Raw genomic sequence first — 144,179 nt, 5'->3', positions numbered from 1 at the left:
GGGGGAGGTGTAGGGACAGGTATAGCACTTACGCTTGCAGGGATAAGTACCAGGTAGGAGATCTGTGGGGAGGGACATGTGGACCAGGTAGTTGCGGAGGGAACAATCCCTGCGAAAAGCGGAGAGGGGCAGAGAGGGAAAGATGTGCTTAGTGGTGGGGTCCTGTTGAAGGTGGCGGAAGTCGCGAAGGATAAAAAGTGAGTAGGAAGTTGGATGATCGGGAAGCTTTTAAATTCCAAAAAAGGCAAGTAAAATAGCTATAAGAAGGGAAACGATGAAAATATGAGGGCGAACTAGCCAATAATATAGAGTATGATACCAACAGTTCTTTTCAGTTATGTAAAGAGTAAAAGGAAGGTGAGAGTTGATATTGGACTACTGGAAGATGATGTGGGTGAAGTGGTAATGGGTACAAAGAAATGACAGATGAACCTAATGGGTATTTTGTATCAGTCTTCACCGTGGAAGACACTAGCTATGTACCAGAGGTCCATGAGTGTCAGGGAGCAGAAGCGAGTGCCATTGGTATTAAAAAGGAAAAAGTGCTAGGCAGACTGAAAGGACTTAAGATGAATAAGTCACCTGGACAAGATGGACTACATCCAGAATCCTGAAAGAGGTTGCTGAAGAGATAGCAGATACATTGGTTATGGTCTTTCAAGAATCACTTGATTATGGCATGGTTCCGGAGGACTGGAAGATTTCAAATGTCACTCCACTCTTTAAGAAGGGAGGAAGGCAAAAGAAAGGAGATTATAGGCCAGTTAGATTAACCTCAGTTAAGTGTTGGGAAAGTGTTGGAGTCTATTATGTAGGATGAGGTTTTGGGCTCTTGGAGACTGATGATAAAGTTAGTCAAAGTCAGCATGGTTTCTGTGAAGGAAAATCCTGCCTGACAAATCTGTTAGAATTCTTCAAGGAAGTAACAAGCAGGGTGGACAAAGGAGAGGCAGTGGATGTCATTTACTTAGATTTTCAGTAGGCATTTGATAAGCTGCCACACATGAGGTTGCTTTACATGATGAAATCCTACAGCATTACAGGAAAGATACTAGTATGGATAGAGGAATGGCTGATAGGCAGGAGACAGTGAGTGGGAATAAAAGGGACTTTTCTGGTTGGCTGCCAGTGACTACTGCTGTTCCTCGGGGATCTGTATTAGGACTGCTACTTTTCACATTGTTTGTCAATGATTTGGATAATAGAATTGATGGCTTTGTGGCAAAGTTTGCGGAGTGCGGATGATACGAAGATAGATGGAGGGGTAGGTAGTGCTGAGGAAGCAATGTGATTGCAGCAGGACTTAGACAAATTGGAAGAATGGGCAAAAAAGTGGCAGATGGAATACGGTGTTGGGAAATGTATGATAATTTATTTTGGTAAAAGGAACAATAGGGCAGACTATTATCTTCATGGAGAGAAAGTACAAACATCAGAGGTGCAGAGGTGACTTAGGAGTCCTTGTGCAAGGTTAATTTACAGGTTGAGTATGTGGTAAAGAAGGCAAATGCAATGTTGGCAATAATTTCAAGGGGAATGGAATATAAAAGCATGGAGACAATGCTGAGGATTTATAAGACAATAGTCAGGCTGCTTTTGGAGTATTGTCAACAGTTTTGGGCCCCATATCTCAGAAAGGATGTGTTGTCATTGGAGAGAGTCCAGAGGAGCTTCACAAGGATCATTCCAGGAATGAAGGGGTTAATATATCAGGCATATTTGGCAGCTTTGAGCCTGTAGAAGAATGGGTGAGGATCTCGTTGAAACCTACTGAATGTTGAAAGGACTGGATAGGGTGGATGTGGAGAGGATGTTTCCTATGGTGGGGATATCCAGAACTAGAGGGCAGAGCCTCAAAATTAAACGACAACTTTTTAGATCAGAGATAAGGAGGAATCTTTTTAGCCAGAGAATAGTGAATCTCTGGAATACTCTACCACAGACTGCGGTGGAAACTAAGTTTATGTGTATATTTAAGGCAAAAGTTGGTCATTTCCTGATCAATCAGAGCATCAAAAGATATGGTGAGAAGTCAGTTGTATGGGGTTGAGCGGGATCCAGGATAAGCCATGATAGTATAGCAGAGCAATTGATGGGCTGAATGGCCTAATTCTACACCTATGTCTTATGGTCGAATATCTTCATACCTCGACTCAGTTTTATCCCCCTGGTTCAGTTCCTTCCTACCTATATCTGTGACACTTCACACACTCTTCATCTTTCCAATGATTTCAAGTTCGCTGGACCCAATCATCTTATTTTCACTATTAATGGCCAGTCCCTATACACCTCCATCCCACACCAGGAAGGCCTCAAAGTTGTCCATTGTTTTCTGAACACCAGACCCAATCAGTTTCTCTCTGCCACCAGACTCCTCTGTCTGGCAGAACAGATCAATAATTTCTCCTTTAGCTACTCACACTTATTTTAAACAAAAGGCTTAGCCTTGAGCCCCAGCTATGCCTGCCCTGTGGAAATGTGTATGTTCCAAGGCTACACTGTGTCACTGTCTAACTTTTCCTACACTACTTCGATGATTGCATTGGTACTGCTTCCTACACACATGTGGAGCTCATCGACTTCATCAACTTTTCTTCCAACTTCTACCCTGTCCTCAAATTTACCTGGTCTGTTTCTGACACCTCCCTCCCCTTTCTCGCTCTCTCTGTCTCTACTTCTGGAGACAGCTTATCTACTGATATGTTTTATAAACCCACTGACTCTCACAGCTACTTGGACTATACCTCTTCACACCCTGTTACTTGTAAAGGTGCAATCCCCTTCCTTAATTCCTCCGCTACTGCTGCATCTACTCTCAGGATCACGCTTTTCAGCCCAGAACTAAGGAGATGCTGTCCTTCTTCAAATAAAGGGGCTTCCCTTAATGGACCTCACTTCCACCTCTTCATTTTGCACACGTCTGCCTTCACCCCATCCTCCAGCCACCCTACCAGGGATAGGGTTCCTCTTGTCCTCACCTACCAACCCATCAGCCTCTGCGTCCAGCACATAATTCTCCATAACCTGTCACCTCCAACAGGATCCCACCACCAAGCACATCCTTCCCTCCCCCCGCATCCCCCTACTCTCTGCTTTCTACAGAGATCGCTCCCTATGCCACTTGATTGTCCATTTGTCCCTCCCCACCGATGTCCCTCCTGGCACTTATCCTTGCAAATGTTACAACTGCCCTTACACCTCCTCCCTCACTACCATTCAAGACCCCAAACAGTCCTTCCAGGTGAAGCGACACTTCACCTGTGAGTCTGCTAGGGCCATCTATTGTATCCAGTGCTCCCAGTGTGGCCCCCTGTATATCAGATTGGGGGACCACTTTGCCTAAAAAGTGGGATCTCCCTGTGGCCACCCATCTTAATTCTACTTCCCATTCCCATTCCCATTCTGACATGCTAGTCCATGGCCTCCTCTACTGTTGCGATGAGGCCACACTCAGGTTGGAGAAGCAACACCTTATATTCCAATTGGGTAGCCTCCAACCTGATGGCATGAACATTGATTTTTCGAACTTCCAGTAATGCACCACCTCCCCTCCTTTACCACTCCCCATTAGCAATTCGCTTCCTCACCTTATCTTCTTACCTGCTCATCACATCCCATTGGTGCCCCTCCTCCTTCTCTTTCTTCCATAGCCTTCCGTCCTCTCCTATCAGATTCCCCCTTCTCCAGCCCTTTATCTCTTTCATCGATCAACTTCCCAGCTCTTTACTTAATCCCTTCCCTATCACCTACTACCTGGTATTTCTCCCTCCCATCCTCCTCCCACCCCCACATTTTTACTCTGACTTTACATCTTTTTTTCTCTAGTCGTGATGAAGGGTCTTGGCCCAAAATGTCCACTGATGCTGCCTGGCCTGCTAACTTTCTCCACTATCTTGTGTGTGTTGCTTGGAGTCTCCGAGAACTCCTTTTCAGCACATCAGTAAACTGCTTTCTCACAGTTTGTGTGGCAAGGGAGCAATCTTTATTGTACCATAAGACCACTAGGCATAGCAGCACAATTAGGCCACTTGGGCCATTGAGTCTGCTCCACTATTTGATTATGGCTGAACCATTTCCTTCTCAATTCAATTCTCCTGCCTTCTCCCCATAACCTTTCACATCCTGAATAATCAGGTACCTATCAACCTCCACCGTAAATACAGAATCAGAATCAAGTTTAATATCACTGGTATATGTTGTGAAATTTGTTGTTATGCAGCAGCAGTACATTGCAATACATAATAATAAAAACTGTGCATTGCAGTTTATATATAAGTATATAGATTTAAATGTTAAATTAAATAATTAGTGCAAAAAGAGAAAAAATGTAGTGAGGTAGTGTTCAAGGGATCTATGTCCATTCAGAAATCTGATGTCGGGGGAAGAGGCTATTTCTGAATTCTCGAGTGTGTGCCTTCAGGCTCCTGTACCTCCTCCCAGATGATAGCAATGAGAACAGGGCATGTCCTGGGTGATTGGGATCCTTAATGAATAATGCTGACAAAAAGTCATCACTCCTTGAAGATGTCCTGGATCCTCCGGAGGCTAGTGCCCATGATGGAGCTGACTAAGTTTACAACTCTCTGCAGCCTATTTTGATTCTGGGCAGTGTCCACCCACCGGCACCCTATACCAGACATTGATGTAGCCAGTTAGAATGGTCTCCACATTACATCTGTAGAAATTTGCAAGCGTCTTTGGTGGCATACCTTCAAACTCCTAGTGAGGTATAGCCACAGTCATGCCTTCTTTGTAATTGCATCAATATTGTGGGCCCAGGATAGATTGTCAGAGATATTGATACCTGGGAACTTGAAATTGTTCATCCTTTCCACTACTGATTCCTAGATGAGGACTAGTCTGCATGTCCTCACCTTACCCTTTAGTTCACAATCAATTCTTTGGTCTTACCGACGTTGAGTGTAAGATTGTTGCAATGACCACGCTCAACCAACTGATGTATCTTGCTTCTGTATGCCTTCCCATTGCCATCTGAATTTCTGCTAATCATAGTTGTGTTGTCAGCAAATTTATAGATGGCATTTGAACTGTACCTAGCCACACAGTCATGGGTGTAGAGAGAGTAGAGTGGTCGGCTAAACACACATCCTTCAGATGTGCTGGTGTTGGTTATCACTGAGGTGAAGAGATCATCTCCTATCACCTCAGACTGAGGTCTTCCAATAAGGAAGTTGATGATTCAGTTGCAGAGGGAGGTACAGAGACCCAGATTTTGGGGCTTGTTTGGTCAGAACAGCAGGAATAATTGTGTTCAACACCGAGCTGTCATCATTGAACGGCAGCCTGACACAAGTCTTAGTACTGCCCAGATGATCAAGGCCACGTGAACGGCCATCTGGTGTAGACCTATTGTGGTGAAAGGCAAATTGCAGATTCACATTCTTGTCTGAAGATCAACAGTCCAGGCCTTAAAAATAAAGAACTGTATGGGTGCCACCTCAGTTCCAAAATTATATAATATACAGTATGCATCTACCCAGAATAAAAGTCAAATTTCTTGCCATATAATGAGGGTATTGGTACATAAATCTAGGCAGACACTGCCATTTGAGAGTAAGTTGAATAGTCAGTATGCAATTTTGATTTGGCATCAGCGCTGCCGGTTTGCAGTGACAAGAAGGCCCCATTACCTCTCTAATTTGTGCTATTTAAAGAGTTTATTCGCAACATCATTTTTGCTTGATCACTGTTATTGTAACTTTATGTGTTTGCTTAATTTCAAATATACTTTGGTTGTTAAAGCTCGAGGTACCATGTGATAGGTATTAAGAGGCTTCCGACTGCCTTGAAGTTTCTACACAAATCAGTTACTTTCACATATGGGTACATCTGTAGGCATGGCATATGGTGAGCTTTGCCAGAAGGTATGCAGAACAAGACCAGAGACCTGTTGCAGAGTAGAGGAGATGTTGCGTATTTAATATTTGAGTAATATTGCAAATATATTGTTTAAGTAAGCATAATTTATTTGCTTAGATAATTAATTATGCTATATGTCCAAAGTACATGAATGGCACTCATCATCACACCACTGCATCATATGTGCGCACCTCACTTAAAATAAAAATGAAGTTGGTCTCCCATTTTGGACTCTCCTTGTTTTTCTTCCAATTGGTTTTATCTTTTGGAGTTACGAAACATAACAGTGGCAATGAGAAAGTTTTAAAATGAACCCAGAACAACTACCTACCAGCTGAAATGCAGCAAGATGTTCGTGTTTTAAAAAAAGCACAGTGAGAAATGGTTGAGTTAAAAATAAAGTGCAGTACATTTTTTTCCTTCAGAGCAGTTCATTCTCTTCACAAAAGTAAAGACGATTAAGTTTAAAAATAGGCAGAAAATGGAAAAATTTACGAGTTCATCAACATTAATAATAATTAAACAAAAGAATAGAAACGGCTGGGAACAATGGAAAGAATGACACTCTTGATTACATAACAGATAATAGAATACAGTATATGTAACAGATTGAGCAGTATTTTAAAGCAATTGAAATGGCCATTGGGAAATAAGTACCAGTTGTGCTCAGTGCAATGGGTGGAAAAGCAGAAATTTTGCTCAGAAGGTTCATTACTCCAACCAGACCAGCTGAAATGAGTTTTGCTAATATTGTGAAAGTAATGTAGGAACATTTAGAACAAAAACCATTGTTGATTGCAGAACACTTTAGGTTTCATAACTGGAATCAAAAAGAAGGGGAGTTTATACTCAGCTCCAACTGGGATTCCTGAATGTGTTATTTCCCTCGATGCGGAGAAAGCATTTGATCGTATAGAGTGGAACTACCTTTTTGCAGTCTTAGAAAAATTTGACCTCGGCCAAAATTTCATCTCTTGGATCCAACTGCTGTACCTGTGTCCTACTGCTTCTGTTTTAACTAATTTTCAGAAATCCCAAGTATTTAATCTCAAACGTGGCACCCGTCAGGGATGCCCCTTAAGTCCCTTTCTCTTTGATTTGGCTATAGAACCTCTGGCGATAGCATTTCGAAACTGTCCTGAATTAACCAGGATTTGGAGAGGGGGTGTTGAGCATAAAGTTTCTCTCTATGCTGATGACTTATTACTCTTTCTCTCAAATCCGTCTACATCCTTACCTCTAATGTTTTCACTTCTTGACCAGTTTAGCCAGATCTCTGGCTATAAACTTAATTTACATAAGAGTGAACTTTTCCCAATTAATAAAGAAGCACAAGAACTAACATTACGTGATCTCCCTTTTAAAGTAGTCCACAATCAATTTACTTATCTTGGAATTACAGTCACAAGGAAGTTTAAAGATCTCTTTCGTGAAAACTTTGCCAATCTTTCATATACTATAAAACAGAGTCTGGTACAATGGTCACCTCTATCTATGTCTTTGGTAGGTCGTATTAATGTTGTTAAAATGTATGTTCTCCCCAAATTTTTATACTTATTTCAATCTATCCCAATTTTTATTCCTAAATCTTTTTTTGATTCCTTAGACTCTATTATTTTGTCATATCTGGGGAAGAATAAGCGCTCTAGAATTAATAAAATCCATCTCCAAAAATCTAAAAAAGAGGGTGGCATGGCTTTACCTAACTTTCGTTTATATTATTGGGCAGCTAATATACATTGTGCTACCTTTTGGTCTTTCTTCCACGGCCAACCCGAGTGCCCTAATTGGGTGGCAATGGAGTTGGGCTCCACTAAAGAATTATCTATCTCTGCACTTCTTGCCTCTGCACTCTCTAATAGCCTGCCCAGATTAATAGCTAATCCTCTTGTTAGACACACTTTGCGTATATGGGCTCAGTTTAGGAAATGCTATGGTTTCCATGGTTTTTCCGTTTCCAGCCCTGTCGCACATAATCACCTTTTTTTACCTTCTACATATGATTCAGCATTCCATGTTTGGTATAGGAAGGGCATTAGACATTTTCAAGATCTTTTCATTGATAATCGCTTCGCTTCTTTTCAGCAGCTCTCTGTTAAGTTCAATCTGCCCAATGCTCATTTTTTTAGATATCTCCAAATTAGACACTTTATTGCTCCTTTAATTCCTAACTTTCCTGAAATGCCTGCGAAAAATGCTATGGACTTATTTCTTTCCATTAATCCACTAGGTAAAGGTTTAATATCAATTATTCGAGATAAATTAGTAGCCTTACGACGGGCCCCTGTGGATAAAATTAAAATGGCCTGGGAGCAGGATTTAAATACCTCCTTATCCGATGAGAGCTGGGACTCGATTCTCAAATCGGTTAACTCAACCTCTCTTTGTGCTCGCCATTGCCTTTTACAGTTTAAGATTGTTCATAGAGCCCATTTGTCTAAATCTAAACTATCTTGATTCTACCCTAACATTAGTCCGCTCTGTGATAAATGCAAGAGGGGCGTGGCCTCTCTCATCCATATGTACTGGTTCTGTCCTAGCTTGGAGAAATTTTGGAAAGATGTCTTCACTACGTTATCGTGTATTCTGAATCAGCACCTAGAACCAAACACCTTAATTGCTTTGTTCGGTTTCTGGGGCGAGACAGATCTACGTCTGAGTCTGACCAAATGCCGAATATTATCCTTTGCCTCTCTCCTGGCTAGACGCTTGATCCTCCTTAGATGGAGAGATGTCGCCCCGCCCACTCATGCTCAATGGCTTAACGATATTATGGCCTGCTTGGACCTCGAAAAAATTCATTATTCAGTTCTCATTTCGGATCTAAAGTTCCATAAGGTCTGGGGACCTTTTATCGAGTACTTTCATAACCTTCCTCTTGACTAGGGTTTTTTGGGGTTTTTTTCTTTTCGGTCCCTTGCTTTCAGCTCCTTTTTTTTCTGGTAGTAGGCATTATTATCCTCTGTTACTATGTGTATTCACAGTCTGGGAGTTTGATTGTCCTGAATTATACTCTCTATATTGTGTTGTGGTTGGTCTGGAGTTGTTTTTTTTTGTGTTGTGGGGCTTGGGGAGGATACTAAGTTTACGTCTTCAATTTAGGTGCTTTTTTGTCAAATTCTCTTCCTTTGTAGCATATTGTCATTGTATGCTTAATTTTGCACTGTATTAATGTTCCTCATTGGGATTTGGGGTTTTTAATTTGTAAAATGTATAGAAAAACTAATAAAAATAATTTATAAAAAAAAGAAGAAGGGGCGTCTTATTTCAGCATACGTCACTGAATTAAAGAAGTTGAGGATTGTCAGTTCAATGATGGGCTTAATTAATCATTTAGTTTGTGGAATATTACAAGAAAACATTCAAAAGTAACTCCTTCCTGAAGCACAACTTACATTTAAAAAAGCAGTTTAAATAGTTGTATCAATGGGAACAGCAGAGAGCGACACACAATTGAATTTCAGTCAGGAATGAAAGTGAGCATGATCAAAATTGCAACATCTAAACAGAAATCAGCCTGGGAGAACAAATTGTGTTTCCTTTGTCGCAGGGGCTCACATACACCAGACCAATGCAGATTTAAAGGCAAAACTTGCAGAAAATGCAAAAAAGTATGACACAAAGAGCATGTTGAACAGACAAAAATAAATGGACTGCACAGGGAAGAGAAAAAAATTTAAAAATCGAGTTGCAGTTTCAAATAGAGCATTAATCTGCATGGTGTTCTGGGAAATTTTGATAATGATGAGAGTGACACAGGACTGAGTAGCTTTGAGACTTAACATTGCGAAAACTAACAATAGTCAATCAATATGGCTCACACCAGAAGCGAACGAATGGAATTGGACTCTGGTTCAGCTGTTTCAGCCATTCCACAAAATGAGTTTGAATGGCAATTCAAAGATACTAAATTGAAGCCTTCAACCATCTAACTAAGACCTTATACTGGTTGAAAATAGATATTGGACCCTGGAAGGACCATGCTGCTCAGAGGTATCATTAAAATGATGAAAGCCATGGTCCGACTACAGCAGTTTTTGCAGGCAACATTTTTGAGAAAGTTTCTGATATGTTAATCAGGCAGTTACTTGTGAAATGTGGCTATGTTTTAAGCTGGAAGAAAATTCAAGGAGCTTCAGAAAGTTGCAAGCATTTGGCATTTGTGAATATAAAGAACCAGAATCTACTCTGCATGCATTAAGGTTAATGCATGAAATTCAAAAGGGAGACAAAAAGCTGCTTGTAAAAGTAGATACAAAGATCAAAGCCCAGCGGGATGAATGGAAGACCAAAAAGAAAGGTGTCATTGGAAAACAGATTCATCAGATGATGATGTGGATAAGGAAACCAAGGGAAGAGATCAGATTATCAATAGAACGATTAATAAGAGAATACTGCAGTGAACTAAATGCACCTTCCCAAGATCAAGATGCACAAACTAGAAAGAAGAAAAAGGAAAAGAAAGAGGAGGATGACATAAGTCTTATGGAAATGGAAGAGGATAAACAGAATCAAATTTCTTGAGAAATTAGCAAATTCAGAGATACTCACAAGAAACTAGAAAAAAAAATGAAGACAAGAAAAAGGAAGACCAGATGTTGAAAGGAAGAGAAAATATATAGAGAAAGAAAGTGAGTGAGAAATAAAGTCATGAAAGAGAGAAGGAACATGAGAAGGATAAAAGGCAGGATAAAGGGAAAGAAAGAAACCAAGATTGGGAGGGTTGATGTAGATCCAGAGAGAAAAGCTGACAAAAGGAGAAGAAAGGTGTCCAGAGCAGTCAGAATCAGTTCCTGCAGTACCAGAGTCAACTCCTACAACCACCACGGAGGAGGTCCCAGGACTTGAGATTGTTTCACAGCCACAAGTTTCTGCTGCCAAGCAGTGACCTCCCCCACCACTATTAGGGAAGATGTTAACCCACAAGAGTAAGAAGTCTCCACAGCGATTAAATCTTTGGGCCTGAATGGGACAATTTAAAATCTATTATGCTGTGGATATCTTTATAGTAGTTCGATGGTATAGTATACTGTGTATATAAGTCGAGATGCATTCTATATTGAGTTAGAGTTTATAACTAATCAGGATTGTTTCAGTAATATTTGAGCAATATTGTAAATATATTGTTTGAGTAAGCATTCTTTATTTGTTTAAATAATTCATTATGGATATATGTATGAAGTACGTGAATGGTAAATATCATCATACCATCACGTCATATGTGCGTGCCTCACTTAAAGCAAAAAATGAAATTAGAGTCACAGTTTGAACTCTCCATGTTTTTCTTCCAATTAATTTTATGTTTTGAAGGTACAAAACATAACAGTAGAAATACTTAAATAAGGGCCATATATACTTGGAATATTCGGAAACTTCAATGAGTGTGTGAGATGTCTGTAATTCCTCAAAGCCATTCTCACTGAAATCTCTATCATCTTGGGATGGGTAGGAAAAGTCTGCAGTGATGGGGTAAGAAAGCTAAGACATTGACAAAGTGGCAGGAATATGACACCAAAGCTGTCTGCTTGCAGAAGGACAGAAGGTTTGTAGTCTATAATTTCAATAAATTGTTGTTGCCTCATTATTCTTTGCGCACTGTTCGTACTGGGAATAAAATAGTTTGACATCACTCTGAATATGCATGACAATAATATAACATTGGTGTAAAAATGGTTGTTGTGATGCGTCTAGTGTGATAGTGTAGTGGGTAGTGCTTATCGCTCTCACTTTCACCTTCCACCACTGGCTAGCAGTCTTGTGAAAAGGAAAGCTGAATGTGTAAGTGTCTCCCTGCCAGTACATAGCTTCTCCAACAGCAAGCCTCCTCGCTGGTGACACACAGAAACTGAATCCCTTTTGGACTCAGTAACTTACAGAGGACAGGGAGGAGGTCTGGCCCCTGCACACATAGCACACAGGCCCACCTGTGTGTGGACACACCCTGGTGCTCGTGAACCAGATCCCCAGCTATGGGTAAGTAGCCCCACTGCCTTGTGTGGAGCCTCGGGGGAGATTAAGGCTACAGGAGTAAGCCCAGACAGCAAATCTGGAGTGCAGGCCCTAAGGTAGCTGGACGCCATTGAACATCCTTACAGCAGCTCCTGCAACCAAGCTAGTGCCAAAGGTATTGCTTCATAAGCTTTCCTTTGAACCTCACTGGTGAGGTTGAGAGGGGGATCTTGATGACAGGGCATCTCAGGATCTCCATACCTTCCGCCCAGGCTTGTGATGAAGATGGTGATCACCATTCATTGTCCTTCGAGACGGATGGATGCCAAACACCACAATATAACACTGAACAACATAAATCTGAGCTTCTCTGCACCAATTAAATACTGGATGGAGGTTACTTGTGTTACAATGCAAAACACCGTATTGTTATTCTACTGGATCCACAGAATAGCTGAGACTTTGGATTCCAAATTATGGGATGTCAAGATTGAAAATACACTCCTCCACGTTACTGACATTAAACACAGAATTTCTGGCAGGCTTTCCAATACACCAAGTACTTCAAAGCAAAATACTGCAGTTACTGGGAATCTGAAATTAGACCGTAAACGTGGTGGCAGTATCACCAGGTAAGGACATTTCACCTGTCCACTAAAGTTACCATCTCAGCTTTCTGCAGAACTTACACAGGACATCGTCATTAAAAGAGCTGACACTTACATTAACCTTGCTTCCTACCATGACTGCTAGCTAGTAAGTACAAATTCCCCTCTCCCATACATATATTTTCAGCTTTAATATCGGAGTCAATAACTGCTGGGGTGAAATCCACTGACATCACTGACACCTTGCAGTTCATTTGCTGCTTGGCCAACATTTCACAATTTCTTACAATGAAAAGGGGGCAGAATGTTATTGGAAGGGGTATAAAGGCTAAAAAAAAAATACAGTCCAAGAGCTTATAAATCAGAAGAGACAAAAAATGTAAATCTGCAGATACCTGTAAAATTAATTTAAAGACAGAAAATAGTTGAAGCACTTGGAAAGTTAGGCAATATCTGTTGAGAAAGAAAAGGAGTTAATAGTCCAAATCAGTGTTCCTTCATCAGAAATACATGTGAGAAAACTTAACTTGTTTTCTCAACTTTCCAGTTCTATAAGGGTCTATCGACCTAAAACTTAGGTTTTGTCTCTCTCTCTCCACAGATGCTGCTTGATCCACTGACCATTTGCTGCACATTTTATTTTTAATTCAAAGATTTAAAGTTTCAAGATTCAAAGTAGATTTATTATCAAAGTATGCACACAGAATAAAACTCTGCGATTCATCCTCCTGCAGACAGCCACAAAACAAAATAACACCATGGAACCCGTTCAGGAAAACATCAATCAGACAACACGTTAAAAAAGAACAAGTTGCACAAATAGAAAAAAGCAAGCGGACAACACATAGAATACAGTAGTATTTGGTTTATTTCAGGTCAACGTTGTGCCGCTAGCCCGTTGCAGGCTGCAGGGTAAAGCATTTGCTGAAGTGCCCAGACCATATAGTACACTCTATCCAACCACTCAAAAACAGCAAAAAAGAGTAACCAGAATCCAGCAACACACGCAACATGAACTCCCAAACAAAGTCCCCTAAAATGAGTCCATAACCTCTCCGATCAATCTGTGCAATGTGGTTACCAAGATTCCTGCATTTTCCTCCAACGGCAGCTAGTGAAAGGGAGAGGACACAAGCAGACAGCACCAAACACCTGCCCCGTCCTCTTTCAACTTCAACCTTGCTCAATGCCTCAATCAGAGAAAAGCAATGGAGTCGATCATGGGTTCACACCCTGTCTCCAGGCTTTCAGACCTCCAAGCCACATACTCCACTCCAAACCTCACTGAACTCCCTCAGAGACAGTAAAGCACCAGATCACTGAATTGGTCCAAAAACACACCGACAAAATGTTAATTACTGGGTCCAATCACATGCAGCTTAGTAGCAGAATTACATTTGAAAGAAGAAGTAGTAAAAGAAGTAGCTTCATGAAGTGTCTGCAGGACACTGTTGCTGGTCACAGCGTTCGCTGGCACCATCAGAAATTATAATAGGTTCTGGGCAGTCGGGTGTGAGAATATGAGTTTGTAACCTTCATTAGTTTTGAAATAATACCTTCATCATCTCAAACAGGATACAGCTATTCACCCTGTTTACTTTCAGCTGTCCTGAGCTATCTTATAAGAAAAATTGGAAGTGTATCTGTGATGGCTGCACAATCTGTTTAGTGAGAGAGCCAACATGGTTCAATAACTATCATTATGTTCAAGCTTTGATGAGTGTGTGAGGTTTACAACAGTGAATGGAAAAGAGGAAGACTATATGATTGTAAGGTAGGAAATAAATTCATAGAGATCATTGCTACATAAACGATGAGAGAATGAGGAATTGTGCAGCGTCTGATATATTGGTTGAAAGAAATGACATTTCAAGATGCATTCACATAGCTTGATTAAGCACGTAAACTTGTTCTTAAACTGTAAGTGGGTTCTTGGCATCAGCCTCTAAACATTAATTTTCTAAGCATTCTCGTCGTGTTTTTGCAGAAGTAGGGTTTCTTTCCTAAACACAAAGTACACTGCAGATGCTGTGGTCAAATCAACATGTACAAACACACTGGAGGAACTCAGCAGGTCGGGCAGCATCTGTGGAAATGAGCAGTCAACGTTTCGGGCTGAGATCCTTCGTCAGGACTGAAGAAGGAGGGGGCAGGACCCCTATAAAGAAGGTGGGGGGATGATGGGAAGGAGAAGGCTGGTAGGTGCCAGGTGAAAAACCAATCAAAGGAAAGATCAAGTGGTGGGGGAGGGGAAGCAGGGAGGGGATAGGCAGGAAAGGTGAAGAAGGAATGTAAGGGGAAAGCACTATGGGTAATAGAAGAAGACCGAATCATGAGAGAGGTGATAGGCAGCTGGAAGAGGAGGCAGAGTGAAACTGGGTTGGGGGAAAAGAGAGGGAGGGAATTACTGGAAGTTGGAGAATTCGATGTTCATACCAAGGGGCTGGAGACTACCCAGACAGTATATGAGGTGTTGCTCCTCCAACCTGAGTTTGGCCTCATCATGGCAGTAGAGGAGGCCACGTATGGACATATCCGAATGGGAATGTGAAGCAGAGTTGAAGTGGGTGGCAACTGGGAGATCCTGTCTGTTATGGCAGACGGAGTGGAGGTGCTCGATGAAGCGGTCCCTAACCTGCGTCGGGTCTCACCGATGTAGAGGAGGCCGCACCGGGAGCACCGCATGCAATAGATGACCCCAACAGATTCACAAGTGAAGTGTTGCCTCACCTGGAAGAACTGTTTGGGGCCCTGAATGGTGGTAAGAGAGGAGGTGTAGGGACAGGTGTAGCACTTACGCTTGCAGGGATAAGTACCAGGTGGAAGATCTGTGCGAAGGGACATGTGGACCAAGCATTCGCGGAGGGAACGATCCCTGCGAAAAGCAGAGAGGGGTAGAGAGGGAAAGATGTGCTTAGAGGTGGGGTCCTGTTGAAGGTGACGGAAGTTGTGGAGGATACTATGCTAGATCCGGAGGCTGGTGGGGTGGTAGGTGAGGACAAGGGGAACACAGTCCCTGTTGTGACGGGAGGACGGGGTGAGGGCTGAAGTGTGGGAAATGGAGGAGATGCGGGTGAGGGCATCATTGATGACGACCATCGAACATCAAACCATTGTCTCACGTACCATCAGTGTCCTTATCAACTCCGGAGACCTTCCATCCTCAGCCAAAAAACTCATAATTCCCACACCCAGCACTGCTCAGTTTTACTTCCTCCCCAAGATTCACAAGCCTGACTGTCCTGGTGGGCCCATAGTTTCAGCCTGCTCCTGCCCCACCGAACTTGTATCTGCCTACCTGGATTCCATTTTGTCACCCATATTTCAGTCCCTCCCCACCCACATCCAGGATACATCCCATGCCCTCCACCTCTTCAATAATTTCCAGTTCCCCGGTCCTGACCGCTTCATTTTCACCATGGATGTCCAATTCTTATACACTTCAATTCCCCATCAAGAAGGCCTTAAAACCCTCCGCTACTTTCTTGACAATAGACCACACCAATTCCCCAACACCACCACACTCCTCCGGTTGGCGGAACTGGTACTCACACTTAATAACTTCTCTTTTGGTTCTTCCCACTTTCTTCAGACCAAGGTTGTAGCTATGGGCACTCGCATGGGCCCCAGCTATGCCTGCCTCTTCGTGGGTTATGTGGAACAGTCTATGCTCCAAATCTATACTGGTACTGCTCCCCAACTTTTCCTTTGCTACATTGATGACTACATTGGTGCTGCTTCCTGCATCCATGCTGAGCTCGCCAAACTCATCGACTTTGCCTCTAACTTTCACCCAGCCCTCAGATTCACTTGGTCCATCTTGGACACTTCTCTCCCCTTTCTCGATCTCTTGGTCTCCATCTCTGGAGACAGACTGTCCACTGACATCTTCTATAAACCCACTGACTCTCATAATTACCTCGACTATACCTCTTCCCACCCTGCCAAATGGAAAAATGCTACTCCCTATTCCCAGTTCCTCCGTCTCCGCCACATCTGCTCCCAGGATGAGGCTTTCTGTTCCAGGACATCTCAATGTCCTCTTTCTTTAAGAGTCGTAGTTTCCCCTCTGCCATCATCAATGATGCCCTCACCCGCATCTCCTCCATTTCCTGCACTTGGGCCCTCACCCCATCCTCCTGTCACAACAGGGACCGTGTTCCCCTTGTCCTCTTCTACCACCCCACCAGCCTCTGGATCCAGCATATTATCCTCCTCAACTTCCGCCACCTTCAACAGGACCCCACCACTAAGCACATCTTTCCCTCTCTACCCCTTTCTGCTTTTCGCAGGATCATTCCCTCCATGACTGCTTGGTCCACATGTCTTCCCCCCCCCCACAGATCTCCCACCTGGTGCTTATGCCTGCAAGCGCAAGTGCTACACCTGTCCCTACACCTCCTCTCTTACCACCATTCAGGGCCCCAAGCAGTCCTTCCAGGTGAGGCAACACTTCACTTGCGAGTCTGTTGGGGTCATCTTTACATCCGATGCTCCCGGTGCGGCCTCCTCTACATCGGTGAGGCCCGACGTAGATTGGGGGACCGCTTCGTCGAGCACCTCCGCTCCGTCCGCCACAACAGACAGGATCTCCCTGTTGCCACCCACTTCAACTCTGCTTCACATTCCCACTCAGCTATGTCCATACATGGCCTCCTCTACTGCCATGATGAGGCCAAACTCAGGTTGGAGGAGCAACACCTCATATACCGTCTGAGTAGTCTCCAGCCCCTTGGTATGAACATTGAATTCTCCAACTTCCAGTAATTCCCTCACTCTCCCTTCCCCCATCCCAGTTTCACTCTGCCTCCTCTTCCAGCTGCCTATCACCTCTCTCCTGATTCTGTCTTCTTCTACTACTCTTAATGCTTTCCCCTTACGTTCCTTCTTCACCTTTGCTGCCTATCCCCTCCCTGTTTCCCCACCCCCACCCCTTGATTTTTCCTCTGATTGGTTTTTCACCTGGCACCTTCCACCCTCCCCCCACCTTCTTTATAGTGCCCCGCCCCCTCCCTCTTCAGTCCTGACGAAAGGTCTCGGCCCAAAACGTTGACTGCTAGTTTCCACAGATGCTGCCCGGCCTGCTGAGTTCCTCCAGCGCGTTTGTAAGGGTTTCTTTCCTATTTTGAATTTCATTTATGACTTTCAATATAATTCAAAAACTTGTAGTCAAAAGCCTCCAAATTCATGCCATTCTTCAAAGATTCACAGGTCAGATTCATTTTCAGAAAAACAATAGTATCTGATCCAGCCAAACCATGCTTCCTCTTTAATAGCTGAAGTGAGTTTTAGGCTGTACAGAATGAATGTATCGGAAGCTTTTATTTGTTACTTTCTTCCTTACTGATGCACCTTCACCAATGAATTTGACTGTACTCTGCAACCACTGAAACAAGTTGGAAGTACAAAGTTAGTGTGCTATCTGCATTCCACTCTTGTGCAGATCAATCACCGATTACTATTCCCATTATCATTTCTGTTGATAACAAATTCATCATTTGATGTCTTCAAGGGGTATCTTGCTGTAATGCGCTTTGAGTGAGAGAATTGTATTTTAGACAAAACAGATAAATGCTGACAACAGAACTGACATGAAAAAGACAATTTATATGCTGCTCTAACTCTTTACAGAAAACAGGAAATTACTGACTTCCCCTCCAGAACTGTATTATCCCAGTGTTACTCTGAGAAGCTTGGCAATACAGACAGTGTAATTCTAAGAAGTTGGAGTGTATGCTGAAGGTTAGGCCTTGTTCATTCTAGTATATGTAGATTTTCAATAGACATCCAAATTAATGACAAATGAAAATTATCATTTATTAGTCTAATTTTGAAAAAAAAATTCCCTTCTGATCTGAACTCATTTTGGAGATCTTCTAAAATTGACTTGGACTTTGTGCTACTCCTAAATGGATTTCAAGTTGATTGATAAAGCAGATAAATTGTTCCATGGTGTATTCAGATGGCCCTTACTTCTTTTCAAGGTCTCTATGTCCCTGGTGCTCTGGGTATACTGTGCTCTCCACCAGTGAGATTAATTCTCCACTGTTTGTCCTCAGTCAGCTCAAAGTAAATTGGAAAAACAGCACTACAATTGTATGATAAGGCACTTTACAGCCATATGCACTCAAGATGGACTTCAACAGTTTCTGTTAACAACTTTTGTTTTCCCTTTTACTCCGCCCTTAGACCCATCATTTGCTTCTTTACGGCTGACAGTACCAATTTGTTTTCCTTTCTATCTTCATGCTTTTCCCATCCCATTTCTCCTGCCTTCCACATCAGAGGATTTTCATTCTGTACTTTCCTCACAATCTCCTTATTCTTGCTCTTTTGTTTAAAACCTGTTGTAATTGAATACTATCAGTTTTGATGAAGACCTGAAATAGTAACAGTTTTCCTCTCTCCAAGAAAGCTGTTGAGTATTTCCAGCATTCCTGTAAACTTTGTGTTTTCAGATTTTCAGCACATACAGTGCTCTACTTTCGTATTATCTTATAGCATTTCTGTTAAATGCCTTGGAACATTTCACTTTATGGCAGGTACGAAAGAATTTGAAGTGCACATCTGAACTTTCTTCTCACAACTTCTCATTAAGACACCACAAAGTACTTTTTACATCATATTCTCCCACCACCTGCCTGTCCTCACCCCCACCCTGGTTCCTAATCTCTCAAGTGACCTACAACAAGGTTTTGAAAGCTTGGTATTCCCTATTCATAAATGTATTACTCGGGAACAGGAGGAGAAGACCCGCAGAGGTTATAAAATTGCTTTTAGAAGGTGATATACTTTAATCTATGGTGTTGTAGGAAAAAGTAGTTGGATAATTTGATGTTGTCTTTTCTGTTTTGATCAGATCAATGAACTCCTCAGTACTTATTTAAAAGTTGTACTTGAAACAGTTCTCCCTCCCTCCAACTGGCATTAATGTTTTCACATGTTCTATCATTAACCTCCAACAGCTTGCTCTTTTTCTCTAAAGTTCAAAGAAATTCCAAAGGTCATTCAAAAGCTGTGAAATGTCAACATATTCTCTTCCCTCATGTTATGTCCTACTTTTGTTCGACTGTGAGTGCCAGTTGCTTCAGTGTTGAAAAGTGGCACAAAAATAGTAATGTAACAAACACTGAATTGGGCTGAGTGAGCCAGGCACCACATTTGCATGCCTTTTGGTCACACAACCTGCTGCTGCAAGTTTGAGACAGGTTGGACTGGCTTTTTTAAATATAGAAGTATCATGAAGAGTGCCAGCTTTCATTCCGAAATTGAATGTACACAGAACTTAACAGAGCAAATATACGTGAATGGATTTACTCTGACATTTATCAGAATCAGGTTTATTATCACCAGCATGTGTTGTGAAATTTGTCAACTTGGCAGCAGCAGTTAAATGCAAGGCAGAAAATAGAAGAAAAAAGTAATAAATAAATAACTCAATGACAGCTTATGTATATTGAATAGATTAAAAAATCATGCAAAAACAGAAATAAAATATATTAAAAAAGTGAGGTAGGTTTCATGGGTTCAATGTTCATTTACAAATCGATGGCAGAGGAGAAGAAACTGTTCCTGAATTGCTGAGTGTGTGCCTTCAGGCTTCTGTACCTCCGACCTGATGGTAACTGATGCACCAACAATAACTCTCGGAGACGGGAGGCGAACGATAAGCTTTTATTAGCTGCAAGAGACCACGATTAGCGGTAAGAGACCACCACACAACATCCTGGAGACTGAGGGAGGAGCAGTGCCTCCAATCGCCTTTATACAGGGGTCTGTGGGAGGAGCCACAGGAGCAGTCAGCAGAGGGGCATGTCCAGACAGGTATATGTAGTTCACCACATTCACCCCCCCCCCCCACCCCCGTTTTAAAAAAGAGTCCCCATGGGGCGAAGTTTCTTACAAGTATATTTACAGGTTAAGTCTATCGGGCGGTTGAATCTGTCGCTGCGATCTACGTAACCCCGGTGGTGATTGCACCAGTGACGGTGGTTGTGCTGGTTCCGGCCTGACTTGAGGTGTCAGCCCATTAGGCGTCAGTAATCCCTCATGCGTGTGCGAGACGCCCGGTATGGGAGTGTCGTGAGGAGTCTGGGTAGGGCTTGGTGTGCACGGTGTCGCATGGGTATACACCTTGGTGGGTATGGGGTTCATAGTCACCGTGGAGTGTTCGGGGTAGGGGTCTGGTGCTCCTGCGGGCGCCAGGTCGCGGATGGAGACCGTGTCCTCCCGCCCATCAGGTAAGACCACGTAGGCATACTGGGGGTTCGCATGAAGTAGGTGAACCCTCTCAACCATCGGGGAGTATCTATTGTTCCTCGCATGTTTCTGGAGCAGCACTGGCCCTGGGGACGTCAGTCAAACCGGTAGGGTGGTCCCAGTGGCAGACTTCCTGGGAAAAGAAAAGAGTCGCTCATGACGGGTGGCATTGGTGGACGTGCATAACAGGGAGCGGATGGAGTGGAGCGCCTCGGGGAGGTCCTCCTGCCAGCGAGAGACCGGCAATCCCTTTGACCTAAGGGCTAAGAGTGTGGCCTTTCACACCGTGGCATTCTCCCTCTCCACCTGTCCATTTCCCCGGGGATTATAGCTCGTGGTCCTACTAGTAGCAATACCCCTAGCCAGCAGGTACTGGTGCAGCTCGTCACTCATAAAGGAGGACCCTCTATCACTGTGGATATAGCAGGGATATCCGAACAGAGTGAAGAGCTGGCGCAGGGCTTTTATGACGGACGTGGCAGTGGTATCGGGGCAGGGGATGGCAAAGGGGAACCGCGAGTACTCGTCGATTATGTTGAGAAAGTAGACATTGCGGTCGGTGGAGGGAAGAGGGCCCTTAAAGTCGACACTCAGTCGCTCAAAGGGGCAGGTGGCCTTGATAAGTTGTGCCTTTTCAGGATGGTAGAAGTGCGGTTTGCACTCAGCGCAGACTTGGCAGTCCCTGGTCATCGTCCTGATGTCCACAAGGGAGTAAGGCAGGTTCCGGGCTTTCACGAAATGGTAAAATCGGGTGACCCCCGGGTGGCAAAGATCTGCATGGAGGGCGTATAGCCGGTCGAGCTGCGTGCTGGCCCATGCTCCCCGGGATAGGGTATCAGGGGGCTCATTGAGCCTTCCAGGCCGGTACAGGATATCATAGTTGTAGGTGGAGAGTTCCATTCTTCACTCCAAAATTTTATCATTTTTGATTTTGCCCCGCTGTTGGTTGCTAAACATGAACGCAACTGAGCACTGGCCGGTCAGCAAGGTGAACCTTTTGCCGGCGAGATAGTGCCTCCAGTGCCTAATAGCTTCCACTATGGCCTGGGCTTCTTTCTCCACCGCGGAGTGCTGAATTTCAGAGCCTTGAAGGGTACGAGAGAAGAATGCTACCGGCCTTCCTGCCTGATTGAGGGTAGCAGCCAGCGCGAAGTCGGAGGCGTCACTCTCTACTTGGAAGGGAATGATCTCGTCCACCGCATGCATCGTTGCTTTGGCAATGTCCCCTTTAATGCGGCTGAAGGCCGCGCGGGCCTCGGCTGAGAGGGGAAATGCGGTGGACTTGACCAGGGGGCGGGCCTTGTCTGCGTAGTGAGGGACCCATTGGGCGTAATAGGAAAAGAAGCCCAGGCACCGTTTGAGGGCTCTGAGGGTGGTGGGAAGAAGGAGTTCTAACAAGGGGCGCATACGGTCGGGGTCAGGGCCAATGACCCTGTTCTCCACAACATACCCAAGAATAGCAAGTCGGGTGGTTCCAAACACACACTTGTCCCTGTTATAGGTAAGGTTAAGAGCTTTGGCCGCTTGGAAAAATCGTTGGAGGTTAGTGTTGTGATCCGGCCAGTCGTGACCGCAGATGGTGATGTTATCCAGATAGGGAAATGTGGCCTTCAGTTGGCACTGATCCACCATCCGGTCCATTTCCCTCTGGAAGACAGAGACACCATTTGTGACACCGAAGGGGACGCACAGGAAGTGATAGAGCCTGCCGCCCGCCTCGAAGGCAGTGTAGGGGCGGTCCTCCAGGCGGATGGGGAGCTGATGGTAAGCAGATTTCAGGTCTATGGTCGAGTACACCTTGTACCGAGCTATCTGATTGACCATATCCGCGATGAGGGGTAGGGGGTACGCATCAAGCTGCGTGAACCTATTGATGGTCTGGCTATAGTCCACGACCATCCTATTTTTCTGCCTGGTCCGAACAATGACCACCTGGGCCCTCCAAGGACTTGTGCTTGGCTCAATGATCTCCTCCCTGAGCAGCCGCTGCACCTCCGACTGAATGAAGGCCCTGTCCCCCGCGCTGTACCTCCTGCTTTTAGTTGCCACAGGTTTACAGTCGGGGGTCAGGTTGCCGAACAGTGGTGGGGGAGGGATCTTGAGGGTGGAGAGGCTGCAAGTGGTGTCAGTAGCGCAGCTGTCGGCATGGTGCTGGGTGGGATGTGTGGGTCGGTGTGTGTGTGTGGTCAGTAGCGGGGTATATGACGAAGCCCCACAAAACTGAGGATTTCTGACAGTGATTGGTGGGAGGGGCCAGTCATACTCCATTGTCACACTTTTCAGGAAGTCGAGCCCCAATAGCACAGGGGCACACAGTTGAGGCATGACCAGTAACGCAAAGTCCCAATATTCTGTGCCCTGCACCACCAATGTCACTAGACAACACCCCCGGATGTCTGTGGAATGCGACCCAGAAACCATGGTGACCCTCTGGCTTACCGGCCGTGTCACGAGTCCGCAGCGTTGCACAGTGTCTGGGTGAATAAAACCCTCAGTGCTGCCCGTGTCAAACAGGCAGCTAGTCCTGTGCCCCTCCACCAGGATGTCCATCATTGACCTTGCAAGCTGGTGTGGAGCGCTTTGGTCGAGGGTTACGGAGGCCACAGTTGAATCGCTGTATTGGTGCCCGGTAAGCACCCGTGGGTCGGAGGCGGGGCAAGGTGGCGCCAACAAAGATGGCCGCCCCCATGCCTCACACGAGGCGGGCAGGCAAGATGGCGGCGACCAAGATGGCGACCCCCATGCCTCGCACACGGCGCTGCTCGACCTCGCTCGTGGTTTAGACTTACAGGCCTTGGCAAAGTGGCCCTTCTTTCCGCAGCTGTAGCAGGTAGCTTCTCGGGCCGGGCAGCGTTTTCGGGGGTGCTTTTCGAGTCCGCAGAAGTAACACTGCATGGACTCGCGACTGGCAGCAGCCGTGGTCGATTCGCCGGAGGGTTGCGGGGAGTTCACGGACTCGCGAGTGGCAGCAGCCATGGTCGATTTGCCGGCTGGTGGCGGGGTCTGCAGCGTCCATGGGACCAATGGGAGATCGCGCGGCTGGACAGCATCAGTGTTGTGCAGAGCACCCTCCAGCGTGTTGGCCAGCTCGATCACCGACTGTAAGGTAAGATCGGCGTTTTCCAGCAGCCACTGGCGCACATACACTGACCTGATCCCCGTAACGAAGGCGTCTCGCACCAGGAGCTCCGCATGCTGTTCCGCCGTCAGTCCCCTGCAGTCGCAGGCCCGCACGAGTGTCTGTAGGGCCCGGACAAACTCAGTGCTCGACTCTGCAGCCCGCTGCCGCTGCGTCGCTAAGCGATGTCTTGCGTAGACGGTGTTCACTGGCCGCAGGTACTGTCGTTTGAGGGCGTCCAGTGCCCCTTGGTAGGTCAGCAGGCCCCTGATTAGGGAGAATACCCACGGACTGACTCTAGAGAGGAGAACTCGGTGCATGATAGCAGACTCAGTCAGGCGAATCTCTTCCAGGTATGATTGGATGCATGCAAGCCAGAGTTCAAAGGCAATAGCTGCTTCGAGAGATTGAGGATCAATGTCTAATTTGTCTGGTCATAAAATGCTCTCCATGTTTTAAAATTGCAGCTAATAAAATTGATGCACCATCAACAACTCTCGGAGACGGGAGGCGAACGATAGGCTTTTATTAGCTGCAAGAGACCATGTTTAGCAGCAAAAGACCACCACACAACATCCTGGAGACTGAGGGAGGAGCAGTGCCTCCAATCGCCTTTATACAGGGATCTGTGGGAGGAGCCACAGGAGCAGTCAGCAGAGGGGCGTGTCCAGACAGGTATATGTAGTTCACCACAGTAACAGTGAGAAAAGGGCATGCCCTGGGTGCTGGAGGTCCTTAATAATGGATGCTGCCTTTCTGAGACACTGCTCCTTGAAGATGTCCTGGGTACTTTGTAGGCTAGTACCCAAGATGGAGCTGACTAAATTTACAATCCTCTGCAGCTTCTTTCAGTCCTGTGCAGTAGCCTCCACCTCCCCATACCAGACAATGATGCAGCCTGTCAGAATGCTCTCCATTGTACATCTATAAAAGTTTTTGAGTGTTTTTGCTCACATACCAAATCTCTTCAAACTCCTAATGAAGTATAGTTGCTGTCTTGCCTTCTTTATAGCTGCATCAATTATGTTAGAACCACATTAGGTCCTCAGAAATCTTGACACCCAGGAACTTCAAACCGCTCATTCTCTCCACTTCTGATCCCTCTAGGAGGATTGGTACGTGTTCCTTCATCTTACCCTTCCTGAAGTCCACAATCAGCTCTTTCGTCTTACTGATGTCGAGTGCAATATTATTGCTGCAACACTACTCTGCTAGTCGGCATCTCTCACTCCTGTACATTCTCCATAATCCTTCTTCCAACTTATTTTATGTCATTATATCAAAATCACTTTCTTTTTCCGTCTCCCCCATTAACCTTATTTATCTTTGTAAAGGCATCTAAACTTATTACCTCAGCCTCTTCGTGTGGTGACAGGTTCGACATTCTCTGGATTAACATGTAAAGAGTATTTTCTGAATTATCCATTGTATTTAGCATAATTCTTTTGATTTTCAATCCAAATAATCTGAAACTGGTTCATTTACATAATTTATAGTTTACTTTAGCGAGTTTTGGGACAACCCATTTTCCAGGATCTGGATTTCTTCATGGGTTAAGTAATAACTGATGACAGCAAACTGAAATGCTAGATATCCTGCTCCGTTGTGTTTCTCTTTGATACAATCATTACCATTCAGGACTAAGTCTGTGCAACATATTGATAATGATCAGGTTGCAAAATTCAACATTATTGTTCAAGCCAATCTTTTCTTTTTCCTTTTGGGAAGATACCACAATATCAATACTCCAAGAGCTTAGAAGGAAAGAGAAATGTGTTTTTCTCCCACAGTTTACAAGTCGTCATTCAACTGATTTCACTCCTAAGAACGTAGGCAATAATTATAAGAAGCATGGTTTCTATTATGTAAGTACGAGCATAATATGCAGTAGTAACCGAGTATTCCAACCATTCTGTAAAAATCCATGACAAAGTTAAACAAGGCCAGAAATTTCTGAAAGCAGTTGCTCCAGCCTTCTCTGTCTTAAAGTATTGTTCTCTATTTCAGCAATACCTTCACTTTCTCCTTCCCAAGAGAATTGTTGTTGGCAACATTCCTGTTGATGTCATGTATAATCTTTTTCCCAAGTGTAATCAGGGAATGTTACAATATGTTCATAACCAGTCCCTTATTACAGATAAATCTCAGCTCGCTTACATAGACACTGAAGGTCAAATTATGCTACCTGAGGCCAATGACCCTAAAGAGAAATGTTGCCTCTCGTCCACTACCTGGCAGATCAATGTTGAAATTCAGCAGATCCATTGTAAGTCTGGGATATTGTGAGTGCTAGGTGTTATTGCAGCCCCACTTTTCACATGACGAGCCTTTGTCCTCCAGTTTTGCTTCATGACAAAACTTGTTAGGGCATTTTTGGGACAGAGCTTAAGCAGTTTCTCACCTGAGGACTACTTGCTACTAAGACCTGTGTGCTCACTGATGCCCTCCTAATGCAGAGGACTATTTTGATTGCTCCAGAAAAATGCTGACATAAGGGACACTGGGGAACAAGCAGGCATTGTTTGTTACATGCTGTTTGTGTTGCCTAAGAACTACTGATGTGTTTTCAATATGTATTAAACTTACCTTCACAAGTCACTCGCCACTCATCTGGATGAGTGCAGCTCCATCAACACTCAAGAAGCTTGACACCATCCAGTACAAGGCAGCCCACTTGATTGGTACCCCTTCCACAAGCATCCAATTCCTGCACCATCGATGAATAGTTACAGTAGTGTGTACTATCTACAAGATGCACTGGAACAACACACCAAAGTTTCTAAGGCAGCACCTTCCAGACCCACGATCAATACCATCTAGAAGGATGAGAGCAACAGCACTTGGAAATCCCCCCCCCCCCCCAAAATCACTCATCATCCTGACTTGGAAACATATCGCTGTTGTGCTTCATTGTCGCTGGGTCAAAGTCATGAAATTCCCTCCCTAACAGCACATTGGGTGTACCTACACTTCAGGGACTGCAGTGGTTCAAGAAGGCAGCTCATCACCAACTTCTCAAGGACAACTAGGGATGGGCAATAAATGCTGGCTTAGCTGGTGATGCCCACATCCTGTAAATGCATAAATAAAAAATGAATAAAAATAAATAAAGTTGCAAAGATTCTTCCAAAGCTTAAATGACAAAGCAAACCAAAATATGATTCACCTGAAATCTAACTTAATTCTACCACAAGAGAATAAGTTCCCTTGACATATCAAAGATTATTGCAAGAAATTATGTCCGATGCCAGCTTCTATCAGTTAAAGGTGTGAGTTAACCCTAAACTCAAAGGTTCTGATATTGCTGGGGATGTGATATGAAGATCAGGAGCTGAGGCCCAGGATATTCTTTTCACACTGTGGAACTTTGACCCTGCTGTAGAAGTATTTTTTGATCACCAGTATTCCTGCCTGAACACCAATCTGATTGACAAGTTTGACTCCAAGTCAGACAGGGAGAATGGCCCCAACCATTGTTAAAGAGTCTATAACTGCTGGTGGGAATATAGGAGTGGTGCTAGATGCTGGAGAAATCCACAGTCCCAGGAGGGAGTTGTTATATGTGTTGCCTTTAGTGTTTGTCTACAAAGTCAAACAGCAGAGGTAGAATTACCATTTAAGGTCCTTTCCTGAGAGCAGCGAACTCTTAGCTGAACAAAATCGTGCAAGGAAGTAATAATATATGGGGATCCTCTCACATGATCCAGTAGGTTCCAAAGGTACCCTGCACTTAATAATCCACTTCAGGGTGGGGGAATTCAGCCAACGTGTGTACTCCTGTGCCTCTTACTTCAAAAACAAAGCTCTAATAGCACATATTTCATTTCTCCTGAATTTTCCTCTCAGTTTTCCTTCCCCCAGTTTTCCTTCACTACATCGACAACTGCATTGGCGCAGCTTCTTGCACACATGCTGAGCTTGTTGACTTCATCAACTTTGCTTCCTACTTCCACCCTGCCCTCAAATTTACCTGGTCCATTTCTGACATCTCCCTCCTCTTCCTTGATCTCTCTGTCTCTATCTCTGGAGACAGCTTATCTACTGATATCAACTGTAAGCCCATGGACTATCACCTGGACTATTCATCTTCCCACCCTGTTACTTGTAAAAATGCCATCCCCTTCTCTCAATTCCTCTGTCTCCACCACATCTGCTCTCAGAATGAGGCTTTTCATTCCAGGGTGAAGGAGATGTCTTCCTGTTTTAAAGAAAGGGGCTTCCCTTCCTCCACCATCAACTCTGCCCTCAAACGCTTCTCTCCCATTTCACACACATCTGCTCTCACCCCATCCTCCCGCCACCCAACTAGGGATAGGGTTCTTCTCGTCCTCATCTACCACCCCACCAGCCTCCATGTCCAACATATAATTCTCCGTAACTTCCACCATCTCTAATGGGATCCCACTACCAAGCACAGCTTTCCCTCCCCCCCCCCAATTTCTGCTTTCCGCAGGGATCGCTCTCTACGTGACTCCCTTGTCCATTCATCCCCCCCATCCCTTCCCATCGATCTCGCTCCTGGCACTTACCCTTGTAAGCGGAACAAGTGCTACACCTGCCCTTCCACTTCTCTCACCACCATTCAGGGCCCCAGAAAGTCCTTCCAGGTGAGGCAACACTTCACCTGTGATATACTGTGTCTGGTGCTCCCGGCGTGGCCTTCTATATATTGGTGAGACCTGACGCAGACCGGGAAACCATTTCGCTGAACTCCTATGCTCTGTCCGCCACAGGAAGCAGGATCTCCCAGTGGCCAAACATTTTAATTCCACGTCCCATTCCCATTCTGATATGTCTATCCATGGCCTCCTCTACTGTCAAGATGAAGCCACACTCAGGTTGGAGGAACAACACCTTATATACCGTCTGGGTAGCCACCAACCTGATGACATGAACATTGATTTCTCTAACTTCTGTTAATGCCCCTCCTCCCCTTCTTACCCCATTAATTTTTAATTTTTAATTTTTTTTCTCTCTCTTTCCCTCTCACAATAACTCCTTGCCTGTTCTCCATCTTCCTCTGGTGCTCTCCTCCCCTTTCTTTCTTGCAAGGCTTTCCATCCTATGATACCCCCCTTCTCCAGCCTTGTATCCCTTTTGCCAATCAACTTCCCAGCTCTTAGCTTCATCCCTCCCCCTCCTGTCTTCTCCGATCATTTTGGATCTCCCCCTCCCCCTCCCACTTTCAAATCTCTTACTGTCTATTTTTTCCATTGGTCCTGACGATGGGTCTCGACCCAAAACGTCGACTGTACTTCTTCCTATAGATGCTGCCTGGCCTGCTGTGTTCCACCAGCATTTTGAGTGTGTTGCTTGAATTTCCAGCATCTGCAGATTTTCTCGTGTTCTCCTCTCAGTGGCTAGGTTTCCCAAGAGAAGTTAAGGTGACACTTGTACCAAAGGGAATATCTCAGGCTGACAGCCTCATTACAATAGCCATCATGTTTCCTAAGAGCATAGACTGCCTATTTTAAATGCAAAATGAAGGTTAACGTCAGGTTTGAGATTTGTACATTTTTAACAGTTCACCTAAACACGAATCAACTGATTTAGTATGTAGGACCTCTCACTCAATGTCAGCAAAACCACAGAGCTGATTATTGACTGCAGGAGGAGGAAACCAGAGGTTCATGAACCAGTCTTCATCTGGGATCAGATCTGGGATCTGGGATCAGAGGTGGAGAGGATCAGCAACTTTAAATTCCTGACGAAGGGTCTCGGCCAGAAATGTCGACAGTGCTTCTCCCTATTGATGCTGCCTGGCCTGCTGCTTTCCACCAACATTTTGTGTGTGTTGTTTGAATTTCCAGCATCTGCAGATTTCCTTGTGTTTGCTCTTTAAATTCCTTAGTGTTATTATTTCAGAGGATCTGCACTGGGTCCAACACATATGTGCCATTATGAAGAAGGCTCAGCAGTATCTCTACTTTTTAGAGGTTGGCAAAGATTCAGTACATCATCTAAAACTGACAAACTTAAATAGATGCATGATGAGAGTATACTGATTGATTGTATCACAGCCTGGTATGAAATCACCATTGCCCTTGAAAGGAAAAGCTTAGAAAAAGTAGCGGATACAGCGCAGTCCATCATGGATCATTGTAAAGGACCTGCCTACCACTGAATATATCTACATGGAGCACTTTTGCAGGAAAGCAGCATCTATCATCAAGAACCACCCCCACCCAAACCCCATCCAGGCCACACTCTCTTCTCGCTGCTTCCATCAGGAAAGAGGTACAAGAGCCTCAGTGCCCACCCCATCAGGCTCTTGAACCAAATGGGATAACTTCACTCAACTTCACTCACACCAGCACTGAACTGTTCCCATAACCCTTTTGCAAGGACTCTTCATCTCACATTCTCAGTTATTTATTTATTATTATTATTTAGTTTCCTTTTCTTTTTGTATTTGCACAGTTGTTGTCTCTTGCACACTGGATGTTTGTCTTAAGTGCAGTTTTTCATTGATTCTATTGTGTTTCTTTGTACCTAATGTGAATACAAGTAAATGTATCTCAGGGTAGTATATCATGGCATATATATAAATACTTTAATAATAAATTTACTTTGAACTTTAAGGATTTTCTAAAAAAGTTCAAATAGTTTCGAATTTGAAAATAGGTATTAATTTATGCTTAAAATGCAGCTTTCATTGCAAACTTTCTGGGGTATTTTAGCTAAAATTGAACTTAAGTGTTTTGTATAAATGTGTATTAGAATTGACTGGTAAATTGACATAGAAAAATGTTAGCTAACTTACCCTATAACATTTGCAACAAGAAGTAATTAATATTGTCTCTAAAGAGTTGAAATACTTTTAATGTCATGACTCATGGCCCCACTGTCAGATGAGCTGTTAAATTATTCACTTACAATGACTGGCAGTGCAGCCGAACAGTAATGCCTGGACAGGATTACCATCGATTTTTAAAAAATGTACAATAGAATTGCTTCTTAGAGATTCCAAACTTTACAAACGGTTATGTTTCAGCAGCTGTGCAACCTTTATTAGTACAACAACAGTTAGTTGAACATTTGGAGAGCAATGAGATAAGGAACCAAATGAGAAAGAGAAAACAAAAATGGGATTAAATCTATTTGAATGTCTATTCTGCTTCTTATGAACCTAATTCAATGGTATGTGAGCAATTAAGTTCTGTAAAGGAGTTAAACCAGAGACAAAAGGAAAGATTGCACTCCTATTTCTTTTTACTATTAAATATTATTGGTGATTTTCTTCAATTTGTGATATGATTGTGATTTTGGGTGATTGGTCATTTGTTTCAGAGTTTATTATGTGTATTCATTTCTAATTAAATGGCTATTAGGCCAATGGTTCATTTGCAAATCATTTGCCTAAAAACAACATGGAGAGAAGATCAAGACAGACTGTTCCTGAAACTCTGTGCTTCAGTGGTGGGCAGCTCTGGTACTTTCAATGGCAGCGTGGAGATGGAAAACTAGAAAATAATGTCATGTGAATTATACCAAACAATCATTGTTCCAGTACTAATATAGCACATGTATACAATTCAGACCAACTTTAAGTTTAAACTTTAAAGTCACCTTTCGCCTAAAAATCAGGCATAGTCAATCAAGAAATGAAACTTCCTTCTGTTTCATGAATAAAGGTCATACTATATTTGTTATTTGTCACTTATTTATTCCTGCATGTTAATTTTTTTCACATAAATATTATAAGTAGATTTATAAACTTGTTTAACAGATGGCTTTTGGAAGTACACATATATTTTCAACAATTATAAACATCAAATTTAATTCGCTTTCAGGTTAGAAAATATTTCAAGATGTTATTTAAACAAATGCAAATCCTTATATCTCTGCAGAGTGGTATTTCTTTACAAATGAAAATTCAGATGTCAGGTAGAGAGCTGTCAACCAGAAACTTACATATATATTCAGAGGCAGAGTGTGGGAAGAGCTACAGAGAAAAAAGAATGAATCAGAATAAGAATCAGGTTTATTATCACCGGCATGTGACATGAAATGTGTTAACTTAGAAGCAGCAGTTCCCCAGACCTTATGAAACTTTATATCCAAATTAAGAATAGAATAATAAATTTTTTCAAGGTCTAAACAGGACATGATATCGCTAAGCCATTGAGCATGCATGGGTGGGGCAACATCTCTCCATCTAAGAAGAATTAGACGTCTAGCCAAGAGAGAAGCAAAAGATAATATTCAACATTTAGTCGAACTCAAGCGTATATCTGTCTCACCCAAGAAACCAAACAGAGCAATTAAAGGGTTAGGTTCTAAGCAGCGATTCGGAATACAGTATAAGGTTATAAAAACATCTCTCCAAAATTTCTCTAGACTAGGACAGGTCCAATACATATGAACAAGAGAAGCCTTTTGCATTTATCACAAAGAGGACTAATATTAGGATAAATTCAAGATAGTTTAGATTTGGACATATGGGCCCTCTGAACAATCTTAAAATGTAAAAGACAGTGGCGAGCACAAAGAGAAGTTGAATTAACCGATTTGAGAATCGAGTCCCAAACCTCATCAGATAAAGGGATATTTAAGTCATGCTCCCAAGCCATTCTAATTTTATCCACAGGGGCACACCATAAGGATACTAATTTATTACGAATAAAAGATATTAAGCCTTTACCCAATGGATTAATAGAAAGAAATAAGTCCACAGCATTTTTCTCGGGCATTTCAGGGAAGTTGGGAAATAAAGGATTGATAAAATGTCTAATTTGGAGATATCTAAAGAAATGGGCATTAGGTAGATTGAACTTAGCAGAGAGCTGTTGAAAGGATGTGAAGTGATTATCGATAAAAAGATCTTCAAAATATCTAATGCCCTTTCTAAGGTATTTTTATAACTTTCCTTTTAATTAAGTTTTTTTTCAGTCCCTTGCTTTCAGCTTTTTTTTGGTAGTAGGCATTATTATCTTCTGTTTTCAATTGTATTTACAGTTTTGGGGGTTTCAATGTTCTGATTTATTTTTCTATATTTTGTTTTGGTTGGTCTGGAGTTTTTTTGTGGGGTTGGGGGTGGACACTAACTTTATACGACTTCAACTTGGGTGCTTTTTCAATTATTTTATTTTGTATTATATTACTATTGTATGTTTATCTTGCACTGCACTAATTTCCTATTTTGTTTTTGGGGTTTTGTTTTGTTTGTAGTGTTGTAGAAAATGCATAAAAAAATCAATTTAAAAAAAGCAGCAGTTCAATGTAATATATAATATAGAAGAAAAAAAATAAAAATAAATAAATAAGAAAATCTTATTCAGTATACTTAATACAGTATACTGTATTGAATAGATTAAAAATCATGCAAAAAACAGAAATACTATATATTTTTAAAAGTGAGGTAGTGTCCAAGGGTTCAATTCAGTTAGGAATTGGATGGCAGAGGGAAAAAAGCTGTTCCTGAATCGCTGAGTGTGTGCCTTCAGGCTTCTGTATCTCCTACCTGATGGTAACAGTGAGAAAAGGGCATGCCCTAGTTGCTGGAGGTCCTTAATAATGGATGCTGCCTTTCTGAGACACCGCTCCCTGAAGATGTCCTGGGTACATTGCAGCTCACTAAATTTACAACCCTCTGCAGCTTCTTTTGGTCCTGGGCAGAAGCCCCCATACCAAACAGTGATGCAGCCTGTCAGAATGCTCTCCACAGTACACCTACATTAGTTTTTGAGTGTATTTGTTGATGTACCAAATCTCTTCAAATTCCTAATAAAGTATAGCCACTATTTTGCCTTCTTTATAACTGCATCAATATGTTGGGATCAGGTTAGATCCTCAGAGATCTTGACACCCAAGAACTTGAAACTGCTCAGTTTTCTCCACTTCTAATTCCTCTATGAGGATTGGTATGTGGTCCTTCATCTTACCCTTCTGGAAGTCCACAATCAGCTCTTTCATCTTACTGATTTTGAGTGCCAAGTTGTTGCTGCGGCACCACTCCACTAGTTGGTATATCTCGCTCCTGTATGCCCTCTCGTCACCACCTGAGATTCTATCAACAATGGTGTATCATCAACAAATTTATAGATGGTATTTGAGACTAGCCACACAATCATGTGTATATAGAGAGTAGAGCAGTGGGCTAAGCACACACCCCTGAGGTGCGCCAGTGTTGATCGTCAGCGAGGAGGATATGTTATCACCAATCCTCACATATTGTGGTCTTCCCATTAGGAGGTCGAGGATCCAATTGCAGACGGAGGTGCAGAGGCCCAGGTTCTGTAACTTCTCAATCAGGATTGTGGGAATGATGGTATTAAATGCTGAGCTATTGTCAATGAACAGCATCCTGACGTAGGTGTTTGTGTTGTCCAGGTGGTCTAAAACCGCTTGGAGAGTCATTGAGATTGCATCTGCCATTGACCTATTGTGGTGATTGGCAAATTGCAATGGGTCCAGGTCCTTGCTGAGGCAGGAGTTTAGTCCAGTCATGACCAACCTCTCAAAGCATTTCATCACTGTAGATGTGAGTGCTACCAGACGATAGTCATTAAGGGAGCTCACATTATTCCTCTCAGGCACTGGTATAATTGTTGCCTTTTTGAAGCAAGTTGGAACTTCCTCCCGTAGCAGTGAGAGGTTGAAAATGTCCTTGAATACACCCACTACTTGGTTGGCACAGGTTTTCAGAGCCTTACCAGGTACTCCATCGGGACTTTCTGCCTTGCAAGGGTTCACTGTCTTTAAAGGCAGTCTATTATTGACCTTTGAGATGAAGATCACAGGGTCATCAGTTGCAGCAGGGATCTTCACATCTGTAGTTATATTCTCCCTTTCAAAGCAGGCATAGAAGACATTGAGTTCATCTGGTAGTGAAGCATCACTGCCACTCATGCTATTGGGTTTCACTCTGTAGGAAGTAATGTCTTGCAAGCCCTGCCCGAGTTGTCGTGCATTCAATGTTTCCTCCAATCTCGTTTGAAATTGTCTCTTCGCCCTTGAAATAGGCCTCCGCAGATCAAACCTGGTTTTCAGGTACAGGCCTAGATTACCACTCTTGAAAGCCACAGATCTAGCCTTCAGCAGATGACATACATCCTAGTTCATCCATGGCTTTTGGCTTGGGAATGTGCAGTAGGTCTTTGTAGGCACACAGTCATCCACACAGGTTGTAATGAAGTCGGTAACAACTGCAGCATACTCAAGTTTGAAGATGAATCCCTGAATACAGTCCAGTCCAAAGCAGTCCTGTAGGTGCTCCTGTGCTTTCCCTGTCCATACCTTCTTGGTCTTCACTACTGGTGCTGCAGTCTTCAGTCTCTGCCTACACTCAGGGAGTAGAAGTACAGACAAGTGATCAGACTTCCCGAAGTGAGGGTGTGGAATAGCATGGTAGGCATTCTTGATGGTGGTGTAGCAATGGTCCAGTGTGTTGTTTCCTCTGGTATTGCAAGTGATCTGTGGACGGTAACTGCTTAGTGATTTTTTCAGACTGGTCTAGTTAAAATCTCCCAAAACAATGGTGAAGGCGATAGGATGCACTGTTTGATGCATATTGATCCCACTGCTCAGATCATCTAATGCCTGATTGACATTGACATGAGGTGGAATGTACAGGTGGCCTCCATTTTTCGAATGTTCACTTTATGACAGCTCACTGTTACGAAAGACCTACATTAGTACCTGTTTTCGCTAACCAAAGAGGATTTTCACTTTTACGAAAAAAAGACACCCACTTTGTACGAGTGTTTACCCCGAGAAAAACTACCATGACTGTGAAGCCTTGTGCAGGCAGTTGTGTACGTGTACACCAATTTTTTAACTAATTTTTTTTCTCCAAATCGATTTTAGCTCGTTGTCTTCCCCATTCTGATTAGTGAAACTACACTGTACATACACTATTTCTACTTTATATAGGCTGTATATTTATCATAGCATTCCTGCTTTTACTATATGTCCGTGTTATTTTAGGTTTTATGTTTATTTGGTATGATTTGGTAGGTTATTTTTTGGGTCTGAGAATGCTCAAAAATTTTTCCCATATAAATTAATGGTAATTGCTTCTACACTTTACAACATTTTGGCTTATAAACGGTTTCGTAGGAACGCTCTACCTTTGGATAGCGGGGGAAACCTATATACTGCTACCAAAATGACCCCAGAGAACTCCCGTGGTAGGTAAAAAGGATGGCACTTAACTGCTAGATATTCCAGGTCTGGTGAGTAGAATTGGGACAGTACTGATATACTCGTGCACAAAGAAGAGTTGGTCATGAGGCATACTCCTCCACCTCTGCTTTGAGAGACTCTATAGATCTATCCTAACGGTGTATAGTAAACCCGTCGATCTAAATCGCTGCATCTGGGAAGGGAAGGGTTAACCAGGATTCTGTGAAACAAAGGACATACGTGGTCCTAATGTCACTCTGATTCAGCACCCTAGCTCTGAGATCATCAATTCTATTCACCAGAGACTGCACGTTTGCCAGCAAGATAGTGGGTATCGGGAGTTTAAAACCCCGTTTCCTTAAACACACTTGTAACCCCGATCTAGAGCCACACTTCTTCCGTGGGCACTTCCGTCCACAGTCAGATTTGTTTCCGTCAGTTTTAAGCAGCGATAGTTCATTTAACTGTATAAGGACATCTTTGTTGACTGTACTGACCTTGGAAGCAGTTGTGCTTTTTAGCTGTATCAGGCTGAAACGAGAATATTTAATCGTATCCTTTGAGAGTACTGCTGCTACTCGAGTCACCCCTAGGCACCCTGGATTGCTCGCTGATGTTAAATTACCTGTTTTAGTAATAATAAAGATGTCTTCCTTAAAATTGTAAAATTACCATCAAATTCAGAGATGAACATGTTCTGATTGTGTAAAAGCAGATTGAAAACATATATCAGTTGAACATTAAAAAACCTGCCAGTAGTCTTTCCAAGATCTTGCTAAGTACTATCTTTATCTACTAAGTCATTTCCTTATCAGTTAGTGTCATAAAATATGAATTACTTATTCCAACTCGAATCCATATAAACTCAGCCCCTCCCCTATGCGTGACACTGCTACCTAACTTTACGCATTGGTTCCATTGTCCATTGTCCTGAAAAATATCTGTAGTTTATCAACATAAGAGGAATTATTACTGTGTAGATTTTGGGTGGGTAGAAGTGCAGGAGGATTGCCGACCTAAGTAGTGTGATGTTAATTCCTTGGCCTCATTTGCTGAGGAGCACAGGAAAGTCATACTTTCATATTCAGTGACAGATTCAACTCCCTTCAGGAAGGTGTTGTTGCCTCCTTTACAGAGAAGTGGGACAGAAGGACCTAGAGGAACTGGCTGCTGTAGTATCCAAATCATCTTCAAGGAGCGGTACCTCAAAAAGTCAGCACCCATCATTAAGGACCTCCACCACACAGGACATGTCCTCTTCTCACTGCTACTATTAGGAAGAAGGTACAGGAGCCTGAAGGCACGCAGTCAGTGACTCAGGAACCGCTTCTTTCCATCTGCCATCCGATTTCTGAGGGGACATTGAAACCATGAACACTATGTCACTACTTATTCTTAAATTTATGTTTTTGCATTACTTATTTAATTTAACTATTTGATATATATGCTTACTGTAATTCACAGTTTTTCCCTCTATTATCATGTATTGCTTTGAACTGCTGCCGTAGAGTTAATTCTGATGTTATATTCCAGCTGCTCAGCCTCCAAGTGGGTAGACACAAAATTTCTTTCTGTCTCTAGTAGCTGTAGGAACATATTCATCACTTTGCAGTCACACTTGCTTACTGCTGTGGAATGAATTAGGTCCACTCCCACTAATCTTGTGAGAGTCCTGTACTTTGCATTAAGCTGAAATATTCCACAAATTTAACAGGTATTCTACCTTTCAGAAACTATAATAGCAATTATGCTTGCAAAACCAGTAAACATTCCAATTAATGTATTTGAACTAAAATGTAACAGTCAAAACTACTCAGAGTTTATTTCAAGATGCACTAATTTCCTTATGCAGAAACAGCATCAGCAATGAAGAAATTACATTATTTCCTTGTAGAAAAACAAGCTGATTTATTAGACATACTGAAACTCAAGACTATTTATTAACAAGAGCTTTTAAATTTTGAACTTACTTTATGGTTGTCCTAATACGCAATATTTCTTCTGAAAAATTAGGGGATAGTTAATTTTTGTTGGCTGCTGCATCTAATGACTAATTTCACTTACATGTGGTTGAAAGACTTGTTAATATATTCACTTCCTGTCTGTAATCCTTTCTTCATTTGCACAATACATATTTTAATGCTGTAGTAAGTTCTGGAGGTGTGTTAAAAACACTTCACTTTGAAACAGAATGTGCATGCATTTTATAATGCATTGTCCCTATGTAAATAATTTGCTGCAATGGTTTGCTAACATATTTTTTTCCATTTTGTTTTCTTCCTATTGGCCTTATTTATCTATGGATCAGCTCTTAGCTCAAGAACTTAGAGAATGAGACCAAGTACTGCAAACACAGATCAAAGGCTTAATATATTTTGGGGAAATAGAGTTCAAATTTGCGACAGAATATACTTGTCTAGTGATCCCAAATACTCACAGATGAGGAAAAACTTTACTAATCAAAACCCATACATCTTCAAGTAAGGCATCAAGATAACTCATTAATATATTCATTATGCACATTGTGCCAAATGTTAATTATACAATGCAAGGCAAACCCTATTATAAGGCTCAAAGTTACTTTTTAGTGATTTTTAGATTTTTTTACCTTGTTATTTCCATACTATTGAGATTCATCTAATCTGTTGCTGTTGTCTGCTTGGCCTATTGATCCAATTTTTGTAAATTTCCATTGAAAATTTAACGCAAAACAATCTATGTCCTAGGACCTGTAAAAAAAAAATGCAACAAAGATAGTGGGTATAAGGTTCATGATTTCCTAGAGTTCTTTAGGTCCTGGAAGATGCTGAAATCAATCACTAAAGAACGAATGACAGAATATTTTTAAAAATCATAATTGAATTCAGCATAATCAACATACTGTAGCTTTATAAAAGAGAAATCATGTTTTACAAATTCATGAGAGACACTTAAGGATTTAATGAGCAAACTGAATAAAGGTGAACCATAAATGTAGTGAATTGAAATTCCAAATGGTCTTCAGTATGCTGCCATGTACAAGTTAACTAACAAGACAAGAACTCACAACATTGAGGTTAAGATTGAAGATAACTGTCATGCAGTTATACAATTTGGGAAAAGAGTCGGCTTCTCAGTTCACAAGATCACAAGACAAAGCAGCAGAAGCAGGCCAGTCAGCTTATTGAGTCTGCTCCGCCACTCCACCATGAGCTAAACTATTCTCCCGTCTAGTTCCAATTCCCGGCTTTTTCCCCTTATCCCTTGATACCCTGACTAATTAGATGCCTATCAATCTCCTCCTTAAACACTCTCAATGATTGGGCCTCCATAGCTGTATGTGGCAACAAATTCCATAAATCGACAACCCTCTGACTAAAAAAAATTCTCCTCATCTCTGTTTTAAATGGGTACCCTCTAATTCTAAGACTGTGACCTATTGTCCTGGACTCACCCACCAAGGGAAACAGCCTTTCCACATCTACTCTGTCCAACCCTTTCAACATTCGAAATGTTTCTATGAGATCCCCTCTCATTCTTCTATACTCTAATGAATACAATCCAAGAGCCAACAAACGCTCCTCATATGTTAGTCCCTGCATTCCAGCAATCATCCTCGTGAATTTTCTCTGAACTCTCTCCAACATCAGCACATCCTTTCTAGGATAGGGGGCCCAAAACTGCACACAGTATTCCAAATAGGGTCTCACCAGTGCTCCATAGAGCCTCATCAACACCTCCCTACTCTCATACACTATTCCTCTTGAAATGAATGCCAACATACCATTCGCCTTCCTTACTGCCAATCCAACCTGGTGGTTAACCTTTAGGGTATCCTGCACTAGGACCCCCAAGTCCCTTTGCACTTCCTATTTTAGAATTTTCTCCTCATCTAAATAATAATCTGTCCAATTGTTTCTTCTTCCAAAATGTACAACCATACATTTCTCAACATTGTATCTCATCTGCCATTTCTTTGCCCACCCTCCTAAACTGACCAAGTCTCTCTGCAACCTTTCTGTTTCTTCAACACTTCCTGCTCCTCCACCTATCTTGGTGTCATCCGCAAACTTAGTCACAAAACCATTTAATCCATAATCTAAATCATCGATATACAGTGTAAAAAGAAGAGGCCCCAACACCAACCCCTGCGGAACACCACTTGTAACCAGCAACCAACCAGAATAGGATCCCTGTATTCCCACTATTTGCTTTCTGCCTATCAGCCAATGCTCCACCCATTCCAATATCCTTCCCGTACTTCCATGGGCCCACATCTTATTAAGCAGCCTCTTATATGGCACCTTATCAAAGGCCTTTTGAAAATCCAAATACACAACATCCACAGCCTCTCCCTTGTCAATCTTATTCGAGATTACCTCAAAAAGTTCCAATAGGTCGGTGAGGCAGGATCTTCCCTTCATGAAATCATGCTGGCTTGGGCCTATTTTGTCATGCACCTCAAGGTAATTCATAATCTCATCCTTGAGGATCAACTCCAATAATTTTCCAACTACCGATGTCAGACTAATAGGTCTGTATTTTTCTTTTTGCTGCCTCCCCCCTTTCTTAAACAACAGAACTACATTTGCGGCCTTCCAGTCCTCTGGAACCATGCCAGAGTCTACTGATTCCTGGAAGATTATTTCCAATGCCTCCACAATCTCTAAAGCCACCTCCTTCAGAACCCATGGATGCACTTCATCCGGTCCGGGAGACTTATCTATCCTTAGTCCATTTAGCTTCTCAAGTACTTTCTCTCTAGTAATCTTGGCTGCACCTAATTCTATTCCCTGAGACCTCTGGCTATCAGGTATGTTGCTAATGTCTTCCACTGTAAAGACTGATGCAAAATACTCATTTAGTTCCTCTGCCATCTCTGTTACCCATTATAAGTTCTCCAGCATCCTTTTCAATAGGACCTATATCTACCCGTGTCACTCTTTTACTCTTCATATATTGTAAAAAACTCTTAGTGTCCTTTTTTATGTTAATTGCCAATTTCCTTTCATAATTCATCTTTTCTTTCCTAATGACTTACTTAGTTTCCTTCTGTAATTTTTTTAAATTCATCCAGTCCTCAGTTTTCCCACTATATTTTGCTTCCTTGTACGCTGCCCCTTTTGCTCTTATTTTAGCCTTAACTTCTCTTGTTAACCACATTTGTGTCATTTTTCCTTTTATGATTTTCTTTTTTCTTGGAATATATTTTCCTGCACTTCCCTTATTTCTTGTAAGAATTTCATCCAATTCTGCTCTACTGTCCCTCCATTTAACTTACTTTTCCAATCAACTTGGGCCAGTTCCTCTCTCATACCACTGTAATTTCCTTTGTTCCACTGAAATATTGATACACCTGATACCAGCTTCTCCTTTTCAAATTTGAAACTGAACTCAATCATATTATGATCACTACTTCCAAGGAGTTCCATTACCTCTAGCTCCCTAATCACCTCAGGCTCATTACACAGCACCCAGATCCCCTGGTGGGCTTATGGACAAGCTGCTCCAGAAAGCAATCCCGTAGGCATTCTACAAACTCCCTCTCCTGAGATCCAGTATCTTCCTGACTTTCCCAATCCACTTTCATATTAAAATCTCCCATAATTATCTTGACATTTTCCTTCTGACACGCTTTTTCTATTTCCAGCTATAACTTGTAGTCCACATCCCGGCTGCTGTTTGGAGGCCTGTATATAACTGCTATTAGTGTCTTTTTACCCTTGCCATTTCTTAACTCAGCCCATAGGGATTCTACTTCTTCTGCTCCTATGTCCCTTCTTATAGTGATTTGATATCATTGCTTACCATCAGGGCCACGCCACCCCCTTTACCTACTTTCCTATACATGGTGTATCCTTGAACATTCAGCTCCCAATCACATCCATCATTTAGCCATGACTCAGTGATGGCCACTATGTCATATCTTTTAACCTGTAGCTGTACAACAAGGTCATCCACTTTATTTCTAATGCTGCGGGCATTTAAGTATAGTACACTTAGATCAGTACCTGTAACTGATTTTGCTGTATTTCTATCGCACAGCAAATGATGTCCTTCTTGCCATCTTTGCTGCACAGTATCCTTGACTTATTTCTATTTTCCTCTTCCTCGACCCTAATACTCTGGTTTCTTTCCCCTTGCCACCTTAGTTTAAACCCTCCCTAACAGCTATATTAAATAATCCCGCCAGGATATACCGTTCGGGTTCAGGTGTAACCCATCGTTTCTGTATAGGTCATGCCTTCCCCAGAATACATCCCAGTGATCTAAGAATTTGAAGCCCTGCCCCCTGCACCAGTTACTTAGCCACACATTCATCTGCTTAATTCTGCTATTCTTACCATTCTGTTATTCTTACCAGTTCCTCAACTTTGCTCTGCTATCCAATAATGGCACAACTAATCTGATTGTAACCTCAGATCCACATTGCCATTTACTTACAGTACCTTAAAGACACAGTTGTACAGATACAGAGGATTCTGGTTAATTGGGACACATCGGGACCAGTATGTTTTGGTCCATTTAAGCAGCTTCCCTAATTAGCCGGTTTTGTGGAAATAGTTAGAAATTTGGAAAAGAACAATGGACTGTGGTCAAAGATATCCTAGGAACACAGTGTTACTTTGATGATATTATTGTGACTGGCAAAAATGATGAAGAGCACCCCCAGAGCCTTGGTGAAGTGCTTACCAGGCTGAATGAGTATGGTCTGCACGCAAAGAGAGAGAAATGGAAGGAAATGTAAAATATGGATCTATTTCTTTTACAGTAATGATCCTTCCCTTAGCACTACGTGTTGATCTGTTGTCTGCACATGCACTGTTGTCTATGCATGCGCATTGTCCTCTCTCTCTCGTTGCAATGTGAATACACCAGTTAAATCCATTTCTCACATGTGTGCTTTTATTTAATTGATATGTAGTTGTGCACAGACACAACAATACCAAACCAAATTGAGTCCTCAGATTCAAACCCCGGGGCACCCTGGAATAGGTCCAAAGCCTCACTTATCAGTTCATCATATGAGCTTGCACGGAGCACAGCAGCCTAGGCAGTTCTCATAGCCTCAGTGACATGGAGAGAGGAGTGACCATCGCAGACAGCGAGTGAAATTGGCTCTCATCTCAGATCTCAACACCCTGTCTTTTCAGTCTATTTGGGTGGGTGTTTAAATTGACCAAACAGCAAAAGGCTCCAGCACCTTGGAGACAGGAATAAACATTGCAGAGAGTGAACGAAATCGGCTCTTGCCTCCATTCTGGGCCAGCGTTCAAATTCTTTAAACAGCTGAACATATTTCGCACTAGGACCCAGCTGCTGCAAAGGGCTCAGGGCCAGGACCATGCCACCCAAACAAGATCACAAGACAAAGGAGCAGAAGTAGGCCATTTAGCCCATTGAGTTTGCTCCGCCACTCCACCATGAGCTAAACTAGTTCCAAACAAGATTCCAAACAAGCCACCCAGTGGCTCACTCTGGGCCTAAATTTTGCCGTCCATCCCAAAGCAGCTCTCAAGCTCTTCAAATCAGCTCTGCGCCCAGAGCAATTCATGTATTTAAATGAAATACTGAATAAATTAGAATACTACCAAAATTACAACAGTACTATAAAACTGTGAATTTGTTCCTAATACTTATCAATGAGTTCATCCAGTGTATGCTGCCATATTCTTTTGATTGACTGTAAATGAACAACATCAGTACAGACGCTTAGTGCAGACAATGGACTGCCTTCAAACAATGCTTTCGATGCATGCATCCTTCAAATCTTCATTTTCATTGTAACTTTCAAGATTGTCTATACCTTCAAATTCTTCATCATTCTGAACTTGTTGAAATAGTGAAATCGCTTCACTTTCAATCCCAGCTTGGATCTGCTCCAATTTACCTACTGAAGCAACAGGTCTGCAGCAAAGATGCACATATCAGGATACTCTTGATCGAATACAGCTCAGCATTCAATAACAAAATCCCCTCAAAACTAATCAATAAGCTTCAAGACTTTGGTCTCAATACCTCCTTATGCAATTGGATCCTCAATTGCCTCTCTTGCAGACCCCCGTCACTTCAGATTAACAATGACATCTCCTCCATGATCTCCATCAGCACAAGGCTTAGGCCCCTGTATGCTTAGCCCACTGCTCTATTTGTTTTACACTTATGGCTGTGTGGCTAAGCACAGCTCCAAGCTCCAAGTTCATAGATGATACCATTGTCATAGCCAAATTAAAAATGGTGACAAATCAGCATATAGGAGGACGATTAAAAATCTAGCTGAGTGGTGCCATAACAACAACCTCTTACTCAATGTGAGCAAGACCAAGGAGCTGATTATTTATTTCAGGAGGAGGAACCAGAGGTCCACGAGCCAGTCCTCATTAGAAGATCAGTGGTGGAGAGGGTTAACAACTTTAAATTCCTCAGTGTTATTATTTCAGAGGACCTGTCCTGGGTCCAGCACATAAGTGCAATTACAAAGAAAGCATGGCAGCACCTCTACTTTCTCAAAAGATTGCAAAATTTGGCATGGCATCTAAAAATCTGACAAACTTCTATAGATGTGTAGTGGAGAGTATATTGACTGGCTGTATCACACCTGGTATGGAAACACCAATGCCCTTGAAAAGAAAATCCTACAAAAAGTGGTGGACACAGCCCAGTCCATCGCGGATAAAGCTCTCCCTACCATTGAGCTCATCTACATGAAGCATTGTCGCAGGAAAGCAGCATCTATCATCAGAGATCCCCACCACATGCTCTCTCCTCACTGCTAAAAATCAGGAAGAACATACAGGAACCTCAAGACTCACACCACCAGGTTCAGGAACAGTTATTATCCCTCAACCATCAGGGTATTGAACTAAACAGGATTAACTTCACTTGCCCTATCACTGAAAAGTTCCTACTATGGACTCGCTTTCAAGGGCTCTTCATCTCAAGTTCTGCATATTTATTGTTTATTTATTATTATTATTATTATTATTATTATTATTATTATTATTATTATTATTATTATTATCATCATTTCTTTATTTTTATATTTGCACAGTTTGTTATCTTTTGCATGCTGGTTGAACATCCAAGTTGGTGCAGACGTTCATTGATTCAGACAGACAGACAGACAGACATACTTTATTGATCCCAAGGGAAATTGGGTTTCGTTACAGCTGCACTAACCAAGAATAGTGTAGAAATATAGCAATATAAAACAAAAAATAATTAAATAATAAGTAAATAATGCCAAGTGGAAATTAGTCCAGGACCAGCCTATTGGCTCAGGGTGTCTGACACTCTGAGGGAGGAGTTGTAAAGTTTGATGGCCACAGGCAGGAATTACTTCCTATGATGCTCAGTGTTGCATCTCGGTGGAATGAGTCTCTGGCTGAATGTACTTCTGTGCCTAACCAGTACATTATGGAGTGCATGGGAGACATTGTCCAAGATGGCATGCAACTTCTATTATGGTTCTATTATGATTATTATAAATCTATTATTATTATGATTCTATTATGGATTTATTGAGTGTGCCTGCAAGAAAATGAAACTCAGGTTTGTATATGGTGACATATGTGTATGTACTTCGACAATAAATTTACTTTGAACTTGGAACTTCTTGTATCTCCAAGCTTGAATGCTTGAAACCACAATGAGCAAAACAGTTCTGAATTGACTTACTGCTTATTAGTTGCCAACTATCAGTGACACTAGCAAGTGACACTATTTTAAAACTGTTCACTCTAAGCATAGTGTAGTGTTTAACAGCTGCATGACGTACACTCTGCTGAAGCTAGTTAGAAACTGTTCAGCAACGGTCTCCTGGTCCAATTAAGCAGCAGAGTGTCCCAAGTAAATAAAGGGGATCCTGGCTATGTTCTCAATTTGCTTTTGTTTCTTTAAGAGATATCCCAAATATGTGACTGTTTCAATTAACTGCTGGCCCAATTAACCAGAATCCAATGTACTTGATTATTTGTGCTTTACGAGGATCTACTACCTCTGCCTTAAAAATATTCAAGGACTCTACTTCCACCATACAAAGCACTCAACAGGTCAGGCAGCACCTGTGAAGGGGAAATAGACTGTCACCATTTTGGGTCATCTGAAGAAGAACTTCATCTGAACTATTTCTAAAGAAAAAACTCGTATCAGAACTTCAACTGTTTACTCATTTCCATAGATACTGCTTGACCTGCTGAGTTCCTCCAGCATTTTGTGTGTTGTTCCAGATTTCAGCCTCTGCAATCTCTTGCGTATCTAAAGACTCACGACTATCTGAAACATAAATATTTCACCATGTATCATTCTTAAAAGGGGAATCACTTATTTTTAAACAGTGACACCTACTTCCGGATTCTCCCAGGAGAAGAAACATTTGTCAAGGTCCTCAGGATTTGATAAAGTCCCTACTCACTTGACCAGCTTGTAACTGCCGTGCTATTATCTGAATCAAGGCTGAAGCTGTATCTAATTATAATCTACACTAATAATTTTGAACAAGTACCAAATGTATTTCATCCAGATTTTCTGACAATACAAAGATATGTGCAAAATCAAATTGCAAGAAAGTGGGAGGAAATGACCACTAGAGTATAATATGACTAAATATGAGATGATCCATTTGATATTAAGAATAGGAAGGCAAAATATAATTTAAATGGAGAGAAAATTGAACTGTATAGAGCAATCTGTGTGTTAATATGCATGAAACTAAGAAAATTAGGAAGACAAACAATGGCTTTAGTGCAAGGGAGGTGGAGTATTAAAGCAGGTAAGCTTAACTCCAGCTGTACAGTGAGTTGCTGAAACCTAAGGTACTGCAGAGAGTCATTGGCTATGATTCAGGAAAAGCTCTGATGACTCACTGGGATGGATGGCTTGTCATTTTAGGAAAGGTTGAGCTATTTAATTTAGTAGAATGACAGGTGACCTGAGTGAAGCATAGTTTGTGGGGGGAATCGATCATAGTTAAAATATTATAATTCACCATCCCACTCTGATCCCTTACACTGTTTCAACAAAGCACTAGATAATCTTAAGAAATAGCATCCTGAGTTGAGGGTCAAAGCATGCCGGTGCGAGGTTGAGGCATATTTGATGAGAAGCAGAGGTAAGGTCGAGGCATATTTGAGGAGAAGTTGGGGGCGAGTGGAACGGAGCAAAGTTGGAGTGGAAGAGAGGCAGATTTAGGGCCCATCCACCTAAATCGAGAGCAAGGTTTGATCTACCTAAACACCGGGCCGATTTGGAAAGGTCGAGTACAGCCTGAAACATAGCAGTAGGGTCCAGGCCTATAAGACAATAAGACATAGAAGCAGAATTAGGACATTCAGCCCATCGAGTCTGCTCCGCCATTCCATCATAGCCGATCCCGGATCCCACTCAACCCCATACACCTGCTTTCTCGCCATACCTTTGATGCCCTGACCAATCAGAAAACTATCAATTTTCAGTTTAAATACCCCCACTCTCTTGGCCTCCACAGTTGTCTGTGGAAGAGCATTCCACAGATTCATTACTCTCTGGTTAAAAAAAAAATCCTCCTTACCTTTGTTCTAAAGTGTCACCCCTCAATTTCGAGAGTGTGCTCTCTAGTTCTGGACACCCCACCATAGGAAACATCCTCTCCACATCCACCCTCTCTAGTCCTTTCAACATTTGGTAGGGTTCAATGAGATCTCCCTGCATTCTTCTAAATTCCAGTGAGTACAGGCCCAAAGCTACCAAATGCCCCTCAGATGTTAACCCATTCATTCCCAGAATCATTCTCGTGAACCTCCTCTGGACTCTCTCCAATGACAACACATCCTTCTGGGCCCAAAACTGTTGACAATACTCCAGTGCAGCCTGACTCGTGTCTTTTAAAGCCTCAGCATTATCTCCTTGTTTTTATATTCTATTCCCCTTAATGTCAACATTGCATTTGCCTTCTTTACCACAGACTTAACATTTAAATTAACCTTCTGGGAGTCTTGCATGAGGACTGCTAAGTCCCTTTGCACCTCCGATGTTTGAACCTTCTCCCCATGAAGATAATAGTCAGCTCTTTTGTTCATTTTACCAAAATGCATTATCATACATTCCAAACACTGTATTCCACCTGCCATTTTTTGCCCATTCTTCCAACTTGTCTAAGTCCTTCTGCAATCACATTGCTTCCTCAGCACTATCTACCCCTCCACCATTCTTCGTATCATCCGCAGACTCTACCACAAAGCCTTCAATTCCATTCTCTAAATCATTGACTGTGAAAAGTAGCGGTCCCAATACTGACCCCTGAGAAACACCATGAGTCAACCAGGAAAGGTCCCTTTTATTCCCACTCGCTGCCTCCTGCCTGTCAGCCATTCCTCTATCCATGCCAGTATTTGTCCTGTAATACCATGGGGTTTTACCTTGTTAAGCAGCTCAAAGCATTTTGTTGCAGCAGGGCTGTAGTCTTAGAGCGAGGAATGACCCGATGTTTGGACAATTTACACACTGGGACAGATGGATTAAAAAGACAGGGTGTCAGGACCAGAAGCGGGGGTCAGGTCGGTTCTGCTCACTGCTCCATGACATTTACTCTGGTCTTTGCTGCACTGAGGCTGACGTTGTGTGCCTGCTCTGGGCTTTGTGTCCGCAGGCTCTGCGATGTTTATTCTGCTACGTTCTGAACTGAGGCTGAGGCCGTGGGCCTGCTCTGACTGCTCCAGGCTTTGTGTCTGCGGGCTCGAGGACATTTACTCCACTCTGTGCTGAACTGAATTTGAGGCTGTGGGCCTGCTCTGGACTTTGTTTTTGAGGACTCACTTTTGTTCTAAACGCTACTTGCTTACTTTTATTGTTTGCATGATTTGTTTTAGTTCTCTCTGCAAATTTGGCATTTGTTGGTCTTTATTTTTAATCAGTTCTCTGGATTTTCTTGTTTTGTGACTACCTGTAAGGAGAGGAATTTCAAAGTTGAATAATGTATACCTACTTTAATAATAAATGTACTTTGAAGTTTGAACTCATCTTCCAAGCGAGAACTCCACTGCCCTTTGAATTCACTGGTTTCTGATTTGTATCAGAGTGCTGCCTGCCCTACAAGTATACATTTTTTTAATTTCAGATTTCCAACAATCCTGTGTTCTATATCTAAGAGTTCCATTATTTTATTCTGATAAAGAGCTCCAGACCTAAAATAGTATTTGTTTCTATTTGCTGATGCTGTCTGACCTGCTGTACGTTTTCAGCATTTTTAAAATTTTATTTTAGGTTTACAGGTTTTCTTTTGATTTTCAGTTACCGGAATCTTGTTTTTTTTTCTTTCCCGTCCTCTGTTCTCATGCATAACCTTCTATACACACCATTATACAAACACAACTGCAGTTAATAAGCCTTCATCATCCTCTCTCTTCTGGCACCAGCTCCACTTGCTTATTTAGTTTCACTACGTCCCACTCCATCACACACATTCCCTATATTTTCCCTGACACTCCATCTTTGCACAGAATCATTCAACATAGTAACCTTTTTGATAATCTATGCTAATCCCATTTGCCTGCTGTAGGCCTATATCCCTCTGTGCCTTTCCTATCCAAGTACTTGTCCAGTGTCTTTTAAATGTCCTCTGGCATCAAATTCAAGAAAACCACCACTCTCAGTATGAAATACTTACCTCTATGTCTCCTTTAAATTTCTCCTCTCTCATCTTATTCCTGTGTCCTCTAGTTCTACCATTTTTGGCCTGGGCAAAGGACTCTGATGATATATCTTTCTCTGTTCCTTATAATTTTATGAACCTCAGTAATGCCACGTCTCAGTCTCACCTATGCCAGTGCCAATAAATACAGCCTATCCAATCTCTCCTTAGAAATACAGCTCTCCATTCCAGGTGAATCTCTTCTGTACTCTCTGTTGCTACCAAATGCCACATGAGGGTGGCAACCAGCACTGTGCACAATAATCCAGGTGCTATTGTTACGTACCCCGTAACTGGGTCACTTACCAGCAAAGATAGAGAGGTCTGTTGAAGTCTGATGGTACTATTTTTAACAGTATTTATTGATAAAAATACTATCAATGCAAATATACATATAATATACGTCGTCAATACTAAATCTAAAAGCGCGGGTATAATAATAATCAATAAGAAATAGCTCTATCATTGTCTAGGGGTTTAATGTATTGTCCGCAGCCTTTGGTTGGAGTCAAGAGAGAGAGTTAAACTTGCCCATTCTTTTTATGAGGTCAATCCTTCGAGAGTCGGTGGGGGCTGAATTTTCCTTTGTTGTTAGCTAAAACCGTTCTTCCATGGCAAGACCCACCAATTCCGAGGCAAATGGAAAAGGACGCACGTAGGCTGTTTCCACCGGCTTTCGCTATTACGCTGTTACAGGAGTTCTAGCGTTTCTTCTGGTGCGTCTGAGGGGCTATTCCCACAGACCCTCTTTTATCCTGACTCACAGGGTCTCAGATGTCACTCAGGTTGGGATGATGCAATCCCTTCACCAACCCCCCTCGGTTCATTGCCTGGGGGGGCTTCGATGAATCGTACAGTACTCAATACACAATTACGTCTCCAAAAGACAATGACCTGTTCCGTGGCTTTGTATCGCCGAAGGGCCAAACATTCCAAACGTCTCTCTCTCATTTCCTGGGCCTCCTGACCTGAATTAATAGCAATCTTGCGATTCTCAAAAAGGAGGGGGCTCAGGCGTAACACTATCAAGGCAATGTTCTTGTGCAGCTATAATATAATGTCCCAATTTTTATAATCAGTGTGCTTGCCCATGAACAATGCCTTCTTTACTCATCTACCCAGGTCACCACTTTCAGCGAGCTATGGTCTTACACCCCAACTTCCCTCTTTACATCAATGCTCCTGAATTCATGGTGTTTTCTCTACATGGCCAACCGGCATTTGATTTCCCAAAGTGCTTACCTCACATTTGTCTGGATTAAATTTCATCTGCCTCCACTCTGCCCAACTTTCCTAATCAACATGTATGTCCTGTTGAATTCTTAGACAACCTTCTTCATCAACCATGGCTTTTTGTGCCATTCACAAATTCTAAATCAGGTCACCTACATTCTCATCCATTACAATCAACAGAGATTCTTGCGTCAAACTCTGTGGTACATCATTTGTTAGTTTTCCCATTCAGTAAAACACCCATCCACCATACCCTCTGCCTGCTATCACCCAATCAATTTTGGATGCAGTTTGCCAACACGCTTCCGATCCCTTTGCCTGGCAGACCATTTTGATTAGGTAGAATCAATGTGGATTTTTAAAACATCATATTTGACAATTCTTTGGAAATGTTTTGATATTTTAACTACTTGAATTGATAAGGTGGAACCAGTGTGATGTAATTAGAGTAGTATATTGGTGTTGAGTGAGAATTGATTAACAAAGAGAAAATAGATTATGAATGAAGAGGTCATTTTCCACTTGGAAGGAAATAACTGGTAGGATGTCACATGGATCAATTGGTGCTGGGGCCTAAATGCTTGCAATCTATACAAATCCTGAGTGAGGGGATGAAATATATCCAAGATATGCGATGATAAAGAAGATGACTGGCAATGTGGACTATGAGGTGCAGGCAGAGACACTTCAGCAAGATACATAGGTTAAGAAAATGAGGATGGAATATAACATAGGAAAAATTAGGCCATTCATTTTGTAGAAAAATGAGTTATTTCTAAAAGGGTGAGAGTCTGCTAAGTGTTAGTGGGAGCTCTTCTGCTCGAATCACAGAAAGTTAACACGCAGCTACAATAAAAAATTAGGACAAATAGCATGCTGGCTTTTGAAAAAAATGAGTGAAAGAAGCATCTTACTTCAAATATATAGGACCTTCATGAGGCTGAATCATGTGAAATATTGTGTGCAGCTTTGGTCTCCCTACCTGGATATAAGAAATATAGTTGTAATAGAGAAAGAGCTCTGAAGGATCATTATTTTGAACCCTGGGATGATTGTTACATGCTAAAGGTTAACCAGACTGGGTCCATGTTCCCTGAATGAGAGTTAATCTCATTCAAACATGCAAAATTCTTGCAGGGCTTGAGAGGCAGATACAAGGAAAATATGTCCCCTTGGCTCGGTTGCCTAGAATCAGCAGTCAGTCTCAAAAATAGGGAATTGAGAGCACATTTCTCCACCTAATGGGGAGTGAATCTTTGTAGGGATGTAATCTTTGGAGGGTGCACTCTGCTCACAAGTGCCAAAACACGACCCATTACAGTGTCAAGTTTGCCAATGACACAACAGTGGTGGGGCTTATCACCAACAATGATGAGCCCACAGAGAAGAGGTGAAAGAGCTCAAGGTCTGGTACCAGGCAAATAATGTCTTCCTCAATGTCAACAAGGCAAAAGAGATGGTTATTGACTCTGCACTCACACCCCTCTTACATTGATGACACAGAAAAGAAACTGTACAGTTTCAAGCTTCGGGGTGTGCACGTCTAGCACGACCTAGCAGGTCCCAGAACACATCTGCCACAGTCAAGAAAGCACACAAGTGTCTCTACCTTCTGAGGAGGCTGAAGAGAGCTGGTCTGTACATATCAATACTTATGACCTTCTACAACTGTGCAGTTGAGAGCATGCGAATGTGCTGAATCACTGTGTGGTACGAAAACTGCACTTGGCAGACAGGAAGTAGCTGAAACTGCCCAATGCTTCACAAGCACCAACCTACCCACCATCAAAAACAGATATACAGAAAGGTGCCCAAAAAAAGACCAGCATTATCATGAAGAATCCCCTGCTTATGGGGTGTTTGTCCCACTCTCATCAGGGAAGAGGCTACACAGTATCCACATCAGGACCACTATGCTCAAAAACAGTTACTTTCCTAAGCCACTAGGTTGATCAACACCTCCACCCATTAACCCACCACCACCACATACACATTGCCCAGTATCACTATGTACATTCAATCTATGTGTATGTAAGTTACTGTGTTTTATAGAATTGCTTCCATATTTATCTATTTTTTTGTTTTTATTGTTTTTTATGCTTATTATCTTTTTTATGCTGCATCAGATCCACAGTAACAATTATTTCATACAAAATGCTGGTGGAATGCAGGAGGTCAGGCAGCATCTATAGAAAGACGCACTGTTGAAACATTCAGAACATAGAGGTCATACATTGTGATGGATATTCACTTTCTAGGCCAGGGGACTCTTGTTTTTTTTTTGCCAAACTTAGCTTTCTAAATTCAGTAGCTGCAACTTGTGAAGATCAAACAGTTGTAAATTAAACTTCCAACTGTTTAGCTTCCAGTCATAAATGGGAGCCAATCTTCAATTCTTAACGTAAGTAGGAAAATCAGCTTTATAGAGCCACAAATTTGCTGGCTCATAGCATAAGGCTAATTGCTGAAGAGGTGCAATATAAGACATTGGTTATTTAATTGAGCTTGTTTCAAATCAGACAACATTGGCTAAGTTGTTTAGTAAGCTTGCAGACCAAATGGAGACTATTACTTACCACATCAATAAGAGATCTTTTAGTAAACTGAAAGGATTATGTACTCAGGGAAGTTAGCTTCATGCCATTAATTGTGGGTACCTAGGGTTTGTATCTCCAAAAGCTTTTAGACCATTCGTGCTAAAAGGTATATGAAAGAATATCTCATGGGTGTGAAGTCACCTATGGTAAGGAAACTGTTTAAACAAAGAGAACATTTTAAGTATATTAGGAATGGGACAAGCAACATCAAGAAGCGTGAAAGAAACACAGGAAGAACTAGAGTCCATTCCTCTACTTTCAATTTCTTCAACAGATGACTGGTTCGTCTGCTCCTCATGGGCATGTCATAGGAATTGTATCCGTGTTTTAGAAATCCTTTGTGTGTCAGAAATTGTTTGTAATTTATAAGTCTTTTATAAGATAGAAATCCTCTGTGGGTTTTAAATTTGTTTTAAGAATGTTGTTCGGATATAAACATGTGTTTAAACTACTTTGCTAGCAGGAAATATCTTATCCTTGGTAGGGAGGGGGACCTACTGCTCATATAGTGGGTACTGGCAGCTGAGTTCGCTGTGGAGAATAAACAGGGACGTGAACCAGTCTCTGAACATTGGGAAGTTACAGTAAAATCGCCCTTTACTGAGTGTATTCATGGCTATTTATATTGGATAGGGCTTCAGGTCTTCATTTGACTTTAGTTTTGCAAAGAGCAAACGGAATACCATCACAACATCAGAAAGAAGAACTTTGAATGAGAAAGGAAAGGAGAGCATCATCCCAAAAACTACCCGCCCCACCTACAGAAAATAATGCAGTTCACATTTGAGCCTGGTCATCCACCAGAATCCACAAAGTTACAAACAAACGACCCAGAAAATGCATGAGAAAAAGCAGCCCAGCTATGGATATCATGCACATTTGTCTGGGTCAGTATACAGTGTTTCTGTCTGCAATTGTTAAATACTAAGAGATGGCTCTGCATGAGTTTTATTGAAGAGCATGCCGAATGGGCCGTTTCTGTACCATTATATTTTGATATATTGGATGGGAGGGAAGGCTTGGGAGTAAAATTACTTATCCGGCGAGGAGGAGGACTCCACTCGACTCCCTCACTCCACCAAATCTCCAACACGCTGACGTCGTCCACGAGCGTCATGACGTCAGGCCGGAGAGGGTCGCGGGGCCGCGCCCGCGCCCGCGCCCACAGGAGGCGAGAGGTCGGGGACGCGGGCAGCGCGCGGTTTGGGGGAAAGAGGCGTCGGCGGCCGCGCGCTGGGGGAGGAGCCGCGGGAGTGCGCGGCTGAGCAAGCCAGTGCCGGCTGAGGCTGCGGGTGGTAGTTGGTCTGTTGTAAAAGTGACAACAGCTCACCCATGGGAGGTTGTGTGGGCTCTCACCATGACTCCTCGGGCAGCTTGAACGAAAACTCGGACGGCACGGGAGGTAAGAGAAACCGGTGGTGTTTAGTGGCGACAATGCTCCCCCTTTCAAGTTGGTATTTTGGTTAGTTTTTGGGTTGGTGTTTCTGTGTCTCCCCGGTGGTGTGAGTGTGAAAGTCTGAGTATGGGCCTCACACTGGCTCCGTAACCCCTTCCCTTCCCCAGTCCGGCCCGGGCCAGCCTCACAGCCTCGGAGTCTCTCCTTCCGTCAGCCCGGGCTAAGTGCAGGAGGATGTATCTCTCTCCGTTCGTCGGCTCGCCTCCCTAGTTTCAGGCTGGGGCTGATGTTCGATCAGAAGGATGCTCCTCTTACCGACCGCGGGATGGCTTCTAGTGGCTGGAAGCTCACGGGAATCTTTTGCCTTTGTCTCTCTGCTGCTCACATTAAAGCATGATGCTTCCTTTCCCCATTAAACCTAAAAGAGACAGTTTTTAAAAGTGATAGAAATTTTACTCTATTTTAGAAAATCGTTTCAATGTTTCACAATTTAGTGTGTAATTAGAAGTACTGATCTGCATTCCCACCTTTCTCTTTTCTATTTTATATAAAATGCATGTTTAGATTTGTAACGTTTTATGAAGCGTTTATTTGGTATATTTTTGTTAAACACGATGTAAGCTGTAAAGTTGCGACTGGCAACCCAATTCATAGTGGTGATACTATTCTTAAAACTACAACCTGACTTCATGACATGGGCCTCTTGCGAGCTGTACAATTTTGTAGTTTTGTTTATGCTGTAAAGTTCAGAAATAAGAGCTGTTTAATTAATTAAACTAGTAATTGATTTTGAAAAGGAAAAAGATCTAGCATCTGCTTTACAGTACTACATTTTTTTAATTCTTGGCATTTTGACCAAGAAAATCTATCAAAAGGTTTTCTCCAAATGTTCTCTTGATTCGCTGTGAAATTTCAGTAGGGTAACAAAGTTTTTGGAAAAAATGATGGCCAGCTAACGTTTTTCATGAATAACAAAACTACTTGGTGAGAAGTTGTTTTGTAATGCTCTTAAATCAGTTTTTTTAAATGGCAGATTATTGATCCTTAAAAAGGAAATGTAAGAGTTTAAGAGTGCATTATCTTTAAGCCATTATTTTCTAAGGTATTATAGTTGCATTCTAAATTTTTCCTCACTGACTCCCAAGCTTTGAATTTAAGAAGTCCCATGGCATTCTGAAGCTTTGGGTTAGGAGTTTGTTACTTTTTACTATGCCCCTTTTCAGATGGAAAGACTACCTGAGCAATTGCATCCCATCCCAATTCTTCACTAAATATCAAATAAAAGTAAATATTCCTCTTCTAGGTGAGTATGAGTACAATCTGTCAAACAAAGTTTGACCTGAAGGGAACTCCCCCCCTCAAAAAAAAATAGTAGCTAGAATTGGTGATAACTCCTTAATGGTGTGAAAAGTGTGATCAAAAATGTTATCCACTGGAATTTGCTCGAATTTTGAACCAGTTTGATAACTCCTGAAACTTGGGGTTCCAAATAGCAAAACCACCGTACACAAAATAATTGATTTTATGGAATGAGATGATAGTAACTGCTTCGAGGATATGACCAGTCGAAGAGGGGAACAATGCATATTGATCTTCAGAAGGCTTTTATTATTGTCCCATGCTGGAGTTGGACAGAGAGGTTAAAGGAATTGGAATAATATCTTGATGTGGATTGAAAATTGAAGGAATGGCGAGTGAAAATATTTCCTTGGATGAGGCATCTAGAACCAGTGATCAGTCTCAGAATTAGAAGTGGTCTGTTTAGAATAGAGATTTATGAGAAATTTATTGAATTAGAAGGCAGTCTTACTGACGAGAGTTGTGGAACCTTGATCATTGTGTTAATAGCAACACAGTTCCTGGATATGAGAGATCTGTAAGTAGGGCAGGGAAATGGCACTGTGGTAGAAAATCACTTGTCACGCCAATAAATGGCAGACCATATCCAAAGATTGCATGCCCTGATCCTGCACACCCCCACCCCTGTTCCTTATCCTTTTATTTCTTATGCAAGTATGAGGAGTGTGCAGGTAAATTATATTTGACGTAAGTGCAAGGTATAAATTCAAAATGAAGACTGTCATTGGTAGACTTGTGGCAACAAGTGCCCTGCAGTGTTTTTCTCTAGAATATGGATCTTGATGTCGAAAGCACATTTTGAGAATAAGAAATAGGTCACTTAGCATGAAGAAAAGTTCCTGTAGGCAGTGTAGTAAATTTTTGAGTGTTCAACTCAGGAGGATGTGAATGCCTTTTCATAGTTATATGCAGAACATATGATAAATTTCTGGATAATAAGGTGAACAATGGATATGGGGATAAGGTGAGAAAATAACATAGAAATCTGCAGCCCACTGCGATGTGCCGACCATGTAACCTACTCTAGAAACAGCCTAGAATTCCCTTACCGCATAGCCCTCTATTTTTCTAAGCTCCATGTACCTATCCAAGTGTCTGTTAAAAGACCCTATTGTATCTGCCTCTACCACCGTTCCGGTGCACTCCATGCCCCCACCACTCTGACATCCCCTTGTTTCTACTTCCAAGCACGTTAAAACTGTGCCCCCTCGTTAGCCATTTCAGCCTTGGGGGGGGAAAAAGCCTCTGACTATCCACATGATCAATGCTTCGCATCGTCTTATACACCTCTATCAGGTCACCTCTTATCTTCTGTCATTCCAAGGAGAAAAGGCCAAGTTCACTCAACCTATTCTCATAAGGCATGTTCTCCAATCCAGGCAACATCCTTGTAAATCTCCTCTGCACTTTCTGCATAGTATCCATATCCTTCCAGAACTGAAGACAGACCAAGTGGGTCTAACTAAGGTCTTGTATAGCTGTAACATTACCTCACAGCTCTTGAACTCCGTCCCATGGTTGACGAAGGCCAAAGCACCATATGCCTTCTTAACAACACTGTCAATATGCTCTGCAGCTTTGAGTGTCCTGTGGACATGGACCCAAAGATCTCACTGATCCTCCACACGACCATTAATATTGTATTCGGTCTTCAAATGTGACCTACCAAAATGAACCACTTCACACTTGAACTCCATCTGCCTCTTCTCAGCCCAGTTCTGCAACCTATCAATGTCCCGCTGTAACCTCTGTCAACCCTCTAGACCATATATGTCAAACTCAAGGCCCGCGGGCCAAATCCGGCCCGCGGTGGAATTATCTTTGGCCCGCGAGATAATATCTAATTACTATTAAAGCTGGCCCCAGTAATCGAAGTGCCTATGGCATATGATATGGCTAATGCTGAGTTTATTCAGGTACCAGGTTTTCAGGGTTTTTAGTGTTTATTCGGCAGTCTTCTTCATAAGAAACGGAATTTGTAAAGTGAAACACTTCATAGTTATAGCAGAGACTGAGACACATGAGAGCAGGCTGAAAAAACGGAGGCAACGAAAGCTGCGTTCGCATGCGTCCAACTGATCCGGCCCGCATGAAGCTGCATTTTGCTCAATCCGGCCCGTGACCTAAAATGAGTTTGACACCCCTGCTCTAGACTATCCATAATACCCCTAACTTTTGTGTCATCAGCAAGTTTACTAACCCACTCTTCTGATTCCTCATCCAGGTCATTCATAAAAAAAATCACTAAGAGGAAGGGTCCCAGAACAGATCCCTGCAGAACACCACTGGTCACTGTCCTCCATGCAGAATACAAACCATCTAAACCACCCTTTGCCTTCTGAGGGCAAGCCAATTCTGGATTCACAAAGCAAGGTCTCCTTGGATCCCATGCCTCCTTACTTTCTGAATGAGTCTTGTATGGGGAACCTTATCAAATGCCTTATTGAAATCCATATACACAACATCCACTGCTCTACCTTAATAAATGTGTTTGTTACATCCTCAAGAATTCCATCAGGTTTGTAACAAACCATGACAAAGCCATTCTGACTATCTCTAATAAGATTATGTCACTGCAAATGCTCATAAATTCAGCCTCTCAGGATCTTCAACAATTTGCCCATTGCTGAAGTCAGACTCACTGGTTTATAATTTCCTGGGTTATCTCTACTCCCTATTTTGAACAAGGGAACAACATTTGCAACCTTCCAGTCCTCAGGTACTTCTCCCATCCCTATTGATGATACAAAGATCATCGCCAGAGGCTCAACAATCTCCACCCTTGCTTCCAACAGTAGCCTGGGGTATGTCTCGCCTAGTCCTGGTGACTTATCTAACTTAATACCTTTTAAAAGCTCCAGCACATCCACTTTCTTAATGTCTATACACTCAAGCATTTCAGTCCACTGCAAGTCATCCCCACAATTGCCAAGGTCCTTTTCACTGGTGAATACTGATGCAAAGTAGTCACTGAATACCTCCGCTCCTTTCTCCAGCCCTATGCACATGTTTTCACTATTGCTCCTGATTGGTCCTATTCTCGCATGGCTCATCCTCTTGCTCTTCACTTACTTGTAGAATACCTTGGGTTTTCCTTAATCCAACTCGCCAAGGCCTTCTCATGGCCCCTTCTAGCTCTGTTAATTTCATTCTTGAGCTCCTTCCTGGCACCCTTGTAATTTTCTAGTGTTCAAACAGTACCTAGTTTCTTGAACCTTTCATAACCTTTTCTTTTTAATTCGATTTTCTACCCCCTTTGTACACCATGGTTCTTTTACCCTACCATCCTTTCCATGCATCAATGAAACACACCTATGCAGAACACCTTGCAAATGTCCCCTGAACATTTTGCTGAATTTCTGCCGTATATTTCCATGAGAACGTCTGTTCCCAATTTACGTTCCCAGGTTCTTGCCTAATAGCATCATATTTCCCCCTACCCCAATTAAATGATTTCCCAAATTTTTTGCTTCTATCCCTCTCCAGCACTCTCGTAAAGTTGTGATTACAACTTCCAAAACGCTCTCCCACCAAGAGATCTGACACCTGACCAGGTTCATTTCCTAATACTGATCAAGTACAGCTCTCTAGTTGTCTTATCTACATATTAAGTCAGAAAACCTTCATGAACACACCGAACAAACTCCACCCATCTAAACCACTTGCTCTAAGGAAATGCCAGTCAATATTAGTAAAGTTTAAAATCCCCCCATCACAACAGGCCTATTATTGTTGCACCTTTCCAGAATCTACCTCCATATCTGCTCGATGTTTCTGTACTATGGGGGTGGGGGAGGTCTATAAAATTACCCAGTAGAGTTATTGACCCCTTCCTGTTTCTGAATTCCACACACAATAACTCAGTAGACAATCCCTCCATGACTTGCTCCTTTTCTGCAGCCCTGATTAGCAATGCCAGTCCCTCACCTCTTTTATCTCTTTCCCTTCCCCCCCACTTTTGAAACATTTAAAGCCCGGCACATTCAGCAGCCTCTCCTGCCCTGAGACATCCAAATCTCCGTAATGACCACGCTGGGATAAAAGATAAACTTTGATCTCGAAGAATGTTGGAGCAGGTTCAAAGGTTCAAGTGACCTGTATTTCTCCTTCTGTTCGTGGGTTATTACATCTTTTACATTTAATCACGCAAGCTATCAGTGGAAAATTCCTCACCTGTTTGACTTGTACCAAGCTCAGTGGTGATGATCATTATCTCATCATCATGAATTGCTGCAGTGGTTCCTCTGTGCAATATATTCAATTCACAAAATGGCACAAAAATTGATGCACGGTGAGAGGCCATTCGTTCCATCAGAACTACAGTGTGTTGATTGAAAAAGACCTATCTGGTCTTCTCTGATGTTTTACAAGTAGGCCTGTAACTGCTGCTCACAACTCTTCCAAGTATACACAAGCTACTTAAATATGAGTGCTTCTGATGCTTGCAAATTTCTGTCATCTAACCATCCTCACTTGATTTGTATTGGAATATCATTCTCCTATCACATACGAATTGTCAAAAGTTACCCCATATACATCCCTGGAGCGTACTCCAGATCCTCCTTCCCCTCCCCTAACTTTGTATTCTACCATCTTCCCCCTTCCTTTCCAGTCCTGAAGGAGAGTCTCAGCCTCACCTGCTGAGTTCCTCCAGAATTTTATACTACATACTACCTTGAGGTTCATTTTCTTGCAGGTATTTATGGGGGAGAAAAGAAATACAATAGAATTTTATGAAAACACTACATGAATAAAGACTGGCAAACACCATTGGAAAAAAATAAACAGCAAATAAAACTAATGCTGAGAACTTGAGTTGTAAAGGGTACTTGGAAGTGAGTCTATAGTTGGCAGACTAAGTTCAGAGTAGTGGTGAAAGACCACCACCATTTTTCTGTTTGAGCCATATATGGCATTGTGCAAAGTCTTAGGCACAATATAGTTATGTGCCCAAAATTTTTGCACAACTGTAGTAATTTTATGTATTACTCTGTACTACAAAAAAAAACAAGTTCCATGCCACATGTGAATGATAAACCTGGGTGCTATTGTGCACGGAGTGTGAGAAGGGGGCAGGGAGAGGGGAAATGATGGTTGGAAGAAGAGAGGGGGTTGGAAGGACCAGAGAGAGACATTGTGTAATCAAAATAAGCCAGTTGTTTGGAGTTAAATGACCTTGTCTGGTGTCTCGGAGCTGGGTGTGTATGCACCCATGTCACCACCCTCATCCTCTCCCCCCCCTCCCCCCCCCGCCGGAGGCTCGGCATTCCTTCTCTGCCATATGTCCCATGCCCCTCCCAATGCTGTCCATCTTCGCCATTCCCAACATCCTTTGCTTGCACCATCCCACCAGATTTACCAACTCGCTCTCTGCTCCACATTGACGATTAACAGTACTATGCAAAAGTCTTGGGCACCCTAGCTATAGTCCTGTACTATTCACATTGTTAACATCAGGAAGAACTTACAGAAGCCTGAAGGCTCACACTGAGATTCAGGAACAACTTCTTCCCCTCTGTCATCCAATTTCTAAATAGATATTGAACCCATGAACACTACCAGACTTTTTAATTTCTGTTTTTGCACTATTTTTAATTAAACTATTTATAAAACATTTACTGAAATTGATTTTATTTTTTCTAAGTTTATCATGTTTTGCATTTTACTGCTGTCACTAAGCTAACAAATTTCACAACATATGCTGATGATATTAAACCTGATTCTGATTGTGTTAAAGTCAATGAAATAAAAACACCATATATTTTTAGAACTTATAGAAATCCTAGAACTTTCTATCCAACATCATTGCAGGAGTAGCTTCACTCTAAACACTATTATTTGTTTAAAAAAAATTAATGGTTCCTTGTCCCTTCTTTTGAGAGCAATTGTGGTTAGGAAGCTTCTGGAGTAAAGAGAAAGCTGAGATAACTAACAGTATCCAATAAAATATATTCATGCTCATGACCTTGCAGTTGCAATATATGCAGTTCAAGAAAATTGATGAACCTGTTGACCTCCTGATTCAGTTTGGCAGATTGATCCCACCAAAGTTTTGCAGAAAAATTAGATTTTAATATATCTATCTTGTCTGTTTATAAAGTTGACTCACCCTGGTTTAAAATTGTAGTTGAGATGTTTACCATTGGGTTCTCTAAAATTAGAGTATATGCTTTGACTTGATCTTTGGCCATTTGATACCGCATTGCTTTTAATGGACATGTATTAAGAGATTATAGTCACCTGTATATAATACCACTGTATTTTTAAAAGTGCAATGTTTTTGGCAGGGCTACACATCTTAATTGAGTAATACCTCTGCAATGTCAACAACATGGCTGCTACGGTACTACTAGTAGTAGTAAGTCGTACCAAGCTACTAAAAGTAGTGGATACGGTCCATTTCATCATAGGTAAAGTCCTCTCCGTCGTTGAGCGTTGTCGCATGAAAGCAGCATCCATCATCAAGGACCCCCTCCACCCAGATCGTCCTCTCCTCTTGCTACTGCCATCAAGAAGAAGGCACAGAAGCCTCAAGGCTCTCACTACCAGGTTCAGCAACAGTTATTACCCCTCAACCATCAGGCTCTTGAACCAAAAAGGATAACATCACTTGCCCCATCACTGAAATGTTCCCACAAACTATGGACTCACTTTCAGGGATTCTTCATCTCATGTTCTTGATATTCATTGCTCTTTTATTTTTTATTATTTCTTGTTCTTTGTATTTGCACAGTGTGTTCACTTTTGCACATCAATTAAATGCCAAGTTGATCTGGTCGGTCTTTGATTCTATTATGATTATTCTAATATGGAATTATTGAGGATGCCCACAAGAAAATGAATCTCAATGTTGTAAATGGTAACATATGTACTTTGATAATTAATTTCCATTGAACTTGGTTTAATTGGGATGGTGAATTCTGATGCACTTTGTGCAGTATCTAAATCTGAATACAAGTTGCTGTGCAGAAACAAGTTCAGGTTTAATTGTTATTCAGTGTATCATCCACAACAACAAGGGAGTTATTTCTCTTAACTTGAACAAAATATTTAATTGGTTTATGGAACATGTGACTCCATCTGATCCATTGCCTGCATTTTCTTTCAGTGAAGTAAATATAAACATCCATCATTTCATGTCAGTACAAGTTAAGGTGTCTATCGTCTTGGAGCTTAAAAACGGAAGTATATTGTTACAATTGTGCAAGTCATTAACGACCAACAAATCTTCTCCCCTTACTTAAGAAATCTGAAAGATTTTCAGTTGGCTACTTCCTGGGACTGAGCAGCTAAAAGAATTAGCTCTGTATAATAAGGGGTGAGGGTGATTTTATTGAAGTATGTAAAATCTTAGGGACATGGCAAGGTAAACATTGTGATATTTCCACTAATGGGAGGTAGTTACAAGATCAGGAGACTGTCTGTCTTTTCTAACTGTGTTGCGTGGCAATGTCTTGCAGAGTGTGGTGAATCTATGAAACATTATAACGAGAAGGGTTGTGGAGGCTAGGTCACTGACAATTAAATGGAAGTAGATTTATTTTTGAGAAATCAAGGAATCAAGATCTATAGGAACTGGCACAGAAGAGGATTTGAGGCTTACAGCGTATCAGCCATAATTATTAATGAAAGGCTTGAGAGGCCAAATAGGCTGTTCCTAATTTTGTATGTTCTGAACAATAACTTTACCACTTTGTTTTCAACTGATTTAGTGCACTCTTTTTGCCAGTAGAAAAACAGAAAAATGCCTCCTGGTCCTTTGTGATGTTTCATTTGACTCTTTCCATCTCCCCAATTATTAGCTAGCCACACCACTTCTGAAAGCTCAATCCACTCTCATTCCTTGAGCAACTAATTAAGTTCCAGGAGGCCACAGAAATTGGAAGATGTTATACTATATTTCCCTATCTGGTACATTCAATGAATTTAACCATAATCATACTGTTTCTATTTTTGACTTAATTGAATTTATTGGGCAACTTTTTTTTTTCTTAAGTTGCAGTCTCTAATGAAAAGTGTATTGCTCACAAATCAATATCACCACCTACTTCCACTTTAGTTATAATTTGTATTTATATTGAATCAAAACAATAGTAAAACTCAAAGCACAAATGGGAAAATCAACAAAGAAAATTTCAAACCAAACTACCGAGTGAAATATTGCAACAAATTATCAAAAGCTTAGGCAGAGAGAAAAGAGTTATAAAGGATATATTGAGGGACAATGCAGAGGATTTGAAAAGGAATTCAGGAGGTAGTGTTCATGTTGCTGTAAGCATAGTTGCTAATGGGGGGGGAAGGGTGAGTGATGCTACAGAATATTTGTAAACATGGATGAAAATTATGAAACGAGGCTTTGGTTTAATCAATGTAGATTGTCAGCTATTTCTTGAACTTGGATATTGAAACAATATATTTTCTGACCTCCAGTTTACAGAGGTAGAAGGTAGAAACCATCTTTTATTCTGTAAATTTGGATGAGTATTTCAGCAATAGATGATCTGAGGCAGTAGTAAAAAAAAATGCATGTATTGACATTATCATCTGTTGCTTTCTGTAATTTATTGAAATATCAAAATAGTGAATCTGCACTATAGTTCCACCATCCTATTGACACATACATTTTCATTGATATGGTTTATAAATTTACTATTTTATGCATTCATTATAAGTACTAACTATTACACCATAGACGTGCGTGACTTTAGCTTTTAAAGCTCAAAGCTCTGAGCTCTGGAAATCCTTTCCTAAGCTTCAGTCTTGCCTTAACTTGCTCTTTTTAGACATTTTCCTTATGCTTGCTTATCTTAATGATGCTTCCATTGGCTCAGATTTAAATGTTTTTGTCTGATTATAGCTTTGCCAAGTTCCTTGGAATATTTTAATGCTGTCAAGAGTTTTGTAATGTACAATTTTGTTAGATGTGGGCTTTATTCTTTAAAATATTTTAGTTGTGTGAAGTCATTGGATTACCTCACCCTGTTATGATAACAGAGGGCCTATAACCTAGCGATCGGTCAAATATCAAGAGCCTGGACTTCTTTGTCCCTAAGGGACCCAAAACAAGACATTACCAGAATTTCTGCCTTGGCCACAACTGGCAATCTAGGTATGAATTGTGGTCAAAATATCTTTGGTTTTCTAAACAGATATTACAGTTCAAATTTTCGCTCAAACCTTATTTGTCTAACTGTTAGTATGTAAACTCCTATGAACCAATTCAACTAGGCTGTTTTGTTTCCTTTGTGTTTATAAACATGATTTAATTAAGAATAACTGTAGCTCATTTATGCAACTGAAAAGGAGTCTGTTTCAGAGTAAATTACTTTTTCAAAAACAAAGCACATACACTTATAAAATGCTTATTATTGCTCTTGCACCAACAAGTTTAATTTGAAGAGTTGGCAAAAGATCACATTTAGCAGAAGTTTGTCATGCTAATTAATTTAATAGTGTGGAGAGAAATTTATGAACAGGCCCAGTTCTAGCAAAATGTTTCTTAATCTAGTGTTTAAAAGAATGCAGAAACATAGTTTTGACAAGATGTAACTTTAAATCCCCAATCTTTAGTGTTCTAAATTCAAGCTTGATTCATGGAGAGTGTAACAAGTATTCTTTCATTCTTCATTGTTTATTTAATTGTCCTCGATATTTTCTAGTTTCCTAATCGCAACATTAGTTCTTAACCAGAATCAGAACTGGGTTTAACATCACCAGCATATGTCCTGAAATTTGTTTATAGCAGTAGTCCAATGAAATAGTTGACCAATAAATATAGAGAAAAAAACTGAATTACAATAAGGAGATACATATAAATAAATAGGTTAAAATAAGTAGAAACATAGAAAATAGGTGCAGGAGTAGGCCATTCGGCCCTTTGAGCCTGCACCGCCATTCAGTATGATCATGGCTGATCATCCAACTCAGAACCCTGTACCTGCTTTCTCTCCATACCCCCTGATCCCTTTAGCCACAAGGGCCATATCTAACTTCCTCTTAAATATAGCCAATGAACCGGCCTCAACTGTTTCCTGTGGCAGAGAATTCCACAGATTCACCACTCCCTGTGTGAAGAAGTTTTTCCTCATCTCTGTCCTAAAAGGCTTCCCCTTTATGCTTAAACTGTGACCCCTCGTTCTGGACTTCCCCAACATCGGAAACAATCTTCCTGCATCTAGCCTGTCCAATCCCTTTAGAATTTTATACATTTTATAAGTTTTTATAAGTAGTGCAAGAAAAAAACAAAAATAAAAAAAGTAGTGTTCATGAGTTAAATGTCCATTTAGAAGTTCGATAGCTGAGAGCAGCATGCTGTTCCTGAATCGCTGAGTGTGTGCTTTCAGGCTTCTATACCTTCTTCCCAATGGTAACAGTGAGAAGAGGGCATGTCCTGGGTGGTGAGGGTCTGTAATGATGGATCTTCAGAAGGCACCGCTCCTTGAAGATGTCTCGGATACTCCAGAGGTTAGTACCCATGATGGAACTGACTGGTTTTACAAGTTGCAGTAACTTCGAACTTGCACAGTTGCACCCTCCCCCCCCGCCCCAATACCAGACGTTGATGCAGCCAGTCAATACATTTATTGAGGTTTTCGAGTGTTTTAGTTGACAAACCAAATTTTCTCAAACTCATCATGAAACATAGCCTCTGTCTTGACTTCTTAATAGCTGCATCGACATGTTGAGACCAGATTAGGTCCTCAGAGATGTTAACACCCAAGAACTTGAAATTGCTCACTCTCTCCACTTCTGATCCCTCTGAAGATTGGTTTGTGTTCCCTCAAATTGTCCGTCCTTAGTCTTCAATCAGTTCTTTGGTCTTGGTGACATTTGAGTGCAAGGTTGTTGCTGCAACACCACTGAACTAACTCGTATATCTTGCTTCTGTATGTCTTTTCACCATTTGAAATTCTGCCAACAATGGTTGTATCATCAGCAAGTTTATGGATGGCATTTGCCTAGCCATAAGGTCATGGGTGTAGAGAGAGTAGAGCAGTGGGCTAAGCATACATCCCTGTGGTGTGCCTGTTGGTTGTCAGTGAGGTAGAGATGTTATTTCCAATCCACAGAGATTGTGGTCTTTCGGTTAGGAAGTCGAGGATCCAGTTGCAGAAGGGGGTGCAGAGGCCTAGGATCTGTAGCTTTTCGATCAGGACTGTAGGAATGATGGTGTTAAATGCTGAGCTATAGTCAATAAACAGCATCCTGACATGGGTATTTATTGTCCAGGTGAACCAAGGCCGCATGGACAGCCATTGAGATCGCGTCTGCTGTAGCCCTATTGTGATAGGCAAATTGCAGTGGGTCCAGGTCCTTCCTGAGACAGGTGTTGATTCTAGTCATGACCAACCTCTCAAAGCATTTTAAACGTAGATGTGAGTATAACTGGATGATGATCATTAAGGCAGCTCACGCTGCTCTTCTTGGGCATTGGTATAATTGTTGACCTTTTGAAGCTGGTGGGAGCTTCTAACCATAGCAATGAGAGATTGAATATATCTTTGAATACTCCTGCCAGTTGGTTAGGTCAGTTTTTCAGGCCTTATCAGGCACTTCATCAGGCCTAGCCACACAGTCATGGGTGTAGAGAGAGTAGAGCTGTGGGCTAAGCACACATCCCTGCATTTATATTCTGTAATAACTATCTGTTTCTATTCTTAAAAACAGTTTTATGGTGGCTTGCATCTGACAGCAGTCAGCATGGTTTATTGTGTAAACAAACGGCTAAACTCATGACACTGTACCATGTTGTCCACAAGTAGACAGCTTCAGGTACCAGATTAGCATCTTTACCAATCCTATGAAAGCTGACAGTTTTTGGGGAAACTTAATTAAAAATATCTGCTGGTTTATGGAAAATAAGGGGAATTGGCAATTGTTATGTGTTCCTCAACAGTATTACATCAATTTTATTAAGCCACTGCCTGCAGGACAACATGAAAGTTTGTATTAAAAGCCTTTAACTGTGACTTTGCAATGAAGAATTGAAGATTTTTTTTCCATCAAATGTCTGTTTAGAATTTGTCTTCTAATTGTTTTAAGGTGATTTCTGCACGCATAACGTATACAATCATTATTTGAACTTGGAAGCCACAGTATTGAACCAATTGTTAGCCTCCCATCAAGACATAGAAATGACAGCTCAAAATGCTGAGAATATACATTAAATTTAATCTTTATTTAACAATTCAAAGCAATTCACTTTAAGTTTAGACCTTTCTGCCCTCTGTTCAAGTCAAGTCACTTTTATTGTCATTTTGACCATAACTGCTGGTACAGTACATAGTAAAAATGAGACAGTTTATATATATATATATATATATATACACACACACACACACACACACACACACACACACATATATATATATATATATATATATATACACACACACATATATATATATATATATATATATATACACACACACACACACATATATATATATATACACACACACACACATATATATATATATATATGATGGCAAATCAAATTAGCAGCAATAGTGTGAAGGCGGAATTCATGGAGTCTTTTTTTTAAAGTATTTCTATTTAAGTTCAAAGTAAATTTATATAAAAGTACATATGTGTCACCATATACAATCCTGAGATTCATTTTCTTGCAAGCATACTGAATAAATCCATAATACAATAACCAACTGGGGGTTCAACCAGTGTGCAAAAGACAAAGTACAGATATAAAAAGAAAGAAATAATAATTAAATAAGCAGTAAATATTGACAGCTTCAGACGAAGTCCTCAAAAGTGAGTCCATTGGTTGTGGGAACAATTCAGTGATGGGCAAGTGAAGTTGAATGAGGTTATCCCCTTTGTTCAGGAAGCTGATGGTTGAAGGATAATAACTGTTGTTGAAACTGGTGGTGTGAGTCATGAGGCTCCTGTAGTTTCTTCCTGATGGCAGCAATGAGAAGAGAGCGTGACTTGACTGGCGGGTTCCCTGATGATGGATGTTGCTTTCTGGTGACAACGCTCCATGTAGATATGCTCAATGGTTAGGAGCACTTTACCCATGATGGACTGGGACATATTTGCTACTTTTTGTAGGATTTTTTGTTCAAGTGATTTTTTTTTTGTTTCAATACTAGCCTATGATGCTGACAGTTAATCTACTCTTCACCACACTTCTATAAAGACTGTTAAAGTTATAGTTGTCATACTGAATCTTTACAAACTCTTAAAGAAGTAGAGATGCTGCTGTGCTTTCTTCATAACATCGAGGTAAAATCGCTGACCCTCTCCACCTCTGATCTTCGAGCCTTTTGGACTTCTGGTTTCCTCCTCCTGAAGTCAATGATCAGCTCCTTGGTCTTGCTAACATTGAGTAAGAGGTTGTTGTTGAGTCACCACTCAACCAGAATTTCAATCTTCCTCCACTGTCTGACAGTGGTGTTGTCAGCAAATTTGAATATGGCCTTGGTGCTGTGCTTAGCCATACAGTCATAAGTGTAAAATGAGTAGAGCAGGGGTCTAGGCACACAGTCTTGTGGTACATCTGTGCTAATTGAGATTGTGGAGGAGGTATTGCCAATCTGAACTGACTGGGGTCTGCAAGTGAGGAATTCGAGGAAAGTGAGAGGTTAAAGATCTGAGTAAACACTCCAACCTGTTCTGAGAGAGTCATTTATATTGGGGAATAAAGAAATGTCAGAGAAATTAAATGTGTGTCTTCACAGGTGACACAAAGTACCTGTTAATAGGGGATAACTAAGGTCTGGAATAAATAAGGAGCTTACAGAAATTAGTGTTGGTAGAATATTAGTATTGGAGAAATTAAAGGGATTGAAAGCCAATAAATCCGTAAGACTGCTGACCTGCATCTTAGGAATTTAAGAGGTGATTACGGAAATGGAAATTGCATTGATAGTTATTTTCCACTGTGTTATTTTTTGCAAATTGAAAAATGGCATTTATGATTGAACAATTTAAGCAGGTGAAAGAGCAAAAACAGGAAGCCAATAACTACATCAGGAATGGATGAAAAGGCTAGAATTTATTATTAAGGAACTGATAGTACTTGAAAAATAATTATAGTCTTGAGCAGAATCAGTGTGAGTTGACAAAAAGGGAAGTCATATTTATCTAATCTTTTAATTATTTGACAGTATCACTAGTTGAGTAGGTAATGGAACTGGTGTATATTTGGACCTTGAATAGACAGCAATTTTATGAAACAAAATCAGAGCTAACAGTTATAGAAATAAAATGGACATTGGAAGGTTATGAATAGTGGGATGCCCAATGAATTGATGGACATCGGACTTAAAGATTTTCAGATTATTTTCAGTAATTTGGCTAAGAGGATAAAGTTTCAGAGGGTAAAATGTGTCAAGTGAATGGATGAGGGAGTTGTAGATTGAATAAAGTCAAAGGTCATCCAGCAAGAAAATAGAAAATTCTTAAATGAGAAATCCAAAAGTGTTGGTATTCAGAGGAGGTTTAACATCCTTGTACATAGATCACTGAAAATTAACATGAAGGTGTTTTGGAGGCAAACAATATTAACTTGTATTACAATAGGAATGGAGAAGAAAGACAGAAATGCCCTACTGATTGACAGAAATTGTTCTGTTGATTGATTCCTAGTGACACATCTGGAATATTATGCATATAAAGGGAAAAAAGAATGCAGCAAAGGTTTACCTGGCTGATTGATCAACAGATCTTACGTATTTGCAGAAGTCAGTTGATTGGGGGTCAAGTAAAGAAAGTGCTGAATAATGTTATTTTTATCAGTGTGATTAATTGAAAAATGGGTTATTCTTCAAGTTCGAGATTTGTTGGGATTGAGAGACCAGAGTGCAAGAGATAGCGAAATGCTGTAACAGGTGACTTGAAGTTATGGGTGTTTTACACAGGTGCTGTACGAGTGTTTCCAACATTTCTTGTTTTTATTTCAAAATTTTCAGCATTCAGTTTCTTTCTAATTTTCATGTTCTGGAAAATAATCATCCAATCAGTATCTGTCTTTCCCAGAGCAAAGGTAAACAGTAAGATAATATGCTAAATTGGAAGAAGTGCAGAGAAATTGCTGATTCTTGTAGAAATTGTTTTTCTTTGGGGTGGGGGGGGTGTAGTGAGAAAAGAGGAGTCGAAAGTAGTAAAGTTTTCTGCAGTTGGCTGGGAGGTTGATGTCGGAATTAAAGTGGATATTGTTAGACTTGGAAGAGTGACTGAGTATCCCAGAGGGAATTATCCCTGTACACATCAGACTTCCAATATAACTCGGAGTCCTGCCATGTGCAGAAGTTCGCTGATGACACGGCCATAGTGGGGTGTGTCAGGAATGGACAGGAGGAGGAGTATAGGAAACTGATACAGGACTTTGTGATATGGTGCAACTCAAACTACCTGCGTCTCAATATCACCAAGACCAAGGAGATGGTGGTGGACTTTAGGAGATCTAGGCCTCATATGGAGCCAGTGATCATTAATGGAGAATGTGTGGAGCAGGTTAAGACCTACAAGTATCTGGGAGTACAGTTAGACGAGAAGCTAGACTGGACTGCCAACACAGATGCCTTGTGCAGGAAGGCACAGAGTCGACTGTACTTCCTAAGAAGGTTGGCGTCATTCAATGTCTGTAGTGAGATGCTGAAGATGTTCTATAGGTCAGTTGTGGAGAGCGCCCTCTTCTTTGTGGTGGCGTGTTGGGGAGGAAGCATTAAGAAGAGGGACGCCTCACGTCTTAATAAGCTGGTAAGGAAGGCGGGCTCTGTCGTGGGCAAAGTACTGGAGAGTTTAACATCGGTAGCTGAGCGAAGGGCGCTGAGTAGGCTACGGTCAATTATGGATAACTCTGAACATCCTCTACATAGCACCATCCAGAGACAGAGAAGCAGTTTCAGCGACAGGTTACTATCGATGCAATGCTCCTCAGACAGGATGAAGAGGTCAATACTCCCCAATGCCATTAGGCTTTACAATTCTACCGCCAGGACTTAAGAACTTTTTAAAAGCTATTATTAATGCTTTCTGAGATAGTGATTTAGATGCATATCATATTTTTACTGAGTCAAGTATTGTATGTAATTAGTTTTGCTACAACAAGTGTATGGGACATTGGAAAAAAGTTGAATTTCCCCATGGGGATGAATAAAGTATCTATCTATCTATCTATCTATCTTTTAGTAAGCATGGAAAGAGGAATGCAATGGTGTCAGCATGTTAGGAGGCGGATCACTGAGGCTGAATGAATTGGAAGTAAAGAGAAAAGGAAGAAGGGAGAAAATAAAATGGATAGGGGCAAGGTTCTGGTTAAGTAGAGCTGGTAATGTCCAGACAGTCACGTAGAAGGTGATGTCATTAGAAAAAAAAACATGCAGCACAGATGGAAAAACTAAGAATTGAGTAGAATTAGAGGAAGTGTAGGCAAGGTAGCTGTGGGAATCAGTAGCAGTCAAGACTCATAAGCATGTGGATGGCCATTCCATTTCTCTTTGGAACTCCACCTCAAGGAAGTAATTGGAGTTAAGATACAAAATTCATTTATTATCAAAGAATGTATAAATTATACAACTTTGAGATTTGCTTGTTCACAAGTAGCCACAAAGCAAGAAATCTGAAAGAACCCAATTAAAGAAGAAAAATAAAAATATAAGACCAGCACTCAATTTGCAAGAGAAAGAACAAAAATACAAATCATGCAAACAATTGAAGATTACATATTCAGACAGGAGGACGGTAGTGGTGAAAGGATATTGTTGGTGCTTTGTTCAAAAAAAGCAACTGGCTCTTATACATGAATAGTAAGGATACAAAGCTTCAAATACCCAAATAGTTTAGCCGTGGTACTCTACAGGCTGTGAATTAATACAGTCGGCCCTCCTTATCCGCGGATTTCGTACGCACGGATTCAACCAACCACGGATCAGGAAAACTCGGAAGTTCTGTCTCCAGCACTCGTTACTTGAGCATGTACAGACTATTTTTTCTTGTCATTATTCCCTAAACAATACAGTATAACAACTATTTAACTAGCATTTACGTTGTATTAGGTATTATAAGTAATCTAGAAATGACTTAAAAGTACAGGCAGTCCCCGGGTTATGAATGAGTTCCGTTCCCGAGTCCATCTTTAAATCGGATTTGAAGTTGAAACAGGTACATCCGGTATTATTTAGTGTCAGTTAGTCAAACGTTTTTCTTAGTATATAGTACATATTTTATCTTTCTATGCATATAAAACGCTTAAGAAACATACATATTTCAATAATTAAACCACTGCGTTGCTTAGTATTAATTGTAGCTTTCATCGGTGCAGGGCCTTTCACATGCTCCATTAAAATTGTTCCAATCGTTGACCGACTGTAGCCTAACGCTTTTCCAATGACTGATGGCGTTTCACCTCTTCCCGATCACTTTATTACTTTCACCTTATTTTCAATCGCAATCGTGATTATTTTCGTGAACAGAAACACTGTGGATTCAGATCTGCGCCGCCAGGTCCTAATGTCCACCGCACGGAGACATGTTAAATAAAGTCCAGGTTTCCACTGGGTCCTAAAGAACTCCGCAATGTTAAATGTTAAATAAATAAGGGATTTGAGCATCTGCGAATTTTGGTATCCGCGGGGGGGTCCTGGAACCAATCCCCCGCGGATAAGGAGGGCTGACTGTACATGGATTTATTTCTCTCTGAAGTGGCAAATATTTTTGGGATCTTAATTGCATAACACAATTAATGTTCATTGAAAACCCATTTGCAGAAAACGTAAAACGAGAAGAATGTCCAAAGTTCTGTGGATTTATGTAGTTAGATTAAGAGCAAGAAGGAGAATAAAGGAAGAAATACGTTCTATGCAAGAAAAGCATCCAGTCTGTTGACCTTGCTTAAGCATCTTTGTGAACAGGTTCAAGAACACCGCACATTTGCAAAACTGAATTTGGAAGCTGTGACAAAACCATTTCCGGCGGGGGGGGGGGGGGGTAAGACATAAATCTATAGGAAACATTCACCTGATGTCTTGTGGTGAGATCATGGCCCAGAGGGAGTTGTGAAGTCAACCAGAAAAAGGTTGCTACTTCAAACAATAAGAGCACCTCCCTTCACTTTTTTGTTTAATAATGTTGGGTTTAGGCAATTTTAGGGGAGGGGGGAAGGAGGTTGAAGTGAATGGAGTGGGAAAAGTAGAGTGCCAGGACTTGGCAATTTAAAAGACCTGGATTGGTTCGGAGGCCAGAGAAGGAACAGAGGAAACTTGTAGTTGTGATGGAGAGTGCTTCACAGAGAGGTGAAGACTGGGCAAAGAAGTAAGCTTGGAGGCAAAGGTATAAGATGATCCCAATTCTTTGGGGATATGCCAGGATGAAATCTAGTTTTATTTATTCCTGCAAACAGGTTCAAGTTTACTAAATTTTGTGGTATATAACTCATTGAGATTGCATAAAATATTGGCCACTTGTCCCAATTCACACAAAGAACACTTTATATTCATTCTTAGCAAAGCCCCTACAGAGTACCATGTGTGACATTATGCTTCATATCCTTAACAATCATTGGAGATCATTATTTGCAAAATTATTTGAAATTCACTGAATATGAAATAATCTGAGGAAGTCTGTGCTATGAAAGTATTTCTGAACTATTTTGTTCTGGTTAAGTAGTCAAAATGTTAACTATTTAACACTTAAACAAAATAACCAGATCGTATATTTTAGTACTTGGAAAATACAACTCTATGCAGTTGAAAATAAAGTCTTATTTGAAATAGCTAAATACAGGTCAGAATTCATGCATTGTTTCCTCATTGCAGTGAGTAACCAGAAGACTATTTCATCATTTGTAAAGGAATTTAACCTAGGGATGTGGTGTAGTTACTCACTTCAGCCTTAGATAAAGCAGGGAGGCTGCTGCAAACTGTGGCTGATCGTAATGTTTGACAAAGAGAAAGATAAGGATCCTAATTTCATTAAAGTTAGAGTTTCAAGTGTTAAGTAAATTACCTGAAAATTGGTGGAGTATGCTGAGGGTATGAAAGACTGAAAATGTCTTGAAATAACCAAAGGGGTGACAGAAGAAAATATTGATGAGTATGTTCGTGATGAAGAGCCAGCTGCTCATCAATCCTCTAAAGAGATTGTGGAAATGGTTCAACAAGGCAAGACATAAAAGATTTTAAAATATGCAGACAAGGATGTCAAAGAAAGAATTTCTATTGGTAGGTATATCCAACTGATGAGAAATTTGATTGCAGGACTGGAAGGGGGTTTATTATTAAACAAGCAATTATGTCTGTCCATGTTTTTTAAAAAAACTAAAGTACTGTACATGAAGCAAGCCACTTTGAAACAGTTGTTCTAGAATATAGTTGAGAAGACTAGTGAAGAGCAATATAGTATAGATAATTCACTACCTCTGTCCCTGATGTTCAGATACCTGCTGACCTTATTGTTATTGAGCTACCATTAATCAATAGAACATAATGGAAGTGAATGTACGGCAGCATTAACAATAAATTTATTTTCTGATTTTCTTTCTTAAGCTTACGTATGTTTCATAACCGTTAAATATAAATGAAATTATAGGACAACTTCACAATTGTAGCTTCATATTAGAAACAAGGACTTTCTAATGACATTAATAGTTTTATTTTCTGTTTTATTCTTTATTCTGCTTTTTATAGTATTGCAATAAATAGGCAGGGTGAACAGGCAAGCATATGTTTAATTAATGGGTTATTGAAGCATTTTCTGGGAACCAGCGTCGGTCAAATCCCAAAGCTGCTGTACTAGAGTTTCAAATTGTATTAACAGTTTAAAGAAGAAAAATAATTTGGGTATTTTGAAAATATCTAAATTTTGTATGACATAGTTGTGCTTATTTAGATTATAGACACATGCTAACCTTTGTAGCCCGTTAGAAAGGCAATTTATATACAGTAACTGGAGAAAACCTGTTAAACACTTGAGCAATTCAAGTACAGGTTATATCTCTAGTCACAGCTGGGAAAATCCTCTTAAGTGGACCTGAGCTTATTTCAATATCTTCATGGTGTGATGGGGTTAAATTTACTGTTCTGTTAAATTGGGAAAAGAGACTTTGAAAAGAAATATTACTGAACAGTTTCTGAGTTTTGCTTCTCCTTAGTCATGTGTTTATCTTTATGAGAGGTCTTGAGTAGTCTTATAGCAACAGGATAGAAGCTATATACAAGACCATAAGATATAGGCACAGAATTAGGCCATTTGGCCCATCGAGTCTGTTCCGCCATTTCATTGTGTCTGATCTATTTCCCTGTCAGCCCCAATCTCCCTCCTCCTCTCCATATCTCCCCATACCCTGACTAATCAAGAATCTATCAACCTCTGCCTTAAATATACCCAATGACTTAGCCTCCACAGCCTCTTATGGCAAATAATTCACAGTTTCGCCACTTTCTGATCTCCATCCTAAAAGGATGTCCCTCTATTCTGAGGCTGTATCCTCTGGTCCTAGACTCCCACACCATAGAAAACATCCTCTGCACATCCACTCTGTCAAGGGTTTTCAACATTGAATGGGTTTCAGTAAGATCCCACCCTCATTCCTCAGTCTAGTTATGGAAGATTGAGGACTTGCATGTGGCATTGTTTTACCTTGGCTCATGACGGATGGATAATCACAAATAGAAGAAAGAAGAGTGCCAGGTGGCAAGCATGATTTTAGTTATTTCAAGTCTTGATGTTGGGGACAGTAGCACTACTTAGCAACCAATTTTTTGACACAGGAAATTAAATAGATGATATGAAATGTGAAAAAATTGTGCAGCAAATGAAAATGACAGGGATTTATTAGAAGATCAATTGTCAGGTGTAGGAATGTTGTGTATTTTAAAGGTTAAAACAACTTTTGCTGAATTGCTGTTAGATAATATGATTTGCCTAAATTATTAAATACTGCAAATAAATCTGAAATAATAGAAACATTGCTGAGATACAAATCTTCAATGAGTCAGTTCTTTTAAAACTGAAGAGGTTTCTTTGTGCTGTTATCCTTATTTTAGTTAGATGTTATCAAATCTGTGTGTTTTCATAAATGTAACGGATATCGGATACAACAGAAATACTGTTATCTGCAACATATTTCAGAACTAATTATATTTATCTCTCTTCCTTGAGAGTAATTGAGTTTGTTATAGTACCCATTTGTGGTAATGCATTTCATGCTCTAACAAGTTTTTGATATGAAAAATGTTTTCATTTTTTAGTATAATTCCAAGTTGTCTCCCTATAATGTCTTAGCCAATTGAAAGAGCCTTTATTATTCAACCTGAGGTTCTCTCAAGGTTAATTTTCTTTTAATTCAATTCCTTGTAAATAGTTTAACTTCTGAAGTGAGCACAAAAGGTTTTTTTGTTTAAATTTGCAGCTGAGCTATGTATGTAATGGAGGAGATGTGTACGATTCTTTGTTACTTTGAACCATCTTGATTTAGTTATCCAAGCCTGTACATTCCTTCTATTCTCACCAGAAAATATTTTAAGTTGGCCCAATAGTGACTTGAGCCTTCTCTAAATATTGCTTGGAGGATATCTAACTTTATGAAGTTCAACATTAATTTATACTCAAAAGTAGATATTTTCATCAGCATTGAAGAGCTGGAGTTGGATGAACTAAGGATCATCCGGGAGGCAGAGCATTTGATACTTTTCAGTAGGTGGTTAAAGCCAGAGTGCAGAATTCGGGGACTAAATGGTTGGACACCGAGAGAGGAAAAGGAAGAAATAAGTCAGTGCAGTGTTCCTACATGGCCATTCCCTTCATCAGGATACTGCTGGGGGGGTGACCAATCAACAGCACCCTGAGCCTCGGTAGGGTGAAGTCAGGTGGAGCAATAATTATAGGGAACTTGATAGTTAGGACAGATAAGAGATTCTGTGGGAGCAAAGGAAGCTGTAGGATAGTGTGTTGCCTCCCAAGTGCTAGGGTCCAGGATGTTTCTGAGCAGTTGCAGAATATTCTTGAAGGGGAGGGTGAGCAGCCAGAGGTCATAGTACATATTGGTACCAATGATATAAGCAGGAGAGGAGTAGAGGTCTTGTACAGTAAGTTTAGGGAGTTGGGAAGAAGGCTGAAGAGCAGGACCTCCAAAGTGATAATCTCTGGATTACTCCCAGTGCCATGAGCACGGGAAGGTCAGAAAAAGAAGATAGCACAGACAAATGAGTGGCTGAGGATTTGGTGCAGGGAGCATGGTTTCAAGTTCTTGAATCATTGGAACATTTTCTGGGGAAGGGATGACCTGTACAAGCGGGAAGGGTTGCATCTAAACTGAAGGGGAACCAGTCTCCTGGGAGAGAGGTTTACTAATGTTATTGGGTAGAGTTTAAACTTGATTTGCGGTGGGGGGGGGGGCTTAGAACCGAAGTGAAGAAGCAAATGAGGGGGCGGTTGATGCACAAGTAGAGGCAGCTTGTTGGGAGTTTGTGAGGAAGGATAATCAGATGATAGAGCAAAGATGCACTTAGCTAGATAGTTTAAGCTGTGTCTTTTTTAATGCAAAGACTATCTACAACAAAGCAGATGAACTTAGAGCATAGATTAATACGTGGAATTATGATGTTCACATCCAGTTTATTGTCATTTAGAAACCACAAATGCAATGCGGTTAAAAAATGAGTCAACATTCCTCCAGAATGATATCACAAAAGCACATGACAAAACAGACTACACCAGAAAATCCACATAACGTTTGGCAATCCCCAATCCAGAGTTCGGAGAGGCTGCTGCGTATTAATATCATGCTACCATCTTAGCGTGTTCCCCGGAAAGGAGCTCCAATCCCACCAGACAAAACAAGACCAAAAACTAAAGCTACAAGACCTGCACAGAACCACATAGTTACAACAGTGCAAACAATAGCGTAATTGATAAAAAGCAGACCATGGGCACAGTAAAAATAGTCCAAAGATGTTAAAAGACTAAGTTCAAAAGAAACCACCACACAGTTTCCACAAGTCCTCAATGTCCCCAATAGACTCGTCATCCCACGCAGGCGGCAGAAGGGAATACCCCCGCTATGGACTTCCACGGCGCCGCCCAACTCAGCCTCGCAGACGCAGCACTCAATGAAAGCTCCGTCGAATCCAGCCTCGCAGGCACAGAATTTAGTTAAGAAGAGAAAAGCTTATGAAAGGTTCAAGAAACTAGGTACTGTTAGAACTCTAGAAAATTACAAGGGTGCCAGGAAGGAGCTCAAGAATGGAATTAGGAGAGCCAGAAGGGGCCATGAGAAGGCATTGGTGAACAGGATTAAGGAAAACCCCAAGGTGTTCTACGAGTATGTGAAGAGCTAGAGAATGAGCTGTGTAAAAATAGGACCAATCAGGTGCAGTAGTGGAAATGTGTGCATGGAGTCAGAGGAGGTAGCGGAGGTACTTAATGAATACTTTGCTTCACCGGGGAATGGACCTTGGTATTTTAGAGATGACTTGCAGTGTACTGAAATGCTTGAGCATATAGATATTAAGAAAGAAGATGTATAGAGCTTTTGAAAAGCATTAAGTTGGATAAGTCACCAACTCCAGACGAAACATGCCCCAGGCTACTGTGGGATGTGAGAGAGAAGATTTTTGAGCCTCTGGCGATGATCTTTGCATCAATAGGGACGGGTGAAGTAGCAGAGGATTGGAGGATTGCAAATGTTGTTCCCTTGTTCAAAATAGGGAGCTGAGATAACCCAGGAAATTATAGTCTAGTCATCATACTTCACTGGTGGGCAAGTTGTTGGAGAAGATCCTGAGAGGCAGGATTTATGAGCATTTAGAGAGACACAATCTGATTAGAGATAGTCAGCATGGCTTTGTCAAGAGCAGGTAGTGCCTTATGAGCCTGATTGAATTCTTTGAGGATGTAACAAAACATATTGATGAAGATAGAGCAGTAGATGTAGTGTACATGGATTTCAGTGAGCCATTTGATAAGGTTCCCCATGCAAGGCTTATTCAGAAAGAGAGCACACATGTGATCCAAGGAGACCTTGCCTTGTGAATCCAGAATTGGCTTGCCCCCAAAGGCAAAGGGTGGATATAAATGGTTTGTATTCTGCATGGAGGTCAGTGACCAAGTGTTCTGCAGGGATCTGTTCTGGGATCCCTCCTCTTAGTGATTTTTTTAATATATGAATGACCTGGATAAGGAAGTAGAAGGGTAGGTTAGTAAGTTTGTTGATGACACAATAGTTGGGGGTGTTGTGGTTAATCTGGAGGGTTGCCAGAGTTTACATTGGGACATCGATCGGATGCAGAACTGGGCTGAGAAGTGGCAGATGGAGTTCAACCCAGGTAAATGTGAAGTGGTTCATTTTAGTAGGTCAGATTTGAAGACAGAATATAATATTATTGGTAAGATTCTTGGCAGTGTGGAGGATCAGAGAGATCTTGGGGTCTGTGTCCATAGGACACTCAAAGCTATGGGTTGCACAGCTGACAGTATTGACAAAAGCGCAGGTTGGCAGTGTTGTCAAGAAGGAGTATGGTGTGTTGGCCTTCATCAACCGTGGGATTGAGGTCAAGGGCCGTGAGGTAATGTTACAGCTATATAAGATCTTAGTTAGACCCCGCTTGGAGTCTGGTCACCTCACTACAGGAAGGAGGTGGATACTATAGAGAGAGTGCAGAGAAAATTTGCAAGGATGTTGTCTGGATTGGAGAGTGTGCCTTATGAGAATAGGTTGAGTGAATTTGGCATTTTCTCCTTGGAGCAACAGAGGATGAGAGGTGACATATATAAGATGATGTGAGGCATTGATCATGTGGATATCCAGAAGCTTTTCCCAGGGCTGAAATGGCTAACCTGAGGGGGCATAGTTTTAAGGTGCTTGGAAGTAGGTACAGGAGGGTATGTCAGAGCCAAGTTTTTCACACAGTGATGGATGCATGGTATGTACTGCCAGTGACAGTGGTAGAGATGGATACAATAGGGTTTTTTTAAGAGATTTAGATAGGTACATGGAGCTAAGAAAAATAGAGGGCTATGTGGTAGGGAAATTCTAGGCAGTTTCTAGAATAGGTTACATGTTTGGCACAACATTGTGGGCTAAAGGGCCTGTAATGTGCTGTAGATTTCTATGTTCTAACTTGTTTGCTTTTGTGTGTTTCTGCAAGAAGTTACTAACCTATTTGAATGGTTAAAGGAGAAAAGTTTAATTTCTCATTAATTCCTTACTGCAAGCTGTACTCTGGTGATTTGATAACAGGAATCCATTGTTCAGAATGTTGAGTTTCATTTTTGATGTTTATCACTTTAAACTCACATTCTATGAACCCCTGGCAGACTTATCAAAGATGTCCGTAGCCTACATGTCTACTGCTTCTCAGAAAATTGGTTTACATTACAAATTAAAGATCAGTGTTATTACCAGATTATGGCTGTTCAGTATTCGAACTTGCTACAGACTGAGTTGGGATAAGGGATTAACCCTCTCTTTTTGCTGAAGTGGACCCAGCAGGTTAATTACGTCCACTTTTTTCATTCCCCACCTCCACACCCCATGCCTCTGCCTGCTTATGTTCAGTGACTGTTCTTAATATTGATATACCGTTGCACAATTCAACTATTCAGCAGTAAAATACCATCTATTCAGCTTTGTCTTTTGAAAGACAATGAAGCGCATATTTACAATTTTCTGTATGTCTGAATACCTTTGCTATAAGAACAGTAATATCTACTCAGTATCAAGAAGGCCGCAAGTACCTTGAAAGCACAGAGGAATTATTTACTGTTTGACTCGGGCATATTACTGGCAACACAACTGATTTTCATTGCCTCACCCAAGGGAGATGACCATGGTGAATATGATCTCTGCATGATTTATGACTTGCTATCTCTGTAGTAGTGAAAGGCAGGTTTTCCAGTGGAAACAACTCAGTTCATGCATTTAAATAGCAGTCAAGTTTTAGCAGAAAATGGATTTTTAGCAGATCTAGGAAACCTTTTAATAGTGGTGTCATTTTCCCAGATGCTATGGAATGACATTACATGGTTGTTGACTAACATTTTTGTAGTAGTTTGAGATGTGCATCTTAAAAGACAGATGGGTATGATTGAAGTAAAACTGCCCATCTTAAAACTTGCTGCAAATTCTTGTTAAAATATATGAGCTCTGTCACTACACAATTGGAAATTATTGCCCTAAGCTTCGTTTTGAGATTCCACTACCTCTAAGTTTTCTGCCACAGATGTAACAATAGGAATTTTAAAAAAACTCGCTTCCATAGAGATTTACTGCTCTGCATAAGGATGACTTTCTCTTCATGGACCATTACCTTCTCGTGGTCGGGAGCTTGTGTATCTTAATGACACTGAGCTACACCATGTAGAGCTACTCAAGATGGACAGGTCACACTTAAATATGGTCCACTGGAGAAGGAAATGGCAACCCACTCCAGTAATTTGTGAAGAAAACCTTGTGAATAGAAGTAACCAGAAATATATGAGAATGACACCGGAAGATGAGCCCCGCAGGTCTGAAGGTGACCAACATGCTAATGCAGAAGAATGGAGGACAAGTATGAGTAGTACCAGAGCTAATGACGTGGTTGGATTAAAGCCAAAGGTCATCCAACTGCTGATGTGCTTGGAAATGCAAAGAAGGTCCGATGTTGTAAAGGTAAATATACCATTGGAACCTGTAATGTAAGGTCAATGTATCAAGGTAAAGTAAATGTCAAAAATGAGATGGCAAGACTAAGCATTGACATATTGGGAAATAGTGAACTAAAGCGAAATAGGTCACTTAACATCAGACAATTACCAGATCTTCTACTGTGAACAGAAAACCTGCAGAAAGAATGGAGTGGCTTTAATTGTCAAAAATATCAAATCAGTGACTGGATACAATTCCACCTATACTTTGCAATCAGAGATGGAAGAGCTCTATACAGTCAGCTAAAACAAGACCAGGGGTAGATTGTGGCTCAGACCATGAGCTGCTTGTTGCACTATCAGAATGAAACTGAAGAGCGTCAGGAAAACCAACGTACCAGCAAAGTTTGATGTTGATGGCATCGCTCAGGAATATGCCATGATGGGGAAGAACAGATTCAATGGATTAAACCTGGTAGAGCAAAAGCCAGAAGGATTATGGATAGAACTAAGGAGCATTATACAAGAGGTGGCAACAAAAAATATTGTAACCAAAAAGAAGACCAGGAAAGCGAAATGGCTTTCTGCGGAGGCTCTACAAGAGGCTGAGCAGCAAAGAGAAGCGAAGGCCAATGGAGACTGGAATAAATACCTCCAACTGAATGCAAGGTTCAAGAAGATAACAGGAAAGCTAAGGAAGTGTAATGCAAAGAAGATGAAAAAGCCAACAGAATTGGAAAAAAACGATCTATTCAAGAAGATTAGAGAAATCAAAGGAATATTTCATACAAAAATGAGTATAGTAAAATGCAAAGAAGGGAAGGACTTTACAGAAGCAGAAGACATCAAAAAGAGTTGGCAGGAATACACAGAAGAACTATACAGGAAAGATCCCAACAGTGAAGACACCTGCAATGACTCACTCATCGATCTAGAGCCAGACTTTTTTTTTATATTGATTCTCATTTAATTCCATTTGTTGCTGATTGTAACTGTGATTCCATTGCCATTTCTGACCATGCACCCTTGAAACTTTCTATCAAGTTATTGGCTACATCTTCTAATACTAGACAATGGCGGTTCAGTTCTGTCCTACTTTAGGACTCGGACTTTGTTAATTTGATTAAGGAACAGATTGATTTTTTCTTTCCAAAAACTCTACAGAAAAAATTTCCTGTGGGTTACTATGGGACGCTTTTAAAGCATATATCTGTAGACAAATTATTTCATTCTGTTGGATTGAAAAAAGAACTAATAATGAAATACTTAAGCTGATTGACAAGATTTTTAAAAATTGATAAGAAATATTCTACTGCTCCTAGTAAGGAGCTTTATAAAAAGAGGGTTGAACTTCAAATGGAGCATAGTTTATTATTAACATCCTCAATTGAAAATCATTTAATTAAAACTAGGAGTCAATTTTAAATACACTGTGATAAATCTGGTAAATTATTGGCTAATCAATTGAAAACAGCTTTGGTTAAATGCCAGATTATTAAGATTTGTAAACGAGATGGTACTGTGACGGTTAATCATAATGAGATAAATAAAGCTTTTCAAGAATTTTATATTTTATATCAATCAGAATTTCCCGATGACCCTACTGTAACGCATGAGGGAATTCCAGAGATGTATTTATATATGTTCTATTGACTAAAGCCTTTGACAGTGTGGACCATAATAAACTATGGCAAATCCTTAAAGAAATGGGGGTACCTGGACATCTGATCTGCTTTATGAGAAATTTGTACAAAGATCAATAAGCAACAGTTACAACTGAACATGGAGCAACAAACTGGTTCAAGATTGGGAAAGGGGTACGACAAGGCTGCATACTGTCAACCTACTTATTTAATCTATGTGCTGAACACATCATGGGGAATGCTGGTCTCAAATGTTGGAATCAAAATTGCCAGACAAAATATTAACAACCTCATATGCAGATGATATTACTCTAATGGATGAAAGTGAGGAGGATCTGAGGACACTTCTAATCAAAGTGAAAGAAGAAAATGCAAAAGCTGGTGTGTTGCTCAATATTAAGAAAACCAAGATTATGTTGACCAGCCCTGGAAAGGAAGTGGAAGCAGTGACAGATTTTGTCTTCCTTGGTTCAGTGATTTCTATAGATGGTAACTGCAGCCATGAAATTAAATTGCACTTACTTCTGTGGAGGGCAGCAATGGCAAATTTAGATAAAATACTGAAGAGCAGAGACATCATTGTCTATGAAGATCCATATAGTCAAATCTATGCTATTTCCAATTGTGATGCATGGCTGGACTATTAGTAAGGCTGAATACAAAAGAATCAATTCCTTTGAATTTGGATGCTGGAGGAAAGTGTTAAGAGTTCATTAGACAGCAAGAAGATCCAAGTCAATACTTGAAGAAATACAGCCAGACTGCTCACTAGAAGGCTTGATTATGAGACAAAAGCTCAAATATTTTTGCCACATCATGAGAATTCAGGATTCCTTAGAGAAAACTTGTGCTAGGTAAAACAGAAGTTAAAAGGAGGAGAGGACGACAGAGGCTACGATGGATAGATAATTTTACTCTGACAATGCATATGACCTTGGGGGAATCTTAGAGAAGCAGTTTCCAACAAGAAGGTTCATTGTGCAGGAATCCATAAGATCACGAAGAGTCAGACTCAACTTAATGACTGATCCAGAACTTTTTACCAAAAGCTATGACTTTAATCCCCACTCACTCCCCACCCTAATCCTGTCTCCCTCACATGTTTGCTTTTCAAACGTTTCCCACCTCTTCCCTACCTTTGAGTGTCATGTTGCCTGGAGTGCATGCCATTGATGTCTTAAAATTTTAATGGCTCTTGATTAACTACATACATACAACATAGTTGACACTAATGCTAATAAGGCACTATTGAGGAGTTGCCTTTTAAACTCTTTTTACCATTGTCTTTTAGTCTTATCTAGGCATAGCTTTGAGTTAATTCCAGGCCTAGGTTTTGTGATGTACTACAAAAACTTATTTTTTGAATGGAGCATTTGATACCATAAATTGCCCCAGAGTGTATCTCTCAAAATCTACTACGTGTCTGTATAAAACAAAGATGATAACCAAATGTAGAGCATCTGAAAGGAGAAGGAATGTTAGAGGCACAAAAAAAGCATGTAATACAATTTGAAACCATGAGACCAGAATTGAAAGACTTATCTTGGGGATACAAAGACAGGGAGGTATGAAGTCATTAATGAACTTCAACATTAAAAATGAGACAAATTTGAGTAGTTGCCCTAATGGATGCCTTTGTAGGGTCATGGTGTGATGGGCATAGTGCAGATTAATACAGAAGGATTTTTTAAAAATCTTTTTGGAGAATCTTGTCTTGAAACTACAAACATGCAAGTCTCAGCAACAGATGTATTAAGCCAACCAGTGTTAGGCAAAGTTACAGAGGTGCAAATGATTGTTTAGTGATGGAATGAAAATGCAGCAAGGCTCATCATAAAATCAGATATGACAACACAGTTGCTCAGTTTCAAACAGTGCTAGAGAGAGATTGGGTTAGAGGCAGGGATTGCATGCAGTAGTGTGTTATCATGAATTTTTACCATAACATTAAACTTGCAATCAATGTTATGGCAGGTCTTTGCCTTATTCTGGGATGACTAATGGGATAGCTTTGCTCTTGCAGAGTTACTTTAACATCAGCCAGAGGCAAGTCCAAACCGTTAATTTAATCAGTCATAAAGTATGCCCAGGAGGTCTTTATAGGTGTCTTTTAATCTTGCCAATATTTAATTTAAATACTTAAACTATGCATTTTCAAGTTACTGTCTAAATAATTAATTTTTTTTACTGCATGGAGAGGAGTTGTTTGGGAAGCAAGGTTAATGTTTCAGTCAACCAATTGCTGCTTGCAGACTGGTAGCTGCTACCCAATTGTATCTGGGAGTATCATCTACATTAGCTGTTTTAATTAGAAAATAATTATAAATGCATTTGTGCAGAAGTAAGTACTTAAACTTTACCGATGATATGTGATCATTAGAAAAACTGGTTCTATTTTTTTTTCAAATCAACTGGTGACATTAACTGATTATATTGCTGTAGTATAGATCTAGAAGTAAAGGGAACTGGCTTCCTGAAGTGAATTGGCATTATATCAATCCTTTTTTAATGATGTGCATACCCAAGAGGTATATTTAAACCTTTTTTTAGAAATGAGCATTTGAAGCATTATATTTAACTGATTTAATAGCTGCTTAAGATTTTATTTTTACGCAACTCATTGTGCAGAGGACCTAAAGGGTGTAAATTGATTTATTGCCTCATACTTGGATATAGTTAAAAATGTTTCCTCTATGATATATAATTGTCCTCGTAACAATTATTTCTTTCTCCATCAAGATAAACTTATCTAATAGTTGGTGTCATTTTTCACTGTTGGAGCTTTCTCATCACTGTTCTATGCAGAACTTACAATATGATCAATTGTTCTTGTCATTTATTATGACATACATATTTTGGCTTTATCTGCTCCCCTCACTCCAAAATGCTAGAGAGTCATGAAAGTATTATTCTGATACAGGAACCCACCTGCCTTGCACATGCCCACTTCTTGGTAATTGAGATAAGATGAGGTTGGCTTGCAGGAAATAACCATACTGCGTTCAGGAGCTCTCCCTTCCCTGTTTTCTGCTCTTGCTACAACCTCCTTCAATCCTGCCAGGCGATATATTCTCATTCTCCTCTCTTCCACCATTGAGATGTGAGGACTATGAATGTTAAAGATTTGTCTGTGTAAATTAAACAGTGAACTTCGGATTTTTCTAGTTAACTGCTATTTGCACTTATTTGAAGTTGCAGTTGTATTTATGCATTAATAACAGCAAGCAGTGTTTTTCCTCTCATTGCTATTTTGACAGCAAATTATAGATAATTATTTCTGGTGAATTAGCCTGTAACAGTGAAAGGACCGTAATTACTTCTGTGCACCTAGGCTGTGAGACGGGCAACTGGCTCAGGTTCCTGTTCGCATTTTCTGTTTCATCAACTCCTACTGGGTGTAGATGTTTAAGGACTCATTATTTAGCTTTAATGTGAATTTTCTCACACAATATATTGATGGATTCTCAGCACCTGTGGAACTGCAATGAAATCTGAGTCATGCTGGAGGGCAAAGCGAACACTCATTTTGTGCATTTGCTGCTCGGTTGATGTGGAGAAGATGGTGAAACAGACGTGATTTGTATTGCATTAGTACAGGTGCTTTGAGTGAAACTGACAGTACTAATGTTATAAATCTGAGGGCTTAACATTTACCATAATACAGTCAATCTGAGCATCTTTGGCAGGGATAGGCTATTTAACCATTGTTCAGTGATGTTTTTTTCTTTGGGGGTGGGGGCGAAATAAAAACCAAAAATAATTTAATGTGTTGCTTTGAACTAGCTGTTACCTCAGTGACTAACATCAATTGACTGGTAATTTCAGAAAATATGTTCAAAAGCCAATACCGTTGCCTTGCAATTGCGTCATCTAAAGAAAATATAATGAAAAGAGAAATTTTTATCGCCCGTGTCTCCAAAATTATACTCAAAAAAAACCCTTAGTTTGGAAATGGATTGAAATTTACTTTGCTTAAAACTTATAGCACCAGGGGTTCCTGTGACATCATCGTCCAGAATGGCAGCTTAACTCAATAGCTCCTCTGGAAAAACGCATATTTTGCCCCGTTAATCCATCAAATATAAGATCTTTTGAAATTATCTGAATTGATAAGGTGGGGGCAAGAATGGGGAAAAAGAATGGAGATTTAAAAAAAGCAACACTGTGGAGCCTGTGGACGAGAGTGGTACAGCGAGCAGCTCTCCTACCCGAGCGCGTGGTAGCGAGACTGACGATGGGCCTTGTTCTGGTGAAGCGGCAAATATGATAAAAATTCTGGAAAAGATATGGGAGGAGTTCCAAAAAGATATAAAACAGCAACTAAATTATATCAAGTCAGAGCTTGCCAACGTCAATCAAAAATAGCGGTGGCAAAAACTCGAATTGAGAAGGTGGAAGATCGCGTGCAAAACGTGGAACGGATACTAAGTAAGATGATAAAAATATTAAAACAACAAGAAAGTAAACTGCTTGACCAGGAGGGAAGATCACAGTGGAAAAATATCAGGATATACAATGTTCCCAAAGGAGCAGAGAGTTTGTCTATGATGGAGTTTGTACAAAAGTTGCTGCAGGACATGCTAGAGATTCCTTCGACTATGGAGCTTGAAATTGAGAGGGCGCATCGTGCGCTCACCCCGTGGCCTTCTGGAGACAGAGAAGATAAGCCACGCTCAATAGTAATTAGATTCCTTCAATGCAATACCAAGGCAGAGGTTCTATGAAGGGCCTGGGGTAAGAAGAGGGTGCTTTTCGACAGTAAGTTAATATATTTCAATCAAGATTACCCCTCGGTTGTCCTAGAGAGATGTAAAGAATACTCTGAAGTAAAGCGAATATTAAAGCAAGGAAAGATTAAATTTCAAACTCCGTACCCTGCTAAACAGCGGATATTTTATGAAGATGGGATCCAACTGTATCAGACAGTGGAAGAGGCAACTACAGGCATGAAGGCCAGAGGGTTGCCCGTCAGCAGGATCAAACCGAGGGAAAGTCTGGCTGAGCAGTTATCCCGCTCTGCTTGGGAAATACTGAGAACCGAGAAAGTAGGGGACTGGAGGAGGGTGAGAGAAGTAGATCAGCAAGAGACTGGGAATTTTCTGAAGACAGCCCTCACTCCCTCCAGAAGAACCATAAGGTTTGGCTAACTTTAAAAGTGTTGAGAAGCTAAACAGAAGCAAAAATAGACAGTGATATACCTATCTCGAGAAATACTTACTATAATGTGGATTTTATATTAATTATTTTTTATTCATTCATTCACTCCTTTTTCCCCACCTAAATGAGAATACACAGGGAAATATTTTCTGTGTAACGGATATAGATTTGTTCACTTACTTTTATGGGTACTGCAATGGGGGCCTTCAGCTCACAGGTAGGAGGGACTATTCCCCCACAGCTAGATATTTCCTCTCGCTCAACCCAGGGTCATCTACTAGAGACCTCAGCCTTGGAATTACACCTTTGTTGCCTTTTTTTATTATTCACATTTCTTGGTTCTTAATTGTTCAGGGAGTAGATCGATTAAGATTTATTGTGCTAATTTCAATGATATCTTGACAGATAAAACACATGACTAAGGACAAAGAAAAATTCATTTATTTTAATGTAAATGGGCTATTAAATCCAATCAAACGTAGTAGAATTCTATCCAAAATGAAGAAACAAGCCCATGTAGTATATTTACAGGAAACTCACTTAAGTGATAATGAGCATGGAAAACTAAAGAGAATGGGCTTCACTAATTTGTTTTTCTCCTCCTATAAATCAGGACATAGGAGAGGAGTTGCTATTCTTATCTCAAACAAGCTAAATTTTGAAAAAGTATTCGAAATGGGAGATAAAGAGGGCAGATATATTGTGGTAAGGGGGAATATAGATGGCAATTCAGTTACTCTATTGAATATTTTCACACCCCCAAGAAGTGATACGATTTCTTTCAGAAAATTACTAATATGGTAATGGAAACAGAAGGGCTCCTGATATGTGTGGGAGAATTAAATTTACAATTACACGCAGTCCCCGGGTTACGTACGAGTTCCATCTGAGTCCGTGTTTAAGTCGGATTTGTACGTAAGTCAGAACAAGTACATCCAGTATTATTTAGTGTCAGTTAGTCAAACGTGTCTTAGTATATAGTCTATATTTTACCTTTCTATGCATATAAAACACTTAAGAAACATACGTATTCCAATAATTAAACCACTGCGTTGCTTAGTAATAATTGTAGCTTTCATTGGGGCAGGGCCTTTCACGTGCTCCATTATTCTCACTGTATCCTTTAAAATTGTTCGGATCGTTGACCGACTGTAGCCTAACGCTTTTCCAATGACGGATGGTGTTTCAATTGTTTCCAAACACTTTATTATTTCCACTTTATTTTCAATCGCAATCGCTTCCCATCAACGGAACAGAAACACTGCGGGCAGCGGGTCCCGACCTTCACCAGGTCCTAAGAACCAAGTCCATCGCACTGAGATAGGTTAAATGGGACAAGTGGGGGTGTGCTGGGTTTGGGTACTGTATTTGATCCTCCACAATATTTAATTTAAACTGGATGTGGCAGTGTATTTTTACGAGGTCGAGTTGCGCGCTTGACATCAACCCGGCACGGGAGTCACTGGATTGACATCAACCCAGCACGGAAGCGGTCTGTCACTGGATCGAACTCGGGAAACTCCATTCTCCAGCCCGGCGCTGATCTCACTTCGTGACCAGCCGACTGGAATGGTGGGTGGGGTCAGGGTGAATCTTGCTAAGAAAAGTTTAAGCCAGATACAAAGTTACACACTTAACATACTGTCAACGGCAATGACTTAAATTGGCGGACGGCAACCTTCCTCCGTTCGTAAGTACGAGTTGTCTGTAAGTCGGACGTTCATAACTCAGGGACTACCTGTACAACCAAAGTTAGACTCTTCCAGTAGAAAAACCTATGAAACAAAATCCTTACATAAGAAAATCAAAGCACTTTTTGAGGATGTTGGTCTAATTGATATATGGAGGGACCTTTCCCCCAACAGAAGGGATTACACTGATTATTCTGCCCCCCCCCCCATTCTGTATATACAAGAATAGACAATTTCATAACATTTAGATAAGACAAAAACAAAATAAACACCTGTGGAATTGGGACAATACATGTAAGTGACCATGCACGTATATATTTATCTGTTGATTTTGACCTACAACCAAAGAATACTATTTGGAAACTAAATTCAAGTCTACTCAATGATCCTTATTTTAAGGAACAAATTAAAAAAGAAATTGGTCTTTACTTAGAATTCAATGATAATGGAGAGGTTTCACCTCCCATTCTATGGGATACTCTGAAGGCTGTCTTAAGAGGGAAAATTATAGCGATATCTCCATATAAGAAAAAAATAAGGAATAAAACAGAGGAATTACAAAATAGGCTGAAAGAACTAGAAAAAACACAAATTGAATTTGGCACAGGATACATTAGAGGTAATTTTAAAAATTAGGAATGAAATTAATAGTTTGGCTACGCAAGAAATCAGGAAAAAATTAATCTTTCTGAAACAGAGACTTTAAGAAAGTGGATCTAAGTCGATGAAAATACTGGCATGGAAACTGGGGAAAAAAGAGCAGAAAATACAATTCATAGAATTAGGAATCCAAGAAAAAAAAGATAAAAATTAAGCTAAGTGAAATTCAAGAAGCTTTTGAAGTGTTTTACAAAACTCTATATTCCAAAGTTCCAGGGGGAAGCATAACTCAAATTGACAACTTCCTGAATTCTCTAGAGTTACCCACTTTAAGCAAAGAACAAAATAGAATGATGACTGCTGACATAAATGAAGTTGAACTAAAAGCTGCAATTAGTAGGCTTAAATTAAATAAGTCACCAGGATCAGATGGGTATATGGCAGAGTGGTACAAAGAATTTTGAAAATAAGTTAACTCCTGTCTTACTCCCCACACTGAACTGGGCTCTAAAAAAGGCACAAATGCCACCCAGCTGGAAGGAAGTGATAATCTCAGCTATACCGAAAGAAGGCAAGGATAAAATGGAATGTGGGTCGTTTAGACCAATATCTATTCTTAATGTAGATTATAGATTATTTACCTCCATCCTGGCCAAACGATTAGAAGAGTTTCTACCCATACTGATACATATCGATCAGACAGGTTTTATACAACAATGCCAAACACAAGACAATATACAAAGGGCACTTCACATTATGGATCATATACAAAAAAAAATCAAAACAATAGTGATAAGCGTGGATGCTGAAAGGCATTTTTACATACATTTGGTTTCCATGACACAATTATTAACACTATACAGGCACTGTATGACAACCCTACTGCTAGGATTAAAATCAATGGATATTTATCATCTAGTCTTATCCTAGAAAGGGGCACGAGACAGGGTTGTGCATGAACACTGCTACTCTTCACGTTATATCTGGAACCATTAGCTCAATACATCAGACAAAATGAAGATATCAGGGGAATTACTATTAAAGGGACAGAGCATAAATTGGCTTGTTACACGGATGACATTTTAAGGGCAACCAACATACTCTACCTAAATTGATGCAATCCTTTGAACAATATGGTCAATTATCAGGATACAAGCTCAACATAGATAAAACCCAATTACTTTCATATAACCATAGCCCACCAAGAGAAATTGAAAGTAAATATCCCTGGGCATGGCAAACAGTCTTTCAAATATTTGAGCATTATTATGCCAAAAGATTTGGCAAAATTATCAGAATGTACCGTAGATTCCGGACTATAGAGCGCACCTGATTAAAAGCCGCTGGCTCTAATTTTAGAAATAAAATCAATTTTTTACTTGTAAAGGCCGCACCGGATTTTCGGCCGCAGGTGTCCCACGTTGTAATATGAGATATTTACACAGAAAGATATTACACGTGAGGATTTTTTAACTTTTAATTAAATCCATATGGTAACAAAAACAAATACATATTGCAAATGCTTTTTTTTGAACCGTGCCCGTAACGCGGCTACTTTTAAATATACGTTGCGTATACTTCTTTACTGAACAACATTCCAATATCTCCTAACGACTGGTAAAAAATGTATATACTGCAGCCTACCAGGAAAAGTTATTGATCGCCTTTAACTTAAAAGCAGCGTTTTCGTTCCGCCGCTCGACCCCCTCCTTCCCGTTTATCACAAACGGCATTTAAAAGCAGCGTTTCGCTCAGATCCAAAGCCGCTCGCGTAATGCCGCTCGACCCCCGCCGTCCCGTTTATCGCAAACTGGTATCCCACAAGACGCGGCGAAACCGGGTGTGACGTCATAGCATCCCGCGATGTAGTACAGAAAACAAATATAGTTAAAACTCTTCTAACTTTAACTAGAAAATGAATTACTAAGCGAAAATATTATAAACTAAATAACTGCCATAAAGGCAGCACAATGCTTTTCTTCGAGTGTTTTCCATGTTGATGAGGGTGAGTACGAATGACTGATTTACAATAATTTAATTGTGAAAGTGCGCTTGATTTATCGTACAATTTCATTGGACCTCTGTGAACTACTCATCAATTTTATTGGTCTACTGTTACGAGGCAAAATGTTTACGAGGCGGCATGAAAAAAAATCATGTATTAGCCGCTCTGGATTAAAGGCCGCAGAGTTCAAAGCTGTTCAAAATGTGGGAAAAAAGTAGCGGCTTAAAATCCGGAATCTACGGTAATTATCAGCCTATATATAAAAAAAAATTAAGGAAGATATAACAAGATGGAACCTAATACTTTTTTTTAAGTTTCAGTTCAAGGATTGAACCTATTAAAATGAATATACTGCCCAGACTGTTATATCTCTTTCAAACCCTGCCAATAGAGATTAATCAAAATCAATTCAACGAATGGAACAGAATGTTATCAAGATATATTTTGCAAGGTAAAAGGCCTAGAGTTCATCTCAAAACTTTGCAATTAGTCAAGGAAAAGGGGGGATGGGGCCTACCTTTTCTTGGGGATTATTATTTTGCAGCACAGTTGAGACCAGTGATGTGTTGGTGCAACCCATCATATGACGCTCAATGGAAAAACATGGAGGAGCAGGTACTTCCCATCTCCATACAGGCAATTTTGGCTGATAATAACCTACAAAGGTACATAAATACTATTGTTAACCCATGGGTGAAATGGACTATTAAAATATGGAAAACTATTATAAAAGAATATAAACTAGAGGGAGATATTGCAATTCTTAAATGGTGTGCATATGATTCAGATTTTACAGTAAATAAACTGGACGCTAGATTTAAGGATTGGACAGCTAAAAGAATAACAGTTCTTTGCAATATAATGAAAGAAGGAACACTGTTCAGTTTTGAAATGTTTAAAGAGAAACACATATTAGAAAAACAAGATTTTTATCGGTATTTACAGATGTGACAATATGTTAATAAGACGCTTAAAAATGTAACCAAGGCAAGTACATGCTTGATAGAGCTATTTAGAAAAGCATATAATTCAGATAATGGTAGTAGAATCATTTCAAGCATATATATGAGGTTGTCAAATCTTAAAACACGTTCGACTTCATACATTAAAACAAAATGGGAGAAGGAAGGAGGGATAATTATATCTGAGGAAGAACGGACAATAATATGGAGGTATTAATGGAAGTGTACCAGTTCACAGAAATGGAGGGAGTTCGAATGGATAAGATATTTTATTACACCCTCTCAGAAATCCCATTATGATAGTAACCTCCCTGTTTGCTGGAGAAATTGTGGAAATCAAAATGCAAACCATTATCATATTTTATGAGAATGCCCCGTTATCAAAGACTGTTGGAGTGGGATACACAGTACCCTACAAGACATTTTTAAATGTGAAATACCCTTAGAAAGTAAGACCATATATTTTGGGCATATACCTCAAGAATGGTTGAAAAGAGATAAATATTTAATGAATATACTGTTGGTGGCTGGTAAAAAGACTCTTACTAGGAAATGGTTATCACAGGAGAGCCCAACCTTAAATGCATGGATGAAAATTACAATGGACATTTACAAAATGGAGACAATAACAGCATCTGTTAATCATAAGTTGGAACAATTTGATTCATACTGGGGAAAATGGTTTAACTGCATAGCACCTCATAGGCCTGATTTTATTCTCACAAATCAATGAATATGTTGTAAAAAAGATCACTCCCTACTTGTACATAGTTTTCTCCTTTCGCTTGTTCTTTCTTTCCTTTCTTTTCTATAAGTCTATACTTCAGATAAATATTATGTGGAAATTTGTGGCATATGACTATATGATATATAAGTACAATATCTGAAATACCTCTTATAGAAAATTTTGATGATGAACTTCAATTAAAAAAATTGCAAAAAAACTTGTAGCAGCATTTGTTTTATGTAGTAGAATTTAATGATTTGTAAAAAAAAAATATTGAACAGAATGGTTTTCATGGGGTAATGGGTTACCTTATCTGACATGAGGAAAAATGTCATGTACAGGTATGTATCTTTTCACTACCTTCAACCTCTGAGTGGAGGCAAGTGCATCAGGTCAATGCCTTGGAAGCAGTTCATTGCAAAAGTTCTTCTCAGGAACTAGAATCTAATTACAGTGACCAGTAGTACCCCTTACCTTTGGGGGGGGGGGGGGGGGAATATCATGCATTACTTTCCACATTTAGGTTTGAAGCTATTAACAAATCTGAATTGGTATTTGAATTGGGTTAGTTTTTTAATTTCCAATATTTGACAGATAAATGACAAAAAAAACAAAGTTTACGCATAACTGTAAAATGCAGTAATAGATTGCTGTACACAGCTGCTTCTGCCAGCACAAATGTACTCATATGAAATTAGGAACATAATCAAATCCCATTTGCCATAAATATGGTTGAGAGTGGGGAAAAGTAGACTGTTGAAACTGCCAAATTCAAGTTCTTTGTTGTAATTGGCAATTCTCATACTAAAATGCTATTTTGTGGGGGGGGGGGGGGGGGAAGTTAGTTAAATATTTTATCATACTAAACAGAAGAGGGTTTGGGAAGGAGAGAATATTGTATGACATACTGAAAACTGCATTTTAGCAGGTAACAATCAATTTTACAGTCTTGGAATACCAAATGAAACAGTTTTAAATTAGCTTTTAGAAATGGGTGAAATGTTATTTTAGTTGTATATATAACCTAGAGGCACGAGAACTACAGATACTGAAACCTGGAGCAAAAATTAAATTTGTGGAGAAATTATGGATGCAAAGAGGTCAATATTTCAGGTTGAGACACCACATTAGGACTGAGAGCATTGACAGGGATGGCCATTATAGGAGTGGAAAGGAGACTGAGGGAGAAGCTGGAAGGTGTTTAGGACGCTGGATAGAGTCTGGTGGAATAGGAATAATGTTGATATAGAAGCTGGTTTGAGATGAGTAAAAAGTAATGGGTGGGGGAAGGGAGGAGTGAGGCAGATGCTGATGTGTGATGAGTGGAACCAGATGAGGGAGGGAGAGATAATAGGCAAATGGACCTTGGTAGGGGAAGGTGAAGAGTCAAGGTAACATGAGGTAGGGATGAAAAAAGTGAACAAACAGACACTTAGGGTGGATTAGTGGGGAAGGAAACACTGGGAGTATTGGTAACTTAATGAGTTAAATAAGTGGCACACAGAAGCATAATGGCTTCTATTTATTGATTTGAGAACTGCTTGCTCAAAAGTGGAAAGCTTTCAGTCAATTGAATTGGCATTGGATTTTAACAGAGTGTTAGTGACATTTGAGATTAGAAAAATTATGCAGTCACTACTAATTTTCCTTTAATTATCTGAAGAATGTCATTGAGTAGCTTGATGGAGACTAATTTCCTTTCATTTTATAAATACCCAAACTTGAACTTGTTATTAATATCTCCATTTTTCTTATCTTTCCAGATGGAATTCTTACACCTACTAGAGGCATTTAGGCAGACGTTTAAATAAACAAGATTTAGTGCAAGCAAATGTGATTAGTGTGAATAGGCAGAAAAGTCAGGGTGAACATAGTGGAATGAAGGGGGTATTTCTGTGTGTGACTCTAACTCAATAAATATTTTGTCAAAATGGTACTTATTTGCTGTAAGGTGCTTCGGAATATCTTGAAGTCAGTGGGACTAAATATTCTCTCTTCATGAGACGTCTTTCACCAGCATTGCCTGTTTTCAAATGTTGATGTGAATCACCACTTTTTTTTTGTCCTGTTATCTATGTTCTCGAGATAGTCAAATTCAGGATCATGTTTGGCTTTATAGTTCATTGTTTTTTTAAATCTATTTTACAGAAGTATGGGAATAACTTTCTGCAATATTTCTGTTTTTGTTTTTATGTAAGAAAAGTTTTAATTGAAGTCGAGTGAGTTTTGAATCAATTTTTCGAATTATTCTACACTTATCAATAGATGAGCAAATATGTTTGATATTTCCTCCTGTCTGAAAGCAAACTTAAAATCTCCTTTGCGTGGTAATGGATCATGAGATTAATTGTAACTTAATAATACTGTGTGGATCACAATCATTTTAAAGTGATTCACAGTCAGTTTGTTATGGCACTTTAAATGGATCATGAAGTTCTAAAAAGTTCTCAGAATCTTATATAAGAAAATTTAATCAGATGATGTCTGACTAATGTATTATTTGATGAAGTGACTCGCAGATAAGAGGAACCAGTGGATGTGGTACATTTAGATTTTCTGAAGACTGGATAAGTTCTCAGAAAGTCAGCAAAATTAAAATCCGCATGATTGTGAGTAATAAATTTGAGAATTAAGAATTGCTTATCTGAAAAAAAGCAGAGAATAGTGTTAAATTAGTGTTGTACTGCCAACCTATGATAAGTGGAAAACCACAAGGATTGATGCTTGGGTACCAGCTTTTTGTGGTCTATATCAATGGAGGAGCTACCAAATTACTTATTTTCAGTTGGGCTTATGAGTGAGAAGGATGTAGAAGATTCCAAGAACACTTGGACAAGTTGTGTATATGGGTTTAAAATGTGGTCGATTAAGCAGCAAAGTGTGAAGTTACTCAGTTTAGCGTACAAAACACAAAACCAGAGTTTTTCTTTAGAAAGGTGAGAGAATGGATAGTGTTGTTTGAAATGACCTAGGTGTACTACCGCACAAATAAAAAAGTAATCTTGCTTAAAATATTAAAGAAATGTATCATCTTTAACTTTATACCTTTTGGAAATCAGGTCATCTTTTACTCGTTTAGCTATTCACAGTAACAGAAATTTTGACCGGGGTGCCCAAACTTTTGCATGCCACTGTATGTATATTGAATGGATTTAAATAGTTCAAAAACAGAAATAATATATTTTTTTTAATAAGTGAGGTAGTGATAGTGTTCATGTGTTCAATGTCCATTTCGGAATTGTATGGAAGAGAAGGAGAAGAAACTGTTCCTGAATTGCTGAGTACCAATGAGAAGAGGGCATGTCCTGGGTGATGGGCGTCCTTAATACTCGATGTTGTCTTTCTGCAGCAATGTTCTTTGAAGATGTCTTGGATACCTCAGAGGCTAGTACTCAAGATGGAGCTGATTAATTTTATAACTTTCTGTAGCTTACGGTATTATGCAGTAGTCTCCCCATACCAGACAGGGATGCAACCTGTGAGAATACAGATTTCCCCCGCTATCCGAAAGTAGAGCATTCCTATGAAACTTCTTGTAAGCCAAAATGGCGTAAAGTGAAGAAGCAATTACTATTAATTTATATGGGAAAAATTTTTGAGCGTTCCCAGATCCAAAAATGACCTTTGTACACCCATCAATCCACTTAAGCAATAGACTTTCCATGTTATCCATCACTGGACGCCGACTAAAAGAAACCACTTTGCTACTAGCAGAACCAATAGTAACATCGGCAGCTTTCAAGATTCTTTCTTTCTGCATGTAAATAGTACAAATGGTGGACGCAGGCAAGTTCAACGCATGCGCAATGTCTTTATTTCGTTCACCACAATCAAAGCTCTTAATCACATCCACTTTTACGCTAAGCGTATCACCCTTCTGAGCTCTCTTAGGTTTTTCTGATACCTTAGGACACATCTTGCTGACGGATGCACAAAATAAATCGAGATAAAGCACAGATGCTCACAGACACAGTTCAAAGCTATGGCGGCTTGATGCTAAGATGCTGAGTGTAGTTCCTGGGGAAAGAGCTAGGCGGCGCCACTCTCGCTACTCGGGGTGCACACTGCCTCAATAACTGCTCGCTGCAAAACAAACGGCGAACGCTATTTTCATTTTTTTGCAGTTTTTCGTAAAAGTGAAAATCCTCTTCAGATTTCTTTCGGTTAGCGAAAACAAGTACTGATGTAGGTCTTTCGTAAAAGCAAAGTGGCGTAAAGTGAACTTTCGAAAAGCGAGGGATACCTGTATGCTCCATGGTACATCTACAGAAGTTTTGAGTGTTTTAGTTGACAAACCAAATCTCTTCAAACTCCTAATGAAATATAGCTGCTGTCTTGCCTTCTTTATAGCTGCATCAGTATGGTGGGACTAGGTTAGATCCTCAGAGATCTTAACACTTAGGAACTTGAAGTTGCTCTCTCTTTTTCTCTCTCCACTTCTGGTCCCTCTATAAGGATTGGTTTGTGTTCCCTTGTCTTACCCTTCAAGTCCAGAATCAGTTCTTTCATTTCATTGACATTGAGTGTAAGGTTGTTGCTGCAACGCCATTCAACTAGATGGTATATGTAGCTCCTGTACACCCTGTATCTCCAGGATGGAATTTGAGCTATTCCTAGTCACACGGTCATGGGCATAGAGCAAATTTAGCAGTGGACTAAGCACACACCTTTGGGGTGCGCCAGTGTTGATCATCAGTGAAGAGGAGATATTATCACCAATCCTCACAGATTGGTCTTCCAGTTAGGAAGTCGAGGATCCAAATGCAGAGGGAGTTACAGAGACCCAGGTTCAGTAGCTTACCAAAATTGGCAGGTGTTTGCATTGTCCAGGGGATCTAAGACCATGTAAAGAACCACTGAGATGGTGTCTGCCGTAGACCTGTTATGACAATAGGCAAATTGTAGCGGGTCCAGGTCCTTTCTGAGGCAGGAGTTCATTCTAGCCATGACCAACCTCTCAAAGCATTTCATCATCGAAGATATGAGTGCTACAGGGCAATAATCATTAAGGTAGCTCACACTACTCTTCTTAGGCAATAGTATAATTGTTGCCTTTTTGAAACGGGTGGGAACTTCCACCCATAGCAGTGAGAGGTTGAAAATGTCCTTGAATACTCCCGCCAGTTTGTTAGCACAAGTTTTCAGAGCCTTGCCAGGTACTCCATTGGGGCCTGCTGCCTTGTGAGGGTTCGGCTAACATCGGCATCCAAGACAGATTATTTGCTGACAGTCACTGGCTGTAGCAGGTGTAGATCTTTACTTCTGTAGTTATATTCTTCCCTTCAAATCAGGCATAGAATGTGTTGAGGTCATCTGGTAGTGAAACATCACTACCATTCATGCTATTGAGTTTTGCTTTGTAAGAAGCAATGTCTTGCAAACCCTGCCAGAGTTGACGTGCATCCGATGTCATATCCAATGTTGCTTAGAATTGTCTCTTCACTCTTGAAATAGCCCTTTCCAAGTCATACCTGGTTTTCTTCTGCAGACCTGAGTCACCAGACATAATTGCCACTGACATAACCCTCAGCAGGCAGTGTACTTCCTGGTTCATCCACAGCTTTTGGTTTGGAATGTACAGCAAGTTCTCGTAGACACACACTCATCCACACAGGTTTTAAAGAAATCGGTAACAACTGTGGCATACTCATCCAGATTTGTATAGACTGTAGTCCAGTCCACCGATCTCACAGGCATTTGTAGGAAAAAAAATACAATAGAACTTTATGAAAAGCTTTACATAAAGACTGACAACAATCAATGTACAAAAGACAAACTATGCAAATAAAATAAAAACAAGAGAAAACCTGCGGATGCTGGAAATCCAAACAACACACACAAAATGCTACAGGAACTCAGCATTCATGAGTTGTAGAGTGTCTTGGAAAGCTATAGAATCTGTTCAGAATAGTGGTGAATGAAATTATCCACACTGGTTCAGGAGCCTGATGGTTGTAGGGTAATAACTGTTCCTGAACCTGGTGATGTGGGACCTAAGGCTTCTGAAACCAGTGGTGGTAGTGAGGAGAGGGCCCAAGTAGTGTCTTAGTGAGACTGCACTTGAAATGTTGTATATAGTTTTCATCTCCTTATTTTAAAAAAAGTGTACACTTCTGCAAGAATTCACAAGTAGATCTCATTTAAGCTTACAAAATTCTGAAAGGACACTACAGAATAAGGAGTAGACACATTAGGATTGTGATGAGAAATTTCTCCACTCGAGACATTTGTGAATCTTTGGTCTTTTTACCTTTTCCACAACGTCAAGTTCACTCAAAACAGATTAGTGGTGCTAATGGAATCTAAGGCTGGCATTATTAAAGATAAAAAGATGGATTTGTAATAATGAAAGCATCTACAGTAAGTATTCTGGGTACTGTTTGTCCACTAAGCAGGAAGCAAGAATCAGCTTATATTTTCTCTTTATTTCCCAGGTCCAATCTCATTTCATCCTGTTAATTCTCTTATGATCCTGAAAACAGTTTACATACTGCCAAAGGCCGATGTTAAACAAGCACTCAATGTATTAAGTGCCGCCATTAGCAAACAGGTAACAGCCTGCCCTGATGCCATTTAAATCATGGCCAGGGAATCCATTCAAGCTTGCTTAAAGAAATCTCTGCCTAATTTTCATCAGCACATCACCTGCAGCACCATGAGTCTCAACACATTTACCACTGTTGTACTGCCATAAGGGATGCCTACCATTTCACTCCTAGAACACATTTTGGGAAATCTGATCATCTGGCTGGCAACCTCCTACCTGCATACAGGCAAAGGCTAAAGAGCAGAAGAGCAAACTGGAGGTCCATGACCAGGTTCTCATCAGGATCAGAGGAGAAGAGGGTCAACAACTCAGGTTATCATTTTGGAGGATCAGTCCTGGTCCACCATCTAAGGACAATTACAAAGAAAGCACGGCAGCGCCTCTACTTTCTCAGAAGATTGCGAAGATGTGGCATGTCATCTAAAACTTTGACAAACTTCCATAGATGTGTGGTGGAGAGTACTGTATGATAATGGATTGCATTACAGCCTGGTATGGAAAGACTAATGCCCTTGAATAGAAAAGCCTACAAAAAGTAGTGGATACAACCAGTCCATCTCAGCTAAATTCTTTCCCACCACTGAGCACATCTATATGGAGAGTTGTCACCAGAAAGAAGCATCCATCATCAAGGACGCCCACCAACGTGAGAGAATTCGAGGCAACACACACAAAATGCTGGAGGAACTCAGCGGGTCAAGCATAATCAATGGAAAGGAATAAACAGTCAACTTTTTAGGCTCTTTATCAGGACCCCCACCATCCAGGCCATGCTCTCGTTGCCCTTCTGCCATCAGGTAGGAGGTACAGGAGTCTCAGGACTCTCACTCACCTGGAACAGTTATTATCCCTCAATCATCAGGCTCTTGAATCAGAGGGAGTAACTTAAATTTTCTTACCCCAACACTGAACTGTTCCCACAACCTATGAACTCACCTTCAAGGATTCTTCATCTCATGTTTTTGGTATTGATTGCTTACTTGTTATTGTTTTGTTCCTTTTTGTAGTTGCACAGATTGCTGTCTTTTGCACATTGGTTGTTTGTACTAGTGTGTGGCTTTTTATTGATTCTATTGTTTATTTACTATAAATACCTGCAACAAAATGAAACTTAGGTTTATAAATGGTGGCATATATGTACTCCGATAAATAACTTACTTTGAACTTTATTAATTAATGTCAATTGGAACAGCAGTATGAAGTTGCAAAACCCTCGGCTATAGGAATAATGTTTGTATTTATGCTGTTGTTAGTCATCCAGTTAACACAATGTGAATGAAATCGATTTTACAGTTTTTGGACTGATGCCTGTTGTTTCATACTGGGGAAAGGCACAAGCAAGGAAACCTAACTACAAAGTAAGGGGCCTGTCACTTAAAATTGAGGGACATTGTAATTTCTAATGAGAATTGAAATCTCAGAAATTCTCTTGCACTGAGAGTGGTGGAGGACTGATTATCAGATACACTCCGTGACTACAGGAGGTACCTAATAAAGTGGCCACTGAATATGTTTGGTCTGCTGCTGTAACCCATCCACTTCAAGGTTTGACATGTACACTCCTGTTCTGTACACTACTGTTGTAACACATCGAGGAAATCTGCAGATGCTGGAAATTCAAACAACACACACAAAATGCTGGTGGAACACAGCAGGCCAGGCAGCATCTATATGGAGAAGCACTGTCGACGTCTCGGGCTGAGACCCTTCGTCAGGACTAACTGAAAGGAAAGATAGTAAGAGATTTGAAAGTTGTGGGGGGAGGGGGAAATGCGAAATGATAGGAGAAGACCGGAGGGGGTGGGATGAAGCTAAGAGCTGGAAAGGTGATTGGCGAAAGTGATACAGAGCTGGAGAAGGGAAAGGATCATGGGACGGGAGGCCTCGGGAGAAAGGGGGGGAACACCAGAGGGAAATGGAGAACAGGCAAACAACTAAATATGTCAGGGATGGGGTAAGAAGGGGAAGGAGGTGTCGACCTGTAACTGTTACCTGCTCAGTTGAGGAAAAACACCAGAGACACGAAATTACCTCTGAAACGGTTTTTATTCAGAGAGGAGTTTGCAGCCCCACGCACTTCGGGCGTAAGGTAGCCAACTCCCAATTTGCCGGTTTACAAAGGTCATACTTATACCCAAAAGCAGGGTACTACATTCGCAAATATGGTTACCGATTCGAATTCATCAATTGATTGGCTACTGCATAGCTAAGCATGTGAAATATTCACACTTTAACCTTTGCTAAATTCTAATACCTAGAATGAATACTGACGTACTTCAGGACACTTGAAATAGGTATCCTTAAAATATTTTGCCAAGCACTTTGTCTTGTAGTTGTAGGTTCCCTTTTCCTTGTGCTCTCCACGTCTGGCCTGGCACCTTATTTTAGCTACCTCTCCTTACTTCCCCAATGACGTACCTCTCTCTTGTCCTGTCTACATATTTTGCTACACTTACCCCTCGCCCACCCCCTCTACATGTACCCCTTACCCTTTTCACATTCTCATTCCCTCCTGTGATCATGAAATGATCACTTGTCAATATCGTGAAAATCCTCTGGTGCAGGTTCAAGGAGTTCGGTGGCCTCGCCGGTTGCCCGTACTACCATCAGTGGCTTAGCCGGCAGCAGGTCCCCTAGCAAGGCCATCATGCGGTTCAGGGCACATTTGACAATGGCGATAGAGACAAAAATCCCAATAATAGCCATCAGCGCGTAATTAGCCCCATTGATCAACCAGTCCTTCCATGCACTTAGTCCCCAGTCTCCCCACCCTGCCCAACCTGTTCCTTCCTTGATGGATCCTAACTGTTCATCTATTTTGTTCATGTACTGTGTTATGTTGGCGGTAGCATCGTCTAGCCCAATTATGCATTTGTCCTTTACGATAGCGCAGAGCCCACCCTCCCTGGCGAGGAGGTAATCAAGTGCATAGTGGTTTTGCATGGAGAAGAGCCGCAGTTGGTTAAGGCTGTCAGTCATGAATCTTAATGCTCCCCTGGTGGAGTTCCCGAGGCTCATGAGACCACAGGCCAGATAGTTCCAATTGTGGGCCGCCATAGCAGCTCCTGATGCCCCCAAAGAGAAAAAGCCAGCTTCCCCGTATCCGGCCACCTGACCTGCGGTTAGGGTGGTCAGGATTCGGTAATCTGCACAAAATTCCTGGGAGACCTCTCTCTTGTACCTCCCAGGCGGGCATGAGGACCCCAAGATCCAGGGCAAGGGACCGCTGTAGGGAGGAGGGTGCTATAGGCCATCAAGGAAGGGTAAGGGTACTTCAGGAAGTTGGTGGCAATGCCGTTGTAGAAGAAAAAATACCCTGGGAGGGTGTACATGGTCTCAGTTCAACCCTCACCCTTTAGGTGTATGGTATCACTCCATTCTGCCACACCGGCAGGGGCGTACATTCGTTTGGCACCCCTGCGATACTTAGGTCGTAGGAATACCTGATCGTTGACTCGGAGGTGGGTGCGGTTCCCCTCCCCATAAAGAAGTTGCACCCCCTTGGCCAGGGGCTGGCACTTTGTCTCATGGCAAAAGCAAGAGATCCCTAAGGGGTCCTTGGTGGGGTGACACTCCCTTTTCCTATAGGGCTTGGAGAGGCAGGCGACATTTTTTGAGACATACACGTCTGAACACCCCCACCCTGTTCCGAAGAAGCAGTTCTCATATACTCGGTCACCTTTCGGGGGCTTGGGATTCACCTCCCACCAGAGATCTTTTCTCGTCCACCTGTTGGACGAGGGGAATAAACAATCTGCGACCGGGGCCGTGGAGGAGTCATAGGTGAGTTCCACCCTCTTTCCCTCAGGCAATGTTTTGCTGGCGGGGGCACATTGGAAGGGCTGATCAACACGGTCCCAGTGCGGCAAAACGGTAAAGAGCAAGGAGACACTGGCAGGGTGGGGATAGCAAACGATGGTTGTAGTGCCATACAGTCGTTTGTGCACGTTTTGGAAATAGTTGCCACTTATAAACTCCGAGGAGGGTCTTTCAAGGGTGGGGCCTTTGGGGAAGCCCCAATCCCTTTTCTGCCTTGAAATGTCCCCCTTCGATCCTTTCAGGGGTTTTGGTTCCTCGTCCAGCCGTCCCTCAACCTCTGTCCTATACCCCACTGTCCCTAAAAGAATATAGATAACCAAGAGCATCCTACCTCCCATTGCCAGAGCACGATGTGACACCACAAGGGAAAAGGAATTCAAACACACAACAGTTCATCAAGTCCGTTTATCAGTTCCTTCTTTTATCTGTGGCTTCTAGCGAGTCCGAGGTCCAGCGCTTGCAATCGCTCAGATGAATCCAACGTTCTTGTCCTTTCATTTTGACAGCAGAGGGGGTCTGCAAGAGGACCTGGTACGGTCCTTTCCACTGGGGTCCCAGCTTGGGTTGATCCCAGTTCCTTATTAACACCCAAACTCCTGATTCTGCTCCCTGCCACTTGCCTTCTCTGTCAGGACCAGGTCTTGAGGCTTCCTTCACCTGAGTGTGTAGGGACTTAAGAGACAAAGTTAAATGCTTGAGGTAACACTGCAGTTCCTCGCCCATCATTTGTAGATCTATTTGTATTGGCGGGGGGTTGTGGTCACTGCCCCCTGGGGTTCTGTTTGGGCGCCCATAAACTATTTCAGCAGCAGTTAGCCCGGTACCGGTTTGAGGTGTAATGCGCATATGATACAGTGCCAGGGGAAGGACTTTAAGCCAATTTAGTCCTGTTTCAAGGGTCAATTTAGTTAGTTTGTCCTTCAGGGTGCCGTTTGCACGTTCCACGATTCCTGCGGCTTGGGGGTGGTAGGCACAGTGGAATTGTTGTTCAATCTTTAGTATTTCGCAGAGTTCTTTGTTTACTTTCCCAATGAAGTGCGGGCCGTTATCAGATGATAGTCTTTGTGGGATACCAAAACGAGGAGTAACTTCTTTCAGTAGCATCCGCACTACCATGGAAGCCTTGTTGTTCGTTGTGGGGAAGGCTTCAATCCATTTACTAAAGACGTCGATTATAACCAAACAGTACTTATAACAATTTACCTTAGGTAACTCGATAAAGTCCATTTGTAATGTGTCAAATGGCCCTGCTGGGGTTGGGGTGCACCCTTTATCACATCTAATAGATTTACCCGGGTTTACTTTTTGGCAAATTAAGCAACCCTTTGCCCGTTTCTCCATTGCCTCATTCAAACTGGGGGACCACCATGTTTTTAACAACAACATACACATTCCCTCCTGGCCGAGGTGAGTGTCAGAGTGGAGGCGGTCGACCAGGACAGGCAGGAGAGTATCAGGAATACAAATCTGACCTGCTGGGGTCTGCCAGAGGCCCCTTGTGTTATTAACAATACAACCATGTTTTTTCCAAACATCAAGTTCTGCTTCAGGGGTGTCCCCCTGTAATCGCGCTATGTCGGATATGCCTGGGCTATCAACTGGCTGCCTGGCAGGCAGAAGGCGTGGGGTCGAATCCACAGTTATTGCTTTAGAGGAGGAGGCTTGCTTGGCTGCCAGGTCTGCTCTGGCATTGCCTTTACTAACGGGAGAGTCATCGGATAAGTGGGAGATAGTTTGTGTCCTCACAGGCCTACTGAGTGTCGCTAGCCAAAAGCAGGTCATCAACGTACTGGATGAGCGCTGACTTTTTAGGGAAGGTGAAGTCCTTCAGTTGGCCACAAAGGGTCTGTGAGAAAATAGTGGGGGAGTCCCTAAAGCCCTGGGGAAGTCGGGTCCAGGTGTATTGGCGATCCTGGAAAGTGAAGGCGAATAAGTAGCGTGAATCCTCAGGTAAGGGTATGGAGAAGAAGGCGTGTTGTAAATCTATAATGGTGAACTATCGTGTAGTGGCGGGTATCTGGCCCAAAATGGTTGCGGGGTTGGGGACGGCGGCATGTAGGGGAGGGATTATGTCATTAATTGCCCTTAAATCTTGCACAAGGCGCCACTCGGGGCGTCTGGGCTTTGGCACTGCTAAGATCGGGGTATTACAGGGCGAAAGGCAGGGGACCAAGACACCCTGTTCTAAGAAGAAGGTCTTTGAGAGGGTACTGCGGGATCCGGGGCAATCGTGAGTTGGGCTTTACCTGTATCTGGACGGGGGCTATTGGGGTAAGGCCTACGTCGGTCTTGGAGGTTGCCCATATCTGAGGGGGGGGTTCACAGCAGGGGTCAGTCGGAGGCTGATGGTGCTGCAGGGTTCCTGAGGTGTCACGTTGCTTGTTGAAGAAAAGAATGTTACCACTTTCCACTTCCTGCGGGTTTCCTGTCAGGGAAGGGTTTGCCTGCTGCAGCACCCTAAAGACAGCAGGGCCCAATTCCTTAGCTGCGTGACCCTCATTTACGCGGAGGGTTATATGAGGGCTTATTCCAGGGGACTGCTGCCACAGGAAGTCGGGGACATGGGCAGCTAGGGCTACGCCTGCCTCCGCAGTCACAATGGCAAAGACTGAAATTGGGAATTCAGTTCCCAAGTGTGGGGCGAATAAGGCTGCCAAGACTTCTGAGCGTCCCGAAGGGTCGTACGCAAGGGTCACATGGGGAGTGTATGGGGGTTCGAGGGCGACTGGTGAGCAGGAGGGGAGGTGGGTGAGGTCCAATGCCCACCATTGCGGGGGAACGTGAAGCCAGAACGCCCAATGGGTAGGAGGTTCGGTCAGGGTGAGACCATCACTGGTGCAGGTGACGGTGAGATGGAAACGACAGAGTATGTCCCTTCCTGCCAGGTTGACACCCAAATTGGGGGTTACCGCAAATCTGATGAGGGACTCATAGTGGTTATAGTGAGTGGGGAGTTCTTCGGTCATCTGCTGGAACTCCTGCACCAGAGCTGACAATCCTGAAAAGGGAAGTCGGGAGTGCTTGTGGTGGGGGGGGGGGGGGGCATCATGGGTCAAGGGCACAGAGGGGCGGAAGGCTCCGAAGGTATAGGCGGGGCAGGATTCGCAGCCCTCACCAACGAAGGGACCTGCTGCTCCTCCTCCTCAGTGTCCTCATTAGGGTCAAATAGGGTCTGCAGCCCAGTCATATCCGGTGCCGGCCTTTTATCACCAAATTGTACATTATGATCATCAATCCTACACTGTTCATAGATTTCACATAAGGCCTTCAGTACCGGCCAGCCCCTGGGTTTTCCATCACCATCATTGATGGGTATCTTTCTATTTCTTGCATTCACCTCCCAGGAGGTCTGGTGGGAACGCTCATTAAGTCTGCTGGTCACGGTATACCACGCGTAATTATATCTTTCCATTTTTGTGAGACATTCTGTCGCCACACCTGTCCCTCTGCTCGCTTACACTTCTCAAGATCCCAAGTTCCCCCTAATGGCCAAAATTCATCCCCCAACTTCTTATTCATCAGCGCACTCAGTCTCCGTAAATCTGTCTCGTTTTCAGGGAATTCTTTACACATTTTCCATAATGGCGTATTTGGTCCTGATTTATCTAGAGTCTGGCCCATTTTGGTAACTTACTATCCACTTCAGTTTCCTGACCTTTGCGTGGCAGATTTCTGCTCTTAACAACCAGTCTAAGGCAGGATGCGGTTTCAGTTAGGTGTTGGGACCAGACCTTAATCAAATTAAATATGTATTGCTCCGGAGCTTCCAACCCCAACCCCATGCGGGGACTCTAACCCCGCTTCCTATAGCAGGGGACTCGAACCCCAAACTTCCTTTTTTTATATATTTTATTTTTTACCAGGGGACTCGAACCCCAAACAATTTTACCAGGGGACTCGAACCCCAAACTATTTTAACCAGGGGACTCGAACCCCAGACTATTTTACCAGGGGACTCGAACCCCAAACTATTTTAACCAGGGGACTCGAACCCCAGACTATTTTACCAGGGGACTCAAACCCCAGACTATTTTAACCAGGGGACTCAAACCCCAGACTGTTTTACCAGGGGACTCGAACCCCAGACTGTTTTACCAGGGGACTTGAACCCCAAACTATTTTAACCAGGGGACTCGAACCTCAAACTATTTAACCAGAGGACTCGAACCCCAAACTTTTTACCAGCGGACTCGAACCCCAAACTTTTATGTAGTTCTCACCTGTTATCCGTGTCTCCCAACTGAGGTTCTCCTGTTGGTCTGTGGAGGCCGTAGCATGGTCAGCCGGAGCTGAAGGGAGTCAGAGAGGGAGAGAGAGACCGAGAAAAATCTCTCGGAGGGCCCTTCCGTCTCAACCCACTCGTACCTGCCCGCCGACCGCTTACAACGGATCCCCGAACTGCCAGCCGTTAGGTTCCTGGCTGGCTCGCCAAATTGTCAACCTGTAACTGTTATTTGCTCAGTTGAGAAAAAACACCAGAGACACGAAATTACCTCTGAAACGGTTTTTATTCAGAGAGGAGTTTGCAGCCCCATGCACTTCGGGCGTAAGGTAGCCAACTCCCAATTTGTCGGTTTACAAAGGTCATACTTATACCCAAAAGCAGGGTACTACATTCGCAAATATGGTTACCGATTCGAATTCATCAATTGATTGGCTATTGCATAGCTAAGCATGCGAAATACTCAGAATTTAGCAAAGGTTGAAGTGTAATACCTAGAATTAATACTGACGTACTTCAGGACACTTGAAATAGGTATCCTTAAAATATTTTGCCAAGCACATTGTCTTGTGGTTGTAGGTTCCCTTTTCCTTGTGATCTCCACGTCTGGCCTGGCACCTTATTTTAGCTACCTCTCCTTACTTCCCCAATGACGTACCTCTCTCTTGTCCTGTCTACATATTTTGCTACACTGGGATGGAGGGACATTAACGGAAGTTAGAGAAGTCAATGTTCATGCCATCAGGTTGGAGGCTATCCAGCTGGTATATAAGGTGTTGTTCCTCCAACCTGAGTGTGGCTTCATCTTGATAGTAGAGGAGGCCATGGATAGACATATCAGAATGGGAATGGGACATGGAATTAAAATGTGTCGCCACTGGGAGATCCTGCTTTCTCTGGCGGACCAAGCGCAGGTGTTCAGCGAAATGGTCTCCCAGTCTGCGTCGGGTCTCACCAATATATAAACGACCACACCGGGAGCACCGGACGCAGTATACCACACCAGCAGACTCACAGGTGAAGTGTCGCCTCACCTGGAAGGACTGTCTGGGGCCCTGAGTGGTGGTGAGGGAGGAAGTGTAAGGGCAGGTGTAGCACTTGTTCCACTTGCAAGGATAAGTGCCAGGATAGAGATCGGTGGGAAGGGATGGGGGGAACGAGTGGACAAGGGAGTCGCGTAGTGAGCGATCCCTGCAGAAAGGGGGAAGAGAAAGGTGTGCTTGGTAGTGGGATCCCGTTGGAGGTGGCAGAGGCACAGCGACAGCTCTCTGATACCTCTTATTTACCCCTTGATCATGACCCCACTAAGGAGCACCAGCCCATTGTCTCCTTTACCATCACCAACCTTATCAGCTCTGGGGATCTCCCATCCACTGCCACCATCCTCATAGTTCCCACACCCTGCACTTCCCATTTCTACCTCCTACCCAAGATCCACAAACCTGCCTGTCCAGGTAGACCTATTGTCTCAGCTTGCTCCTGCTCCACCAAACTCATTTCTGCATTCCTGGACACTGTTTTATCCCCCCTTGTTCAATCTCTTCCCCCTCCCATGTTCGTGACACTTCTCACGCTTTGAATTTTTTCAATGATTTTTGAGTTCCCTGGCCCCCACCGCCTTATTTTCACCATGGACGTCCAGTCCCTATATACCTCCATCCCCCACCAGGACGGTCTCAAAGCTCTCTGCTTCTTTTTGGATTCCAGTCCTAACCAATTCCCCTCTACCACCACTCTCCTCCGTCTAGTGGAATTAGTTCTTACTCTCAGTAATTTCTCCTTTGGCTCCTCCCACTTCCTCCAAACCAAGGGTGTAGCCATGGGCACCTGTATGGGTCCCAGTTATGCCTGTCTTTTTGTTGGCTTTGTGGAACAGTCCATGTTCCAAGTCTATACGGGTATCCGTCCCCCTCCTTTACTTCGCTACATTGACGACTGCATTGCGCTGCCTCCTGCACGCATGCTGAGCTCGTTGATTTCATTAACTTTGCCTCCAACTTTCACCCTGCCCTCAAATTTACCTGGTCCATTTCTGACACCTCCCTCCCCTTTCTTGATCTTTCTGTCTCCATCTCTGGAGACGGCTTATCTACTGATATCTACTATAAGCCTACAGACTCTCACAGCTACCTGGACTATTCCTCTTCCCACCCTGTCTCTTGCAAAAATGCTATCCCCTTCTCACAATTCCTCCGTCTCCACCGCATCTGCTCTCAGGATGAGGATTTTCATTCCAGGACAAAGGAGATGTCTTCCTTTTTTAAACAAAGGGGCTTCCCTTCTTCCACTATCAACTCTGCTCTCAAACGCATCTCTCCCATTTCCCGCACATCTGCCCGCCACACCACTGGGGATAGGGTTCCCCTTGTCCTCACCTACCACCCCACCAGCCTCCAGGTCCAACGTATAATTCTCCGTAACTTCCGCCACCTCCAACGGGATCCCACTACCAAGCACATCTTTCCCTCCCCCCCCCCCCCTTCTGCTTTCCGCAGGGATCACTCCCTACGCGACTCCCTTGTCCACTCGTTCCCCCCATCCCTTCCCAACGATCTCCCTCCTGGCACTTATCCTTGTAAGTGGAACAAGTGCTACACCTGCCCTTACACTTACTCCCTCACCACCATTCAGGGCCCCAGACAGTCCCTCCAGGTGAGGTGACACTTCACCTGTGAGTCAGCTGGTGTGGTATACTGCGTCCGATGCTCCCGGTGTGGTCTTTTATATATTGGTGAGACCCGACGCAGACTGGGAGACCATTTTGCTGAACACCTACGCTCAGTCCGCCAGAGAAAGCAGGATCTCCCAGTGGCGACACATTTTAATTCCACGTCCCATTCCCATTCTGATATGTCTATCCATGGCCTCCTCTACTATCAAGATGAAGCCACACTCAGGTTGGAGGAACAACACCTTATATACCAGCTGGATAGCCTCCAACCTGATGGCATGAACATTGACTTCTCTAACTTCCATTAATGCCCCTAGACCCCTTCTTACCCCATCCCTAACATATTTAGTTTGTTTTTTTCTCTCTCTCTGCCCATCACTCTGCCTATTCTCCATCTCCCTCTGGTGCCCCCCCCCCCCCACTTCTCCTGAGGCCTCCCGTCCCATGATCCTTTCCCTTCTCCAGCTCTGTATCACTTTCACCAATCACCTTCCCAGCTCTTAGCTTCATCCCACCCCCTCCTGTCTTCTCCTATCATTTCGCATTTCCCCCTCCCCCCACTACTTTCAAATCTCTTACCATCTTTCACTTCAGTTAGTCCTGCTGAAGGGTCTCGGCCCGAAACGTCGACAGTGCTTCTCCGTATAGATGCTGCCTGGCCTGCTGTGTTGCACCAGCATTTTGTGTGTGTTGTTGTAACACATGGTTACTTGATTTACTGTTGCCTTCCTGTCACCCTGGCCTTTCTCATCTGCACCATTCTCTAGAGCAGTGGTTCCCAACCTTTTTTTGGCCATGACCCACCTAATCACCTCTAAAATCCTGATGCCCCCTGTGGTGATATATAATTCTTATTATTCAAAAAGTGAACTCCTATTCACCTGGAGGAAGCCTAAAAGACCATTAACTTGGTTTAAACAAGCTTCCAAAGAACATGGCATTCATGAAAGAGAAAAATAAAAGAACCAAAGGACTGATAAAGTTCTGAGGAAGAAATTACTAAGAAATTGTAAAAAAAAGAACATTAAGTGATATTAAAATAATAATAATAATAATAAATAAATAAAACAATGCCGATTCGTTTCTACAGCATACAAAGACAGATACACCGTTTAAAAGAGATGACGCAATGTACACACCTTCACACCACCAAGAACCGAAAGCTACTGCAAAAAGCAGCATTGGCGCGACCTCGTACGAGTTTCTTACACGTTTGGACTTGTTCATTCGTTCCTTCCTACATCAGTCAATTCATTAATTTAATTATGAAAGCAATTTGATGGTTGTAATGATGGTGATACACTATTTATACAGTACATACGCAATTACACATGTACATACACAGAAGTATTTTTATGTATGCATACTGTATATACACATATGTATTAACTCGCACACACACTCATACTCACACAGACTTACTAGAAAAAATTCACTGTTAATAACTCATTCTCGAATTGCCCCCCTTAAAAATCAAATTACCCCCCTGTGGGGCGTACGCCCCACGTTGGGAACCACTGCTCTAGAGACTGTTGTGTGTGGAAACCGCCAGGAAATCAGTAGTTTCAGAGTTACGCAAACCACCCTCTGGCACCAACAATCATTCCACAGTCAAAGTCACTTAGATCACATTTCTTCCGCATTCTGATGTTGATCTGAACAACAATTAAATCTCTTGACCATGTTTGCATACTTTTAAACATTGAGTTTATGCCACATGATCAGCTGATATTTGCATTGAAGAGTAGGTTTACAGATCTCCCTAACAAAGCAACCACTGAGTATATATTTCAAGTGAAGATAAGGATAGAAGATAAGGTAATCAAGTATTTAAAAGGTCAAAAAAATGAGTGGTTTAAGAACTTGCATAGAAGAGTTGAGGCCAGTATGGAATGGCAATGATCATATTGAATGGTGGGGCATGCTTGAGAGGTCTGGTGCCTCGGTCCAAAACATCAACTGTGCTCGTTTTCATTGATGCTGCCTGGCCTGCTGAGTTCCACCAGCATTTTGTGTGTGTTGTTGTAACACATGGTTACTTGATTTACTGTTGCCTTCCTGTCACCCTGGCCATTCTCCTCTGCCTTTACTGTGGCAAGGCATCTTTGCCCACAGAAACTGCTCAGTAGATTTATTTTTTTTGCACCATTCTCTAGAGCAGTGGTTCCCAACCTTTTTTTGGCCATGACCCACCTAATCACCTCTAAAATCCTGATGCCCCCTGTGGTGATATATAATTCTTATTATTCAAAAAGTGAACTCCTATTCACCTGGAGGAAGCCTAAAAGACCATTAACTTGGTTTAAACAAGCTTCCAAAGAACATGGCATTCATGAAAGAGAAAAATAAAAGAACCAAAGGACTGTTAAAGTTCTGAGGAAGAAATTACTAAGAAATTGTAAAAAAAAAGAGAACATTAAGTGATATTAAAATAATAATAATAATAATAATAAATAAATAAAACAATGCTGATTCGTTTCTACAGCATACAAAGACAGATACACCGTTTAAAAGAGATGACACAATGTACACACCTTCACACCACCAAGAACCGAAAGCTACTGCAAAAAGCAGCATTGGCGCGACCTTGTACGAGTTTCTTACACGTTTGGACTTGTTCATTCGTTCCTTCCTACATCAGTCAATTCATTAATTTAATTATGAAAGCCATTTGATGGTTGTAATGATGGTGATACACTATTTATACAGTACATACGCAATTACACATGTACATACACAGAAGTATTTTTATGTATGCATACTGTATATACACATATGTATTAACTCGCACACACACTCATACTCACACAGACTTACTAGAAAAAATTCACTGTTAATAACTCATTCTCGAATTGCCCCCCTTAAAAATCAAATTACCCCCCTGTGGGGCGTACGCCCCACGTTGGGAACCACTGCTCTAGAGACTGTTGTGTGTGGAAACCGCCAGGAAATCAGTAGTTTCAGAGTTACGCAAACCACCCTCTCTGGCACCAACAATCATTCCACAGTCAAAGTCACTTAGATCACATTTCTTCCGCATTCTGATGTTGATCTGAACAACAATTAAATCTTTTGACCGTGTTTGCATACTTTTAAGCATTGAGTTTATGCCACATGATCAGCTGATATTTGCATTGAAGAGTAGGTTTACAGATCTCCCTAACAAAGCAACCACTGAGTATATATTTCAAGTGAAGATAAGGATAGAAGATAAGGTAAACAAGTATTTAAAAGGTCAAAAAAATGAGTGGTTTAAGAACTTGCATAGAAGAGTTGAGGCCAGCATGGAATGGCCATGATCATATTGAATGGTGGGGCATGCTTGAGAGGTCTGGTGCCTCGGTCCAAAACATCAACTGTGCTCTTTTTCATTGATGCTGCCTGGCCTGCTGAGTTCCTCCAGCAATCTGTATGCATTACTTAGATTTCCAGCATCTGCAGATTTTCTCTTGTGTGAGCCGTAGCTTACACTTTCATGGATTTGAATTCTGATACTTTGACTCAAGCACTAAACCAGGAGCACTATAACTTTTTGATTTCCACCTTTAACCATGCACATATGGATGTTGGGAATTACTGTCCAATTTGCTCTCAGAAATATTGAGCATCACCATTTCTCATACTGCAAAATCCTGATTCCTTCAGTAACTTTATACGTTATGGTGTTTTTTTTGCCCAAAATCTGTTTGAAGAGTGTATCTCTTGAAACACTAGTGAGTTGTCTCGCTTTTACTGCCATATGTCATAAATTCTGAATCAGATGTTAAGAGAGTAGCTTGTGCTGAAGAATCATGAAGATACAACCCTTGAAACCTCATTGTCACTCACTGTAAAACATGAATGTGGAGGAATTGGAGATTCTGCAAGCTGGACCAATCACTCTGCCACTGGATTCCATCTGTACCCTGCATGGATTTCCCACCTCTGCATTGGCAAAAAAAAAAGCTTTGAATCCTGCTAATCAAACTGCAACCCTGTGGATTTTAGTTAGGATGGTCAGACAAAGGTAAAGGAGGCCAAGTGAAAATAATTGTTAATTTATTGATTTCAACGCTGATGGTTTTGTACATGTCTCTAAATGATACAGACATTAAATAAAGGACTAAAATCATGACCATTTTCACATCTAGAAAAGCTCCACCTCACTTTTGCCACTGTAGTGAGTCACCTTCATCTCACCCAGACAAACACAAACCTGAGCAGACCATGAGTGGCTTTTCTGGACAGGAGGATCGGGCCAATATGAACCTGTACATTGATGTTCAGCTGTCAACAAAAAAAATGTAGCAAATCCTCTTCACCTCTTTCCTCTAGCACTCCAACCAGCCCACATCTCAATCATCTGCAATATACTGTCAATTATGATTCAGGCAGACAACTATTAATATCTGAATTGCATTACTATTTTTTGCATTGTGATTATTACATTTTTTTAAATACAATTGCTTGTCTCTCAAATGTTAGAAGATCTAGAAATTGTATCTTAGAATATAGGACATAATATAGTGCAGGAACAGGCCCTTCAGCCAACAATGTAATGCTGAAATTAAATTAATAATCAAATATCCAACGTAACTTGTTCCTTCTACCTAACATTGTCCATAGACTTCTGTTTTCTTCACACTGATGTCCCTAACTAACAGCTTCATAAATGCCTCTATTGTATGTGCCTCTACCACAATCCCAGGCAGTGCATTCCAGGCACCCACCACATGGTGTTTTTTTTAAAAATATCTAAAAAGCGTGCTTTGTACATCTCCCTTGAACTTACCCCCTCACTTTAAATGCATGCCCTTTGGTATTAGACTTTTCAACCCTTGGGGACGGATGTTGGTTCTCTATCCATATCTATAACCTAATCAGATCTCCCCTCAACTTTGCTGCACCAGAGAAAACAATCCAAGTTTGTCCAAACACCTTACAGTGCAAGCCCTCAAATCTTGTTAAACCTCTTCTTCACCCTCTACATCCTTGTAATGGGGAAACCAGAACTGTACTCCAGATGCGGTCTATTTTAACTGCAACATAACTTCCCAACTTCTGAACTCAGTTCCTTGACTAATAAAGGTAAGTGTGCCATATGTTGCCTTTACCACTCTATCAACCTGCCTAACACTTTCAGGGAACTATGGACTTGGACCCCATGATTCTTCTGGACATCAACACTGTTGAGATCATGCCACTAACAGTGTACTGCCCCTTTGCATTTGATCTCCCAAAGTGCAACATTCACATTCGGGCAGGTTAAACTACATTTTTTCAGTCGATATCTGCAACTGATCTATATCCTGCTGTATCGTTTGCCAGTCTTCAAGGCTAATCTTGTATGTTTCTTTTGAAATGTATTAAATTACTTTGCATGTCAATTGTATGAAGTATTGGCTGATTTTTTTTTTGCATTTTTGTTGTAGTGGCTTTGGGTCGCAATCAGCCGCTAAAAAAAGAGAAGCCAAAATGGAAAAGTGATTATCCAATGACAGATGGACAGCTGCGTAGTAAGAGAGATGAATTTTGGGACACAGCACCTGCTTTTGAAGGTCGGAAGGAGATATGGGATGCCCTCAAGGCTGCAGCACATGCTTTTGAAAGCAATGATCATGAACTTGCTCAGGCAATCATTGATGGTGCAAGTATAATGCTACCACATGGTAGGTTCTCAGTATTCTCAGTGTTACTAATATGGTTATGAAAGTCATTGTACATGTTAGCTGATGAAAAATCCTAGCCTTTCCTTAAGAAAGAATTGAATAATATGGTATCATATATCACTTCTAAAAATAATTACATTAGTATTAATTGAGGTTCAAATGGCACTTCAAAATTAGAAATGTTTTTTCAGAAATGAAACAGCAGTTTATATATTCTTGAAAATCATTTACACTGTGCACAGCACCACTAGTTTTGGTGTCACTTGCAAAGTTGCTAATCCACCCATCTACATTTTCATCCAAATCATTGATATATATTGCAAACAAAAGAGGTCCCAGCATAGATACTTGAGGAATACCACTGGTCACGAGGATCTAGCCAGAATAATAACCTTCCATCTCCTTCTCACTGAATTCCATAAGCAAGCTAGCTCTGAATCTAAACCTGCAGTTCACTCTGGATCCCATGTATCTTTATCTTCTGAATCAACCTACTTTGAGAGATCTTATCCAATACCTTTCTAAAGTCTGTGTAGATAACATCCACTATGTTACCCTAATCAAATAATGCATAACCTGCCCTGCACAGAGTCATGCCAACTGTCCCTGCACTGAATCATGGCTGAAAGAAAATTATAGCTGGGAGCTTAAATGTCCAAGGATACTCCACATTGTATCAAAAGGACAGGCAGGAAGGCAGAGGGGGTGGTGTTCCTCTCTTGGTTAAAAAAAATGAAATCAAATCATTAGAAAGAGGTGACATAGGATTGGAAGATGTTGAATCATTGTGGACAGAGCTAAATAACTGCAAGGGTAAAACGACCCTGATGGGAGTTGTATACAGACCCCCAAACAGGTACTTGGAGACACATGATAAAATAGGCCCGAGTCAGCATGTTTTCCTCAAGGGAAAATCTTGCCTAACACATCTGTTGGAATTCTTTGAAGAAATTACAAACAGATAGACAAAGGAGAATCGGTTGATGGATTTTCAGAAGGCCTCTGACAAAGTTCCTCACATAAGGCTGCTTAACAAGTTAAAAGCCTTTGGTAATACAGGAAAAATTCTCGCATGGATAAAGCAAGGGCTGATTGGCCAAGAGTGGGAATAAAGAGAGCCTTTCTGACTGGCTGCCGGCGACTGCTGGTATTCGTCGGGATTCAGTGTTGGGACCGATTCTTTTTGCGTTATGGAATTGATGGGTTTGTTGCAAGGTTTACAGAAAGTATGAAGATAGATGGAGGGGCAGATAGTTTTGAGGAAGTAGAGAGGCTATAGAAGGACTTGGATTAGGAGAATGAGAAAAGAAATGGAGATAAAAGACAAAAAAAAACATTGAGGTGCAAAGGGACTTGGTCCTTGTGCAGGATTCCCTAAAGGTTACTTTGCAGGTTGAGTCTGATGTGAGGAATGTTCACATTCATTTTGAGAGGACTAGTACATAAAAGCAAGAATGTAATGTTGAGACTTTATAAAGCACTGGCAAGGCCTCACTTGGAGTATTGTGAGCAGTTTTGAGCACTTAGAAAGAGTGCTGAAACTGAAGAAAGTTCAAAGGAGGTTCACAAAAACGATTCCAGGATTGAATGGCTTGTCATATGAAGTGTTTGATGGCTCTGGGCCTGTATTCACTAGAATTCAGAAGAATGGGGGGTGACCTCATTGAAACCTATCAAATGGTGAAAGGCCTTGAAAGAGTGGATGTGAACGGAATGTTTCTCATAATGGAAGAGTCTTAAGACCAGAGGACACAGCCTTAGAACAGAGGAGCGTCCTTTTAGAACAAATTGAGGAATTTCTTTAGTCAGAGAGTTGTGTATCTGTGGAATTATTTGCCACAGCAGCTGTGGAGGCCAAGTCTTTATGTATATTAAGGCAGAGGTTAAAAGATTCTTGATTGGTCAGGGCATGAAGGGATACAAGGAAAAGGCAGGAGATTGGGGTTGTAATGAAAACTGAATCTGCCATGATGAAGTAGCAGAGTAGACTCTGGGCCAAATACCTAATTCTGCTTTTGTATCTTGTGGTCTTATTTGCTACTCTCCAGGTTGGCACCTGTTAATGAGGACACAAAGGTCTTTATCAGAGCTCCAGCAATATCTTCACTTCCTTTTTTTTTAATGTTCTATGATATATACCATCAGCCTTTGGGTCATCTACCTTAATGCTTTTCAGAAGACCCCACTACGTCATCCTTGATCTCAGTGTTTCCAATACATTGACTTTTCCCACTCTGACTTCACTTCTCTCCAAATCTTCCTCCTAGTTGAGGACTGAAGCAAAATATTTGTATAGAGCTACTGCCATTTACTGACTCCCAAGAATAAACTCCCTCCTTTATCCTTGAGTGGACCCATCTTCTGCTTAGTTGTCCTCTTTTATTTTATGCAAGTATAAAGTGCCTTGGAATTTCCCCTTGATCCTGTTACCGAAGGACATTTCATGGCTTCCATTAACCTTCCTAATCACCTGCTTGAGCACTTTCCTGCTATCTTTATATTCCACCAGAGCAGTGTCGGATTTTAGCAACTTAAACCTTATCATTTTCTTCTGGACTAAATTTAGAACTCTTCAGGTCATCTGAGGTTCCCTTACTTTGCCAGGCTTGACCTTGCAAATCCTGAGCCCTGCTCAGCTGGTCTTTAAACAACTTCCACACATCCAACATGGATTTGTCTAATAGCAGCTGCCCCTGTTTTATCCTGTCATAATGTGCCCTCTCCAATTTAGTACTTTACCACAAGATCCAATTTCATCCTCAGTCATAACTATATTAAAACATAATTGTGGTCACTATTCCCAAAATGTTTATCCACTGTTAAGTTTGTCACGTTACCTGGCTCTTTCCCAAAACTAGGTCCAGTACATTTTCTTTACTAGTTGGAGTCCCCACGTGTTGTTTCAAGAACCCATCTTGGATGCACTGAAGAAACCTCCCGACATCTTGTATTAAGGAAGTTCTTATCAATACTGGGGATGTTAATGTCCCCCACTATGGCAACCCTAGTGTTTCTGCACTATTCCATAATCTGTCTATATAATTGTTCCTCCACCTCTCATCAGCTACTGGTAAGCCGATGATATAATCCATCAGAGTAATTGCACTTTTTTTACTTCGGCATTCCACCCAAATTGTCTCAGTGAATGAGTCCTTCAGTGTGTCCTCTGAGTACTGCTGTGATATTCCTCCTTATTAGTAGTGCAAACCCTGCACCTCTTTTACCTATCATTTTACCCCACCCCAGGCTATCACATCTAAAACTAAGAAACCCAAGAATTCTGAGTTACCCATCCTGTCCCTTGTGCAACCAAGTCTCTATAATGGCAACATCATTTTATGTACTGATCCAGGCTCTGAGTTCATCCTCGCTGCCCATAATACTACTAACATTGAAAGAAACATTTCAGCCCATCAGTCCCACCATTTTACTAGCTTATCCCTTGCTGCTGTTCCTTTCAGTTTTCCTATTTATACCATATCTCTTGTTCTCCACCTACCACCCATTGCCCTGTTGCTGTGGTTTCCATCCCCTGCCACTCTTAATTGTGATTGTGATTTCTGGCTTTACAAAGTCAAAAGCACTGTCACGTTGAAGTGCTGTTATTCATGGAAGGAGGCTGGAATGAAGATGGATAGTTGGTGGGAGAAGCAGAGAGGTAGGTCAATTTGAGACATGTCCCTCCTCACAGCACCCTGGAGGACTGCAGGCAAAGGGAAGATGTTGATTTAGGATGCTTAATTTTAAACAAAAGCCTTGGAGCACAAGATGATAACCTCATGAAAATAACAGATTAAGTAATTTGGTATGGTATGGAGTTCACTGTTCTACATTAAGATTTCATAATGAATTCTCTGATATATTGGTGATAGTAAAATATTACAGTTCTTAGCATGTTAGAATCTGAAAATAGATCAGGGAATTTGAGTTGGTTTTAAATACACTGGCAGAACAATTCTATTCTTTGGTACTCTGTCTTGTAAGTTTGGCAACACTGCCTACTGAGAAAGGCCTACCTTTCCAGACTGACGAAGGGGTCAACTGTTCATTCCATTCCATGGATGCTACCTGACCTGCTGAGTTCCTCCAGCATTTTATGTATTGCACAGGATTCCCAGCATCTAGAGAATCTCTTGCTTTTATGATTTGCTGCTTGGAAAAAAAAAGATTGGTCTCAATCATTCTGTTCTTGGAGCTACTGTTCTGATCCTAGTCAAGATATCCTCTTCAATATTCTTGAAATGGTAAAATAGAGATGTTGTTTTCAATAATAATAATAATAATAATAATAATAATAACTAAAGGAAGGGATCTGTATTGGCCAGAGGAAATATAAATGAGCCAGTCCTGCAGCTTTTAACTATGTAGGTTAGCAAATATCTAAGGCCCTTCCTATTTGATGGGTTATACATAGACACATCCTGACGATTCTTTGGAACATTGCCTGACAGATATAATCCAGCAAGCCATCTGTTCCTCTATCAAGTCGCGTGCAATAAACTTTACCAGATTGAGTGAGGTATGTTGAAAAGTTTGATTCAAGACATTTTAGCGCCTGTTGTCTAGAATTGTAGAATGTGATGATCATTCTGTGAAATCTAAACGTCTAAAAATAAAATAGCTGTAGGGTAGACCCTGCAATGTTTGAGGAAGCATGGATCAAGCTCTACTTGTATCAAATTATTTTATTGTGTTTGTTGGTTGAGATGAAACTTCAAGTTTAATTGTCATTCAGCTATACACAGAAATGCAACCAAACAGAGCAGCGTTCCTGTGGGGCAGTCACACACAGCACATATAATTATGATAGCAGAAGAATATGGTTACCAAATAGTAATGGTAATATTAAAATTAATATAGCCAAAATCCGTGAGTTATTGAAATAAGCACTTAATAAAAGCCAAAAGCCTGTAGATTGATGATGCATGGATGTTGTCATGGAGCCATGTTTCTGAAAGAACAAGCTGCAGCAGTTCCTCACCTCACACAAGTGCAACCACAGACGAATGCAATCCAACTTATCTTCCTGGGAGCAAACTCTGGAGAGCAGCACCAACAGGAGGATCCAGCCCCCAGCACAGTACGGAATTTGCCAACGCACAGCCAGTTCTGGTGTCTCCTTCACCAGCAGCCACAACTGGTGACCTCAAGGTGTAAGGGCCTTGTCCCTGCAACAATTGAGGCAATGCAACTCCGCCACCATTGGTCTTGCGTCAATGAATCAGACTCACAGTATTCTACATTATTAGTGTCCAACAAGATCTTGTGCCACACAACAAACATTCAAGCCAATCATTTCCACTGTTTGTTGGATCGTGCACTCCCTTCACACACTGTCTACAAGTTGGAATTTTGCTATTTCAGAATTATTTGGAATTAAAACAAATGGTGGCTGTATCCCAGGTTCAGCAGTGAGTGTTGGACCGAACAATTGGACATTGCTAGTTTTGAAAATAAGCATTTGGCCCACGAGATGAGCTGAGTCTTATTTTCCAGAACACTTATGTTAATTAGACTTCTTCATATGTCCCAGTCGCAGCCCCTGCCCTGATTAATGGTATAGCATGCTCTTTTAACTCAGATGATCTGTTTTTATATTTGTAGCAAGAATAGTAGTTTCTATTGCCAATATCAGTTCATATTTTTAATGTGGCTGTGGCCATTGCACTCTGGCATGGTGCATGGTTATAATGAGTTACCATTAGTTTCTGTTATGCTGGTGTTTTTGTTGATATTTCCTGTTTCTTTCTCTAACTCCAAGAAGAAACCAAGGAGCGTTATTGACCACTTTACTAGGGCTTTTCAAAACTTTACAAAAGGCTTTGTCTCCATGAATCAAGAAGATCTATGGAATATTCTTAAGCTTTCTTGTTCTTTCCATTGCTTCATAAAGATCATGTTCACTGTAATTTTTCCATTGATTAGGATGATGTCTGTTGAGCTTATCACTTCTTTGCAACCTCTGTAGGTCTCTATTCTCTTTTCTGAAACACTTCATGGCAAACTTAAAGATAGTCATTGGAATGTGCTTCAACCAGATGGTGTGGAAATGTTAAAATTAGCATTTCTGACCAGTTACTAGATGAACTCTTCTCCAAAGAGTTTTGCTGTCCTTAGCCATCACCTAGGTTGTTTCCTCATGTGAATGGATTTCACTCTTCCTACAGATTTTAGTCCATTCAGTTGCATCTCCTGATTTTTTTTTCAAGTTTTATCTACTGATGAATTGGTGCTTTATTTGAGGATGCTTTTTTATTGGCTTTAAATAGGAATCAGGTGAAAGTGTGATGTTCAAAATCTTAAATATCCAACCATTTCATCAAAATGTTTGATTGCTTTATATTGAAATACACCCTTACTAACCAATGTGTTCCTTTCAAGTTTTGTTGTTGATTCCACATCCTGTAGTTTACTGAGATCAGCTGTGGTTCACGTGTTCTCTGATTTAGGATTATAGTTCTGCCCATTTCCAAAATAGGGAGCGTGCAATTAAATTTCTTTCATTCCAAGATTAGAGAGTTTTACTTTCTGCTTTTGCCATGGGCATGACACTTTGTTTCAGGATTTTTGGTTTGGATCCACATCTTTCTGATTCTTAGGGAACATCTTCTGGTATAAGCTGTGTTATAATGTTACTTTGTATGAATACACTCTTCTCGAGCTTCCAGCTGGGTACAGGTATTGATTATAACCAAAAACTGAAATGTCAGTTATAATCGATACCTGTACCTGGCTAGAAGCGTGAGAAGAGTTTATTCATCATATATGCTGGGAAAGCATTGGATAGTTTTTCATGTTACGTTGTACTTCTGTATCTAGTTTCAGCTTTAGGTTTTTCCCTACAAAGTTGTTTCTTATATTTTACTGATCTAAATGTTAATTTGAGTGTTCCAAAATCTTGTTTGTTCTCAAACTCCATTTCTCTATGTATGGTATGAATGTTCTGATTTTGATTTTGTTTGTATCTCTCCATTTTTTCCCATTTCTGACTTGCATTGCCGGATGGTCTGTTTATGAGAGTGCAATGACTGATGTAAAGGTTATCTGTCTGATTATTGAGCATTTTCCTCTGCTTATATCCACCTATTCCTGCACTTTTGCTTGTGCATGGGAACATAGAACCACAAATCAGTTAGTCAGCTAACTTTTCCTCCATCCCCTTCAGTCTGCATTTACTGACTGTCCTTGCCAGCTGGAGGGAAAAAAATGATCTTTTCACTTGTTCTTGCCCCAAGCTCAATTTCTGTTCAGGTGTGTACTGAAATTTTCAAAGATTACAAGAATTTTACTTTGTTTCACTATTTTCACTATTTAAAAAGATCCAATACTTTCTCCATCCTTCATGCCTTTTGAAAGTTAATGAGTGTTAGATTACATTTTAGTTTAAATTTGCCTAATAGATCTACAGTGTCAAATTACTTCCTAGTCCATTATAGCTGAAACATTTTGCAGAGATAATTTCTTTTATTTCTTGTTCAGACATAATCTAGTAATTGTTTTCAATTTCAGGCACTCTGGCTTTCCTCCAGTGTAGGGTTTTCCCCACTTAGTTAACTACTACACCATGTTACGTTGTGTTTTTGTTGACTAGAGCATGGTATGTTAAATCAGATTGGGATCTGTGGTCCAACAGTTTAACTGTTCTTCAAGCTTTATGCTGTGTGCTATGCAAATATATATTGTTCTCTTCCCATTGAATATCATGCATCAGTAAGAGATGCAGTACCAAAGTAACTTAATGGTTCATATTCATTAAAAAAAAGTTGTAGTTTTTAAAAATTTTGATGAAGAAAGCTTTTTGCTAAAGAAGTCTTCACTGTTGTCAGTTCTTTTCTAGTTCCAATCGAGGGTCTTCCCTAAAATGTCCGCTTTTTTCCCCTCCATAAATTCTGCCTGACCTGAGTTTCTCCAGCGCTTTGTGTGTTGCTCTAGATTTCCAGCATCTGCAGAATTTCTTGTTTATCATTTGTATAAATGTTAGGAAGAGATTTTTCATCAGTTAAATTGATTAATTCTCTCTATATTTCCATTCTTTTGCATCCACTAAATCAGTACAATTGTTCAGGACTTCTAAATCTGTGTTCTTTAAATATTCATTGATGCATTTGAGCAGTATCTAGGTTAATATAGCATGAAAATCTATTAAAAATCACACAATACATTGCCTATAAAAAGTATTCAACCCCCTCCCCCCTGCAAGTTTTCAGGTTTTACTGTTTTATATTATTGAATCACAGTGGACTCACTTTGGCCTTTTTAGACACTGATCAACAGAATGACTTTTTCATGTTAAAGTGAAAGCAGATCTTTGCAAAGAGATCTAAATTAATTACAAATATAAACCACAAAATAACTGACTGCATAAGTATTCACCCCCTTCAAGTCAGTATTCAGTAGATGCACCTTTGGCAGCAATTACCTCCTTGAGCCTGTGTGGATAGCTTTGGACACTGCAATTTTTTTCACCATTCTTTATTAAAAACTGCTCAAGCTCCATCTGATTGCATGGGGATCATGAGTGAACAGCCCTTTTCAAGTCCAGCCACAAATTCTCAAACTGGATTGAGGTCTGGACTCTGACTTGGCCACGCCAGGACATCAACTTTTGTTTTTAAGTCATTCCTGTGTAGCTTTGGCTTAATGCTAGGGGTCATTGTCTTGCCAGAAAACAAATCTCCCAAGTTGCAATTCTGTTGCAGACTGCATCAGGTTTTCCTCCAGGCTTTTCCTGTATTTTGCTGCACTCATTTTACCCTCTACCTTCACAAGCCTTCCAGGGCCTGCTGCAGTGAAGCATCCCCACAGCATGATGCAGCCACCACCACACTTCATGGTAGGGATGGTGTATTTTTGATGATGTATGGTGTTTGGCTTACGCCAAACAAAGCGTTTAGTCTGATGGCCAAAAACCTCAATTTTTTGTTTAATTAGACCATAGAACCTTCTTCCAGATGACTTCAGATTCTCCCACATGCCTTCTAGCAAACTCTAACCAAGATTTCATGTGAGCTTCCTCTTTGCCACTCTCCATAAAGCTACGATCGGTGAAACACCCAGGCAACAGTTGTTTTATGCACAAGCTCTCCCACCTCAGCCACTGAAGCTTGTAACTCCTCCAGAGTTGTAGGTCTCTTAGTGGCCTACATCACTAGGCCCTTCTTGCACAGTTAATCAGTTTTTGAGGATGGCCTGCTCTAGGCAGATTTACAGCTGTGCCATATTCTTCCTATTTCCTGATTGACTTAACAGTACTCTAAGGAATATTCAGTGACTTGGAAATTTTCTTATATCCATATCATGACTTCTGCTTTTCAACAAACTTTTTGTGGAGTTGCTTGAAGTGTTCTTATGTCTTCGTGGTGTGGTTTTGGCAGGATACTGACTCGCCAACAGTTGGACCTTCCAGATACAGGTGTATTTTTACTACAATCAATGGCAACACCTTGACTGTACACAGGTCTCCAGAAAGAGATCTCCATTTAACTAATTATGTGACTTCTAAAACCAATTGGCTACACCAGTGATTATTTGATGTGTCATATTAAAGGGGGCTGAATACTTATGCAATCAATTATTTTAAGTTATATATTTGCAATTAATTTAGATCACTTTGCAGAGATCTGTTATCACTTTAACAGTAAAAGACCTTTTTCCATTGATCAGTGTCAAAAAAAGCAAATTAAATCCACTGCAATTCAATGTTGTAAAACAAAGCATGAAGATTTGCGAAGGGGGTGAATACTTTTTATAGGCACTCTATGTCCAGCCTGCCTTTAACTACCCCATTGTTAAATAACTAATTGTTCAATCATTTATTATATTGGAACACATCAGTACCTTGTTAATTTAATTGGTGTCCTTATGCAGTAAAGAACCAGCTTAATTTTTGCAGCCTTCCAGAATGCCTGTATTGTCATAAATTCACAATGGTGATTGAGTTATTCTAGGAGTCTCTGCAATATGTGTGGAATCTGACTTCTGGTGTAGTATGTTTAGGCCAGGGCAGCACACTCTTTTGGAAGATGATTTGTACTTCATATTCTCTAATCGTTTTGCACTGGTTTGTATTTGAAGGAATTGCACACAGTTCAGAATAGTCTATTGAAATTTCAGCTGACATCAGTTGGACTGTAAAATTGAGTGGAGCTGGTGTAGAGTTGTGAGATATGAAATTAATTGGTATTAGCAACTTGCAATTCTCGTGGCATTTACAAAATTCATCAACTTGATTTGTAGAACATTGCAGCACAATATTGGCTTCATGATGTTGTACTGACCTTTTAACCTTCTCCAGGATCAATCTAGCCCTTCCCTTCTACGTCACCTTCCAGTTTTCTTATTCACAATGTTGTGTCAACCAATATAAACCTACTCCACAATGAATTTAACTCTTTCCTCCTACGCAGCCCATACCCTTCCTTTTGTTTTACAACCATATGCCGATCTTGGAATCACTTGGCAAAGATATCTCTTTAACTATAAGTTAATACACCTAGTAAATTTTGTGATCTTATTCTGAGATCTTCATTGGGGCTAATTAACATAAACATTAGTTTATTGTATTCCCTTACACAACTGCAAAGGTAAATGTCACACACCCATTCTTAAAAAGAAAACTTTTCAACATCCATTAAAACTGGATTCACTAGTTTCAATAGATGTTCAATGGGTTTCTTTTTGAGATTGGTTCACATTTGTATTTCTGTACACAGACTGTGACGCAGCCAGTCAGTATACTCTCCTCCACATATCCGACTAACTGATGAATTTCTGATTTCCTTCTCCTGAAGTCAAATCAGCTTCTTGATCTTGCTGACATTGAGTAAGAGATTGTTGTTATGGCACCACTCAGCCAAATTTTCAATCCCCCTCTTGCATGCTGATCCATCACCACCTTTGATTTGGCCTACGATGGTGGTGTCAGTAAACTTGAGTTTGGCATTTAGAGCTGTACTTAGTCTCAGTCTAAAGCGAGTAGAGCAGGGGGCTAAGCACACAGCCTTGTGGTGCACCTGTGCTGATGGAGATCGTGGAAGAGATGTTGCCAATCTGAACTGACTGGAGCCTGCAAGCGAATAACTCGATGATCCAATTGCACAATGAGGTATTGAGGCTAAGGACTTGAAGCTTATTGATTAGTTTTGAGGGGATGTTGGTATTGAATGCCAAAATGTTGTTGATAAAAAGCATCCTGTTGTGGACCTGTTGCTCTAATAGGCAAATTGGAGCCAATCCAAGTTTCTTCTTGGGTAGGAATTGATATAGTTCATCAACAACTTCTCAAAATACTTCCTCGCTGTGGATGCAAGTGCTCCTGGACAATAGTCATTGAGGCATATTACCAGATTCTTCTAAGGCACAGGTGTAACTGAAGCAGATGGGTAATTCAGACTGCCGAATACCTACAATACCTAATCCCAAGCTAGCAGATATTTTGTCCCAAATGGCCCACTACATTGGCATAGGGGTTAGTGCAATGGTTTACTGTGCCAGCTGTAAGAGGAAGGTTCAATTCCTGCATCTGTCCAAGAGAAGTTTGTATGTTCTCCTTGTAACTGTGAGAGTTTTGTCAGTGCGCTCCAGTTTCTTCCCACATTCCAAAGACATATGGGTTAAGGTTACTAAGTTATGTTGGCATTAGATGCGCAGCACAATCCTTGCTGATTTGATTTGATGCAAATGAGGCATTTCACTATGTTTTGATATACAAGTGGCAAATAAAGCTCATCTTTAATATTTTTTGTTTATTAAGTTCATAATAATTGACATGAAGACAAAAGGAATTAATTTTCTGGTCTTGAGATGTACAGTGATTGCTATTTAAAATAATTGGTTCTTCAAATTGAGTGCAAAAAAAATTCCAGTTCAGGGCAAGACATCTGTTACGAATTGTTCATTTTCAGCATGATTGAGCAAAAGTACTTCAAAACTGCACTCAAAATATCCAAAAGCACTTTTATACCCACAATTTTTGTTTACAAATTTCAGCAAACCATTCAGTTTCATTGCAGCAGGGCATTAAAAGAAACAAAGGAGGCAATTACAGAGGCTCTGACAATTATTTTTCAGTCATCCTTGGCTACAGGAGTGGTGGTTGAGGATTGTAGGACTGCTTGTGCATGAATTTTACTTAAAATCCATGATGTGCATAAACAGGATAACAATGAGTCAGTAACCTTGTTGACAGTGGTAAGCAAATTCTTAGGAGCACCATGTTCTGCACAGCACAGTACAGAAAAAGAGATTTCACTGGTAAGGGTGGAGAGATTTGTAAAAATGTTGCCAAGACTGAAAAATATTACCAAATAAGGAATAATTGGATAAGATGAGATTATTCTCTTTGGAACAGAAGCAGCAGAGACTTAATTGAATTATGGTGGAGCCAAAAGGAAGTAAATAAGGATCTATTTCCTTAAACAAGGAAGCCAGAACTCAGGATGCATGGATTTAAAGCAAATGATAAAAGAATTACAAAAGTAATGAAAATTATCTTTTTCATCCAGAGGATAGGAGGTGTGGAACTCACTTGCCTCAAAGGGTAGTAGAGGCAATAGCTTAAAAGCAGTACTTGAATGTATCCTTTAAGGGCTGCGGAACAAGTGCCAAAGAGGGAGTCTAGATTAATACTCATTTTTGTATTGAATATAGAACATAGATCTTTACAGCAAAGTATGGGTCCTTCAGTCCACAGTGTTGTGCCAACCTTTTAACCTACTCTAAGATCAATCATCCATTTTTCTTTCATCCATATGTCTATCTAAGAATCTCACAAATGTCCCTAATGTATCTCTCTCTACCACCGTCTCTGACAGTTCCACCCTCCTGCCACTAAGTAAAAGGTCTCATCTCTGATATCCCCTATAATTTCCAAGAAACATCTTAAAGTTTTATCACCTTATATTTACCTGTTTCCACCCTGTACAATAACCTCTCATCTTCACACAAAATGCTGGAGAAACTCAGCAGGCCAAGCAGCATCTATGGAAAAGAGTACAGTCGACATTTCAGGTCCTGCCTGTCCTGGCCTGCTGAGTTTGTCCAGCATTTTGTGTGTTGGTTGGATTTCCAGCATCTGCAGATTTTCTTATCTTTGAACCTCTTGTCTTCCTTCGCTCCAAAGAGTATAGCCCTAGCTCTCTCAATCTAAACTCATTCAGTATTCTCTATAATTGAAGTGGCATACTGGTAAATCTCTGCACCCTCTTTAAATCTTCCACATCCTTCCTATTATGAGGTGACCAAATGTGGTCTAATCAGTTTTATAGAGCTACAGCATTACCTTGCAGCTCTTGAACTCAATGCCCCAAGCAATGAAGGTCAACACACCCATATGCCTTCTTACCTACATTTTTACTGCAACTCTGAGATCTATGGATGTGAACAACAAGATCCCTCTGTTCTTCCACACTGTTAAGAATCCTGCCATTACCCTGTATTCTGTCTTCAAGTTCAAAATGAATCATTTCATTATTTAAACTCCATCTGCTATTTCTCAACCCAACTCTACAGCCTTTCAATGTCCTGTTGTAACATGCAACAACCTTTTGCATTGTCCCTTGTTTTCCATCATAACGTGGGGTATATTCCATCCAGCCCCAGGGACTTGTCTCTCCTAATATTTTTCAAAAGTCCCAGCACATTCTCTGTCTTAATGTTGGCATGTTTCAGCATATCAGCCTGTTCTGCACTAACTTCACATTTATCAAGGACCCTCTCACTGGTGAATACTGAAGCAAAGTATTTATTAATAACCTTCTGACTCCAAGCATGTTTCTTGCTTTATCCTTGATCAGACCTAACCTCATGTTAGTCATCCTCCTGTTTTTCACATACATGTAGAATGCTTTGGGGTTTTTCTTAATCCTGCTCACCAAGTCCTTCTCATGCCCCCTTCTGACCTATTATGTCCATTCTTAAGCACCTTCTTGGCTACGCCCCCTTCTGACCTATTATGTCCATTCTTAAGCACCTTCTTGGCTACCTGTCTGATCTTTGCATCCTAACTTTGAAGTATGCTTTTTTACTTCCTCTTGACTAGATATTCCACCTCTTGTCAACCATGGTTCCTTCACCCTGCCATCCTTTCTTTGCCTCAGTGGGACAAACCTACAATAACTCCATGCAGGTACTCCCTAAACAACCTGCACATTTCCATTGTGCATTTCCCCGAGTACATCCATTCCCAAGTTATGCTCCCAAGTTCATGCCAATTGAATCATAATTTGTCCTCCCTCCTCCCATAAATACTTCCCCGTGCCATGTGATCCTATCCCTCTCCAGGGCTATATAAAGGTCAGAGGGTTGTGTTTGCTGTCTGCGAAACACTCACCCACTGAGAGATCAGTCACTTGTCCTGTTCCATTGCCTAGTACCGGATACAGTATGGCCTCTTCTGTAGTGGCCTGTCTACATATATGTCAGGAATCCTTCCTGGACACATTTAACAAATTCTGCCTCATCTAAACATTTTGCATTATGGAGTTGCCAATCAATATTAGGGAAGTTGAAGCCATCAACAACAGTAATCCTGTTATTTTTGCACCTTTCCAAAATCTGCCCCCCAATATGCACCTCAGTGTCTCTGTTGCTATTGGACATTCTATAGAATAGTCTCAGTAGTGATTACTTCTTCCTGTTTCTGACTTCCACCCACACTGACTCGGTAGATAATCTCTCCACAACGTCCACCCTTTCTGCAGCTATGATACTATCCCTGATTAGCAATACCACTCCCCGACCTCTTTTCCTCCTTCCCTGACCCTTTTTGAAACATTTAAACCCTGGAACACCCAGCAGCCATTCCTGCCCTTGTGACAGCCAAATCTTTGTTACATCAGTTCCATGTACTGACCAAAGCATTAACAGTGTTTCTCTTTCACAGATTCTGCCTGACCTTTTGACTGTTTCCAGTACTTTTTCTTTTATTTAAGATGCGTGGAGTCGTACAGCACAAACAGGCCCTTCACCTACACAGTGTAATATCCTTCCATTTTCTGCATGTCATGTGCTATCTATATGATGGACAACTCCATATTTCCCTGCACCATCACACCTGACAGTGCATTTAGGCACCCACCAGTTTCTGTGTGTGCAATTATTTTTTAAAAAAACAGCCCCACACATCTCCTTTGAACTTGCCCTTCTTAACCTCAATTGCATGCTCTCTGGTATTCGACATTCCAAACCTGGGACAAGGGAAAATGATACTGGCTGTGTGTCTGTGCCTCTAGGAATCTAACAACCTTCTCTCAGATCTCCCCTCTGCCTCTCCAGAGAAAACAATCTAAATTTGTGCTACCTCTCCTTATAGCAAGCATCATTCTGGTAAACATCTGCACCCTCTCCAAAGCCTCTATCCTTCCTATAATTGTGCAACTAGATTTGAATTCAGTACTCCATTTGTGGTCTAACTAGACTTTTATGAAGCTGCAACATAACTTACTGAGTTTTCAGCTTCAGTTCCTTGACTAATAAAACCATGTGCCGCTTTTACCACAAAGTGTAGCCACTTTTAGGGAGTTATTTGGATCCAAAGATCCGTCTGCAGTTCAACACTGTTAAGGGAATTACCATTAACAATGTACTGTTACTTTACATCTTCAAAGTGCAGCAGTTCACATTTGACCGTGTTAAATGTCATCTGCCATTTCTCAGCTCATATCTACAACTGATCTATATCCTGCTAACACGCTTGCAGTTTTGTACACTAACCACAACACCACCAATAACTACTTTCCGTATTCTGTGGGCAAGCCAATTCTGAAACCAAACAGCCTAAATCACCATAGATTCCATACATCTTAATCTTTTGGATGAGTCTCTCAAGCAGTACCCTGTTAAAGGCCTTGACATATAGATAACATTAACAGCTCTACCATCATTAGTTACTTTTGTCACCTTTAAAAAACAAAGCACAACTCAATCAAGCTAGTAAGACATGACTCCCTTTCATTTCTGACCTGGTACACTGTTTCCCATTTCACCTGTCAAGCTAGTTTAAACCTCACCCCTGAGTGGCATGAGTGAACTTCCTAACCAGGAAGTTCTTTCTATCTTTCTATTCCTGCCCTGATGAGCACATGGCACTGAGAGTTATCTACAGATCACTACTTTCAAGGTTCTGCTTTTCGGCCTCCTCTGAACTCCCTGTACTCATTGCATAGGACTATCCTCATCTCTACCCAGGTCATTGGTGCCAGTGTGGACCGCAACCTCTGCTTTTGCTCTGACTCTTTCTAGCTTTCCTGCTGAATGCCACTAATATGGCTGCTGCTACTGTGCCTTGATGGATCATTCCAGTACCCTAAGGGGCATAGAGTAGCCATAGAGGGATCCAACACTGTCTTTTCCCCTTACACAACTATTTGCAGTCTTGGGGGTCATCACCTTATCCTTACTAAAACTCTTATCTGTGATGCTTTCAGCATCTTGGGCAATTCAGTGTATGTCTAACTCCATCTCTAGTTCCTTCACGTGTCAGTCAAAAGCTGCAGCTGGGTCCTCCTCCTCTAGGTGAAGTCATCAGGAACACTAGCAGTCTTTCTGATCTCCGACAGCCTGCAGGAGGAGCAGACCACTGCCCTAACTGACATCCCAGCTGTTCTAACAGAAAGAATAATTCTAAGGAACCCGTCACCTGCACCTTCCTGCTCGGCCTCAATCTAAACCACAGTACAATCTAATTCAATATCTCAAACACAGCCATTCCCTTGAATGGCCACTCTGCTAGAGTCTGCTTCCTTTTTTATACCTGCAAATAGTAAATGGCCAAATAAGTTACTAACTGCAAATCAATATTCAAAAAGCTGGTTCTCCCCTTTGCTCTGAATGCAACAACTTGCAAAATTTGCAAATAGATTTTATTGATTGATGTGTTTGTTAATCTGAGCAGTAACAAATAAAAGATTGAGGAGGAAAGATGTCATTTTATAATCTAGTTCAGTAATCATTCAAATAGTTTTGAATCTATAATATGTATTTCCTTAAGAACTGCTCGTTGGTGGAGGAGCTGGATTTGGTGCAGACCATGTTGCTACCTGCCACAGGAAGGCATCTGAGTTGGTGCGCAAAAGTGATGGGTGCACTCTAAATGCAAGTGATTGCTTTGAATGTTTCTGTTGTGGGCATTGATATGTAAAATGCTGCAAGTCCATTTCCCTTGCTTATTGGTGAGACCGATGAAGCAGAGTTGTATGGCCTCTGTGTAGTGAGGACTAGGCCTCAAGCTGTGGGTTTGCCTGTTGCAGCAGCCCAGGAAAAGAGACATCAGAGGCGGTGGCCCCTTCCATCGGTGATGCCCTCCAGTGTTCAGTCAGTGGAATGACAAGCTGGACTGTGTACGTCTATTCATCTGCGGACTGCCGAGAACCTATGCACCCATCAATTTACAGGACATATCAGTCAGGGACTTGAGTTAAATATTTTTTTGTGTGACTGTATGTTTATTTGCTATCTTATATGTGCCTGCTGTTGTGTATGACTGATACTGTGTTTTGCACCTTGGCCCTAGAGGACCACTGTTTCCTTTGGCTCTACTCATGGGTACTCATGGTTGAATGATAACTAAACTTAGATTTAAACTATTTAAAGTGAAATTGAATTCTGTTTTTTCTTAATCTCTTTTTGCTTTAGTTCTCTTTATTACTTAACCTTGAATTTTTCAAAATAATATGTTACATAATTTTTTGTTAAGCTTTTCCTTCTACGTAGTATCAGAGAGTCAGATCTGCTGGTCTCTTAGAGTGAAATCCAATAAGTGGCATTGCCTGCTCTTTCCACATTGCTCTGCAATTTTTTTGTTCCTTCCAATTTTTGCCTTCCCATCTTTGCTTTGAAAGCTACAATTGAATCTATTTCCATAGCACAAAGACAGATTATTCCATATATTAACTATTCACTACTGTAAAATAAAATTTCTTGCATCACTCCTGGATGGTTTGCAAATCATTTTAAATGTGACCTTTAGTTATTTCCATATTAGGACCTGTTGCCCTCTAATTTTCCTCTTTAACCCATCAAGATTTTACTTATCATAAATTCTCCTCTTTTTGCCCTAAGGAAAGCAAACCTAACCATTCCATTCTCTCCTGTGTGCCTTCATAACACAAATCCCTCAACTTGGAAACTATTCTTGTATGTTTTTCTTTGCTGTCTCTATTGCCTTCATAGCTTCCTTGCTTCGTGCTAATTTTAGAAAAATTAGGATCCCCTGTTCTTTAACTGCATTCTTAACTTGGCTGCAGCCTTTTAAAATTTTCTGCAAATTCACAGAAGTATTTTTGTTTCTGATCCTCTTTTAGAATTCTACCATTTAATTGAAATTGTATTTTGTCACTCTCAGCATAATGTAACACTTTGCACTTCTCCATCTTTATTTTTAACTCCCATGTACCATTGCAGCAGGCATGAAGGCTGTTCTTATTCTCCTTGCAATGTCATCTGTAGAATTTGGAAATGTTTGCCATGCATAGCCATATCAAAGTGGTTAATGGCAGTGAGTGGTCCCAATATTTCCAAGTTGGGCTTTTTAAAAAATATTTTCATAGTGTAAATTTGAACGTGCTTCTTCATTTTGAATTGCTGAAAATATCTGAGAGACATGATTGACCCTCAATTACAAATTCTTAATGTTGTATCCAAAATTTGATTAAGGAATGATTATATGATTTTAAACAATTGAAATGATTTTCAGAAGTATGACAGTGCTTACTTAAATTCTGCAGTAAGACTAAAATGCATTTGTTATACTGCACATGAGTCAGCTGTTGGGGTGGCATATAGGCGGGGAAGAGAGGATGGTTAATATTTTGCATCAAAACCATTCTTTCCTCTGCATATGTATGAACTGGTATTTCCTGCTTCTTTTGTGGTTAATATTGTTCTGACCATAATGCCTGGATTAACATGTAAATCAGATACTTGCCCACAATATTTTCAACAAATTTTAATAGCTTGAGTTTTGTAATATGTGGTTTGATATGTCAAAGTGTACTTCATTTAACATGATGTTAGGTTTGTTTGCTTCAGTCTGTTCCATGGGATCCTTGGCTGAATCTTTGTCTGCGCTGAAGACTTGTGAGAAAGAAATATCAGGCCTTTGTTGTAGGCTATGGGGTTTTGGAAGGAATCATTAGGCGAGAACCTTGTGTTTTGAGGGACAGGGAAACTGTCAGGGATCAGTGAGAATAGCCAGGATTGCAGCTGAAGACTGAAGGTGATAGGACATAAATAGTGATGATGAAGGATGAAGCTGTTTGAGATTTGAGGCATGGAAGGGCCACGAAGTGGGAGAAACAGGACTTCCTCTGTAGGAGGGTAAATCAACGGGATTGGGAGGTGTAGGGATTGAGATGGTGTGTTTAGGTGATTAGGATTAAGTTAACGAGGGCAGTAGATTAATTACTACAATGAAGCAAGAATAGTAGTGCTGGGAGAGGCTTGTAGTGATGCAGAAATGTTCAAGATGAAGTAGATCTACATGATTTATTGCACAGGGTATGACATCACCCCATGAACTCTGTTATTCTGGAAATTCTTGCAGACAATGCAGAATTAGACATTGACCTATTTCACTACATAAGGAAAACATTTTCACTTGCTTTATACTGAAAAAATAGAGCATTCTACAATTGAATTCCCAGATGGGTATCTCTTAAATGGAAGTTTCTTCCCAGTATCCCATTATTTATTTCTGCTTTCTACTTTGGAAAAACTGCTTAGGAATTGTAGGAGAATAGCTTTAGTTCCTTGGTTTTAATGCTTACTTGCACAAAAATTTCCTCAGGTCTGTGACACGACTGATTTTTTTCTTCTTCTTGTTTGCACACACAGGAGTCCTTACAGAATGTTATGATGAACTTGGAAATCGATATCAACTTCCAGTTTACTGCCTTGCACCTCCAATCAACATGATTGAAGAGAAGAGTGACTTGGAGACTCTGGACATACCAGAACCATCACCAAATTCTGGACAAGAATGTCAGCTACGGCTGCGGCTTTCCACAGGGAAAGACTTGAAGCTTGTTGTCCGCAGTACAGATACAGTCTATCACATGAAGCGACGTTTGCACACAGCAGAGGGAGTAGAGCCCTCCAGCCAGAGATGGTTCTTTTCTGGCCGACCATTGACAGACAAAATGAAACTGGAGGAGCTGAAAATCCCCAAGGACTATGTGGTGCAGGTCATCATCAGCCAACCTTTGCAGACTCCTACTCCTGTGGAAAATTGACCCCTTCGAATTCTTTGACTGTTTCTTTCTACGCTAGAACATTCATTTAATATCACCTGCGACACATCCCTGTTTGAGGACTTCCAGAATGATGATCCTGTTGATCCACTGAAATGTAGAACACAGCAGTTTATACTGAGAAAGCGACTCAGGAGAGGCTCCAGTTCATTGAGAATCTTCCAGGATTTGTTTTTTATTGGAAGACTTTGTTGAATGCATATCTGACCCAGATAGATTTCTTTCAGTTAGTTGTCCAATGAAATAAATCTAGCTGTAAATGTGTGGCCATCATTTTCTGCATTACTTTCCTACAATATGTTGGATTTTTATTAGAAATCATAAGTAGCTGATTTTAAATAATGCACACATACTGTCAAATCATAAGACTATATACAATCTTGACATTAGGTTTTCCTTCAGGAATAATGTCAGTGAGACTGAATCATTTGGAGTTAAATTATAAACTTATTTTTTAAATTTTCAGCATGCATTAGTGTGGAGAATTATCCATCTTGATCAGTGGTAAACTAATTTATTGATGTAGAAAAGCTAAAGTTCTTATTTGGTACTAGAAATAGTTTTGCGTCAGTTGCTGCTGAGTTGCATGATTAAGTGGGGGGAAAGTTTAAAACATTACAATTAGTCAAGAGGGTAAAAACTCAGATTTTCTTTCCATTGTAGAGATTTCTCCCCTCTCCTACTGTTGATGACTCTTCATATGTGCATCTGCATGGATTTGATAATAACGGATTGGAACTGTAGATGACAGCAAAGGTCAAATGGTCTGCTAACAGTCTTGTGTGTCTGTTTTTGTAAAGCAGCATTGTCGGTGTACAAACGATGGAGGAGGAAAGGAACCTTCACTTAGTCCACAGCTAATTAGTCATTCTGCTCGATCAACTAATTGGCAGCCATATACTTGTTACTTGCTAACTTTAGTTTTGAATTTTAGTAATTTTTTTGAAAGCTAGTAATGTATAGTGATTGTGCCAGTGAACTGCGGCAACATTCTGTGGGCTGCTTACTTTGAACTTTATTAGGGAGCTGAACTTTTAAAGCATTCCAAGAGCTGCAGTGTATAATTTTAAGCTGAAGCAACCGCAGTTGTAACCTAGATTTGGCCAATAGTAAAACATCTTTTGTTCAATTTCTTTTGTATCCTGTGATAGATGTAAAAGAGATTCAATAGTTTTCATTCAACCTTTAAGATGAAATACTTTTTCATTTATTTAATTTCTCTGCTATATATAGTTTAAAGCTATAAATGACTTTTGTATTTTTAGAAAATAGAAGTTAGTTTAATTTCAGAAAATCATTGAGGTAAATATTTTTGACACATGAATTAAATATTTGGCAATTTCAGGGTTAGTATGATTTTTAGGAGTGGAAAGTTGTGATGCCATATATTTACTTCCAAAGGATCTTTTATATTATATTTGATATATTTCATGCATGTTTCTTTGTTTTTATTGCTAATTTGGGGGCCTTTAGAACAATATTCTCAGTAAGCACATTGTGTAATTTCAATAAAAAAGAATGTTCCTTTGGGATCAGATTATATATACGCATACACCAATATTGTGCCTGAGCTATTGAAAAATAGGGGTTTTACTTTGTGCATAACTGTCCAGCTGAAAGGTAGATTGGGCTACTATTAATTGTTGAGCCTTGTGTTCTATTTAGAGGTTTAATAATTTGGTATTAGATTTCTAATTTGTACGAGGAATGTTGTAATGCAGAACATAAGCAAATATAGTTGGTTTTCATTTATGCATTGTCATTTTGTCATCCAAAGCATTAAATATTATGAGTAACATTTGTCTGTTATATTGGGGATTGTCTGGAACAAACGTAAAATCTAATAATTGATTTGCCTTGCATACTATTTCTTGCAGGTCCCACTTCTCATTTCCCAAACTAATCATCTAAAAGTTTCAGTCTCACTGACCAAAAGCTGTTGCTAAACACATTATTTCAGACTTTCTTTGTAGTATTTATTTTCTTGACCTTAATGCTTTATAGCATAGTATATTATGTGAACTGGAGCAAACATGGTAATTATCCCTTGATAAAGCACAACTAACTGCTGTACATCAGAGTCACTGTTTTTTATATATTGAAATGTTTTAAGCATTTCTTTTGTAGTTCATAAGACTTGGGCTATTGAATTGGTTTTATATCTTCCATACAAAGTTGCAAGATAAGTCTTAATATAATGAAGTTTCAATCATTTTCAAACTTCCATGCTGCAGGCATTTGCTGTTTCCTCTTTAAGGAACAGTAGTTTTTTATGTTTTGTATCTGTACATTTGAATTTTCACAGATGACGTTGGGGCAGTGTCCTCTGATACTTTATACACTTTCCAATGCAGTTTGTGCTATTAATGTGCAGTACATTGTTGTAAGATCTGTACATTGTAATAAATGATTATTTGTCATAAAAGACCAGTGAATGTTTGGTAATGGATGTTTTATAATGCACAAATAAACCAAATATTTGTAATTGGAGCCCATCAGTCAGTTTTCTGAATTGCAGTTAAATTCCAACTCCTTCTCAGTTATTTGATTATCCTAAGGAATGCTGTTGTAATCAGCTTTTCATCTTAATCCTTTTAAAGGTTTTCTGCTTTGGGTTAAGAAAAAGAACAACTATTATAATAAACTGTAACTTCCCTTTTTATTGTTTGTGTTAAATTATTCTGTAAATTTCAGCATCCGAACATTTTATTTACTTTGCCTTATCAATTCAACTATAGCCTCCACCTTGTCAAGAAATTCAAACTGGCAGGGTTTCTGCTGTTTACCTGATTAGTCAGGGAATTGGTGAATATATGATGCACAGGCATCACTGCCACCCACACCTCTATCTTGTTCCATCGCCCTTCAGCAACCCCCACCAAAAATGGAGAAATTTAAATTTCATGTCTTGGTGATATTAGTTATCAACTCGTACAAATAAATTGCTCTCTATGCTTATGACTTTATGATGAATTACGTGAAGATTGCTGTGGTAGCTCCATGAAGACAAACTTGGTGGAATACATTTACAATGAATAAACTTAACATATTTGACTGAACTGGGACCTAAAGTTACATGCGCTGGGGCATTATTGCATTGGTTTGGCAGTTTGCTTGAAGTATTTTAACAGTTGGGCAGATGTTGATATTTAGTGATTGCAGACAAACTAGGGAAATAATTTCCTATGTCAATCGGTTAATGGATATAGGTGAGAACTTATTGAGTAATTTTTAAAAAATCAATTTGTTGATAGCAAATTTACAAGTATGATAATACCCTCTTATAATAAACCCTTTCATAATATGGATCATGAGAGAACAATTTCATTTCTTATGTCAGCATCCCTACCTAAACAAAATTGAATACATAAAATGACAATTACAGAATTACAAATACAAGCAGGCATGCGCATGTTGTAGCAGTTTAACAAATGCTAATGAAAGTTAAGCATATTAATGAAAAAAACCTGAAGGCCGTACCAATAAGGAGTATCTGAAAAAGCAATCTGTGAAATTTGCAGGGAAGTAAACTTTACAATTGCTATACGGTTAAATGTAGAGGACATTTGCAGGAGCTTGACTTTTTTCAGACCATGAAATATTACGTAATATCTCAACTTCCAGTTGAGGAGCAAAATTGTCCTTAATTCTCCGGTTTGAAGTGCATTGTAGAAAGGTCAGAGAGGAAGAATAAAAGGGAATAAGTGCCAAAGCAAAAAAGGTGGCAAAGGTAGAAAATCCAGCAACTTTATTAATAAACATATGCCAGTAAAGGAGATGTAAGAAAAGGTAGGCATAGTAATTGGGAACTGGTAAAGATATTCTACTTATTGAGACAGAAGGCATGGGCTAAGATAATGAATGTTTTGATAAAAGACTGATGTAAAATGTGAGAAAGATGTAGTTAAGAAACTGGTCAGGCTAAAAATTGATAGAAATGGTATCAGAGAGACCTGCTGTACTGTGACTAAATCACCCAGTCCTGACGGGATGAATCTGAGGTTACTTACCCAGAAGTAGTCATGAAAATAACAGGTATTGATCATAACTTTGCAAACATACTTCATTTTGCAAGATTATGGTCAATACTTGTTATTTTTATGCCTACTTTTATACCTGCTATTTTTATACTTTGTGTGGATGCTGCAGTAGTGTGGCCAGTAACCTGGGTTCAATTCCCACCACTGTCTGTAAGGAGTTAATATGTTCACCTTGTGACCATGTGGGCTTCCTCCAGGTGCTCTGGTTTCCTCCCACATTCCAAATAGGTTAGAAAGTCAATTGGTCATATGAGTGTGATAGGGTGACATGGGCTCATAGAGCTGGAAGGAACTGTATCGGTAAATTAATTATACAAAGCTGAAAATGCAAAATTGCAAATGTTATACTCTCGTACGGGTCACCTAATTTTAATATCAGTACTAGGGAATCTTTTAGAAATACTAATACCTCACAAAAGGTTGTTTTGCAGCATCTATGATTGTTGTACTAGACCTCTATTTCCTTTCAATACCTGGCTTGATGTCAAACTGGAAGAGATGCTGGTGTATGAGCAAGCAAATCCTTTTTGGTGGTATTAAAGTTCACATGTTTAAATAATATCATAAAATCACTGGAGTTGGCCATTATTTCAATGTAAAGTTAGAGGGAAAGACTCACTGAGCAGTAAGGCAATAATGTGTTCTAACATTGATTCTTAATATGTACTGCCAAAAAGATTTCCTATATATCCTTTTATTTCCTCTGTAAGCTTTCTGTCCACGTTTTGTCTTGTAGCAGTGACTGTACTTCATCATCATTGAAGTGAATTTGAAGGTTCCAAGGATTTATATTCAGCTCTATTTATTTATTTTTTCTTCAATTAAGGTTACACTGATATTTGTGTGTGTAATATCTTAAGTCTTAAAACATAATAATTTAACTGTTTATTGCCTAATGTCTTAATGTAAAATTTAGTAGTGTCTCACACAAAATGCTGGAGGAACTGAGAGTGGAAATGAATAAGCAGTTAATGTTTCAGGCTGAGACCCTGAAGCAGTGTGGTACATCTTCCTAGGCTTCTCTTTGCCAGAAATTATTTTGGTATGTGCTTGCTCTAAATTGGAGTTGATGCTCAAGTTATAAAATTCAACTGTGGAGCCCCTAATGTTTGGGTGCTTCGGCAACAGTTTTGTTCAAGCTCCAACTGATACACAGGGTATAAACTCCAGGATAAATAGCAGCACAGTATATTACGTGATGATGGCAAGCGCAAGTTAACAAACAAATTAACAAATGATTCATAAGTAAATGTGCAAGAACAACAAAATAAATTTAATAAAATAATTTGATATGTGGTTTGTGTACCATTGCTAAATGTTGTCAAGCTGACCATGAAATTCCAAATAGCTCTTGTACGTATGGTGTTTACTGGCGATGGTGATATTTAGTTTATAATACAATTCAGAGCCACCAATACTGCAGAACTTGCGTTTAACACATGGTT

The 144,179-nt window shown here is 40.8% G+C and overlaps 1 protein-coding gene and 1 long non-coding RNA gene across 2 annotated transcripts; one reads left to right on the top strand and one right to left on the bottom strand.

Moving 5' to 3' along the window:
- Positions 1–30,909: 30,909 nt before the first annotated feature.
- LOC140739399 (uncharacterized) lies at positions 30,910–37,281 on the bottom strand. The gene is made up of 4 exons (XR_012101621.1): positions 37,145–37,281; positions 36,438–36,565; positions 31,729–31,759; positions 30,910–31,277 (listed from the first exon to the last, which is right to left on the bottom strand). It is a non-coding gene; the product is annotated as an uncharacterized lncRNA (long non-coding RNA).
- Positions 37,282–54,641: 17,360 nt separating this feature from the next.
- Positions 54,642–141,356, top strand: ubtd2 (ubiquitin domain containing 2). Its single transcript, XM_073067669.1, has 3 exons — positions 54,642–54,817; positions 118,212–118,448; positions 138,279–141,356. The coding sequence occupies exons 1-3, from the start codon at positions 54,748–54,750 to the stop codon at positions 138,674–138,676; spliced, it is 705 nt and encodes a 234-aa protein (XP_072923770.1). The 5' UTR covers positions 54,642–54,747; the 3' UTR covers positions 138,677–141,356.
- Positions 141,357–144,179: the final 2,823 nt, after the last annotated feature.

The sequence above is a fragment of the Hemitrygon akajei genome, chromosome 15, assembly GCF_048418815.1.
Source record: "Hemitrygon akajei chromosome 15, sHemAka1.3, whole genome shotgun sequence".
Taxonomy (NCBI): Eukaryota; Metazoa; Chordata; class Chondrichthyes; order Myliobatiformes; family Dasyatidae; genus Hemitrygon; species Hemitrygon akajei.
Note: the sequence above shows the minus strand (reverse complement) of the source record. Positions and strands in the feature narration are given on the sequence as shown.

Coding starts and splice junctions, on each gene's coding strand:
- ubtd2 (XM_073067669.1), top strand. CDS start 54,748: ATGGGAGGTTGTGTGGGCTCTCACCATGACTCCTCGGGCAGCTTGAAC. Junction 54,818..118,211: donor AAACTCGGACGGCACGGGAG/GTAAGAGAAACC, acceptor TTTTTGTTGTAG/TGGCTTTGGGTCGCAATCAG. Junction 118,449..138,278: donor AAGTATAATGCTACCACATG/GTAGGTTCTCAG, acceptor TTGCACACACAG/GAGTCCTTACAGAATGTTAT.